Consider the following 134,798-nt stretch of genomic DNA (forward strand, 5'->3'; position numbering starts at 1 on the left):
GGATCCTCGCCATTGATCCTGACATCCGCCTGCTCAACAACACTGGCCTCTCCCTCTCCCAAGGAGGGGCTGCACGCATCACCACAGCCAACCTGTCGGTGGAGACGAACGCTGTGGAACAACGGGTCTCCATCCTCTACGTCCTCACGGAGCCTCTGCGGTATGGTGAGGTCCAGAAGCAAGGGAGCATGGGAGGGGAATGGAAAAAGGTCGAGTCCTTCCACCAACAGGACCTCGAGCAAGGGCGCATCCAGTATTTTAGCACAGACCCGGAGCACCATCTGGAAGACAGCGTGGAGGAGGTGAGATTCAAAGTCCAGGTGGGGCAGAAGCTCTTGCCGAACAATACCTTCCTCGTAAGGATTAAAAGAGCCACCATTAAGATGAGGACCATGGCTCCCCTCCAGATGAAGAATAAGAGGCACAGAAATATCACCGGCAAGGAGCTGGAGGCAATGTTGGAAGATCCAAACTCTCCCTCAGTTCCCTTCCACTACATGATTGTCCAGGCTCCCAAAAAGGGAAACCTGGAGCTTCTTGGCAACAGACTGACTGAAGGTTTTGGATTTACTGAAGAGGACCTGCAGGGAAACCACCTGAGCTACAGTGTGACCATCAGGAACTCCCAGCAAGCCGAGGACTTCTTCCAGTTCCGCGTCCACGCTGGTGAGCAGCACTCGCCCGTCTACACCTACAGGATAAGCATTGGGGGGGACCCTGATGCACCAACTTTGACCAATGTGCTCCTGAGCGTGCCAGAAGGTGGCCAGGCTGTCATCTCCAAGGATCACTTGTTTGTGCAGAGCGTGAACAGTATGGACTACGTCTATGAGGTGATTGAGGGGCCAGCACACGGGAGGCTGGCCTGGGCTGCCTCCCATGGTTGGGCCTCCAGAGAGGAGATCACAGAGTTCACCAACGACGACATCCTCCAGCGCCGGCTGCTATACCAGCACGATGACTCCGAGACGCTGGAGGACGACATCCCCTTTGTAGCCATCAGGCAGGGCGAGGGCAGTGCCGAGTCTGAGGCCGAGGAGGTGAGGGGCGTTTTCAGGGTGTCCATCCAACCTGTCAATGACCACAGTCCTGTGCGGGCAGTGAACAGAGTCTTCAGCGTGGTGCGCAAGGGGCAGCACCTGCTGACCACCGACGACATTGCCTTCACTGACAAGGACTCCGGCTTCTCCGACGCGCAGCTGGTGCTGACCAGGAAGGACATCTTATTTGGCAGCATCGTGTCCGTTGATGACAGAAGCCACCAGGTCTATCGATTCACACAGGATGACCTGAGGAAGAAGAAGATCCTCTTTGTCCATTCTGGGGCTGACCGGGGTTGGATCCAGCTGCAGGTCTCGGATGGCCTCCACCAAACCACGGCCCTCCTGGAAGTGCAGGCATCAGATCCGTACATCAGAATAGTCAACAACACCGGGCTGGTCATCCACCAGGGCACACGAGGGAGCATTGACTCCTCTGTCCTCAGCCTGGAGACCAACATGGACATCAGGTCAGATGAAGAGATAAGGTTTCTGATAACCACCCCCCCGAGGTGGGGGACTGTGCTGAGAGGGGAGCAGCCGGTCATGGCCTTCTCCCAGAGGGACCTGCTGGCAGGAGAGATTTCCTACCACCACAACGGGAGCAGGAATGCCCAGGATGAGCTCCAGTTCACTGTAGAAGCACATGAGGTCGCAGTGGAGGACACACTGGCCATCAGCGTGTTCTTGGATACCCATCCCAGCCCCCTGAGCATAGTCAACCACAGGGAGATCTATGTTTTCCAGGGGGAAGCGGCTGGGATCAAGGAGGAGGACTTACTGGTGAGTATCCCTTTTTCTAGTCATTCCCCTCGCCTGCATGACTTTCCTGGCCACCAAACTGGGATGGCCACCCATGGGATTCCATTTTACTCCTAGCTCGCAGCCAAGGCCTTGTGTTCATGTCTGGCTTTGCCCAGGGCGGCAGAGAGGGCTTCAGACACGGCCTCAGTAAGGTGGTTCTTGCAGTTCATCCTGCAGCAAAGCTTTGAGGGATTGATTGCCCAGCAGGTGGGCTGTGGGGCAGCCCAGCCCTCCCACTCATGCCTCATCTCCCCCACGCTCCCAGGTGACCCACGAAGAGATACCTTCCCAAGACATAGTCTACCTGGTCAGCAGCCCCCCAGCCTCTGGCTTCCTGGCAATGCTTCAGCACAGCCAGGACGTGAATGAGCAGCCCAGCCTGGACCCCATCCAGTCCTTCACCCAGGAGGACATCAACAGTGGCAGAGTCCTCTACCTCCACTCCAAGCCCAACGAGGAGCGTGATCGGTTTGTCCTGGACATCACAGCCCGCAGTGCAGACCCTCTGGAGGGGGTGGTGGTCAGCCTGGTTGTGCTTCCTATCACCATTCCCTTGGATGTCCACAACATCACGGTGCCAGGAGGTGGCTCTGCCACCATCTCCTCGAGCATCCTCCGCATTCCCAACGCCCACTACCCAGCTCTTGGCATGGAGTTCAGGGTGCTGGAGCCCCCCCGCTTCGGCAGCCTCCTGAGCAGCCAGCGGCCCGAGCAGGGCGGGCTGCAGAGCTTCACCTGGAGCGAGGTACAGCACCCACGGGCACCCACCAGGCTGCTTTCCCGAGGGTTTGGGGAGAGCCTGAGGGCGGTCTCCAGCCCTCAGGAGTTGGGAGGTTGGGGAGGGCCGCAGTAATCTTCTGCCCATCAAAAAGGGATGGAGGCATTTGAGGTGATGGGTTTGCTCTATAGCCCCTGGGGATACGGGGTGGGGATGCAGGCAGAGCACCCATGCTGGGCTCCAGGTCTGCTTCCCACAGAGATCCCACTCCTGTCCTGTGGATCCATCCCACAGTGTTGCCCCTGAGCTGCTGGTGGGTTGCCATCATCCTCCCAGGATGGCTCAGGGTCCCCTCCCCAGAGGGGCCGGTGGCCTGTGTCCTCCACGGAGGATCACCTGGCCTTTGCCCCGCAGGTGGAGAACCAGCAGATCCAGTACAGGCAGGACGGTCCCCGGTCCCTCACGGACAGTTTCACCATCCTGGCCAACGCCTCCGAGGTATCCCGACAGAGCCATCCCCGGACTCTCTTCATCACCATCCTGCCCCGCAGCACCAAGGGGCCGCGCCTGAAGGTCAACGCCGGTTTGCAGGTAAGGCTGGGGGGAGGCCACGGGGAGGGGCGACCAACCCATCCTGGGGACCACCTGCACTCGAGGTAACTCGCCTCGGGGAGCTGGGGCTCGGCTGCCGCCCAGAGGCGAGCCGTGGGGAATGGCGAAAGGAGGAGCGTTTTCCCGACGGGGCGAGGCTGTGGAGGAGGCGGAGAGGGAGCTGTCCTCGCCCCCCCAAGCCCGTCCCTCCCCGCCGCTGCTGCGGGGAGCGGCCGCGAGGTGGGAGCATCGCCCCGCGCTCCCGGCGCGGCGAGCGCTGCCACGGCGGCAGCGGCGCGTCCGCAGCAGCCCCTGCTCGCGGGGCGATCCCCGGCAGCTCCGCCTGCACCACGTTTCACCGACAAAAAAAATGGGATTATTCAGTCATCTGGGCAGCTTTCACACCTCGCTTTACGTCCATCCCGGAAAGCGGCAGAAGGAAAGAGATCTCTCTGGTGAACTCCCCACCTTCTGCTTCCGACACCTCCCGGTCCCGTTCAGTCACTAATGCAAAATTCCAGCACAGAAGTTAGTGGAAAACACGGAAGCACAATCATCTCCTCCCACGCTCCCCCCACCCCACACCTACTTTCAGTATCCCGGGATTTCCCAGGCTGGCAGCTGGAAAGCAATCTGCTCCATGAGGGTTGCCTTGGGAAGAGTTCTGGGAGCCTGGACTCTGGAGAAGATGCCCAAGGGGAAGGGGCTGCCCTGCCTAGCCCCAGAGACAGCCATTTTGAAGGATACCAGCAAAGTTTGGGAGGTACCCCCAGCCCCAGCTCTGTGCCTGCCCCACTTTTCCCCCTCCAGCCCAGGAAGCTTCCCATCAAATCCCTTTTGTTGACCTGCCTCACCTGGGCCAAAATTCAGGGAGAAGTTGGCTCCTCAGCTGCTGGGCCCGTGCCAGCCCCTTTTCCCCACTCCAGACATCCAGTGTAAGCATGGCCTTCCCTCCCCCCCACCCAGCCATCATGCTAAGAATAAGGGTGAAAAGACAGAAAAACCTCCTAAAAATAAACTCTGAGGCAGCAATTTGTCTGCCTTTCCGTGGGAATCCCTTTGCACCCTGGGAAGAGTAACCACAGCTGCCTAGAGGAGCTGTGGAGCCGGGAAAGGCTTCCTTCCCCCAACGGGAACGATGGGAGAGGCACAGCCCTGCCGTGTTTGTGCTCTGGTGAGGGATGACTTCAGTGTTTAAAGGTCAGGCCAGGCCCCAGAGAGGGATTGCACAAAGGTTTCCAGGGATGCCGAGTCCTCGCAGCGCTGGGAGACAACAGAGGCTGGGTCTAGACCCCAAAGTGGAGCCCCTTGGGGAGAGAGCAGCAGTTTTGGGGCTGGATCTGAGGGAAGGATGGCTGGATGCCACCAAGAGAGAAGCTTCCACCACTGCCCTGGAGTACACGGCCACGCTCCCGGCACTGCTTCCCGAGAGCAGAGGCGACACGGAGGCTGAGCAAACACAATAAGCCGAGGAGCTCCGCAGGAGCCAGGCGGAAGGCTTTAATAATTCAGGGAGGATGAGGAGCGTGGAGAAATGGGTCAGCTCCCGCGGTGTGGGCATTGGACGGGGAGCAGGGCTACTCCAGCCACTCTGGCTGTGCCTTCCCAGTGGACAGGGATGCCCTGGGGTTGCCAGTCCCCCCTGCTTTACCCACGGGGAGTTTTCTTTGGCTCCGAGCCCCCGGTGTGATTGCAATTCCTGGGGGGAGGAAGCAGCCCAAAAAATTCAGTGTGTGCACAGTAAAGCTCGTGTCCTGCAGCTCTGTGTGTCTAGCAGCACTTCCCCCACCCTGCCTCTCCAAAGCTGTGTTTTCCAGCCTGCCTCTGCCATCCCGTGGGGACTGCTGACGGATTTAATTTCTCTGTCGGCACCCACACCCTTTCAAGCAATGTTTTGGGTCAGGCCAGCTGAAAACAGCAGAAAAGAGCTCATCCAGCAGAGCACCTCCTCCAGCGCCTGCTTGGGTGTTGTCTTGCAGATTCCCAAGACGCAGATTTCCAAGATCCCAGCCTCATGATGCTGTGGGATGCTGCACATCCCACCCCTCCACCCCACGTGAGCCATGGCACGGCTCCATCCCTGCACTCCACGACTTCCAGGCATCCTGAGGGCAAAGGGCAGCTCTGGGCTGTGGGCAGGACCTGTTTGGCAGCACGAAATTCATCCCTGTGGTCTGCCAAGACAGAGATGTGGCACGGGGTCACGAGCAGGGAAGATTGTTGCCTCCAGATGGAGATGGAGGATGCCGGGGCTTTGGGGTGGCAGTGTTCCCACCCCAGGAGGGTCAGCACCACTGGATGGCAGGAAGTGGTCCGGGGAAGTTCCTCAGTGGCTCTGAACTCGGTCGCATATTTGTCATTCCTGGAGGGTTTGCTGGGACAGTGGGCCTTGCTGCACAGCCTTGTGAGGGGGCGGTGAGATGAGAACTGGGACGGGAGCAGGAGCAAGGGGAAACACCCAGCCCGGGAGAGACAGGGCTGCTTGTGGTCATTGTGTAGCCAGCAGCAGCAGCTTGTGCACCCTACCAGAACCCCTTCCCTGCAAAGCAAGGTCTCAAAGGCACAGGCCCTGCCCCGGGGCACTGTGCCTTCTTCCTCTTCCAGGAACTGGGGAAACTGAGGCACCCTTACCCTCCAGCACATGGCGTGCAGAGGCACAGACCCAGCTGTGTGGCACGTGCTGGCAAACACGGCAGCAGTGACGCAGGGCTGGGAAAAGGCCAGAGGGTGGAGGCATCATCCGGGGCGCACACAAGGCGTCCTTGTTGGGCTGGGATGTGCTCTGGCACCCAGCAGAGCAGTCTGAGCTGGGACAGGGAAAAAGGGGAGAGGTGCCAGGGGTATGGCAGGGGGATTACAGCCTCTCCCCGTCCTCCAGCTGTGGGAAGGTGCCACGGCTGTTCTCAGCCCCCACATCCTGAGCGCCGAGGATGAGGACTCCCCAGCAGAAGAGGTGACCTATTCCATCCAGCCGCCAGCCAACGGGAAGGTTGTGCTGAGGTCAGCACCCAGCGCTGAGATCCAGAGGTTCACTCAGGCCCAGATAGACAACGGCCTCATCCTCTTCGTGCACCAAGGTAGGGCAGGACTGAGATGCCTCAGGCCCCCTGCACCACCCCAGGGTGATGGGGACACTGTTCCACCACAGGCAGTGCCAAGCCCAAAACCCTGACAGGTTAATGGGGAGCTGCATCTCCTCTGTCCCCCACAAGTGCCCAGGTCTGTGCTTTCCACAGGACCCCTGGATGGCGGCTTTGCCTTCGATCTGTGGGATGGTGAGAACCTGTCTCCTGGGCACTTCTTCCTCATCAGGGCCCAGAGAGAGCCCGTCGTCAGCCTGGCCAGGAAGCAGAGCCTCACGGTCTGCCCGGGTGGGTACCAGCATGTTCCCCATTCTCCCAGTTCAAATTGGAGTTTGAAAAGTTCCTGCCCTTGCCCAAGCACTGCTGAGATGCACCTCAGGGTGAGAGGTTGCAGGTGGGCGGCAAAGTGACTGATGGAGATCCGTACTGGATGTGTTTTCCAGGTGCCTTGCAGCCCATCACCAGCCAGAACCTGCAAGCAGTGAGCAGCAGCCCCACCAGCTCCAGCACTCTGTACTACAGCATCGAGCAAGCCCCGCGCCTGGGCAGGCTGACCACCTCACAGGGGGAGGAAATCAGGAACTTCACCCAAGCCCAGGTGAGATCTCAATTCCTCCAGCCCTTCAGATCCCTGAATTCAGCCCTTCCTCACCCTCCACCACAGCATGGGGGTCCCAGTCTAAGCCCACTGCCACCACAGGCACCTGGTCCCAGGCAGGAGACAACACAAGGCTCCAGCCGTGCTGTGACTTTCCCAGCTCTGCCAACAGCTGCTAAGAAGGATTAAGAGCTGCTGCTCCAGCCTTGGATTTAGCACTGGGGAAGGCTAAGAGAGCTATAATCCCTTTTCCTGGGCCATCTCCCTTCTGTAGCACTAGCCAGCCTGGCTGCTGCTGAAGGGAAGAGCCAAGCATGATTTTTTCACCCCTGCTTTGAAAAAAGCCTTCTCCTGTGGGGCCAAATTTTGCAGAGCCCAGCAAGGGTGTTATTTTATTCCATCACTCAAAGACATATAGCTTTACCCTCCCTGAAAGCTCCTCTGTACCATGCTCACTCTCGGAGGATGCTGAGCAAGCTCAACCATTCCTCTGAGCCTCCCTAATTGCTGGGAGAAACATCATAGAGTCACAGAACAGTTTGGGTTGGAAGGGAGATTAAAGGTCACCTTGTTCCCTCCCGTGGACACCATCCACTAGACCAGGTTGCTCCAAGCCCTGTCCAGCCTGGCCTTGAATATTCTAGGGATGGGGGTAGCCACAACTTCACATCCTGGTAAAGAAACACCATGAGCTCTCCGTGGTCACTGCTGTACCATGGCTAGCGAAAATCCCCATTTCTTACCTAGTTAGAGCTTGGTTGCTCCATCCCAGAGTCAAGACAGGAGCAGATCAGGGATACTCTTTTTTTTTCAGGTGGACAGCAAGCTGATTTTCTACCAGCACAAGATGCCAGGCAAGCCCTTCTGGCTGGTCCAAGATGCCATCCGCTTCCGTGTGGTCACTCCCACAACCATCTCAGATTCTTTCATCCTCCTCGTCCTGATCTCCTTTGAGGAGAATTGTCCCCAGCGCTTGACTCAGCTTTGGAAAAATGCAGGTAAGGGTAGGATGGAGAAGCATGGGACAAACCAGGTCTTCAGGAGGGCTTGTTTGTCTGAAGAAGACACCATTGTGTTATTTTCCATGGCTGATATAGTACATCAGACATCTAAAACTGCATCCAATTCCTTCTTCCATCATTACAGCAAACTTTCATCAGTTGATTCTTATCCCTTTTCTCACCAGGTCTGCAACTTGCAAGGGCTCAGCAGGCTGAGATTGACACCTCGGTGTTGGATGCCTCCAACCTCCTGAGCCAAATCCTGGTCCCTGAGCGGGCTGGGTATGATGTTGTCTTCCTGGTGACGGAGCCACCAGCTCATGGACACCTCTTGGTGGCCGGTGTGCCTCTGGAGCAGTCACGGCCGTTTTTCCTGCAGTCAGACCTGGCAGCGAGGCGCTTGGTGTACGCCCACGGTGGGGACAGCATCTCCAAAGACCATTTCAGTTTCAAGGCTTGGCTCCAGCCCCGGGAACAGCAGTCTGCCCGTCCTCCACAGGATGGGGTGGTCATCTCTGAAGCCTTCAACATAACAGTGACCAGCAGCACCACGACACCGCGGGTGGTGAAGCGGCAGGAAGTGCTGCAGGTCCCACCAGGCTCCGTGGTCACCTTGTCACAGGAGTACCTGGATGTGGCAGACCCGCTGGTGTCCTCACAGGAGATGGTGTACAGCGTCCTCCAGAGACCCCTCGCTGGCCACGTGGCCAGTGCTCACGACCCACGGGAGCCCATCGACCGCTTCACCCAAGCGGACGTCAACGCTGGCCAGGTGGTGTTTGTTGCCACTGGGAGCCGTGCCCTGGGCTCCTTAGCCCTGAGGCTCTCCAGTGGCCGCCACCCACCCATCCAGACCTCGCTGGAAATTGAGGTGCTGCCTGCCCTGAGCACCACTGCCAGCCTGGCACTGCTGGAGGTGCCCCAAGACCTGAACAGGGCCCCCATGTCCCACCACCACCTGCTGGGTCCCACACCACGAGGGGCAGGTAACGTCCTGTACAGGATCACCAGGGACCCCAGGTTTGGACAGGTGCAAGTCAACCAAAAGCCATCACGGGGCTTCTCACAGAAGCAGCTGGATCGCAGGGAGGTGACGTTCACCTTCAGTGACCTCAGGTCACCTGAGGATGACTTCCAGTTCGTTGCCATTTCACGGGCAGGAAACAGGACCGGTGTGGTGAACGTGACAGTCCGAGCTGCAGTGAAGACCCGAGTGGGCAGCCTGTGGCCCCGAGGCACCATAGCCCTCCTGGACACCAGTGTCCTCGATGCCAGCGGGCTGGCCAACCACACCAAGAGCGTTCCGGTCTTCAAGGTCCGCAGGGCACCCCGTGCCAGCCGTCTTGTGAGGGTATCCAAGGATCCAGGACAACCCACTTCCCCGATCGAAACCTTCAGCCAGAGCGAGCTGGAGCAAGGGCTGGTGGGGCTGGAGGTGCTGGATACTGGGGACACCCAACAAGCCCTGCAGAGGGACAGCTTTGTCTTCGAGCTGGTGGCTGCCGGCGTGCCGCCGGCGCTGGCGTCCCTGGAGTACGGCATCGAGCCCTACAATGCCTCCAAATCCTACGGTGTCACCCTGCTCGCGGTCCCGCTGGCACCCTCACCCCCAGTGCCCCATGGCACGGCGCGGAGCAGCCCCAATGCCAGCGAGCTGGGTGTGCCCCCCACTCCCTGGCTGGTCCCCGGTGCCACCACTAGCCCCAGCCCCGGGGCGGGGGGCACCTTCCTCAGCTTCATTGAGGCCAACATGTTCAGCATCATCATCCCCATCTGCCTCATTTTCCTCCTGCTGGCCCTCATCTTGCCCCTGCTCTTCTACCTGCACAAGCGCAACAAGACGGGGAAGCACCACGTCCAGGGCACTCCGGCCTCCAAGGCCAAGAACGGGGCCGTGCCGGACCACGAGACCTTCCGGAGGACAGACCCCAGCCAAAGCATCCCCCTAACGACTGTCACCACCCTGGAGGGCAAGGGCACGGGTCCCCCGCCCCCAGGCACGGGCTCTGGGGCACCTCCAGACCCTGAGCTCGTTCAGTACTGCCGGACTTCCAACCCTCCGCTGAAAAACAACCAGTACTGGGTGTGAAGGTCTTGGGTGTGGTGACAGAGACCACCTGGGCATCCAGTCCCTCCTGCAGCACCACCAGCTGCCTCCTCCCGGCTCTCCTCCTCCTCCTCCCTGGGAGCTGGCATCCCACAGATGGCAGGAGGGCCCTGGGGATGCAGGGGCTGCTGCTCCAGCTCACCTTGTAGCCCCCCATACCTCCTTTGGGCAGGGGACGGGGACACTGAATAAGCAATTGGGGATGGGCAAAATTCCTAAGCATCGCTGGGAATCGCTGACTTTGGGTGCTCATTTGGGCCACCTGATGGAGGCCACAGCGCTGGGGGGCACCTGATGACACTGGTCCCCACAGAGCCACCCAGGCTGGTCCAGTGGTGGCTCCTCTGAAGGCAGCACAGTCGCCACAGGGGTGCTTTTCACAGCTCTCGGTAAGAAGGGAGGATGAGGAGCAGCTTGCGTTGAGTCAGGCTGGGGATGAAGCTGCCCAGATTCCCCAGGGCTAGGCGGGCTGAGACACTGGAGCAGAGGCTCGGAAAATACTCTGTGGCCAATGCCAGGGGAATTTAGGAGTCCCCACCCACTTGGAAAAATACCCGCCTCCTCTCTCTCTACTTGCCACGTGCTGCATGAAGCCAATTGCACCGAGCCCTGGGGGGGGGGGGGGGGTTGCACAATAGGTAGGATGCCCTTGGCAGGGAGGGAGGAGGAATGGCTGTAGCTCACCTGGGCAGTGTGAAACCGGAGAGGAGAGGAGAGCAGAGAAGCGGAGCCAGCATGGTTTCCCACTGTATACTCCAGTATGGCAGAAGTAAACAGAATAAAGTGCCTTTTCTGAGGTGCATCACTGTTTTTCTAAGCTGTCTCCCTTGCCAGGCCTGTTTTAAGCTGCTGAGCGACATTTGGAGGTAATGGACCATATTCTGGGCTCTTGCTCAAATTTTCCCCAGCCTGTAGTCCTGAAAACTTAAATAGAAACTGTCTGAGGGAGGGCAGAGGAAAAACTGAGCGCTGAGCTCAGGATGGGACCCAACAATAATACCCCGCGCTGCTCCAGCTGGGAATCTCATCACAGGGCACATCCTGCTCACACACGTCTGATGGGAAGCTGACTTGAGCCCCCAGGGACCAGAGGGAACCACTTGCACCCCTCTCACCCAAGATAAAATCCACCACATGATCCCTCCCTTAACAACGACCCTGTGTGGTCCCACTCCAAGGCTGAGGCAGAGCTGGGTTGTTTGCCTCGATCATGCCAGCAGTTTTCCTGGCTGGGTTTATGGTGCCAAACCTTTGGTGAGAAGTAATTCACATTTGCCCTGCTTCAGCTGGTGCTGGCACATCTCATGGGCACCCAAAGTCATCAGGGTGCAGACAGGCACCCCGTGTCCGCACACCTCGCAGGACCTGGCACCTCTGAGCCTGTTTGGCCCAAGGGGGAGGCTGATGGATGTCTGCTCCCCACCTCCAAAACCCTCCTTCTACTTCATCTAGAGGGAAAAATGAGGTTTCCTTCTGCTCGGAGGCAAATTATACCCTCTCCTCTCTGTGAAATGGGGTCAGGGTGACAGTGCTGCCCACGCCATAGCTGGGAGATTGCCACAGCTGTGCTGCTCCCCAAAGGTTGGGACAACTTCTACCACTGACTCCAGATCATAGCCCTGTGTCATTCAAACACACATTTTTATTATCTTCACTATTTACATGCCCCCAGCGAGGGATGGGGGCTGCATCCAACTCTATCCACTGAGAGCCTGCCTTGGAAGCATTGCTGTGTTTTCCTTCCCAGTGATTCTCATTTTGTGCCCAGGGATTAAATAGAAGGACCGTGGCCTATTTTGTAAGGAACACTGAAAGTGAACCAGGTTATTTTTAAGGCTTGTGGTTGTATTCCCGCTGCTGGGAAACATCCACTTCCTGAGGTCAGGGGAGGACAGGCAGTAACCTGGAAAACGGCAGGGTGGATGGTGGCTCTCTGGGGCCAAGCTCTGATGGCAGGGTTTAAATCCTCAAAACTGGAGGATTTGGGGTTATTCAGGGCTTGCAGGATCAGATGCAGCTTCAGTGCTGCCACTGCCACCCACCCAGCTGGGCAAGGGCTGGGGGCCCAGGTGGGCTCCTGCCAGGACATGAAACACAAACCACAGTCCAAACAATCTCAGATGCTTCCCAGCCCTTCCCTGGCACCCTTCCCTACTAGGCTGGCTATAAAGCTAGCAGAGGTGCAGGGACGATCATGAAATGGTTTGGGTTGGAAGGGGCCTTAAAGGTCATCTTGTTCCACCCTCCTGCCACAGGTAGGGACACCTTCCACTATCCCAGGTTGCTCCAAGCCTCATTCAATCTGGCCTGAACACTTCCACAGATGGGGCAGCCACAGCTTCCCTGGGCACCCTGTGCCAGGGCCTCACAGTTTCTTCTCAATATCCCATCTATCCCTGCCCTCTGCCAGTGGGAAGCCATTCAGCCCCTGTCCTGTCACTCCAGGCCCTTGTCCAAAGTCCTTCTCCAGGTCTCTTGGAGCCCATTTTGGCCTTTGAAAGGGCTCTAAGATCTCCCTGGAGCCTTCTCCTCTCTAGGTGAACACTGCCCAGCTCTCCCAGCCTGTCCCCAGAGTCCCAGCAGAGCATCTCGGGGAGAAAGAAGGAGACCATGACCCCACAGCCATCCCACCTGTGACAGGTGGGATCCAACACCTCTCCTGGGAGACAAACACCAGCAGCTGTTCTCAGGTCAGGTTTCATCCAGAGCTGGAGGCACTGGGGCTCCCAGGCAGGGATGGCCACGGAGCAGGAGGGGAGGCTGAACCAGTTTTCAGGCACCTATTCAAATGCAAACAAAGAATCCACCCACTGGCAGGTTGGATCATTCGGCTTTGAAACCCCCCTGGGAAGCTTTAGCCATGCAAATGCAGGGGTTCAACAAAGGCAGGACTTTATTCCCAGCCCTGCTTCAGGCCAGCACAGGAGACTGGGACACATCACGTCCCTCCAAAATCCCCCACTGCTCTGGACCACAGCAGCTGCAGGACCTTGGAACACCATTGTCCACACTTCTGGGAAGAACAGGAACCTCACAGGAACCTCCCCAGCTCAGGCAGATAACCCCACTCTATTCTGGGGAGGTATGGTCCCAGGGCCTCTCTGTCCCAATCCCAAAACCTCCCTGGCAGCTCTCACCAGCCCCAGGAGATGCTCTGGACTTCACCGGGAGCCAGGAGCAGCATCCCGGGCTCCCCTCGTGGGGCACAGGTCATGATGCCTGATGGCAGGTGGTGAGGAGCAGTCTCCTGGACTGCTCCAGGAGTCTGGACAGTCTCCAGGAGGACACCAAGGCAGGTGAAAGCGGGGCTCAGGTCCTCCTAGGAGCTGTCCGATGTGGAAAGCTCGGAGCCAGACCCGAGGCTGCCAGCTGCACTGTGTGGTGAGGCTCGGTACCTCCGCTCGGCTCCAAGCCAAGCCCAGCGCTCCGGGATGCCGGGAGCCCTCCCTCCCTGCTGCGTGCCTGTCTGATTCGGGCCAGTCATGCCCACAGCCCGCAGAACAGGCTCGGCTGGCAGCAAGCCCGGCAGGACGGGATGGAGCCCGGGGGAAGAGCTGAAATGTCACCCTGGGAGCACCTCACAAACCCACACAGGGACAGTGCTGGCCTGGGGATCCTGGCTCCTCTCCCACCACCTGCCCACGTGAGAAAAAGCACAGGGATTGACGCTGCAGGGCCAGAGGAGATTCCCAGGACCTAGGGAAAGTATGGAGTGGTGAAGACCTGGACACCAGAAAGAATCCCCCATGCCTGCCATGGCTCCGCAGCCCAGCTGCGATTTAAATTTCAGACAAATTGAGCCTGACCTCTGTTTCCACACCCAGCGACTCCAAGGCAGACAGACAATGACGGAGGGATAACCACATCCCAGAGCCTGCGCTCCCCACCCCTCCTGCACAAACAACACACCCAGAGACTCAGCTCCCTGGCAGTGCAGGACCTACCTCCCCGTGCTCAGCACCTTCCCAGGGACCAGAGAGAGGGAATCTGGGCTGGCACAGAGAGCTGGGATAGGGTCTGACATGAGCATCACCCTGGCTTTGCCTAGCAGGGGGAACCTGGAAGGCTGACACAGCCCCATTAAAGCTGATTCCAGCTTATTCCCTGCAACAGACACCACTGATCCCCCGTAATTTCCCTGGGCTGGGAGCAGGAGGGAGCTTTTACAGCCACAGCCAAGGGAACCAGCTGGTGCTCGTATCTTTGCCTGGAGGAGCCGACTCAGGGTCATGCTTTGGAAATATTTGAGAAGAACAGCAATTAAAAGATTGGAGCTGGCAGGCTGAGCTGCCTCCCTCTGCCCTGATCCATGCCTGTGTCCTCCCACCTGCATCCGCCCGGAATCACTCCTCTATAGGGACACACACTCACCCACCTCCCGACGTGGCGGGGGTGGCAGTGAAACTCTACTTGGCTCCATCCCCTGAGTTGCTGCTGACCCCAATGGGCAGGCAGGACTTCTCCCCTCTCCCCCACGAGTGCTCCCTGCTCCCCGTTGGCAGCTGTGCCTCTCCACCCCCTTTGCCTGCATGTGCCAGCAGCGTGGTGTGCACAGCAAGCCCCATCCTGCCCTGCCAGCAGCTGCACCCCGCGCTCCCCCTTGCATGGGAGGAGCTGGGTTGGGTCACTGTGCTCCTTTGGTGGCTGATCTTGAATTATTGAGCATTGGTGGATGTATCCGTGTGGCTGACAAGGCTCTGATCAGCAGCTCTGCTCATCCCAGCACTCACATCCTTCACCCTCCAGCTGTTTGGCTGGTCCCTGTGGGACCCCAGCTGGTTCTGCCCACCCTGGAGCATCTTGCTGGGCTCAGGATACATGCACAGGTTGTCCCTAAAGCCTGACAGCCTGACCCATACACAAGCCCTGGTCTCCCAGAGCTCAGAACAAGGATGCCAGGTTTTCTTCCCATGGTGGAGGGAGGCCCAAAGAGAAGCAGCAAGACAAGAGCTCTGGGAAGCCACACACAGGAACGGAGGCAGCCACGGGCTCTCTGATGCTGGCTGCAGTGCTCTCCAGGGAGGATGCTCCAGCCACCACCGCTGCTGCCACCTCCCAACCCTGCTGTTAATACTGACGGGACTCACACAGGGCCTCGGCCTTGGCTTTCCCACGCAGGAGCAGCCTTGGGAAGTGGGAGGAGGAAACGGATCTGCTCCGTGTTCTCGGTGCTTCCTCTCAGCCCTTGATGCCCTGACTTTTTTTTTCTCTTGTGGGAGCGGGGAACAGCCTGTATCACGGATAACAAAGTCAGTGACAGACAATGCTGGGGCATGGGGAGCACTGTGTACACCCCTAAAATCCTCCCCCCCATCATCCTGCACCCTGGGACAGCCACTGAAATGCCCAGAGCTGGTTCTATCCCCCAACCCTTGGCACATTTGCAGGATGCTGTTGGAGGGGTGCGGTCAGCAGCAGGATGCTCAACCCCCCCCCAGTCTAGCAGACTCTGAAATGCCGACCCATGGGCAGTGAAGGCCCAGCTGCCTGCTGCCAGGTGGCAGAGGGAAAAAGCAGGAGTGCTAATGGAATACAGGTTCTGGCCAATGGATTTTCTGTGTCCTGGAGCGTAGTCCAGACATGAGGGTATAGAGGGGGTGGATGGTGGAGCAGGGAGACCTTTGTGGATGCTGAAGGACCACAGAGAGGACAGGTCCACCTTTGGGGAAACTGAAGCACTGCCTTCCAAAGGGGTGAGTGCAGACCACAGGGACCTCAGCCCATCCCTGTCCTCATGCCAGGACACCAGAGAGGAGGATGAACTCCTGGGGTGCTGGGACATCTCCCTGCTCCAGCTGTACCGCCGCCTCCAGGACATCCCAGGGACCGAGCTGCCAGGGGGCACCCAGGCAGGGGATCCCCTTGCCCAGCCAGGTCCAGGGGAGCTGGGATGTTGGCTCAGCTCTGGAGGCTGCTTGAAGTGCCAGAGGCTGGCTGCCTGCCCGGGGACGGCGGTGGCAGGCTCAATCCCAGTGCCCATTGTACTCCTGAGGGAGCAGGGCTGGGGGATGGGACACGTTCTGGCCTCAACATGGGGCCAAGGCCACCGTGGTCATCCAGAGGACTGGAGACCTGTCACTCCTGCAGGATTAGCACAGGGTTAGACACCATTCCCACGGCTGCTGAGCTGGGATGGGGCCAGGGTGCGACGGGGCTGGGATGAAGAGGGAAGGGGGTGAGATGGTGCCAAGTAAGGATGAGGTCAGGTTAGGATGAGGATGGGGTGGGATGGGGCTGGGGCAGGATGGGACCAGGGTCAGACAGGGCCAAGGCAGAACATGGCCAGGGTAGGATGGAATTGAGTCGGATGGAATTGGGATAGGATGGAGCCAGAGTGGGATGTTGCTGGGATGGGAATGGAGTGGGATGGTGCCATGTAAGGATGCAGCCTGGGTAGGATGGGACTAGAGTGGAACAGGGCCAGGTTAGAATGGAGCTGTGGTAGAATGGGATGGGATGGGATGGGATGGGATGGGATGGGATGGGATGGGATGGGATGGGATGGGATGGGATGGGATGGGACCAAGGAGTGATGGGAACAGGGTAGGATGGAGCCAAAGCAGGATGTGGCGAGGGCAGGATAAGGCTGGGCTAGGACAGGAATGGTGTGGGATGGACCCAGGGTGTGATGGGGCCACGGAGAAGGGGCCTGCCCTGGCTGTGGGACACAGGAGGAAGCACGTCCTGCCTGGATGGCGGCTGTGTGCCGGGCTGTACCTCGGAGTGCTCATCCCAGCAGGCTGGGGGATGGCTCCATGAGGACAGAGCGCAGCCCACAGCATTCCCAGCAGCATTCCCAGCGTCGCTGTTAGTTTAACAATACCCCGCTGGCCTGCATGCTGGGGCTAATTTTATCCTTGGAGCCAGGCCAAGACGGCCCTAACTTTCCTCGCTGTGATTTATCCCAGCCATTTCCCTTCAAAAACAAGGCCCCCGTGCCAGCCCTGCTGTCTCCCAGCATCAGTACACTGTCCCGGCCAGGACAGAGTGGGGCAGGATTTGCCCCTTGGGGGGTTGTTTAGAGAGCAGGAGGGTGGTCGCTGTGGGAATCCCTCCTGGGGTCATTTCCCCCCACAGCACAGGGGTGTTCAAAGCTGGCTGGAAGCCAGGGGATGCTCGGGCAGAGCCTTCCCTGGAACCCTGGAGCAGGCTCTGTTTTTCACAGACATCTCTGGGAAGTAGGTGGGTGTTTTTTCTACCAACGATTTTATTGAAAAGACTGTGGGGCTACTTTTTTTTTTCCCTTTTTTTTCCCTTTTCCCGGTCAGCAGCCATACTTGAGAAAGAGATTTCTCTTTGCCTCTGTGCATCTAGTTAAAAAACCGATTGGTAAAAATGCTGCAGAAAAATGGAAAATATTGAAAATATTTCGTGACAAACAAACAAAAAAATCTCTTCCAAATAAACATCTCTTTTCTTCTCTTTTTTTTTTTTTCCATCAGAAAAGCTATTAGTGTGCAAAATGTCAACCGCTTGGATTTCTTCTCCCAGCGGGCTGGGATGCACCCACCCCTGCTCCAGGAGAGTGGGTTGTCAGAAAGCTAAAAATCACTGTGCAGAGACCCCAGCACCGTTACCTCCACGTCTGTCCCTCTTGTGACCCCCTCACACTCCTGCCAGACCCGTGGCAGGGTGGGAAGTCCCCAGGGAAAGAACGAGGTGGCACGGCCAGCCCGCGGGGTGGGCGAGCCCTTCCCTGCCAGTGTGGCAAGGGGGAAGGAAGCCCAAAGTCATTTGGTCACTAGCGTCATGAGTTCCCGTCCATTCTCAGCCCGTCCTGGCCAGAGGAGGCCTGGGGGGCTGCGGGCAGGGCGGGAGGAGAAGTTAGAGGTTGTCGTACATGCGCAGCGTCTTCTCCAGCTGCTGGCTGACGCGCTGGTAGAAGACGATCTGCTGCCTCAGGTAGGACTGCATCATCCTCTTGAAGTCGGCCACGCGCCGCTCGTGGAAGTGGTTCATCTCAGCCTGCAGGGCGAAGCCCACCACGCGGCAGCGCTTGCGGATCCCGTCCGCCTCCTCCTGGTCCATCCTGCCCTCGTCGCTCATCCGCTGGCTCTCCTTCACCTTGGCGAAGGCGCCTGGTGAGGCAGGGAGCGGCGTCAGGGGATCCTTCCCTGGGCAGCCCCGCTCGATCCCATTGCTTCCCCCACTCTGTGCCTGACCCCAAAGCACAGGCACAGACCTGCCCCTGCGGGAAGACTCTTTGCATCTCCCCCTGCCCATCAAACCCATCCTTCTCCTCCAGGCAGGCAAAGACCAGGAGCATTTTCCCTCCGGACTCTGGCATCCCCAGCTCTTTTTCCATCCCATCTCTGGGCAGTCAGCCTCACGTACAGCTGGGGTTTTTGGGGGGGTCTGGGCTCCTGGAGTGCTGTGACTCAAGGCTTGGGGTGCAAAGGTGATGTGGGGCAGTGTTAGCACAGTCAAGCATCCCAGCCAAACCCCTGCCCTCCAAATATTCCATGCCATTCCACGAATGGAGGTCAGAAGCAGCCCTGGGAGACCCCAGCCCGGGAAGCAGTGAACCAGGACGTGGCAAGGGCACGTGGTGCTGTCTGGAGCTCGGCTGGGAAAGCATCTCCCACTCCTAGAGGCAGCTGATGCTCTGACACCAGTTTTTTCCTCTCCTTCCATGTTTTTTTGCAGCTCAGTTTCGAAAGAATCCTGCCTGGCTCCAGCCCTGCATTCCTCCCCCTCATTAGCACAGAGGCTAAAAAAACTAAAAACAGGATCTGGCCCGCACTGGGCTTTCTTCCCTTCTCCCTGCCCTTTGCCGGGAGCACCAGACCCAGGGTTACAGTGCTCTAGCCATGCCAGCCCTGCTCCCAGAGGGGAGGAGGAGGTGAAGGAAGAAGCAAAGTTTGGAGGCCAAATCCTGCCTTCCGCACTGCCCACGCGGCCTCGCTTCCGGACGGGATCCAGCCCCTCTCCATGGGTAAACAACACTCAGAGGAAAGGCAAGGAAGCTGCCTGGGCAGGATTGAATCCTCCGTGCTCCCTTGGCCTTCCTAGCCTCCCCCAGAGATGTGGAGGGACAGACATCCCTTCGTGCTTGGACACAGACAGCCCTGGCTTCACCCTGGGGAAAACCTGTCCTCCAAACTCTGGGGACACCGGTGTGGGTGTCCCCGCCCAGCTGCCCACAGCAGGGAGTGTGTGGACTTCGGCCCCACACCCTCACCCGTGGCTGCCTGGGTGCAAAAGGACACCGAGGCCTCCCTGCCTGCCACCTGCCACAGGCAGAGAACAGCGGATATTTTTCCCCCACTCTGGTCCCACCAAATCCAGGGAGCCAGGACGAATGGGACACGGGGAGCTCTGATGCCCTGGGGGTGCTAATCCCCTCCTGCTGGGCTTGGAGGTGCAGGGACATACTCCTGGAAAGTGCAACCCTGGCTGCACCCAGAAGTTCAGTGTGTCCTCTATCCCACTGCCCTGCACAGCCCCAGTGCTGGAATTTAGCAAGCTCCGGTATTCCCTGCTGGCTTTGGCAGGAAGGGAGGATAAGGAGGGACAAGGGGCAGTGGGTGGGGATGCGCAAGAGGTGCTAGGTAGGTCACCCCAGAGCCAGTGGCAGCAGAGCTGGCTGCTGCTCATGGTCTGGGGGAAGTGACATCCGTGCTGACCCCCCCAGTCAGTGCTTTGGGCAGCACCAGCAGCAGTTACAGAGTCCACGGCACCACTGGGGCAGACTCTGGACCCAACAGCCCTGGCAGACTCTCCCAGGCTGGGGTGGCTGGAGGGCTGTGCCAGCAGGGACCACACTGCTCCCCTAAGAGGCATGCAGTGGTTCCCATCCCCGTTCCCATCTTCATTCCCCATTCCCTTCAAGGCCCAACAGTGGATTTCCTCATTGCATCACCATCCCACTTGCTACAGCATTCCCACTCACGTGGAGCGGTTCCTGGGGAGAAGAATGCCTCCTTACCTTTCTGAAGGTGGATGATGTCAGGGAAGTTGGAGAGGAGCCCTTGGTACAAGGAGAGAGTGTCCAGCATGAGGAACAGGTCGTTCTTGGGCTGCTCGGCGAACATCTCCCCCACAGCCTCGTACGTCTTGCCTGTGTGGGAGATGGCATTATTGAGGGCATCCAAGCTGTACGGAGGGTCCATGTGGAAAGAGTGGCTGATGGCTTGGAAGGCATTGCCCAGCTTCTGGAACTCCTTCCGGAAGCCCCCCACGTGCTTGCGCACCAGCTCCGACGCCACGTTGGTCAGCTGCAGGACGCTGTCATCCATTTTCTTGCTGAAGGCCTTGAAAGCATCCACACGGTCCTCCACGTCCTGCAGGTCCTGGTGCTCCGTGGGAATCTGGATGGTGAGGAGGAAGCTGGCGCCCACCATCTCGTCCTTCTCTGCCCGGCGTTTGCCCAGCTTCCACTGCTTCTCGTCGCGGCAGCAGAGGAAGTGCTGGAAGCCCTCGTACTGGGAGAGGACAGGGTGGCTGGTCATGTGCTCCATCCAGAGGATCAGCCGCCTCTTGCGCTTCTCGATGAAGTCCTCCTCGAAGCGGCCGGTGGCCTGCTTCTCGGGCAGGTGGGGCACCGAGATCACCGTGAACTTGTGCAGCAGGCGGTTGTAGAGCCAGTCGAAGTGCTTGTACCGCCGGTACACGGGCGAGTTGATGTTGCTGGGGGTCAGCTTGTAGGAGATGTAGCTCTTGATGCCCTTGAACTTGGTTTGCTTGGTGGGGTCCTCCACGGAGCAGATGAAGGGGTTGGGGTTGGCCTTCCACTGCGGGCCTCTGGAGCCCATCTCGATGCAGTAGGTCTCGGAGATCTTGGACATCAAGGGCACGTCACCCAGGATGAAGGCTTCCACCCCGGAGCGAACGAAGCAGGAGAAGCGGTTGAGGTTTCTCCCCACCACGCTGCCCCTCTTGGAGGAGCTCATGCTGTCCTGCCTCTCCAGCGCCGGCTTGGGCCGGTACCCAGCGTGCTGGTGGTGGCCATAGGCCGCCGGGTACTGCAGGCTGGGCGAGGGGTGCCCATTGGTGCCCGGCACGCTCCGGGGCTCCTCCACCACCGTGCACGCATCGTCCCAGTCGTCCCAATCATCGTCATCATCGTCCTCAAAACTGCCCTGGTAGGAGATGCCAGGATTGGGGGATGCTGAATACAAGGAGGAATCGTGCCCGGGGGAGCCGACCGGGCTGCTGGAATAGTCCGTGTAGTTGGAGCCTGACCGGGAGCGGAGGATCTCGACGTAGGAAGCAGGGAAGAGGCCGGTCTCCCCACGGCTATTTTGGCCCTGTAACCACCCGTCCAGAGAGTTCTCGCTGAAGATGATGAGCTCCTCGTTCTCCTGGATGCTGATCTCCTCTTTGTTTTCGCTCTGGAAGTTGTAAAGCGCTCTGGCTTTCAACGCCATGGCCGGTGCCGGGTCGGGAAGAACGGGGGGGAGCCAGAGGAACGCAATCCCCCCTCCCCCCCGGCCAAAACACACCCCCCCAGCCCCGGTAATACCGCGGGCTCCGGGATCGCCACCACGCGCAGTGGGAAATGGCTTGGCCGCTTTCCCGGGAAAATAATAATAATAACAAAAAAAACCCCAAAAAAAGTGGCGAAGAAATCCCTTACGAGGTAACGCCAATGCCCCTAAGTCCAAGTGACCCCCCCGGATCCCGGCACCCCGGTTAAAAAGAACATTCCCCTTTTAAAAACGACATTCCTGAGGATTAAAAAAAAAAAAAAAGAAAAAAAAAAAAAAGCCACAAGATTCCCAGTCAAGCCAGCGGCGTTCCCCTGGCTCCTCCGGGATGCGAATCCCGGCCAGCCCAAGAGCCGGGCTCTGCCATGTCCACGCAGGGTTTATCTCTCTCTCTGGGAGGCTGATCCCGAGGTTTCACTCTCCGCGGGGAAAACCCCCAGCTGCCAACGACGAAATAAATCCAAAGCGATTTTTCTCGGGGCTCCTGTGGAACAAAACACCCTAAATTTCCCGTCGGCGGGCGCTGGGAGAGCGCCGGGAACGACCCCAAATCCTTCCCAACCTCCCGGTGATCCCGGGATTTTGCAATCCCTTTTCGGGCCGACTTTCCCGACGGCTGGTGAGGTTTGGTTTTTCCCTGAAATCCGCCGATCTCTCACGCAGGACGGAGGCGGTGCCCGTGTCGGTGTCGGGGCCGGTCCCGGGGCCGGTCCCGTCGCCGCTGGATGTGACGGGGCAGTGCCGGGGCCGCTCCCGCTGCCGGAGGGGCGGCGGAACCGGCCGCCAGCCTCCCGTGACGCACAGGGCAGCGCCGCGCTCCCCGCTCCGCCGCCCGGTTCGCGGCGGGGAGCGGCCCGGCCCGGCCCGGCCCGGCCGGCCGCACGCTGCCCTCTGCAGGCAGGCAGCCGGCCCCGAGGGCACTAATCCCCGCCCGCGAGGGCAGCGCTGCGGCTGCTCCAGCGTCCCTGACGGGATGTCCCCCTCGCCTCTGCCCGCTCCCGGCCCGCAGCGCCCCGCGCCGGGGGAAACTGAGGCACGGGCCGAGCGGGGTGAACGGGGGAGGGTCCTCCGAGCCGCGAGGGGGCGCTGTGGGCGGCGCGGGCGGAAGCGCGGCGGGCGGGCCGCGGGGTTGCCATGGAGGAGCTGAGCGCGGCGCTGGCGGCGGGCGTGGGGCTGGTCGGGCCCTGCGGCACGGCCGCGCCGCACCCGCGGCTGGCCGCGTACAAACCCCGCGGTAGCCACGGGCAGGCCGACCGCCGGCAGCGGCTCCTCCGCATCCAGAGAGAGTGAGCGCGGCAGCGGGCGCCGGCGGGATGGGAGCGCGGGGCGCGTCGGGCCGGCCCGGTGCTGCTGTGGGGAGCGGCCCGGGCTGGGTGTGCCGTGCGTGACCTGCCGGGCTCTTCCCTCGACCCCAGGAGGCGGCTGGACTACGTGAACCATGCCAGGAGGCTGGCGGAGGACGACTGGGCCGGGGTGGAGAGCGAGGACGAAGAGAGGGAAGGGGAAGATGCGGAGGAAGAGGCGATGGATGTGGATGCTGGCAAAAAGCTGCCCAAGCGCTACGCCAACCAGGTGAGGAGCCATCCCCACGGGGCAGGGGTGTGGAGTGGTTCGAGGCCGCGGTGATGGCCATCTGGGAGCTTGGAGGAGTGCGTTCTGCCCGGCTGGGTACTCACGGAGAAAATGTGCTTGTTTCACCTCCCGAACATGTTGAGTTCAAATGGAAATCGCGTGGAGATGGGATGTGCTTTAGAATAACTTAGGTTGGAAAAGACCTCGATGGTCATTGGTTCCAGCCACTGATTCTGCATCACCCACTTTAGGAGATTTCAGCTCAGCCAGTAGCGTGAGTACCCTGTTAGGCAGTATTCAGGTAAAGATTTCTGTCTTTCCCTGTGTTTGGAAAGGAAAGAAGGGCACCCTCAGCTGGGTTTTATCAGCCTGGGTGCTGTATTGATCCTAAATGACACACAGCCACTTAGGCAACCTCTGAATAGGTCATCTTGTCCAGGCTCTTTACTCCTAATATCTTGCGATCTCCAAGCCCTGCTTTGTTTTTAAAAATGTAGTGCTGGAGTGGGGACCAATGTGTGGGATGTCCAGTAAAGGTCTATGAGCCCTGTGCTGTGGTCTGAAGCTCAGTCAGCAACTGGGAAGTGAGAGAAAGACTTGGGGAAGAATGTGTTAGGCAGGTTGGACTTCATTAGAAGGGAGGGAAGGAGCCCTTTTGGGGGTGACAAGCAGTGCCACTGCATCTAAAGCACCCAGTGTAGCTGCCAAAGCAAACTCAAAACCTCCTTGCTTTACCCTTGAGCTGTTTGTTGTCCATAACTTCAGGAGAATTGTTACTGACTGGTTCTTCTCCATAGCTGATGCTGTCAGAGTGGCTGGTGGATGTCCCCTCAGATCTGGAGCAGGAGTGGGTTGTGGTGGTGTGTCCCGTGGGGAAAAGAGCTCTTGTTGTGGCCTCCAGGGTAAGTGGGCTTCCACCAACTGCTGAAGGACCTGTACCCATTCACAGCCAACATAAAACTGGCTTGACTGGGTTTTTTTCCTCCTTCTTTCCCCTAACAGGGCACAACAGCAGCTTACACCAAGAGTGGCTTCTGTGTCAACAGGTTCCCATCCCTGCTGCCGGGTGGGAACCGGCACAACTCAACTGGTGACAAAGGTACAGGTGTGAGGAGGCCTTTGGGATAGAGAGGGGGGAACTGTCTGGGAGTTTGTGTGTGTTGACAGGCCCAGTGCTGTGCCTCCAGCTCCCCCAAGTCCCACAGCTGTGCCCCTTTTTTGTCAGCTTCAGGCCTGTTTCTGTATCTCTGGAGATAACTAGATAGGAGCAATATCAGATACCTTTATGCTAGATAAGCACATAGAGTCCCTGAATAGTTTGGCTTGGAAGAGACCTTAAAGCTCACCTTGTTCCACTGCCCTGCCAAGGACAGGGAGCCTTCCTCTAAACCAGGGTGCTCCAAGCCCTGTCCAACCTGGCCTTGGACACTTCCAGGGATGGGGCAGCCACAGCTGCTCTGGGAAACCTGTTCCAGGGACTCAGCACCTTCATAGGAAAGAATTTCTTCCTTACATCTAATCTAAAATCACCCTTTTCCAATTTAAAACCACTGTCCCGTGTCCTGCCACATCTTTTAATAAGCTTCCTGTTTGACTGACGCTCTTAAACCCCGACATCCTCTCTGTCCTCTAACGGAGACCTTTGTATGGTGTCATCTTCCTTAATACTTCTTGGAATTACTTTTTTTTTTTTTTGGCCCTGAAAAGAGAGGCTTGTTGTCCAGCAAATTCCATTTTCTGAAACATGCCCTTGCTTGTTGGGCTTCTGACTGGTCCCTTCGCAGCCTCAAAGCTCAAGGCTTTTTGTGGTAGCAGTTCTGTGGCAGCAGTGTTAGCTGAAGAGGATCCCTCTGCATGCCACAGTGTCACATCAGGGCAGGATTAATGTCCGAGAGCTGGGACCTGGTATCTGCCAGCTGGGTTGGGCAGTGTTTGGAGCAGGTCTGGACCTCCCTGTGTTTGTGTGTGCAGTGTACAGCATCCTGGACTGCATCTACAACGAGGCCAAGCAGACCTACTATATCCTGGACGTGATGTGCTGGAGAGGACACCCTGTTTATGACTGCCAGGTGCTGAGTCCCTGCCTTCCCTAGTGTTCCCTGAGCTGCTTTGATTCAGCACTGCGTGTAGCTCACTCTGCAAAAGGCAGATATTTCTCCTAAGCGCCAGCATCTTCACAGCTTTAGGGCTGCTGGATAACTGTGTGCATGTTTTGGGGGGAGCAGCAGGGTTTGGGGTGCTGTTTCTGCACATGAAGTCCAGTTTGTGAATCGCCCAGGTGAGCGCAGAGGAGCAAAGGCACTCGGTAGACCCTGTCAGGTGATGTGTGGTGAATGGTCACTAACTCTGCTTCCTTTCACAGACTGACTTCAGATTCTTCTGGCTCTCCTCAAAAATCCAAGAGGAGGAAGGGCTGGGAGAGAAAAGCAGGATTAATCCAGTGAGTCCTTTTGTACTGAGCAGGAGGCTGGGGGGGGGGGGGGGGTAAGCTCTCCTGTTCAGCAGGCTTCAGCAGTTTCTTTCACAAGTGGAAGCTTTTTCCCTTTTTTTTCCCTTCCCCTCACAGATCAGGCTTCAAAGTGTAGATCTGATGAAATGGGATGCTGTGGTCAGGATGTAAATAGATCCACCGCATATTGTAAATGAGTTCAGTGGGTATCCCCCCCCTGCATCCAAAGTGTTGAGGGAGATCACACTGCAGGGTGTCAGCTAACTTCCATGCTGTTTTTAGCTTTCCCTTGTAATGGAATGGAAAACCAGTGTGGTTTCTTCAGGAGCAGTGCTGGTCGGCAGCCTGACTACAATGGGATTTATTCCTGCAGTCTTGTGGGTTTGTAAAGCTTTAAGCCTTCCCTCTGTTTAAACCAATCATTGAAGTTGGGATGAATGCAGAGTCCACGCTGAGCCAGAATATAAAGTCTTCCTTTGAACGCTTACACATGAAGGTCAGACCTAGAGCCCAGAGCAGCTTGGAATGTGATTTTTGGGCACAGAACACGTGAGGTTTGTCTGTTCAGACATGGCCGTGCAGAGCAGCTCCTGTGAGCTGAGCATCTCAGTGATAAATGGGGCTGACTGCAGTGAGGGTGTCTGTGTTCAGAGAACATCCTGTGCTGACTCCCAACAGGAATACCCAGAAGGTAACTACCTAATCAAGGGGTGGTTGTTTCAGCTTTCATTTCCTGGGTGGAAAGCTTGGCTTGGCTGAGCCAGCAGCCTGGAGCAGACGTCTGTCTGCTTTGCATCCTGCCCAGAGGTCATCATTTTCTATTTTGGTTAAAGGAGCATCTCTGGGTCAGGTCTCCTGAAAAGCCCTTCCTGCAGTCTTAGGTGTTTGGGGGAAGAAAGGTATCAGGAGTACGTGGGAGCTGTTCCTCACCCTTTCCCTCTTATGCTGGATCCTGCACTGGAGGAATCCTTCCTTCTCAGCTGCCTGCACACCAGTGCTGGATTCAGCAACTTGTTCTGCTGTAGACAGAGAGTTGCCTCTTCTAATCCTCTCTTACTCTTTCAGTACAAATTTGTGGGCCTGCAGAACTTCCCCTGTTCCGCGGACAGCCTGTGTGAGCTACTGGCTACAGACTTTCCCTTTGAGGTGAGAACACACAGGTGGGGCCTGGACCTCAGCCTTGGCAACAGCTCTGCCACTGCTGGGAGAGAGGTGCATCCCCTCTCCTTGGGAATTTGCTCTCCTGAGGCTGCAGAAAGCTTGCCAAGTTGCTGTTTCCTGTGTGTGGGATGGATGCCTCTATGCCCATGTTTGATCTGTTGCCTTGTCGCCGACCTCATTCCACCACACAAATGAGCAGGAGTTAAAACCACAGCACTCCCTGAGTTTGTGCTACCCTTGCTGCAGTTGGCTGTGTGTGAAAGAGCCTTTTGGACACTCGGGCTGCCTCCAGAAGCAGCACAGCTCGGGTTCATATAGCAGTGTGATGGACAGCTGACGTTTTTAGGGCCAAAACTAATACTGACCACTGCCCTGGGTGGGCTTGTGTGCGTTTCCTGGTGTTGGTGCTTGCAACAAGGTACCTGGCTGTTTTGTGAGGAGGGAGGAAAAGGGTGGTGCCAAGATCCCAGTGGTTTCTGAGGGGTTTGGGTGTTCATGTTGGGTGCCTGAGGTGTACTGGAGCTGGGGGCAGTTGGCTGTGACAGAAATTACTGAGCAGGACACCTGCATTTGCTTCATCAGCTCTAAAAGTACAATCACACAATATCAAGTGGAAAGAGACCTGCTAGTAGCATCAAACTCCAGCTCTGGGCCTGCACTCTACAGCTTCAAGAATCCCACCCTGGGCCTGAGTGTTGTCCAAAGGCTCCCTGAGCTCTTGAAAGCTTGGGGCTAACGACTGCTGCTCTGCACAGCCTGTTCCAGTGCCTGATCACCCTCTGGGGGGAAGAGCCTTTTCCTAATAGCCACTCTAAATTTCCCCCTGGCACAGCTTTTGTGCTTTTCTGACTTTTGGGGAAGGGCAGGACAGGTACGTCCATGTGCCACCCAGCCCAGTCCTGTGTGCTTGTGAGCAGGGGGTGGCAGGCCCTTGTGGAATCAGCTCTGGCTGCTTTTTCCTGCCCATTGACTTGCCACTGCACGGGAAGGGGATGGAGGAGGCAATGGTGTTCCGACCCAGTGACAACATCTGCGAGCCAGAAGCTCCTCCAGTGGCTGCAGCTGTTCCTGGGAGTGCCCAGTCTCAGCCCTATGTCAGGAACAGCCTCCACACAGATTTCTTGTCCCACGAAGCCAAAAGCCACGTAGATGTGACAAGTGTCTCTTGTGCTCTCCCATCCCGAGTTAGCCATTGGATAGGTGTAGGTTTAAGTTAAGGGTACTGACTTGGCTGTGAGGGCTGACTTTGCTTTCTGCTTGTGAAAGCCAGGACAGTCATCAAAACAAATTGGAAAGTCCCAACCCCTCACTGGTCTTGCCAGACCCTGCTCTGAACATGGATTGAAGAGGTTTCCCAGCTTGCTTACAGCTGGCTTGCAAAATAATAAATGCCCCGAGTGCCTCCGTAGGAACAGTCATTCATGGCTTTCCTGAGGAAAGTCTTCATTCCTTCCTGAGGCATCTGGTCCCTTGAGGAAAGGCTGAGGGGCGTTTGCCCACTGCAGTCAGAGCAGCAAACTTCTGGGCTACAAAGGAGGCCATTACGAAATTCTGGAGTAGGAGATGGAGCTGAACAAGCTCCAGCTATGTAATCCAGCTGTGAGTTTCTCCCCCAGGCCCTCTGCTGTATCAGGGTGTGACCCCAAGAAGAAAAACCGTGGTGTGTGTTGGCTCAAAGAAGCCCCAGCATCACAGGAACTGTGGTGCTTCTTCCAGGGAGTTGTGGTGTGCCACAAGAGGGAGCCCAAAAATCCCCAAAAACGCTTTCCACCAGCGGCACAGAGCAGAATAAACTGCAGGAGGTGGAATACATCCCGATTATGGATGAAGGGTAACAGAGGTGCTCTTAGGTCTGAACCCAGCACCTTTTGATCCTGACAGGGATCCTGTCTGTGTGGTGGCCACAGAGGAGGTCAGTGCTTTCAGATCTGGGTCTTCAGAGTTGATCTGTAACCTCAGAGCTAGGGCCTAAGCCACTCGTTTCAGTGGACTCTTATTCCCCAGAATTCAGTAGGCTTTGGATCAGTTGACTGGCTCTGAATTTCAAGTGGTTTTTGGAGTGGATCTTAAGAGCTACTGTCCTTCCCACAGGTCTGGGTGAAACCATGCTTTCCATGAAAGCAGGGGAGCCAAAGCCTCTGAGAAGCCTTGAAGTTTAGGAATGGGAGGACTGTTAAGCACCTAAAATCTGGAAGGCATGGCTGCGGAATGTTAAATCCTGCCAGGCCAGTCTTTCCTCAGGTTCGGTCATTTAGGGACAGCATCAGTCCTTGTTCTGATGTGGCCACTGTCACTGTGGTGACTCAGGGTCAGGCCAGGGACCCAGCCAACAAATTAAATAAACGGGAAGGAATATAGGAGTCACTTAAATCAGGGAATAGAGAACATGACCTAACTCCACCAGGCTGAACTCCTTTGAATTCTCTAGCTTGGGGAAGGTATTTGGAGTGGCCTGGAAGGCCTTTCCGGGCTCTGATCTTTACCAAAGCATTCCTGTGGGTGCCAGAGAATCCCCATTGCTCATCAAGTGCCACGCACCCACAGGAATGGGCTGGATATGCTGGAGTGTTGCAGAATCTGATTCTTTCCAGGAGGTAGGGTGGGGGAAAAGCTTTTCGCTTTATATATCCACAGGGGTTGCACAAGCTCATCATGATGTTTACTGTTCTGGTTTTATGTTTTCCCAGCACAGAAATCCCCCTTTTTCTGGGATTATTTTGCAAGATGTTAAGAGTGACTGAAAGTTATGGCCAGAATAGTGCCAGAAGCTTTACCCTCTTTGCCAGAGGTTAGCATCTGTGGAGCAGAAGTAGATATATGCTGCTTTGTGCTCAGCCAGTGTTTCTGTTCTGGGGGCTGTAGGATCAAGGAGGGGCCTGGGAGCATTTCATCCTGAGGAGGGCTCTTGTTCTCCTCTCTTCTGCCCACCCAGCCACTCTTCCTTGTAGCCAAATGGCCTTTTAAGAGCTTGTGGAGCTGAGCTAAGAGGAGCACTACCTCCAGCATTAGTCAGCCTGACAGCAGGATCCAACCTTGCAGAGCACACCCCTGGGAAGCGTGGGAAGAGGGGGGGACAAGAATCCCTGAGCACGGTGGGGAAGTGGGGAAAACGTCAGCCAGCTGCAGCACTGCAGAGTGTGGAAATAGTAGCACAAGAGTTAGGGCCTAAACCTTTAAAGTCCTGAGTGCCCTTAACTGTCACTGATTGCTAGGAGAAGTTATCTCCTGGGAAACATTAAGAATTTTTTTGGCATAAGCCAGCTGAAATTGCTGTTAGGAACCGGGGCTCCTTGGCGTCACACACTCGGGCTAATTACTTTCCAAATGTATTATTTAAAATAACCCTAATCCAGTAAAGTGGGCTGCCTTATTCAGAAACTCTCTGGCTTTTCTGCAGAATGGAATGAAAGCATCTTGAGGGTGGACACCAGGCTGGACTCATTTGCCTTTTGACAATTTAAAGCCATGTGGAGTCACTGATCTTTCAGAGCAGGAGCTCTGCAGGTTTCTTCTTTCCCTTCCGCTATTTATTGCACTGCTTGAGGAAAAATGATCCAGCTGGTGGTTTTGGCCTGCAAGCAGAGAGCAGAGCCATTGTCCGGTGCCTGGTCATTCACCTGCAGGAGCCTCAGCTCTGCCCTCTCATTCATTGTCTCTGCTGCCCACAGGTCGACGGGCTGCTCTTCTACCACAAGCAAACCCACTACACCCCTGGCAGCACCCCGCTCGTGGGCTGGCTCCGGCCCTACATGGTCCCCGAGATCCTGGGGCTCGCCGTGCCCACCACAGCGCTCACGGCCAAGCCGGACTACGCCGGGCGGCAGCTCCAGCAGATCATCGAGAGCAAGAGGAGTAAAAGGCTGGTGGAGGAAAAGGGGCGCCCCGGAGGGCAGGAGGCCGCAAGGAACGGACACTACGAGCTGGAACACTTGTCCACCCCACAGCCAGAAAAGTCTCCGGAGGGCCGAGGTGGAGCAGTGAGCCAGATGGAGAGCTGAGCTGCTGGGATGGAGAGGCCAGCTGGGCAGGGAGCAGAGAAAAGGCTCCCTGCTTCTCACTGTGCCTCGTGCTCCTGCGAGGGGGCAGAGGAATGATGATAGGATGGCTTTGTTTAAAGGGCATGACAGTGGAGTATCTTGCCCCAGGTGCTGCTGGATTTTTTGTTTGTTTTGTTTTGTTTTGTTTTGTTGTTTATTTGTTATTATGACTTTTTTTTTTGTCAGGACTTCTGTGAGGCATTAACAGGATTGTCTGGTTCTGTCTGGTTAAAGCAGTCATGTGTTGGGAAATGATCTGTCCCCATAGTGCAGGGATGCAGTTCAGCTCCTGACCCTGCTTCTGGTAGAGTCTTGGCAAAACTCCAGCATAGAAACAGTGCTTGGACCTCTGAGGTGCAGCCGCTGCTTGTGACCCTTGCAGCAGCCCCACCTTCCCAAGCCCTGGATATCGGGGCTTGTCAACCTTTGATCCAGCTGTTTTCTGAGGCTTTTTCAATGAAAGTTGTTACAAGAAGTTTGCAGTGAGCTGCTGTAAATTCCAAGGCTGGATTTTACACGCCCACGTGTTCTTGGGAAAATCTAAATTTCCTTGCGTTGCAGCAGGACCTGCCTCGGAACAGGGCTTTGTGCAGCACAAGCACAGCAGAAACCTCTCTCTCCTCGAGGCTTTTCTCAGGGGGGGGAGGAAGGAATGGGTTCGCTCTGAAAAACGCTACCATTGATCGTGCCAAATAAAAGGTTTCTCAGAAAGACAAATCCTTGAGCGTCTTCCTGCTACCTAAGGGTGGATGCGTGCTGTGCCTCCCAAACAGGGATGGAAAAATTGGTTCCAGTGCCGACTGGAGCAGAGAAGATGCCTGTGTGGGTTTAATTCTCTGCACATCGAGGTACTTCAGTCTCTTGTCCTGTCTTTCTCATCCCAGCCCAATCCCACTTTTTAAGCACTGGCTGCTCCCCCTCCCTGGTTTTAGGGGCATGAAATTATATTCTCGCTGTCCCCAGGTTGGTTTCCAGAGGGGGATGAAAAGGAGGGATGGAACACCAAGTTCAAGGCAGCGTTGGGGACTCTTCTCCCAGCTCTCTATGGAAATGCCCCTGGAGGAGATAGAGTGGGGATGGCCACCTGCAGATAGTGGGTGCACTTGTATCCTGCCTTTGCACCCCCCGTTTTTCCCAGAAAAAGCCTGGTTTCTGTGCCAAGCGTGTGGGCTGTGTGCGACCATCTGGCCGTGCAGCCGCTATTGATGATACCAGCGGGCAGCAGGAACTGGCCTGGCTGTGGGAGGGGGCTCCCCTCTGCTCCCCTTCCCTGGCAGGGAAGTGGCACCCTGGCCCCGCAGCATTCAGAGCTGTTGTCTTTCAAACAGCTGCTTAATTTATTGTTTTCGGGGTTGTCTTTTTTGGGGTTTTTTTTTGGTTTGTTTTTTGGGTTGGTGGGGGTTTTTTTTGTTGTTGTTGTTTGTTTTTTGGTTTGTTTTCACATGTGAAGCAGCTGGCCCAGGGAAAGAGGATGAGCACCTGGACTGCTTTAACCTCCCCCTCCTTCAAGGGCTCCCACCTTCAGCCTCCCTGGTTGGCAGAGAGCTGCGGGGAGAGAGCTGAGGAGGAGACCGCATCCAGCCTCCTGACAGCACAGTTTTCTTTCCATCAGGCAATTAAACCCGGAGGTGGGCATCTGGATGGAAGATTTGTGCATCCCTTAGGGCAGAGAAAGCTGCAGCTCAGGTTACTGCCCTCCAGCAGACTTCCAAGGTCCTCCAGCGAGGGAAGGAGAGGAAATACAGCCGAAGAGGGGCTGTGTGCGCTGATGGAGGAGAGCGAGAGGGAAGCGACTGCAGCTTCCCGCCGGCTCCAGATGATGCCTCATAGTTTCCCTTTTAAAAGCATGAGCTGGGCTGCAGAAATAAATATTTGCATTACAATTCCTGTTGGGAACGAAAGGCTGTTTTTGAGGGAGGGTGTCAAACGGAAGTCGCAGGGGCCAGCTCAGTTCGGTGCCGTGACTGCTGTTTGCTGGGTGCGATCCCACTCCCAGCTGGAACAGGCAGCAGCTCCGCTGGAGGGGTCACCCCACCGGGGGCTGAAATTTGGCCTGGGGCAGGAGACCTGGAGATCTGGCCTCGGGCGCTGGGAGACAGAGCCAGCCTGGAGCCCTCATCTAGCCGGGGCTCAGACCCTTCCCTCTGCCCTACTTCCATTTTCTCCCAGTTAGGTGCACAGGCTCCGGCTGCAGGCACGCTGCCAGCACAGTGCTCCACGGCTGAACAAAATGTCCCCCTTGTCCCAGGGCCTGGCTTTTTTGGAGCGACCGCTGTTGTGCTTTCCCGGGATCCCCGCTCCTTCCCGGAGGAGCTTCGGGACTCTCCATCCAGGCGCTGACACCTGCGCTCAGCTGGGAAATGCAATTTAGGGACCGTGGAGGAGGGAGTGGAAAGAAACGCCTGGAAACCCCGGACTCCAGCTCCTGGGGGGAAGGCTGCGCGGCTGGAATCCCGGCAAGGGAGAATGCTGTGCCGGGAATTTTATCCAGTTAACAGCAAGAGAGGATGCGGCTGCCGGGAATTTTATCCAGTATCAGCGAAGGGAGGAGGATGCTGCCACCATTTTAGCGGCGGCGCTCCCGCCCGCCGCGGCCGGAACCGGGGCTGGGGGAGCCGGCTCGGAGCGCGGGGGGGTCCGGGCCCCTCCGGCCCCATCCCGGCCGCTGTCCCCCGCTCGCCTCCCCCCGCCGGGGAGGGCTTCCTGTCCCCTGCCCGCCGCACGGGGTCGGAGGAGCCGCAGGGAGGGGACGGGGAGGAGGGACCGGGGGCTGCGGGCGCTTCCTGCCGCCGCCCCCGCCGGGGCAGAGCGGAGCGGGGCGGGAGCTCGGCTCGGCCCGGCCCAGCTGAGCGGCGCTCCCGGGCCGAGCCAAACTTCCCGTGGGACTCGCACATACGCACACACATATATAGATTTTTTTTTTTTCATTTAATTTTATTTTAATTTCCTCCGCACTTTCGGCGGGGCCCCCGGGGCGGAGCCGCCCTCGCCGCCGGGAGGGGCCGGTGCCCGCAGCGCCGGGGATGGGCTCCGCCGGGGCGCCCTCCGTCTAGACCAGCTCGGTTCGGCTCGGCTCGGCCCGGCCCGAGGTGCAGCATGGCCGCGGAGCTCAGCGCCGAGGAGGAGCAGGTAGGTCCCGCCGAGCTCTTCCCCGCGTGGGGCTGGGCAAGACCCCGGCGGTTCCTTCCCCCACCGCTCCTTTCCGATCGTTATTTGGCTACCGCGGGTTGCTAGGCTGGTTTTGTTTTGGTTTTTTGTTTTTTTTTTTTTCCCAGCGGGGCGATTCTCCCGATAGGAAGCCCCCCACCATCCCACCCCCACGAAGTCCCCCATCCATGCAGCCGCCAAACCCACGCAGCACCCACCCCATCCACGCAACTCCCCCCCCAACCTTCCCGTTCCCCAGCAGCCCTGGCACGGCCCGTGGGGCGTGGGTTCCCCGTCCCCAGAGCAGGGACGTCAGGGACGAGCAGTGTCCCTGCTGGCAGGCCTCCCCTGCCGCGGGGATGGATGCGTGGGGATGGATGCGTGGGGATGGATGCGTGGGGATGGATGCGTGGGGATGGATGCGTATGCACGCGCTTCCCACGCCCCAGGCCTCCCGTGACGTCCCGGCTTCCTCCACCGGCCTTGCGTCACCGCGGGAGGATGTTGCTGGGCTCGGGGAACGGGGCCCTGGAGCCGGCCGGGGAGCCTCGGGTGGCCGGAGCAATCCCTGCCTGTCCCCCTCCTTTGTCCGCTTCCCCACCCGCGGCTGCTGGGCTTTCCTCGGGATGGGGATGTGGAGCCCTGGAGCAGGACTGCCGGGCTCCCTCTGACCCCTCGGGCTGTCACGCTGGCCACGTTGGTGGCACTGGGGACTGCAGAGCCAAGGCAAAAAGTCCCGTTTTCCTTCCAAAATGGTTGGTTGGCTGGTTGGTTTTCTCCTTTTAAAATCCTTCGTTTCTGCAGGGAGGTTTAGGAGGGCTGGGATGTCTCTGCCGAGTTCTCAAAACCTCCATGGAAGAGCCCCTCCTGCAGCCTGCGCTGGTGCTCAGCAAATGCAGAGCTACCAAGTTTTTTCCTCCTGAGAGCAGCACTGCTCTCTCCAGGGTGATAAAATCCTAAGGAATGGGGAGTGTCCTTTGCCCTCTCTCCCTCCAGGTGCCTGACATTTGCGTTTCTCCTGTGTCATGGAGGGGGCAAAGCTTCCAGAAAAAGGGTTTGTGGGGATCCTGTGGTGACAGGGAAGGCTGGTTTGCAGCAGCAGAAGGATCTGAGATGTTTGGTTGGCTTGGGAATACTGGGTGGAGAAAGTGAAAATCTGTTTACAGTAATGACTCCAGGTTTGGGTCATCAGCTTGGTGTGGGGAAGGCTGCCTTCCGTGCTGCCCTTGGTGGCTTGGAAGCCAAAATAACGGGAGTTTCCTTCTTTTCATGGGTAACCGGTAGTTTGGGCTGGAACGTGCCCTTCCTGCCACCCCTTCGTCCTTCCCGGGACCATCAAGATTTCCTCCACTCCCCCGTGTTACCGACAGCAAGCCAGGGGGGAATTCACCCTTCTCCTCTTAGGCCAGCCTTGGGACATCTCATCTACTGGCTCTCTGTAGTTCCCTCCCTAGCCTATCCCCGAGGAGCCAAACCAATTTGCCTTGAAGGTTTTCAGCCCGGCTGCAATTTTCACAGACTCATCCCCCACTTCCCCACGCTGAAGAAGGAGGGTAGGTTTGCTGCCTGGAGAAGGAGGGCTGGAAGAACCCCTGGATTCCAGCAGCGGTGGCTTTGTCACCACCCTGCTCCAGCAGAGCGGGGATGTGGATGATGCCAGCACTCCAAAGACCAGCATTGTTCCCAACGCCCGGCCACGGACAATTCCACTCCCAGTGCTGCCGAAACAGGACTTGGTGCTGCAGCTGTGGGTCACTGGCTTTGTTTTTGGCACGTGGAGCAATCCCTGCTCCACTGAGATTGATGTGTGTATAAATACACTTGGGACTGGGGCTAGGAATGATGATGAGACCCAGTGGAGCACACGAAGGGGGCAGAACTGTGGCTGGCATCGATGCTCAGCTCCGTAATGCCTGGCTCCCTGCTGTTGAATGGCAGCACTGGTAAGTTTGGAATTTGGTCTTGTTCCCAGGGAAAGCTGGAATTCATGGCTGAACCACCCTGCAAAGCCATGTTCTTGTGCATCTGCCCCTTGCAAAAAGCCCGTCATCCCTCGTGAGAGGTGCTGGAGGCGGGATTGTATGAAGTGTGACAGGTTAGATTTTGAGGAAGCAGACCTGAACCACAGGTTCAGGCATCCTCTCCTCATTGCCATCGTGTCCTTTGAGCCCCATTTCCCATCACTCTTCCCATTGTCTGGGGCATCATTGCCATCTCAGGCTGCAAGGTGTTGGTTCTGGTCGCTGTCCGAGGGAAGTGGGAGCGGTGCCTGGCACTCACCCCCACACCCTGAACGTCCTGCACGTGCTGGGGAAGGATCATCTTCACTGTTACTATGGGTTTGCATCTGCAGCCCTGGATTTTGGGCAGCTGGGCGCCTCAGGGGACACCCTGGCAAAGCGGAGGTGTGCCCAGGATATATTGGATAGGATGTGTTTATAGGATATATTCCTATATGTGTGGACCTGTGCTGTGTTAAGGCTGAAGATGGTTCCTGTATTGCCTCATTTATTTTCCTGTGGTGCTTGCCCGGCTTCTTTGTACGACTCTGGGACCAGGTTAGGGAGCTCCTGGTTGCCGTGTGCTGGGAGAGAGACCCCTGGGATGAGCCGGGCTCCTTTGGCTCATCCCATCAGAGGGGCTCGCTGTCCCTGCCGCGCCTCCAGCCGCCGATAAACCCCGGCCCTTGGCTTCCTCCTGTCGGAAGTCATTAACACCGACAAGCTTTTCTGGCTCAATAGCTCCCAGTAGCTCTGAATAGCTCCCAGTAACTCCGTGCCGCTGCCTGACATCCTATACCGCCGCCTGCCTGCACTCCCTGCTCCCGGAGCCAGCCCTCGGCACTCCTCGTCCCTCCTCCACCTCCTTGGACAGCATCGATGTCCTCCCCCTGAGGGAGGATGGAAACTGTTTCATTTTGGCGTGTGCCTGGGTGGGAGCAAGGTGTTTTGGTGCCTCCCTCCATCTTGCCTGCATCCTTTGAGCAGGATGCAGTGGAAGACTGTGCTGTGCTGCCCCGTCTCCCTTGGGGCTCCTGTGTGGGACAGGAGATCAGTGCACAGCAGAAGGCAAAGCTGCTTCTGCCCTGGGACCCTCCTGGTGTTCCATGGCAGTGTGAAACTGGTGTTACTGGGTGAGCTGATCCATGTCCTGTAGCAGGTCGAAGTGTCAGCCCTCCATGTTCATTACCTGTGTTCCCACAGCCAAGTGTGCTGCTCCATGGTGGAGGTTGAGCTGCAGCCCCAGGAGGTGACTGCCAGCTGACGGGGCTGTGCTATGTCTGAATGGGAATTTGTTGCCTCTAAAATCCTCCCTTTGCTCCCCTTCTCCTTTCCATAAATGTCCCCCAACCTCCAGACCATTTTTCCCACCCCTTGCTCCCTTTCCCATGTGACATTTCTGCCATCTCCATTGCCACCATCCTTACCCCTTTTGTTGTGGAGCTCCCTGCTTCACCCTGAGAAGCTGCTGGGTCTGTTGAGGACTGTAGCTCTGACAATGACCAGGGATGCTCCTTGGTCACCCTTCCTCATCCTCCTCCTCTTCCTCCCGCCCTGTCTCACCGCACACCCCCGATCTCTCCCACAGGCAACCAAGCAGTTCCTGGAGGAGATCAACAAGTGGACAGGCCAGTACAATGTGTCCCCTCTCTCCTGGAACGTGGCTGTCAAGTTCCTCATGGCCCGCAAGTTTGACGTCCTGCGGGCCATCGAACTCTTCCACTCCTACCGGGTAAGGGAGGGGGGCTGGAACCCCCATCTGAGGGCTCCCTGCTCTGCGGGAGATCCCTGCTCCCTAGGACCACCCTCCCCCTGCTCCTTTTTTCTTCTTCTCTCTCCCTTATGAGTTTTATCCAACTGGAAAAACCTTTTCCAGCCAAGTCGGGTTGCCATGAAGATCTTACCGATCCCAGTCCCTTCCCCTGCTCTGGGAGCAGCTCCTGGGGTACCCTCCTGGCTGGCGTGCGCTGCCCACAGAGCATTCCCCTATATATTAAGGACACAGATCCATGCACACCTTTTCCAACCCAGTGTTGCAAAGCTGCTCCTTCTGTTACTGGGGAGTGTGCTGGGAAATGCTCCCATGGGGCAGAGGTTCCCTTGGGTGGCTGGGTGCCCCGTGGGCAGCCCTGTGCCTGTGCCCCCTGTCACTGCCCTCCCTGCCCGCAGGAGACACGGCTGAAGGAGGGAATCGTGAAGCTGAAGCCCCACGAGGAGCCGCTGCGCTCCGAGCTGCTCAGCGGGAAGTTTACCATTCTGGTAGGTGGGGTGTCCCCCACGGAGTGATCCCAGCTGGGTGGCTGATCCCAGCTCTGCTCCCAGCGGGAGCCTGACCCCACTTCCTCGACAGAGCGTGCGGGACCCCTCAGGAGCCTCCATCGCCCTGTTCACAGCCAAGCTGCACCACCCCAGCAAGAGCGTGCAGCACGTGGTGCTCCAGGCACTCTTCTACCTGCTGGACCGAGCTGTGGAGAGGTGAGCCTGCCTCTGCAGGGCTACCCTGTGTCACACCGGAGAGTGCCCAGGGAGCACATTCCCTCCCAGGGAGATCACTGCTCCCCGTGGCTTGAAACTCCCTGGTTTGAACTCCAGCCACTCCACTCCTCCTTATGGAGTTGTTCAGCAGGGGAACAAAATCCCCCAGGTCCTGAACCAGGCTCTTTGCAGCCTTGCCCTGTTCACGCCCTAGGTTCAGTTTAGCAAAGCCCCAGATTCCTGCAGGCTCTGACCGGGGAGGAGGCAGGCAGCCCCACCATCAGCCAGACGTAATGTGAGCCCTGCCAAAAATATAGACTCAGGACATTCCCCTGCCCTTTATCCTGCTGGGCTCTTTCTGTTTTTGTCCTTACCCTTCACCGGGGATGCTGCTGAGGCAGGCTTAAGGCATGAGTGAGGCTTAAATGAGGGTTCTAGGAAAAGATGGTGGAGCAGCTGGAAAGTGCAGAAGCAAGGTTTGGGTCTGTGAGTCCGTCTGGAAACGTGGGAAGGGATTTTTGGGGTTCAGTGTGGGGCAGAGCTGCTGGTGCAGGAGCCAGGTGGTTGCATGTTGTGGAATTGACATTGTTCTTTTCTTCCTCTCAGCTTTGAGACGCAGAGGAATGGGCTGGTGTTCATCTACGACATGGCAGGGTCACAGTACACCAACTTCGAGCTGGACCTCAGCAAGAAGATCCTCAATCTGCTCAAGGTGCTGCCTGGGGGTGCCTAACTGGTGTCTGGGGACGGAGTGTGGGCCACTCACTCATCAAGAACCCAAAGTCCTGTGGTTTTGGCATTAATTTGCACGCCAGACCACGCTGACCACATCTCAGCCTTGGAGCAGCAGCTCCAGCCCTGCAGGACCTCGGGAGGGCACTGGGAGCTTGCCAGGCCGGACCCGGCTGTGGCTGCGGTGTCGCACGAGGGAGGGATCAGCTGTCCCCGGGCTGGATTCCTCTCACAGCTGCTGGCAGCGCTTTTGGGAAAGCAGATGCAAATTATTTTTTCATCGTGCTGGCATTTGGTGCCTCCTCCCTTCTCCGGAAAAAAGAAGCAATATGAGTAAATACTGGCTGGGGTGTGTTCTTTGCATGATCCTGGTTCCCAGTATTCACCTCTCCCCCCGCGGAGCCAAGCCCTCTGCCTACCTAATTCCAAGGAAGTAATTTGTTTCCTTATCAACTCATAAAGACAAGCACAGCTGTGAGCGTGCCAGGCACGCTTCAGCTGTAGCATTGCCATCGTGGGGTCCTTTTGCTGGTTGTCACCTCTGCTGGGATACGTCCCCTGCCACAGCAGAGTGGGTCTGATCCATTCCTCACGCCTACAGGGGGCCTTCCCAGCCCGGCTCAAGAAGGTTTTCATCGTGGGAGCTCCCATGTGGTTCCGTGTGCCCTATTCCATCATCAGCCTGCTGCTGAAGGAGAAGCTGCGGGAGCGGGTGAGTGGGGACCCTCCTGGCATGGGGACTCTCCTGGCACAGGACCCTCAGCGGGCTGTTTTCCCTTTGTGACAAGGTGGTGGAAGCAGCTTGCACCATTCAGCCCCATCTGCTGGAAGCTGCTGAGCACCAGACAGCCTTGGCATCCCTGTCCCCATCCCCACTGAATCCTCTCCAACCTTCTTGGAATCATCCCCGCCTTCCCTCTCCCTCTCACAGGTGCAGATGGTGAAGATGTCAGAGCTGAAGGAACACCTGCCCCGGGAATGCCTCCCTGAGTACCTCGGAGGGTCCCTCAAGCTGGATCCTCTGAGCTGGAATTGCCGGTTCCTGCCCCAGCAGAATGGGCACCCCGACCCCCTGGATGAGCTCATCCTGGTGCCGCTGGCGGCCCCCAAAGATAACGGCTCCGTCCACGTCCCCGGGCCCAGGTCCGTCACCCTCCAGGAGCTGCTGGATCACGTCAGCCACAAGCAGAAACGCGGCATCTACGAGGAGTACGAAGACATTCGGCACAGGAGCCCGGCCGGCACCTTCGTCTGCTCTTTGTGAGTCGGTGGGAGGGAGCCAGGTGCCCCTCTCAACCCAAAAAAGCTGGGTGGGGGTCCATTGGCCTCTTCATGGTGTGGCGCTTTGGTTTAGCGACAGACAACCCCGGCCTAGGGATGGTGTGAGCCCCTTCTGTGGGTCCTGCGGGTTCTGGGAACAGTGGGGAGCTACAGTGGGCAACAAGGACCAGGACCTGGCTGGGACTCTGCTTCCCGAGTCTTTGGCCAGGTGATGGCAGCAGAGCCCAGGCTACGGGCTCCAGAGGCTTGCAGGGAGGGAGGAAGGGAGGGATGCTGCTGCCTTTGCCTTGCCTGGAGTACATCCCTGCTTCCCACCTTCCAGGGCACCCTACAACCAGGACAAGAACCGGTACGGGGATGTGCCCTGCCTGGACCAAACCCGTGTCAAGCTGGCGAAGCCGTACAGCTGCCCAGAGGTGAGCCAGCCCAGCAGGGAAACTCAGAGGCCTGTGGGAAGGTGGCACAGCTGTCCCAGGGTTCTGGACGCCCTATCTCATCCATGCTTTTCTTCCTCCAGCTGACTGACTACATCAATGCAAGCTTCATGGATGGCTACAAGCAGAGGAATGCTTACATTGGCACTCAGGGTATGGCTGAGCCAGCGAGGGGTTGTTCTGCTCCTGATGCACCAATGGGTTCCACCTCTCTGCCCAGTGTAAGCCACTGGCCATGGGGGACATGCCAGGAGCAGGGCACTTCCCAGCAGGTCCCCCTTCTCTCAGGGTGTATTTACTCCTGCCTGGGTGTATTTATTCCCCTCTTAGTTTCCAGCCAGTGGACTGAAGTTCTTCCTGGGAGAGAGGAAGGGGATCCATCTTCATCCAGAATAGCAGCCCTATCCTAGCTCTGGATTTGCCCCATCTGTGGGATCAGCACTGAGCCATAGGGACTCGGTGATGGGGGTGGCAATCAGTGACAGCTCCAGGCTGTGTTCCTGGCTCCACGCCAAGGTCAGCCCCTACAGGAAAGGGGCTGTGGTTCCCTGTGGGGGTGATGGGGGAGCTGGTGGATGCAGCTGGGCAAGGGGTTGCCCAAATCCATGAGGTTTTGGGCTGATGTGTAGGTCATCCCTGCAGGGCCTCTGGAAAACACCTACGGTGACTTCTGGCGCATGGTGTGGGAGCAGAATGTCCTGGTGATCGTGATGACAACCCGGTGAGTCCTCATGGAGGGGCACAGCCCTCTTCTTCTGTGCATAATGAGCATTTTTGGTGTGGCATGAGCAGCGCTGGGCTTGGTGCAGTGATCCTGCCAGCCAGAGGCCCATAAAGGGGGGCATTGGGTCAAGGTCCTCGCTGATCCCCAAAGGATCAAGGTTGGATGGCGTGGGAGATGTCTCAGGCAGGGCAAGGAGGACATTGCCAGCTTGTCATTGTCCTGCTCCCAGGCTGGAGGAAGGAGGCAGGAGGAAGTGTGGCCAGTACTGGCCCCTGGAAAAGGATTTCCAGGTGTGCTTTGGGGCCCTGACCATCACCAACCTGGGCGTGGAGAACCTTAACCATTACAAGAAAACCATCCTGGAGATCCACAGCTCAGAGGTGCGTGGCCACAGCTGCCTGGCGGGGGAATGGCATGGGGGCACCAGGGGTCAGAGGAGGAAAGAGGGTCTGAACCCCCTGCTTTCCCCAGACCAGGGAGCGGCGGCTGGTGTCCCACTTCCAATACCTGAGCTGGCCGGATTATGGCGTCCCCTCTTCCGCCGCCACTCTCATTGACTTTTTGGGGGCCGTGAAGCAGCAGCAGAGAGTGGCTGTCAGCTCCCTGGGACCTCGCTTCAAGGGTCACCCCGGGGGACCCCCAGTCGTGGTGCACTGCAGCGCTGGCATTGGCAGGACAGGTAATGGGTGTGGGGGAGGTTTGGTAAGGTGACAAGTCCAGTTTTTCCCTGGGGCATTTCCATCCCGGGGACCCACGGTGCGTTTGCACGCCGTCCTCGGGACTTCCCTCAACCATCAGACCTGGGAGAAGTCCCCACAGGAGATCAGTGGGGGAGCTGAGCACCACCACTCCACTTCTCACAAGGGGCAGTGACAGTGCCATTCGGTATCTGATGCCACCCCCGTCCCCAGGTACCTTCTGCGCGCTGGACATCTGCCTGTCACAGCTGCAGGACGTGGGCACCCTGAACATCTACCAGACGGTGCTGCGCATGCGGACCCAGCGCGCCTTCAGCATCCAGACCCCCGAGCAGTATTACTTCTGCTACACCGCCATCCTCGAGCACGCCCAGCGCGAGGGCCTGCTGCTCGCCAGCCACAGCCGACCAGCCCAGGAGAAGAGCTCGCCGGGGCACTGAGACCCTGCCCGTCCTCGGGGGCTGCCTGGCTGCCCGCCGGGACTCGGCAGAGCCGTGGGGGCGGCGGTGCCGGAGCACCTCAGCTGTCAGCACTGCTATGGAACTGTGCCTTATTCAACCCAAACGGTGGCTGCCGCTCGCCGGCACGGGAATGGGGCTCTCGCTCCTCGCCGTCGTGTTTTGGTTGGGTGCGGTTGGTTGGGGGAGGTGGTTTTTCTTCTCTTCGAGTTGTTGGGGTTTTGTTTTGGTTTTTTGTTCTTTTTGTTGTTGGGACCACCTAAGATGTACCTAGAGGGAGGGGCTTTGCAAAGTCCTAGGAAATGTATTCCTAGTCTCGGGCTGAGGAAGAGGCACGTGCTTCGGTCTCACCTGACGCTCCATCTGTGTGTCTGTATGTATGTGTGTATATAATATACCCTGCTGTGACCCCCTGGCTATTATATAGATACATATATACAGCCTCCCCTTTAGCAGCTCCCAGGGGTCCTCGCCGTCCTGCCACCTCACCGCTGTGATCTCCGGAGCGGTGAGTTTGGTCCTGGCTCTGTCTTGTCTTCCCCCTTCCCTTTATTTCCCCTCATGGGCAGCGCTGGGAACGCTGGGACCCGGTACCCGCTCCTGTGCCCATCCCGCTGGAGGCACAGGGATACTCGATGGTGTCCCCCCATGTTTGTTTGTCTCATCTTCCCCACGGAGAGAGATAGCAGCTGTGCTCCTGGGAGGGTCTGAAGGATTGGGCTGTGCTGAGCTCGCAGGCATCCCCTGTCCCTTGGGCGCTGCTGTGGGAGTCACTAGGTACGAGGTGACGGGGCCGTGGGGGCCGACCGGCTCTCCAGGTTGCCCGGCTTTCCCAAGCTGCCACTGGGAACCTGCGGGCCCAGCCCTGCGTTGAGTCATGGGCTGGGAAAGCGCTGAGCAAGAATAAACCCCAAACCCTGGAGAGGCAACGAGCCTCTGCCCCAGCCCCCACCACTGCCTGGGCCTCCTCAACTTTATACTGTAATAAGCTGTTTGAATGTGTATATTCTTATTTTTTTATAATCTTGTGGGAGGGGGGCATAGGGTTTGGGAGGTTTTGTTTTGTTTTCTTTTGGGTTTTTTTGTTCTTTTTATTTTTTATTTAACATTAACTTGATCCAAGCCAGAGCCAGAAATATTTGTAAATGTTCCTATTTTGCTCTCAGAGAAGCCTTTTTATTGTCGTTACTTTTTTGGGAGTTGTTTTGTTTTTATTTGTATTGATATATAAATATACCACCAGTGACCAGTCCTCTTTGCTGTTGTGGGAGCATTGGGCAGGACAGAGGGAGGGAATTCAGGGCTTTGCACAGGCTGTGATCTCTAAAGGCCAGCTGGCCCCATCCCTGGCTACACCTGGACTTTGAGGTGCACGGGGCTGTGTTTAGGGCTTCTTCTGGCCTGGGTGAGGCTGAAACAGAGATAACCAGGCTTCAGGAAGCTTCCCTGGGCAGGCAGGAGGGAAGGCAGCACAATGGACCGGCGTAGCCAGGGGGAACACAAGCCACCCTGCTCCAAGTTTCTGCCTCTTTTCCCAGGGCCTTGACAAGCCCCAGTCTCCTTTCTGGCCATGGTATCTGCCTGCTGCTGCTTTATGCTGCACGATTTGGAGGTGCAAGCATCACCTCTGAGCTTCTGGATCCTCTCTGAGCGCGCATGTAGGGCACAAAAATCAGGGGGAACTCCTGGGCTGTCAGGCAGCCCCAGCACCTTCAGGTGCAGGTGATGCCAGTCCCAGAGCAGCAGCCACAGCCTGAGGCTTAGGGATGAGGGAGGAAAAAAGGCAGCTTGTGCAAATGAAGCCCTAGAGCCAGCGAGGGAGCTCGTGCCCCAGAGCAGGGCAGCTGGCGGGTGTGAAGAGAGGCACCTGTGTTTGCTCAGCTGGAGCCTAAAAAACTGAGGGAGGGATGCCAGTGTCTTTCTAGGACTAGCACAGGGAGAAGCTTTCCCCTGCACTCTGGGCATGGAGTGGCTTGGCTGTGCCAAACCGAGGTCAGACACAAGCACTGGAAGGCTGGAAAAGGACCAGAGGCAGCAGGGAATCCGTCTGGAAGGGCTGCACATCCCGATGCATAGGAGTAACCTGTGAGAGACGGCTGTTGGGAGCGTCCCTGGAGCTGTGCACATCCTGCCTGCAGAGTGGTCCTGGTTCAGCTGCAGTGTCCCATCCTTCCAGGTATCCTCTTCCACCCAGCTGTCTCCTGGAGCAGCATCAGCCCAGGCAGTATGATCTTTTCCTCTGGCTCAGGCTGCCCTACAGTTTCCTTCTGGGCACCCATTCCAGGGTGGCTCCTCGAGGAAGCGCTCATCCTCTGAAGGAAGGCTCCCGGGGCCCTCCCTCCTCACTGCCAAACTTTTTCACCCAGCTGGGCTTTCTTCACACACAGGAAGGGGGGTGTTTGCAGTTCACTGTTAATCCTGTGCTGTCAGCAGCAGCTCTCTGTGGCTCAGCGGGGCTTTTGGCCAAATGTCAGGTCCAGATCCAAAAGCTGCAGGTGATGCCAAGTGTCCCACGTGGCCCCATGAATGTGCCCAGCCCACGTGTCTCTTCCATGGGCTTTGAAACCCCAACCGAGCCCACTCTGTGCACAGGGGAAAGGGGGTTGTGCCTTCTAGGTCAATTCCAGGTGGTGTGGGCACAGAGAACCAAAACTTTTCGAAGACTTGTGTCCTGGGTGTCTGGTAGGAATAACCAGAGGAGAGGGATGGAGATCACCTGCTCTGGCTATGAATGGGAACATCTTGGATATGCTGCTCCCTTTGAGGAGGGATGAAAATCCCATCTGCACTGAAGGCGGAGAAAAAGGTTGTAAACCTTTCCCATGGAAAAACAACCCGAACACTCACCCTCCCTTACTATTTCCAGGGCTGCATTTCTTCTCAAAGCCAGTGTTTTCTCTCCTCTTGCACAACATGATGCTTTATTCCATCCATTTCTTCTGTGCCAGCAGGCTCTGCAGAGCAGCAGAAACAAGGATTTCTCTGGAAATGGTCACTTCACAGACAGCCAAAAGTTACTGGAAAGAAAAACTTTGTATTGTTTGGAGAGTGGTGGGAAAAACGGGCTGTTGAGTGCAGGCAGCCTGATGCCTGCACGGTCTCTCCTTCCCTGGAGTAGCCCAGAGATGGGCATCAGCCACCACAGACAAAAGTAACAGCACAGGCAATTCCAAGAACGAAATCCAAAGTACTGCTGAAGTTTGGAAAGAGGGATTTAAAGGCATTGCAGGGCAATCCTAAAGCGGCGCTGCCGTCGCTGTGCCCACCTGTCTCATTTGGCTTTCTTGGCTGCATACACACCGCCTGGCTAACGACGATTACTTTAGTGCTCGTAATTTTGCACCCTGGGAGTTTGGAAAGAGCCTAGCTCCAGAGCGCTTCGTTTCCCAGCCTTTCTGCTTCGGTTCCCAAGGCGCAGGCTGGATCTCCAGTGGCACCGCAGCCCCTGCAGGCTCAGTCCTCCCTGCCGAGAGCCCTTCCAGGGGTTAAACCGAGCTCCCAGCTCCAGCGAGCCAGCTCTGCTGTGCCTGCTTGTCCCCGCACCACCTCACTGCCTGCTCCTGCTCCCAGTCTGAGAAAGAACAGCTAGGAAAAACAAAACCATACAAAACAAAACAAAACCCTAGCAGCTTTAGAGCTGGTTTGAGTGAAGGTGCTCGAAATACACGTTTTAATAGAAGCGTAGAACACGTGTGTTTGTATTCCACCCTTTCCTGAGCATGCTCTAGATGCCCAGATCAGCCCGAGCCAGGCCAGGCCTTGCTCCTCCAGCCTCCGTCTGGGGAACGCCGCAACCCACTCCACAACTTCCCAAAGGGAGAGAGAAACACGACGATTGAAGGATTTGAAACCCGGTCTCCATCTCTTGTTTTAGCGGAGGGGAACGCCGAGCTCCCTCCCCCCCTCACGCCGAGAGGCCTTTCCCTCACACCCCCCTTCCCCGCGTCCCCCTCCCGCCGTGGGCGGTGCGGCCGTGACGATCGGCACCGCGGGGCCAATCCGCCCCGGGGGGAGTTCCCCCTCCATTCAGGGCTGCTCGCCTGCGCCTTGAGGGTATGTAACAGCTGCTTCCCCCACACACACTTTCCCAGTTTTTCTCCCATTTTACGGGAATCGCTTCCCCAGGGGCGGGCGGGAACCTGAGGGAAACGAGGGGGGGGGGGGGGGGGGGGAAAGGACGCAGGAGGGGAGAGAAGCGCGCGCGCGCTCCGGATCCCGCCGGCGGGAAGCGCGCGACGGGCGGCGGGAGCGGGCGGGGGGGAGGGGGGGGGGGGGGGGGGGAAGCGAGTGACTGAGTGTGTGTGCGCGTGGGGGGAGGAGGGGGCGTGGCCACCATGGTCACGCCCCCTTCCTGACACGCCATTGGCCACAGCTGCTGAGGGCACCGCCCCCCGCGGCGCGCGCCGCCCACGGGGCCCCCCTTCTCCTCGGTGCGTGCGTGCGTGAGTGTGTGCGAGTGTGCGGAGCGTGTGCGTGAGCAAGTGTGTGCGTGTGCCCCCCGCCCGCACGTGGAAACGACCCTCCCCACGTGGGGCGCCGCCATCCCGGAAGTGAAGGGGTCGGGGACAAAAGGCAGCGCCGCGCCGGGCCCTGTCCCCGCCGCCAAGTTCCCACCCCCCCTCCTCCCGCCGCCGAACCGGTTGGCGCCGGGGCCGGGGGGGGTGCCACGGGGGGAGCCGCTGGCGCGGGCCGCGGCCGCGATGTAAACATTCCACAAAAGGGCTCCCCAGAGAGGGGGGCGTGGCCTTGCCGGTGGTGGGCGGGGCCAATTCGCCGCGTGGGTGGGCTTCTCGTCGTGACGCCGTCGCGGCCCCGCTCGGCAATTGGCCGGCGCGTTGTTTCGGCAGCCAATAGGACGGCGGGGGAGGTGGAACGGGGGCGGGGCGCGCTGCTTATACGGACATTTTTCTTCGGCGGTCGCTTCCCCCCCTCCTCTCCTCCCTCCCTTCCTCTCCACATCCCCTTCCTGGGGGCCGCGGCCAATAGGGGAGGGCCTGATGGGCGGGGCCAGCGTTCCCATTGGCCGAAAAGGTGACGGGCGCGCGTCCCAGCCAACGGGCGCTCGGGGCTCCCCCCCTGCGCGAGGAGGGGCGGGATTTCCCGGGGAACAGAGAAGCGGGCAGCGCTCCGCCGCGGCGGCCGACAGACGGTTACTCCATCTTACCCCCCCCGCCGAGCCCCCCGCCCCCGCCGGGGCACCGGCGCCGCCCCCGCCCGCCCCCCCTCTCCGGGAGGAGGGGCGCGGGGACCCCCATTCTCACTGCGCCGGGAACAGCCCGCCCCCGCCGCCCGCCCGGGAGGTGCCCGCCACCCCCGGACTCTGAGGGAGACCCGGCCGCTGCCAGGGCCCGCTTCGAGGTAAGGAAGAGCGGGGCGGCGGGGACGGGAGGCCGCCGGGCCCGGGGCCGGCCCCCTCCGGCGACCCGTAGGGGGCGGGGCCCGGCTCCGGTGCGGCGGAGGCGCGGGGTTGGGGACGGTGCGGGGGGGGGGGGGGGGCGGTCGGTGCCCGCGGCGCGGCTCGGCTCCCCGGGGAACACCGGCCCGCGCGGGCGGGCGACCGCGCGTCCTCCCGCCCCGCCCCGCCCCGCCGGGGTGTCCCGGCCCCGGCATGGCGGGAGCGGCGGGCGGAGCGTGCGGCGGCCGCTGGGCGCGCTGCGATCCGGGCGCCGCCGCCTCTTTCCCCCGCCCCTCCGCCCGCCCTCCGCCCGGTGCCGCTCCCGGGCTGCGGCGGGACCGCCCACGGCAGCGCTCCCCCGCATCGCACGGCCCCGGTACCGGCCGCACCGCGCGCCGGAGCCGCCGCCGGGGCTCCCGCCCGCCCGGGGGGGGGCGTTCCGAGAGCCAGGGAGTTGGGCGGGGAGGGGGGGGCGGGAAGTGCGGTGCTGCTCCGGTGTCGGTGTTGAGCTAACTTCCCGGCGGATCTGCCATGAAATCGCTTTGCCGGGCCGTCCCCGTCCCCCATCCCCCGCAACGCCGAGGTCCCGCTGGGGGATCGCCGAGGGTTCCCCCGTCGCTTTTCGCAGTTTTCCAGCTCCGCAGCACAGCTCTCCGGAAGGACCTGTTGGAGCGACGCGTAGATAGATGGAAACCCGAGAGCTGCTCGTGCACCCATTAATTTTCCGGCGATTTTGATCTGCTCGTCTTCCTTGCATTGGTATTTCATCCCCTTTTTTTTCAATTCTTCAGGCTGTTGTACATCCCTAAAAACTACTTTAGGGTTGTTTGTTCGATTTTTTATTTTATAGCAGGAGGCTGGTGGAGTTCAGGTGGCTGTAAAAGTATCACCGTGCTTTGTGCCTGCTTAACTAAATCCTGCTTTTTCTGCCTTTTACTGGCCTGGGTTCCGAATGAATTTTAACTGTCGATATTTGTGTGAATAACACGTATGTTCAGATAGAAGTTATGTCCCTGAAGAAATCTATTTGTTAGGACCACTGAAATGGAACAAAACAAGTTGTATGAGCTCTATTTTAAACTAATTATCAAAAGCATCTCCAGCTGTGCATGGATTTTCAGTCTCCCACGCTGTCCAGAAGAATCTAAACCTGTTCTGTGTGTAAAAGTGTAGCTTAAGGCTGACATAACACTTCATGTTTCTCTTTTAACTTGCTGCTTTTAGTTTTGCTGAAAGGTGTGGGATCGGTAAACAAATGGGAAATGCCCAACTTAATTCAGTACAGCTGTATCTGCACTGGCCATTTTCCACTCCTAACTTTAATTACTTAAATTATGCAATCATTTAAAATAATACCGTTTCAGAAAAGTAAACGTTACTATACAGGAGTAACCATATAGTACAGTATTTTAAATTAAAATGGCATTGTGTTTTAATATATTAATTTTAAAGCATCTGTAAAACTTTGTTCATCACATAAAGTGCCTCGGCAGCCTGTTGTCAGTCTGTGCTGGATCTCCAAGGACAGAAAACTGCTTTTTAAGGTTTTGAAACCACTTTTTATTTTTTTTTTCCTGCTGAGGTAGAGGTATCAGTTTTTTACATGGGTGCGCTCTTTGCGAAAGGAAATCATGCTTTCTCCCCCCAAAGTATCTTATCCTCATCCCTCCCACCTTCTGCTTCTGGTGAGGACACGTGGTCTCAGCATGAATTTGTTTGAGATGCTGCAACGTAATCGTTCATCCAAAAAATCAGCTTTTATTCGCTCAAGTCTGGGGGAAACTCTGGCTGATTCAGGCTGGTTTTGTGAGCAGTGTGGGGAAGGGGGGATGCCTTCCCCCTGGCCCCAGCCTGGATTGCCAGGGGAGCCCTCTGCACAGGCTCCTGGCACGTGTGACTCTTGGGGCTGGGAGCATCGTGTTGGAATTGGCAGGCGGATCATTTATGTTTCCAGGATTTACAAATCATTTTCTGTCCAGATTGCTGTTCTGTACTTCTCCAGCATTGGAAAGCTTTTATGGCTGTTGGAGCTGGAGCAGAAAAGAGCCTGGTAATAGCTGTCACTTTAGCCTGGGGTGCGCTTTTGGGACCGTGCTACTGTTTTCCAACCCTGCTGGGTCTTTCCTTTATTCATCTAGATAAATAAAATATTTCTGATCATTGTCCTTGTGTGTGGCGTAGGTGCAGTCAGGGAATGGGGCGAAACAATGCTCTGAGCTCTGTAGAGGATGTTTTTGGATCATGTCTGTGTGGTGGGATTTCTGGCAAAGCAGGGATCTGTGCCTCAGTGACTTGTCACCCATTTGGATGAGTGGGGTGTTTTTGTGTCTCATCTGCCTCTTGGTGAGCACTGACATGGTGTCACCCTGCAGAAAACTCTCCCAACTGCTCCCAAAGCTTCAGGTCGTGCTTTTCCAGCACCTTTTTACCAAGGTGAAAAGTTTGGAATGATGCTCTGGTCCTGGATGTGCCTTTCTGTAGTGTGGCCAAGGGGTTATCCCCGTGCTGCAGGTGGGGGATCCGGGCTGTGTGGCACCATAAAAACAAAAGTGTAGCAGTGACTGCTGAACAAGCTGGGTCATGTTCTGGAAGTCGTGTGGCTGGGTTAGCAGCGCTGCCAGAACCTGAGGCGGCTCCTTTCCAGCAGGCATTGCCATGTGCTCCTCCATAATCCTATGTGGGATGTGTCCCGCAGGACATCCATCACTGTTCCGGGAGCAGAGTTGAGACTTATGTTTGCTGCTCTTAGCTTTTGAGTCCTCTCTCCCTCAAAAGAAAACCTTTTAAAAAGCCCTCACGTGTGTTAAACAAATCCTCTACGACTCTGCAATTTCCCTGAATTTTTTCAGCGGGACCAAAATCCTCACTGGTGAAGGTGGTGTTTATCCACAAGTGTGTTGGGTTTCCAACAGGTGTTGAGACAACGCACCTTCCCAATTTGCTTTCTTCCTAGTCTCTATTTGGCTTTTTCTTTTAACTTTACCAGCTGATCTCTGATGCCAGAAGACCCTTCTTATCTGGTGGGAAAACCTGCAAGAGAAATAATGGATATTTTTGGGATATTATATGATAGAATGCTGGGGAGCGGAGCTGCCACACCTGGGCTCCTGTGCCTCTGTTGCTGTTATGAGATGGAGCATAGCTTTTCTTAATTTTTCCTTTGCTTTACCAGATGAGGATCCTGTGTGTGTGTGTCTGCCTGATGCATCCTGCCGGGTGAGCTGGAAGGTGGCACAGGTGGGAAGATCCAAAGGTGTGTTCCCATGCAGCATCCTTTTCCTACACTAAAAACTTCAGCGAAAAAAATCCCAATAGTTTTCATCCTCCCCTGGACGGAATGAAGTGTGTTCCTTTTAAGGAGTTAAAAAGTAGTTTGGGTAGAAATGCTGCTGGGGAAAGGGAATTCAATTCTTGACTTGGTCTGCTCAGGTGGAGCTAAGATCTCCTACATGCATCCTGTTACTGCTTTTAACAAAGGAAAGTACCTGAATTTTGTGACTTACTTTCAGTGCCTGCTGTATTTTGAGGGCTTTTCAGCCCCCAAATTAAGGTTGTTGCATTTTGAATTGGGGCTCTGTAAATCTACACTTCAAAGTCCATGAGGGGATGCCAGAGATGTGTGCTGCATTTCTGAGGTGACGACATAAGCGTAGTATTGTTTGTACCGTGGAGGGAAAAACGCTTTTGCAAACCTTTGATGTTGTATGCTTATTCTCAAAATACCTTTCCCTTAGCTGGGCTTTACCATCATTAAGGAAAAATCAGTTGTTACTGAGGCTGGAAGTGGGTGGAATTGCCCCTTTGAGCAGCACACTTTGGCTGAATCAGTTCAAAATGACGTGGCTTGTCTTGGGTTTCATCTCGCTGCTCCTTCCTCAGCTTTTTGGTGGGCTGTAGGAGGGGTAGAACTTGCTGCACAACAGATCTCTCCATCTTTTGAACAGAGGAGATGGGTGGGAGATGCCAGGTCAAGATTAGCAGGACTTCAGTGAGGGAATGAATGCACTTTTGGACCATTCAGCATCCTTTTGCAGGATGCAGACCAGTCACTGTTGTGGTGCTGGTTTGCTTTCCCCTCTCTCTAGAGTTGGGGTCGTGGTGGTGGGTGCAGAGTTACCATCACTGTCTCTGTCTAGGTACAGCAGAGCTTTGAGATTATCTCTCTGCTAGGATTAATAAATCTTGTCACTTAGCAGCCTTCATTAAGGGCTGGTTTGCTGTGAGGCACTTTTACTCACTGGATTGCAGACCCTTGGTAGGGGTTCGTATGGTGTTATCTGGAAAAATTGACTTGTGCTATTGACTATTACCTATATATTGACTATATATGTGTACACACCCATATATAATACAGAATTTCACAGTTGAAGCAGGTCCAGTGCTTGGATAAAAGCAGAGTCCAAGCTCAGCTGGTGAAAGTGATGGGAATTCAGAGGGAAGGTGAACGTACATGAGCTTTAATTTTTGCTTCGCAGAAGTTTTAATACCTAGATTTTTGGAAGATTGTACACTTGTCCTGCAAGAATCGAGGACTTCAAAAAATGACGTTCATGCTGCTGGTGTGTGTGTGGTGATGGATCCTTGGTGCTGTCATGATTCCCGTAGCCTCACAGGCCAAGAATTTTTGTTCCTTCATGGGGAAAAGTCTTCTCAGACAGCCTAAGGTGGCATTTTAATCCTCATAAGAGCACGTGAGGCTTCCAGCAGCCATCTTCTTACCTGAAACAGCCTCTGCTTTAGAGGGTGCTAAGTACATCTGAAGCGGTGAGCGTGGAGTGTTGCTTTGGGGAATGAAACCCAAGGGTGGGACTCTGGACAGCCACCACACCATGTGGATGACAAGGGTGAGGGGAGAGCCTGGGAGATCAAAAGCAAGTGGCAGGACTGACTGAGGGACCAATGTTTAGAGCAGAAGGGTATCCAAGTTGGGGGGTAGGTTGTAAATAGCTGCCACCAAAGCTTTGCCCACACTTTACTCATGCACTCAGCCATTGTCATGCAAAATCCAGGCCAGCTCTGCTCTGGGTGGATGGTGTGGGGTCAGATTTACTGTTTAGTCCCAGCCTTATTAGCATAAAGCAATGTTTTTGCAAAGCTTAAGGTCTGTGCCTGGGAGAAGTAGCTTCATGTTAACCTTCCTTGCTCTTCATTTATCAGCAGAGACCAGTTGGAAAAACAACCAGTGCAGGCACCATTAGAAGAGTGAGCTCCTGGAGTGTGTTCCTCTGCTTGCTGAGTGTGTGCTGGGGGTCAGGTTACTTAGGGTTTGTAACTTGCAATTAAGATGCAGTTGACGAGCTTTCCCTTTACTTGGAGCAAGGAGTTCTCCTCTGCTTCCTGTCTGTGACCTGCCAGGTGATTTGGGGTTCAACTTGAAGAGTAACTTCAAAAATAAATTAACTCATCTTCCTTGTTGTCCTATGCTCTCCAAGTGAAAGGAGGAACTAATAGAGAGAATTTATATTGGATACTGGGAAGAAACTTTTTTCCTGTTGAGGGTGGGGAGGTCCTGGTACAGCTTGCCCAGAGAAGCTGTGGCTGCCCTATCCCTGGAAGTGCCCAAGGCCAGGCTAAACGGGGCTTGGAGCACCCTGGGACAGGTCCCTGCCCATGGCAGGGGTGAATGAAATGAAATGAAATCTTTCCAAGTATCTTCTATGTTTTAAGTCATAGAGGGGGAAATCTGCACTTCTGTCCTGCTGATTCCTGTTTCCATATTTGACGTGAGATGTTAGTTAATGATCTTTGGGTTATTTGATCAATGACAGATTTAGACTGTGAAGAGCTGTCCTGACTTGGTAGATGGGGATTGGCTCAGTTGGCCCTTGTACCATTATTCTGGGGGAACATCATTCCCTCTCATTTATCTATGTGCTTGCCTTACCAGTAATTGTGTCTTGACCGCACTGAACTGAAAAGGCCTTGCTTTGGAGAGATCCTGAAGCAGAAGAGCGTGGTTTCACTGTTTTCTGTCCTTCAAGCATCTTAACAGGCTGCCTGTGCTTTTGATAAACAGCAGATTACATCTCGAGGATGGCAATAACTATCAATGGACAGAACACAGTGCTGGAATTTGCTTGCAGTAAAGAGTACTGGGGGGACTAGCTGAATCCAACAGAGCCAGGAATTCATGGCTCGTTTTGGAGTGGGACAGTCGCAGAATGGCCTGTTGGATTCAAAGTGAAATCAGGTTGCAGAAAAGCAGCGTGAGGTTGGGCAGGAACATGAAGAAAAATACAGGGGAGTAAGTGAAGGAGCTGCTGATCTGTGCTTCCTGTCAGGCAAGAAGGAATGCAGCTTCTGAGTAGGGACAGGGTGCTTGCAGGACCACCGGTGTGGCATGTGGTATCCAGAATACTCCTGGTGTAGCAGACCAATGGCTTTCTCTAAAGTTACACATGAAATGTGTTCAGTACACATGTATTAAATGCAGAATGCTTTGGGGCTTTGTAAGTGACTTCAGACTCTGATTCTGCATCCTGCTTTTTTGCCCATGTTTTAAAGCACCTCTCGCAGCTGTCATCCTACCTGGACTGTCCAAGAGGTTTGTTTTTTTTTTCTGCTGTCAGTATAAATGGTGTGTAGGTAACACATCCTCCACCAGTCTGTTGTGTTCAAACACCACGTTGACGAGCTTGGCATCGCTCAGGTTCTGTATGTGCTTCAGTTAGCAACATCCTTTAGGTGAGACTGAAGAAATCATTAATTTCCAAGTTACTACAACAATAAAGCTGTACTTTTTGTGGCGAGATACTGTTGCGTGTTTTATGCTGAAAGCTAAGTCGTTAATTCCACTTTCCCATCTCAAGAGATCAGCCAGAAACTCACCCAAGCTGCTGGCGGAGCTCTCCGCATCACCCGTGCTGCGGGACGGGAGCACCGGCTCAATTCCCATTGATAATAACCTATTATCAACAACCGTTCCCCTTCCCCCTAGGTTTTGTGGTGCTTCCCGAGCATGAGTTCAGCATGAAGCGACGATTGGATGAGCAGGAGTCACCCGTGTACGCGTCGCAGCAGAGACGTCTCACCAGCAGCGCCGAGGCTTTCCCTCACCAGCACCGCGTGCTCGCCCCGGCCCCGCCGGTCTATGAGGCGGTGTCCGAGACCATGCAGTCGGCCACGGGGATCCAGTACTCTGTAACTCCCAGCTACCAGGTGTGTACACGTGCTCAGCCTTCAGCTCTCTGGCCGGCCAGCTCTGCGCTGTGGCGCCGTAGAGTTCTGTGTTTGACGCAAAGTTTTGTTTTGGTAGCTGAGATTTCCTTTAAAAAAACGGATGTGTGTCTCGTCGTCAGTGCTTGTTTTCTTGGGTTCGTTCATGAGCCAGCGTTGGCTTTCTTGAAAACAAGTCTTCTAATGATTCTCTCAGACCGTGGTCTCTGAAGCACAGAGTCAAGTTTGTGGAGGGTTTTTCCTCCATTTTTCAGTTTTTCTGCAGGAAAAGTTTTGCTGTTGTAAAAGTTACATGGTATCTTGGGTGATCTTAAGCTTAACAGACTAGATCAGCATTTAGATTGAAGACTTTCAGGAAAATTGAAATGTTTCGGAGAACATTACCCCAGAGTCATTAGGTGGCACTCTTCCCTCTCTTGCCTCCTTTACAAGGAGATGGCAGTTGGGAACAGGGAATAAAAAAATACCGTTTTAAGAGTACACTGGAGATAGCCTTTCCCTGCTCCTTCACTGACAGCTGTTCGTGGGATATTTGTCTTTGCCACATTTCTGGCATGTTTAGTCTTCCACGCCTGTGTTGCTGGTGAGCTGCTCTCCCTGTCTAGTGCCTGATTTTACACACAACTTCATCCTTGCTTCTGCAGAAAGGATATTCACGCTGATAGTGGCAGCCACAGAGCTGAAGAGCTGCAGGCAGACCTTTGCAGGGGCTGGAAGAGACTGTTGGTACTGGCAGTCCTTCCTAAAAAGAACTAAAAAAGATGGAGCAGCAGGCAAACCTTACTCTGTTCATGAGGACTAAATTAAGTGTGTCCCATCTAAAAGAGGCTTGAATGGAAAACTGGGTTTGTGAAAATGATTTTCCAAATTGAAACTTTCCTGGTTTACAATATGAAGAAGTCCCAAAAGTGCATGCTTTCCGTTCTTTCCCTGGTTTTCTAGGGGAAATACCAAGGTGGGTTTTCCCCTGAGCCTGCTGATGCCAGAGCCACAATTTCACTTCCAGCACCCAAACTGAATTATGAAGAATGCAGCAGCCCATAAAGATTAATTCACTGCGATTATTACTTGTGACATGTAAGGAGAAAACCTTGAAAAGGGAATGGAGAGAACCTTGACTCTCGCCAGATTAAAAATTCCGTTTTGCCCTCCTTTTTCAGATCTTTATGTCAGGGGACACACCGGACAGCCAAAGAGCTTGCAACCTGTGTTTGGCATGTGTTTGCAGGGAGGGCTTCGCTGCATTCGTAGGACGGGATGAGGGTTGTTGAGTAAAGCCGTTAGCAGCCGCGGCCAAAGCTCAAACCAGCTGTGTTCTACTCCCTTGGCTGTATCTCTGGCCGGGAAGCCTGGGAGGCTCTGCGCTCCCTGCCACGAGGCCGTGCCTGACGTGCTGTTTGCCTTGGCAGGTGTCGGCCGTGCCGCAGAGCTCGGGCAGCCACGGGCCGGCCATCGCCGCCGTGCACGGTGGCCACCACCACCCCGCGCCCGTGCAGCCCCACGGCAGCCAGGTGGTGCCCAGCCACACGCACCCCACGCCCCCGGCCGTACCCGTGCAGGGCCAGCAGCAGTTCCAGAGGCTCAAGGTAAATGCCAGCAGCTGCCTGATGGCAGCCATCCTCTCCCAAAATTCCTTCTGCGGCCATGTCCCTCTTTCTATCCATTTTTATCCCTCCTTTCCTCTCCTCCCTCCTTTCCTCTCCTCCCTCCTTTCCTCTCCTCTCTCCTGTCCTCCACATGTTTGGGAATCTGTTGAATGCAGAAATGGACTTCTCTTCCTGCTGAAGCTCTGTTGTTTCACATACCATAATAAAAAGAAATTGGACTCGTCAGGAAAAGATTTGTGGCAGGGAGGGAAATGAAAAATGTATTGCTTAGAGTATTTGGATGAATGGGTTAAATTGCCAAAACATTTGGTGCTTTTCTGAACACATGGCATATGTGGGTGGATGTGTGGGAGTAATTTGGGAGTAAGGAAGGCTCTATTCTCAGATTATGTGCTGCAAAACCCTTAAACAAAGAGAAAAGTCCACCAAAAATAACCCCTCGAAGTTGCTACATTTGGAGAAGGCACATACATATAAACTGATGCCTGTTTCAGCTTCTTCCAAATACGGTGTGAGTCTTTTCCAGTTTTGGTGGAAACCAAACCTTTCCTTTTGCTGAATGTGGGAAACTTCATTTCTGCAAACTTCTGAAAGCCAAAAAAAAAAAAAAAACAAGAGTATTTCTTCCTCATGGTGAAATCCATGGAAAATCCTTTACTGGTGCAAGGTTGGGGCTGTACATGAGTCTTCCTTCTGTTGCTGTAGCTTAATTTCAGACTAAAGAGAGGTCCCATGAGTGGCTCTTGCAGCTGCTGAGTGTGTGGCCAGGCTGCTGGAGGCACAGGGACCCAGAGCTCTTGCTTTAGGACATGGCTGTTCTTCCAGTACCTCTGAAAATTGGCTGTTGCTACACGAATCATGAACCTCTTGCTGCTTGAGGTGTAAAACAATCTGCCGCCCACAGTTGCCATTTTCAAAGCCCTTCTATGTCGAACTGAAAATGTCTGGCTTTTTGAGAGAAGTGCAAGCGTGTACCTGGCAGACATCTACTACACTGAATATGTCATTTCCACTTTCTGCTTATTCTTAGACTTCCATAATAATTTCCACAGATGAATGCAGGAAAAATACTTAGTCTAGTTGTGTTTATCCTAGCAGTCACTTCAGTGATGGTAAATTCGGAGTGTGTTGGGTTTTGGTGTTGTGTTGTTTTTGGTTTTTTTTCTTATTCTGAGTAATTCTGCTGATCTGTGTTGATTTTTTTTTTTTTCCCCTTTTGATCTCTTTTTGGTACCGTTTTATCTTGTGGGCCAGGAGTGGGGAGTGAGCACCTCTTACTCAAACAGTGCTGGTAGTACACTAACTAGGCTCATGAGCTTTTTTGCACCTTAATTCCCTGCCCAGGCTCAGGGCTAAAAGCTGTGTTTTCAAATAATGAGTGTTTTACAGAACAATGGGAGGTGAAATCAAATCTTCTCTGCCAATATAACCTGTCTGGTCTGTCTCCAGGTGGAGGATGCATTGTCCTATCTTGATCAGGTGAAGCTACAATTTGGTAGTCAACCACAGGTCTACAATGACTTCTTGGATATTATGAAGGAATTTAAATCTCAAAGGTAACAAGCTGCATTTTGCTTCTTCCTTCCAGGTTAGAAAAAGTGTGTGTAGACATGGGAGCATGGGGCAGGAGTTGAATTCTGTCCTTTGTGTGCAGAATAACACGCCTGGACAATGATGTAAAGGCAGTTGTGTGCTGTATTTTCTGACTATGCAATGCATCCCTTCATTTATACTAAATCTCTGCTTAGAGTGGGAGTTCACAAGTTCAGCCTTGACAACTGATTCATCTGGCTGTCTGGTTGTCTGCCCATTAATAATGGTCAGACTTGGGACTGGATCTCGTGGATATAAAACGCTGTCTGGGCTATAAAATAATGCTAATGTCCCTCTTGAGTCCAGCAGTGTGTTTATAGGACTCAGTTTTGCATTGTTTCATAGGTTAGAGGTGATAAGGGAAGAAAATCTAGGGGAAGATTGCTGTGTGGAGAGCCTTGTCCCACTGAAATGTCCCAGAGGATGGTGACATTGTGATCTTATTCCTTCCTCAGCATCGACACTCCAGGGGTGATCAGCCGTGTGTCGCAGCTCTTCAAGGGCCATCCAGACTTGATCATGGGTTTCAACACCTTCCTGCCACCTGGCTACAAGATTGAGGTGCAGACCAACGACATGGTGAACGTGACAACCCCGGGGCAGGTTCACCAGATCCCCACCCACGGGTTGCAGCCCCAGCCGCAGCCGCAGCCGCCGCATCCGTCACAGCCTTCGGCGCAGTCAACCCCGACACCAGCACAGCCTGCACCACAGCCCACACCTGCCAAAATCAGCAAGGTGAGAGAGAGCCTTTGGGTGACCTGCACTGCGAGCACAGGGATGCTGCCTGCAGCTGAAGCTGGTGTGGAGCTAGAGAGTGAAAAATTAACTTCCATGCTGCTTTTCCGTAGTATTTGTGAACCTTCATGTGTTCCCCTTCTGCTGCTGGATTAGTTTCTCATTTTCAAACTTGAAGATGCAGTCGTAGTTAATTTGACAGCAATTCAAACAAGCTTTCCAAAACATTAAGGGTTTGGAAAAGCCTCCTTGCTGGCAGTGGGGAACTGAAAGACAGAGCATCTGGTAAATGGCACACACATTATTCAAGAAGTAATCCAGCAACCCTAGGGAAAAGGTTCCCAGTTAAAGCACTGAGCACGCATTATCTGCCTGCTTTTTTGTATATTGTCTTAGACCTAAAGGCCCAAGAATTGCCCATAAAACAGAAGTTGTGATAAAGATACTCTTTTTGGTGTGAAAGTGTTTGTGTCAATGCTTGAGGCAATTAAGCTTTTAGGAAACCTTCCATTTGTTATTTGGTGGATTCTGCATTGCTTGAAGTCTTGTTTTGAGATTGAATGGTTTTTGTAGAGGGGTCTGGTTCAGCTGTCAGCTGGAAGGGTTCAGGAGTTATTGGCAATTTCTGAAGTGCAAGTGTTTAGCAAGATGACCCCTGATGTTGCCTGTAGGTATTGGTGTGTGTGCCCAAAACAGAGACCTTGCAAAGCAAATCTGACTGTGGTTTAGATATAACCCAGATGCTACTGTCCAAAAGATGTATTTTATGTGAAACAGAATGAGATAATAGATATTCAGGGAGATTACTCCAGATAAAATATTGTGTATTTTAGCCTCAAAACGCAAAAATATTTCGGAGGCTTAAGGAGAGAATCTCCAAAGTTTCAAGGGTTAATCCCTAAACTGTTAGATAGCAATTGCCTGGAAAAGCTAAAGGAAAAGGTAACATGCAGTTAAAAAGCAGCAGGATTTAAAATGAGGCAGTTAACTGATCTCTGGACAAACATTGTTGGGACATGCAGCTTCCTGCTCAGAAATGGCAAACAAAAACATGTGAAAGATTTTACGAAAGATTTGCCAAACTGGACACTGCAGATCATTCCAGAATGAACTTGCCTGTGCCAGATTTCAAGGATTTTTTTCTGAAGAAGTACATGCTCCAGTAAATTTGTAGCAGTCTCCTTTTTAACACCATGAGATAAGTTGTTTTCTCCCCGTCAGCCTGCAAAACGTTGAACAATCTTTGCTGAAACTTTAAAATGGGACAGGCTAGACAGTGAGGTAAGATGTCCCTACCAGGCAGATAAAGCAGTAGCTGAGCAAGGCAGGACCTTGTAACAGGATATTTATGGCCATCCTAAGACAGTTATTTACATTCTCAGTCCTGAAAACTCTATGTAATACAAGTTTTGAAATGTAAAAACATGAGGGGAATAAATACTTCCATTTCCATTTAAAATTGCCACCTCAAAATCGAATTTTCACCTGGCTATTCGATGTCCATTGAGGGTATTCAAAATAATTACTCCCTGCCTGCTTTTTGTCTCAAGAAACGCCGGTTTTCCCTTGCCACTGCCTTTATACATCCCACTGTTCTTTATTAGTGCCAAAGTGACTTGCAGTGTTGGAGGCAGCCATACCTATGCATTTTGGCTCTGTTAAGTTTTTGAGGCAGTTGGTGTCTCTTGTCAGGTTTCAGTCCAAAGCAATTAGCAAGGGAAAACCATCTTAACAACAACTGCTTGAATTGCCCAGGCATTTTGTCTCCCTGATGCCATTGAGTCTCTGCTGGCCCACTAAATATCTATCTGTCCTTAAGTGGCTTAAAAATGCCTTTATCCCGAGCAGGAGGGGTCTGCTGCTTGCTAACACGGCTTGTGTTCTCCCCAGCCATCGCAGTTGCAGGCTCATACTCCTGCCAGCCAGCAAACGCCGCCGATCCCGCCGTATGCGTCGCCACGCTCGCCGCCGGTCCAACCTCACACGCCTGTGACAATCTCTCTGGGCACCACACCATCCCTGCAGAACAATCAGCCCGTGGAGTTCAATCACGCCATCAACTATGTCAACAAGATCAAGAATCGGTTCCAGGGACAGCCAGATATCTACAAAGCCTTCCTGGAGATTCTCCACACGTATCAGGTGAGCATCGGGAACGTGAATTTGTGTCTGCGTGTGGTTATTTCTCTTGCTCAGTTTTGGAGGGGTGTCCAAAACTTGCATTCGGGTCTTCTGCTGTACTAGCAGTGGCTAGCAGATAATTATAGACTGGTTTGGATTGGAAGGGCCTTAAAGATCATCTAGTCCAACCCTTTGCCATAGGCTGGGGTTCCTTTCACTACGTCAGCTTGCTCCAAGCCCCATCCAGCCTGGTCCTGAATTCTGCTTGAACTAAGCAGAAGTCTGGCAGTTTAAAAAGATTACGTAGCAGTATGAAGTAATAGATGTCAATCCATCATCTTTGTTTGGAAGTGTCTGAAATGCTTGTTTAAAAACTGGATTTGGCATTTTTCTGTGAGTATGTGTCAGGATGAGGCAATGTGGTTGTAGGCTCTATGTTAAAAGCAAAGAAATCACTTCTTTGGTCAGTGTCCTGCTGTTCCAGGGCCTGTTGGACATTTAGGATGTATTCATGCTATATAGAAGTATAGATATTTAGAATATATGGGAGTCATACTATTAATATAGTATGATGCTTTACGTAAGGAGCTGAGACTTTCCTGTTTCATTATTTCTATCACAGAAAGTCAGTTTATTTTTTCTTTGTCACCTGAATAGTTTGTGCACCCTTTCTTCTGACACTTCTCTTTCCTCTGGCAGAAAGAGCAGCGTAATGCCAAGGAAGCAGGAGGGAACTACACGCCAGCTCTGACAGAGCAGGAGGTCTATGCCCAGGTGGCTCGTCTCTTCAAGAACCAGGAGGATCTGCTCTCAGAATTTGGGCAATTCCTGCCTGATGCCAACAGCTCTGTGGTGAGTACCCTTGGAGAAAGGATGAAATACCTTGGGCAGTGTTCAGAAAAATGTGCTTTTGCTTTTGTTGCTTTCTTGGGGTGTAGGAAGGGGGTCAAGGGGATTAGGCTGGGTTCTCTGGCTATAACTTGTCTCTTAAATAACTTTTATATTTCAAATGCAATTCCTTTGCTTAAGGGGGTTGTTTGAAGTCAGTGTTGTAACTGCAGTAAAATCCACTGGTCATCTAGAGGTAGGAGGAGCAGCAGACCCCCTAGGACTGCTGCATTCAGCTTTGGGGTCCCCAGCACAGGAAGGACTGGCAGAGCAAGTCCAGAGGTCGTCACCAAGATGATCAGAGGGATGAAGCACATCTCCTGTGAGGAAAGCCTGAGAGAATTAGGGTTGTTCTGCCTGGAAAAGAGAAGGCTCAGGGGTCACCTAATTATGGCCTTCCAGTACCTGGAGAGAGAGAGAGACTCTTTACAAGGCCATAGAATGACAGGACAAAGAGGAATGGTTTCAAGGCCATGGAATGACAGGACAAGGGAGAGTGGTTTAAAACTGAGAGAGAGTAGGTTTAGATTAGATATTAGAAAAAAATTCTTCCCTGTGAGGGTGGTGAGACTACCACAGGCTACCCTGAGAAGCTGTGGCTGCCCCATCTCTGGAGGTTTTCAAGGGCAGGTCAGATGGAGCTCTGAGCAACTTGTAATAGTGAAAGTCATCCCTGACAATGGCATGGCATTGGAACTGAAGGATCTTAAAGGTGCCTTCCAACCCAGACCATTGTGTGACATTCTGTGTGGAACCTAGCCCTAATGGTTTTCTGGGTTTTTCTCTGAACAAGCTGTTAAGTAAGACAACTGCAGAGAAAGTGGAATCAGTCAGGAATGACCACGGAGGCACAGTGAAGAAGCCACAGCTCAACAACAAGCAGCAGAGACCCAACCAGAATGGCTGCCAGATCCGAAGGCACTCGGGCACTGGAGCAACCCCTCCAGTGAAGGTAAGAACCTGCGCTGCTCCTCGTTTGTCCCAGGAGGCTGGGGCAGAGCAGGATGTGTTTTCCAAGTCCTTGTGATATCTGTGGCACGGGCTGAAGCTTGAGAGCATGGAAAATAATGTTTGTCTTTAAACCTTCCAGAAGTCCTTGTTTCCAAGCACAAGTCTTTGCTTCTGATTTTTTGCAAATCAGTGCTGGTATCTGTTCCCGAGGGTGGGACATAGTTCCTTTAGTGGCTTGGGGAAACACAGTTTTCATCACTTTATCAGAAAGATGTTGTTTTCTTAGCAGTGTTTAATGAGGGGGAGTTGTGGGGTGTGGAGACAAAAGTCTCAGTAATGGCCATAGAATAAATTTGTCCAGTATTTGTAGCAAATGTTCGTAAGGCATATAGGAAAAGAAGCTGAGGTGTGCCTGAAAGCTTTGTTGTAGTGGAACTTGGAGCAGATGCAGTAGAATCATGTTTGCTCATCTTTCCTGTGATAAAGCTTTTAATACAATGATAAATGATTATTCTCTCAGCAGAGTTTGCCCTTTTTGACACATGATTTGTGAGAGCACTGAGGCTTTGTAGTGCAACAGAAATTGTTGCCAGGTGGCTTGGTGTTTGTGCATGAAGGATAAATTTGCCTGCTGTTTTTGAAGCCGGTATATCTTCCTTTGTCATGAAAAGCATTAGCAGGCATAACTGTACCATTTAAGTCCCCTTCTGCCCTTTCTCCTCCTCTTTAAATGGAGGGCACCAAAATAAAGCACATTTTGGCGGCAACTTTCAGCTTTTCTGAGGGAGGGGAAAAGAAAGCACCTTACAGTAGAATGTAAGAGTGAGAAAAAATGTCATTCTGGGGAGGTGTAAGACTTGCAGAACTGGATGAGTGGTAGGAAAATCATTTCTTCTGGCAGTTTTCCAAACTAGTTATCAGAGTAAGATATGCCTTGGTGTGATGGAGACAATCAGCTAGTTGCAGGAAAGGGTGCAACAGTGTATTACAAATATTTGGAATGGCATGCTACTTATTAACATTCAGTAAATTAACTTGTAGCACATGTTTTAATAGACATTTCCTTGGAAAAAGCCACCTTTCCTTCAATGGGAAGCACATGGTAGGGTCAGGGAGCTGGCGCTCATGCCTGATAGATAATCAAATTGTCTCAACTTGCTGAACACCCCTTTTATTTTTAATTACCTTTCTTTTCTTGATAACAGAAGAAACCAAAGCTGCTTGGCTTGAAAGACCAGTCTTTGGCTGAAGCCAGCAAACATGGTGTGGGGACAGAATCTCTCTTCTTTGAGAAGGTGAGAGGCAGGATGCAGATATTGCATGTCCTTGATGTATGTCCTTCCTGTGTACACATCTGGATTTCTATCACAGTGAAGTCTGCGAGGTTTATACCACCCTGATAACATTTCCTTGCTTGACCTCAGATGTACCCTGGGACCGCTAAATCAGATCCATTGAATTTTAAAAATATTGGTGATACTTCTTAGACACGTCTTTTCCCCAAAGCACCTTCTCCAGCTTTCCACCTGCTGCTGCTGCAATTTATCTGAGGGAATGGGAATTTTTTCCTGTAACCCACACTCCAAATTGTTTTCCCCTTTATAAAATCCCCGTGCAGCTGATGATGTGCGTGGCGTGTCTTGCTGTGTCAGCACAGCTTGTAGCCATCTACGGCCAGCTGGCTGCAGTGGGGGAGCTCAGTTTACAAAGAACCTGGTTCATATTTACATTGGCCTGGGTTTTTTTTAAATTTCACCTCAGAGATTAATGTAATTAATTGCACAGTTGTTACCTGTTGCTGGTTTAGCACACAGATCAAGTGAAAGAGATATGGAATGTTTCCAAGTGGTACCTTGGTGTCTTCTCTGAGATGTCCATTCAGTGCCTTATAGCTCAGAGAGGAGTATGGAACGAACTTAAAACCATCCTTTTAAGCAATATTCACACACTGATGACAGTCTTGGTTGCTCCCTGCTGATATGGTGAATTCTGCAGCGTGATGGGAACCAGCTAATGGTAACTGGGAACCAATTTATTGCTTGGAGGATGTGTAGGTGTTAACATGAGTAAACCTAGAAATCCCCGCTGTGGACTTATAACCATAATGATGAATAACTTAACAATGATAGAGCTCAGTCTGATGTGTAGATCCAGCTGTTCTTGTGGGAAGGGTAATGGTATCGGGATGAATAGTTTGCCTTCCTTATTCTCTGAAGGTCTGGGTTACAGAAGGAGGGTTGTCTGTGAGAATCCAAGCTGGAAGCAGGCAGAGGCTGGAGAGGAGTTACCCAGGGCATGGGTCTCATACCTCCCACTCCCTCCTTGAAATACCCTCTGGAGTTGAAAAGCAGCTTGGGTGGCTTTATGGTGCTGATGTTGTCCATGATTCCAGTGTTTTGTAATCCAGCTGTTACAGGAGCTTTGAAGGAATTCGTTCTTCACTTGCAACTCCTTTCTTAAAATAATGGCTCAGCGCTGACATTGCAGGGGATCCCAGCATGGGGTGGCTCCCATCAGTACCAGTTTGTCTGGCCCTGTGTACAGAGCAAGTTCCCTCTGTTCAACTCACTTACAGATTTGTGTGCCTCAGTGGGAAACACAGTGTCAAGTCCAGGTCTCCTGGACCTCCCCCTGCTTAGCATCACCCTGACAGCTCCTCTTTTCCCCTCACCTCCTCTCCCTCAGGTGCGTAAAGCTCTGCGTAGCACGGAAGCATACGAGAACTTCCTGCGCTGCCTGGTTATTTTCAACCAGGAGGTGATCTCCCGGGCCGAGCTCGTGCAGCTGGTTTCTCCATTCCTGGGGTAAGTGCAGGCCCTTTCCTGCTCTGTTTTTGTTGTGAAGTCAGGAAAGAAACACTCACCTTCATGGTTTTCTGCACTGCCCTTTCCTAGTCCTTATCCCAGAGAGAATCCCAGCTGTGTCCTGACAGGCAGTGTGCAGGAGCAGTACAGATGTTGCTTGCTGTGTGTCTTCCCTTTCCAGTAGGGCAAACAAAATTATTAGCAGCCTGTTATTGCAGTTTCTTGCTCTGGAATCATTTGAGAAAAGATTGACTGCCTAATTACATAGGAAAAATATCTCCCCAAAAAAGCAGAGTGCTAATATAAACTCACTCAGGTTTCCAAAAAGCAGCTGAATTATGTCCCAAAGACAAAAATGCTAAGAAACTCCGTATTTAAATAGCAATTTACAACTTCTCTGATTGTCAGTAGTGTACAGAACAGTTCTATGAGTTGCTTAAAACCAGCAGATATCCTCTCATCGACCTTGGCCTGCAGGATTAGTGTTCCTTTTGCCTGGGCACTGAACTGCTGGTTCCAAGGGAGAAGGCAGTAGCAACATAAATTGGGTTCAGGACCCCATTATGGTAGCTACTGTGCAGAAAAACTGCCCTAAGGAGCTTCCACTCCCTTTGTAGGTCCACTGGAATTAGTCAGGCATCAGCAGGATGCCTGACTTTAGGTAGAAAAGTGCAATATTTGACAAGAAAATTCTGTACTTTTCCCCTCTACTGGCTGTGCTCCTAACTATAGGGAAAGCTATAATACAGGGGTTTTTTATTCTGGAGTTGGACATTATCTTTTGCCATATAATGAAAAAGCAATGAACGACTAGTGATTCAATTAGTAACAGGTTCAGTTCATCCTATTGCTGGAGCTTTGCATGGGATAAGAGGACTTGAACAAATGCTGTATTTTAGACAAATTTTTCAGGAAACTTTGCAAACAGGTGAACTTGGGCCTTGCAGGCAAAGGTTTCTCTGTGATTTATGCTGCTCTGTGAAGTCTGGTTGAAGCAATTGCTTGGCACTGAAACCTTTTGCTGTGTAATTACAGAACTGCCTTTTGGTTTCACCTTGCTGCCTCTGGAAATGAAAGGTCTGGTTTAAGTTTCAAACAATGAGCAGTCTGGCCTGAGTTCACTACCAGGGTGGTTTGGGCAGACCCAGGTGTGACTACGTCATGAATGCTGTTTCTGTAGCCAAGGCTTTGATAGCTGCTCCTTGCTCATCACTAATCCCCAAGCACCTTAGTTGCACCAAGAGAGCAGTCCCCCACCTGATGAACAACAGGTGCTTGCTTCCCATTTGGTCAGGCTGTGTGGAAGTGGGGTTGAGCAGAGAGGGTCTTCTCACCAGAGTCACAGTTTGGAGGGTTGTCCGTAGCAATCGGTTCTGGCCTCGGGCATCGCAGCTCAGCGCACTTTGCGTTCCGCTTAGCTCGTTTATTCACCTCATTCCTTTTATTTTAGGAAATTCCCAGAACTGTTCACTTGGTTTAAAAACTTCCTGGGATATAAGGAGTCTGTTCACATGGAGACGTATCCCAAGGAACGGGCTACTGAGGGGATTGCCATGGAGATTGACTATGCCTCCTGCAAGAGGCTGGGCTCCAGCTACCGAGCCTTGCCCAAGAGCTACCAGCAGCCCAAGTGCACGGGGCGGACTCCGCTGTGCAAAGAGGTAAGGCAGCAGCTCTGTCACAGAGGAAGGCTCTTCCCAGCCTTTTAAAGCATTGGAGCAGGATGGACAGTTCAGTTTGTATGCCTGTCTTGGAAAAGTTCCTGGGGATGTCAGGGCACGTCTGGTGGTGGTGAGCATGGAGCAGCTGCCTGCTCAGCACTGATCCACAGTGATCTGTGCTGCTCCTGCACTCAGACATGCGTGGGCACACCGTCCTGGCTCGGGATCGCTGCGGTGCATGTGGCAGCCTGAGGGGAGCACGCCTAAGGAATTCCTGGTGGCGCTCCCGTAAACACCTGCATCATATCCAGAAGCTCTTGCACAGGGTGAGGCATCAGTCTAGGAACTGGGTGATGCTGGAAGCTGGCTGGGAGTTGTGGTACCCACGTGGCTTTGATGGTTGGCATCAGCCCTTCTCCAGCAGCCTTTATGAAAGGTTTGTGTAGAACATTGGGGGCAGCTGGAGAAAAACCTGCTGGATAGCCCTGATGGTTAATTACTGGCATACCTAATGCTCCTACATTTTATTTATGATGTGTTACATACTACAACTTGTAAAAGGAACATTAAGATTGCAAACTGAAATAGGAGATGACAGAACTGGTTTTCTGTGTGGTCTTAATGTGATCTCAGAGGTCCTTTTCAAGGTAGTATGTAATTCAGGATTATTGCTACCTTTTTACCTAAATTCCCATTTAGGCTGCATTCAGAGTTGTCTCTAGGTCAACTTTAAAAGAAAATCATGTTTTCTGTCGATAGATTCTCGCATGTATTCCCTCAGATGCCTCTTTCTTCCACCCTGAAATGCTGAATTTTTAATCCATGTCTTGACACATCTCTCAAAAGCTTCTTGTGTTCAGCAGTTACAAACTTTTCTCTCTGTGAGAATCTAATGACTCAGTTGTTCAGGCTTTGGGTTTGTGGAAACTGGACCTGGCTTTCAAGACTGCCTGCCAAAATCATTGTTTTCCTTGCCTTCTGCCTCTTTGAGGTTGTTGTTTGCTTGTTGTTTTTATAATGTTCTGCTCCAGTATTGAAGGCTGCAGGTGCTGAGCTGTTTTGTCACTAGGAGAGGTGGTGCTTGGGGTATGGTTTTATACTTCCAGTTAGCCTTATTTGGAGGCAGCAACTGTGTCCTGTCTAACAGTCAGGTGTGCTATGGTGACCACATAGTGTTGGTGATGAATTGCACAAGGAGAACCTGGTTGCAGCTGACTAATCCTAAGTAGCAGAAAAGCTCCATTCACCTTTATTTTCCTCTTCTCTCACAAGTTTTTTCCTCACAGCTCCAGGCTGTGAGTTTTTCACACTGCCTGGTTGTTTGGGTTCTGGCTGTTTGGGGTTGCCCTGTGAATGCTGGGCTTTGGAAGGGGCACACACTTTTTCCAATTGGGAATTAATTATGTTGTCCCATCAGAAGACAGGTCTTGAAGCTGGCCAGGTGTGATCTCCTTGAACACTGACCATGACTCTTGTTCTCCCTCTGCCTCCCTTAAAGGTTTTGAATGATACCTGGGTCTCCTTCCCATCCTGGTCTGAAGATTCCACATTTGTGAGCTCCAAGAAGACACAATATGAGGAGCACATCTACAGGTGTGAGGACGAGCGTTTTGAGGTAAACTGCTTTTCCTTGGTTCCTCTGTTCTGTGAACAGTTAGTGAGCTTGATGGAACGGTATCTTCAATTCTGCATCTTTTGTTGTGTCTGCCACCTGGTTTTTGGCATAAAAGCTTGTTTTCTCTTCAGGCAAGAAGCAGTGGCTATATAACCACCAAGCTGCCACCCTTGCCCCTCACCTTTTGTGAGAAGCCCTTCATTCACCCTGCTGCACATGAAATTGTTGAATGGCCAGAATGGAATTGTTGCATCTTTTCTGTTCTTCCTGCCTATGTAGTGCATGAGAACATGCATTCCCCTGTAATCACCTGCGAAGTAATATGTTCAGGATTTTAAATGACTGACATTTTGACTGGAAATGGAAGTTAGCTGGGCAATTACCTGAATCTGCACAGATTTGGCACGTCCTTTTGTGGAGTAACTGTCAGTTGTGTTCTATTCCCAGCTGTAAGATGTAATTTCTGAACAATATCATTCTGGTAGCCTTTAAATTTTTACACGGTATTATTTAGGTAGCAGATGCAATATAATTGGATTATTTTAGAGCAACTGAACACCAAAGTGCTCGAGTACACCTTGTTAAACAGGCGCAGCTTCTTGTTTCGTGTCACTTGAATGTTTGCCTCTGTGAAGGATCATGTTTTGTCTATTCAAACGCCACTGCTAATGCACTGTTCTCTCCAGCTGGATGTTGTCTTGGAGACCAACCTGGCAACCATCCGCGTTCTCGAGGCAATCCAGAAGAAGCTGTCACGCTTGTCTGCAGAGGAGCAGGCCAAATTCCGGCTGGACAACACCCTGGGGGGCACCTCGGAGGTGATCCACCGCAAGGCTCTCCAGAGGATATATGCTGACAAAGCAGCTGACATCATTGATGGGCTTCGCAAGAACCCATCTGTGGCTGTTCCCATTGTGCTGAAAAGGTACTGATTGCCCCAGCACCCTGCCCCAGGCTCCCTTCCAAAGGGTAATGCTCTGTGTGCCATCCAAATTTATAGACAAGTGTACCCTCCACAAGGCTGGAAATCTGCCCCAAAGGGTGGCTGCACCACCCCTGGAAGTGTTCGAGGCCAGGTTGGGCAGGGCTTGGAGCAACATGGTCCAGTGGAAATGCCCCTGCTCATGGTAGGGGGTGGAACAAGATGATCTGTAAGGTCCCTTCTGAACCAAACCGTTCCATGATTCTATTGTTCTGTGCAACTAAGAAGTTCATTTATATTCTGGACAGTTGGTGTATTCCATAATAATCACCTAGAGGCGATTGCCCTCCTGAAACAAAATCCTTACAGCTCAGCTGGAAGGATACAGAGCTTTTGTTGTCTCCTTTTAAACTTTTTTCTTTCCTGGTGTCAGCACTGTGTGTAAGATAAGGGAAATGTTGTCCCAGGGCTAAATGTGATCCCTTTCCAAATCCTGTGTGCTCAGATCATGGTGTCTCTGCTGTCCTCAGGTTCCCAGTCCTGTTTCTGTAGTCAGCCTCCCCTTCTTCAGTTAAAAGGGAGTGGATGCTGCAACTCCTTGGGGAAGGTCGAGGAGATGTGTAAGCAGCATGTGCTGTTTTATCTCTGTGGGACTCCTGGTCCTGTGTTTTGGAGTTCTGGAGCTGGGTGTAGCAGCCTTCCCAGGATATCTGCAAGGTCCCAGTTTCCCTACCATTCTTGGACTGAATCAGGGGTGCTTTGCTTGGAATGCTGACTCAGGGTTCAGGAGCACAATCCCAGGATACTCAGGTGTCCATGCTTTGTTCATTGTCCAAACTAAGCTGACCCTGTTCCACAGGTCGACATTTCTGAGAAACCAGGGCCAGCTTTTTTGCCTTCTCTGTCCCTTTATTCCCTCTCCTGCATGGACTGCTTTGTTCCTGTGTGGTTTTACCTAAATATGAAAGGAGCCCAGGGTGGTTTCTCCAGAAGAGTGTGTCCAGGGGGCACCTTCTGGAAATCTCCTTTCTGTGGGATATCTTTGATCCATGCCCATTTCATTGGGAGTTCAGCTTCTGCCAACACTCATCAAGAACCATGGGCAGAGGTTTTTTCATGTGTGCTCACCTCTTAGCTCAAAGAAAACCTTTGTTTTTCTTGATCCAAGGTTAAAAATGAAAGAGGAAGAGTGGCGAGAAGCCCAGAGAGGATTTAATAAAGTCTGGCGAGAGCAGAATGAGAAGTATTACCTGAAATCCTTGGACCACCAGGGCATCAACTTCAAGCAGAATGACACCAAGGTCCTAAGGTCAAAGAGCCTCCTCAATGAGATTGAAAGCATCTATGATGAGGTGAGATGTTCACCAACAGTTTCCTTCCCTCAAGCTTATGTACTTTGCTAGTGCAGTTTCAGCTCCTGTTCCTCACAGCTTGATGAGGGAGAAAATCTGTTCCACAGGCAGAGCTTTCTCACAGGCTCTCTCTCAGGTGGTGGATAGGAATTGTTTAGGCTGATTTTTATGCTGTTTCTCCTTTGTAGAGGCAAGAACAGGCTTCAGAAGACAATGCTGGAGTCCCCACAGGCCCTCACCTCTCACTAGCCTATGAAGACAAGCAGATCCTGGAAGACGCTGCCTCTCTCATTATCCACCACGTGAAGCGGCAGACGGGAATCCAGAAAGAGGACAAGTACAAAATCAAGCAGATCATGTATCACTTCATTCCAGACCTGCTGTTTGCTCAGCGAGGTGAGCTCTCAGATGTGGAAGAGGAAGAAGAGGAGGAAATGGACGTGGACGAAGCTACCGGAGCTGCAAAAAAGCACAACGGTGTTGGGGGTAGTCCTCCCAAAACCAAGCTGATGTTCAACAACACGACAGCCCAGAAGCTGCGGGGCATGGATGAGGTCTACAACCTCTTCTACGTGAACAGCAACTGGTACATCTTCATGAGGCTGCACCAGATCCTGTGCCTGCGGCTGCTGCGGATCTGCACCCAGGCCGAGCGGCAGATCGAGGAGGAGACGCGGGAACGGGAGTGGGAGAGGGAAGTGCTGGGCATAAAGCGAGACAAGAGTGACAGCCCTGCCATCCAGCTGCGACTGAAGGAGCCCAGTGAGTGACTTCTGCTGGGAGGCTGGGGGGGAAAAAGGTGCTTCAGTTTGTAGGGTGGTGATGGGGTGTTTGGTGACAGCAGTGACCGTTTAAGATGGGCTCTCTTTTATTATCCCTGGGGAGATGGGAAGATGTGGAGAATATGGGACTTGGAATAGCAGAAGGATAATTCACAGCAGTTATTTCATAAGAGCTTTCGTTGTACACTTGCGCATCCTCCAGTTCCCTAAGTAGAAGTTTTCAGAAGTAAAAAGCTCGTGGTGGAGGCTAGAGCTAGAAAGCAAGAGATTACAAAATCACTGGCCTTAAAAGGACTTATTTATGTCCATAAAAGACAAGTTTAAGCAACTCTTCAGCTTAAGCTGGTCACCTGAGGACCAAAGCTCACAGGCCCCCTTCCTGGGGGTGGTGTGGCAATCTCTCCCCTTCTCTCCTGTTGCAGTGGACATTGATGTTGAGGATTACTACCCGGCCTTCCTGGACATGGTGCGCAACCTCCTGGATGGGAACATGGACTCGTCGCAGTACGAGGACTCCCTGCGTGAGATGTTCACCATCCACGCCTACATCGCCTTCACCATGGACAAGCTGATCCAGAGCATCGTCCGACAGGTGCCTGCCAGCAAGGCCTGGGCTCTGGGTGGGGCAGGGCACAGGAAGCAGGCAGGGGGTTTGCTGCAGGGAGAGCCCAGGCTGGCACTGGAGGCCACGTTGTGTGCCTGCATGGGGAATTTCAGGGGTAAGCAGGTAAATTCAGGGCTTTTCTTCATCCAGCTCTCTAGCCCTCATAGTAGAGAAATGATAGAAAGTGATTTCTGATCTGCTTGAATTATTGAGAATATCCTCTACGGAGCCGTCTTTGTTTTCCAGATGCTTTAGGATATAAGTATTCAAAGCATGTCCAGAGATAATCTTGCTTTAACTTTTTAATAACAAAAAAAAAAAAAAAAAAAAAAAACAAAAAAACAAAAAAAAAAAAAAAAAAAAAAAAAAAAAAAACAGTTCCTTTCCATCAGTGCTGTAGGAGTACACGCTTTTTAGAAAAAGCTTTTGTCCTTTTTATCTGGCTGCTGGAGTAGCTCATTTTGGCTGTTGAACTCCAGTCCTTCTATTGGGTTGGTAGGAAGAACGTGTGAGCAAAGGAAAAATTCTTGTGCCTTTTTGTAGCATAAAGAACAAAAACAGACACAAGGGGCTGGAAGTGAAATAACTTGAAAGGGCTTTCCTCTTTCAGAAGGGTAGAGCTGCTCTTCAGAAGCCCTTCAGTCCAGAGATTAACTGAATTCAGAAGACAGTTGGGAGACTTTTGATTTTTAAACTCGCACAAAATACAGATTTGATCTTAAACCTCCCACCCCTCTCCTCAGTCACAGCAGCAGCCCCTTGGTGAGGAGAGCACACGCTGTGTCACGGAGCTCTGGCCCTTCCTCCCCTGCTGCTGCTCAGAATGTTCTCTGTGTGGAGTTTTTCTCTGAGTAGCCAGTGCTTTGCCACCTGCTAATTTTTCTGAAGATACTGTGGGTTTTTCACATAGCAGCAGAGATCATCTGCAAGTGGAAGAAGCTGAGGGCTTTTTTGCTTGTGGTCACTCCCACTGTTACAGCTTTATTTTATTCTATTCTAATGGGGGTGTAGCAGCCTCCCTGACTGCCCCGTTGCTCCTGTTTGCAGCTCCAGCACATCGTGAGCGATGAGATCTGTGTGCAGGTGACAGACCTGTACCTGTCAGAGAACAGCAACGGAGCCACCGGAGGCCTGCTCGCCTCCCAGTCCTCCCGCACGCTCCTGGAGGCCGCGTACCAGCGCAAAGCCGAGCAGCTCATGTCCGAGGAGAACTGCTTCAAGGTAAAGCCAGGCTCTGACCTGTAGCGTACAACCAGCAAGAGCTGAGGGGGATGCCTTTTAAGAAGGGAGACGCACCAGTCCTTTAAAAAAGAGCCTTGTTTAGGCACCCAAAAATGAAGAAAATTAACTCTATCCCAGCCAAAAGCAGTGCGTGTGCTGCCAGCCTTTGGAACCATAGGTTAATGCTTCTGTAAGGACCCCTCAGAAATGAGGTTTCAGTGAGGAGTATGTTTCCTGGAACAGCAATGAATATCCCCTGTGCTTTACAGCAGCTTTGGGCTGTATCATACGGACTGCTTGGCTGCCACTACTTTTTAATTTGTTAGCTGAAACTCTCTCGTTTCTCTGGTGTCTCAATTTTGTTGATTGTTGGGAGATCTGCCACTACTGACTGGGCATTAAATCACTGCTGCCTGCATACATTTCTAATAAACCTGTGCTAATCAAATCCATACTTCCTTTTTTGAAGAGGCAGGAAGTGGTCAGGCTCTTTCTGAGCCAGAGAAGTACTTTGAATAGAAGCCTGAGTGTATAATATCTCTTCCCATGCCCTCAAACTTACTTTGGGGGCTCAAGAAGGTTTCCTTTAAGTCTGCCAACTTGCTTCATTGTCCCTTTGCCCCAGTGAGAAGTGAAGGTGTTTATTTCAAACCTCCTCTTACTGAAGTTCTTTCTGCTTTTTCTGTATAGCTGATGTTCATTCAGAGCAGAGGTCAAGTTCAGTTAACCATTGAGCTGCTGGACACCGAAGAGGAAAACTCAGATGACCCTGTGGAAGCAGAGGTAATGGCAGCTTGTCCAGAGAGCTGACTGTGATGTTCAAGGTTGCTCTGGACCAGAGTGTCCAGTTGGCTGGTGGTGTGGTCTGTTAGCACAAGACAAGGAAGCATCAAGGATGTGCCATAAAGCTTCCAGTGATGTGAGAAGGCAAATCCTTCTTGGTTTATTTTGTATTAGAAAATACTCACAAACCACATAAAGAAACATTGCACCTGCCTTTTTGGGCATAAAGATGCACAGAGCCTACAGAAGGGATGCTATGTTCTTCTGCGTGACTTCCTGCTCAGCCTTCTCCTCAACACTGTCACATTATTTGGTGGGAGGGAGTGGCTGATGGGTGCTCTGTGCTTGCTTTCAGCGTTGGTCCGACTACGTGGAGCGGTACGTCAACTCTGACTCTACCTCCCCTGAGCTCCGTGAGCACCTGGCCCAGAAACCAGTCTTCTTGCCCAGGTGAGTGGCCAGGCTGTGCTGGGAAAGGCCCTTAAAGCTCATCTCATCCCACCCCCTGCACCCCTTGTGCAGAAACACCTCCCTCTAGACCAGGTTGTTCCAAGCCCTGTCCATCCTGGTCTCGAGATCCACCACCTACACCCAGCTTTGCAGTGCCAGGGGTTCCAAGAGGGCTTCTCTGGCTTGCAGGAATCTGAGGCGGATCCGCAAATGTCAGCGTGGTCGGGAGCAGCAGGAGAAGGAAGGGAAGGAGGGAAACAGTAAGAAGTCCATGGAGAACGTGGAGAGCCTGGACAAGCTGGAGTGTAAATTCAAGCTGAACTCCTATAAGATGGTGTACGTGATCAAGTCGGAGGATTACATGTACAGGAGGACTGCGCTGCTGCGAGCTCAGCAGGTAGGAGCCAGCCAGGGAACGGGGTGGGCTGCTGCTCTTTCCTGGGATTTAGGGGAAGGAAGGAGGTGTTGCTTCTCCAGCTGTTAGGGAAGGTTTATCCAAGAGGAGAAGAGTTTGTGACTCCAAATGGATGAAATTTAGGAGGATTGCACTGGAGGAAACTGAGCTGGTCATCTGGATGCTTTGACACTCCCCTTTTCTCATCTTACGGGAATATTTCCATTCGCTTTCATCACGTATTCAGATTTATAAAACCTCTACTTACTATGTTTCTTGCTGATGAGATAAAGTGGCTTTACTTCATTAGTTGTAAAGTAATTCTCTTAAACTTTGTATCCACATCAGATGAGAGCATTTTACTGCAGCATAGTGACTCTGAAATGCTGATACTGAGGATTTTGATTGAATTCTCTCTATCTCATTCAACTGGCACAAACCTCAAGGAAATGTAAGCTGATAAGCAGGATACTGTGTGCCAGTGCTCTTCACAGGGAATCTGAACATAAATTCTTGAAGTGTTAAATATGTAGTGTGTAGCTTAGCCCTTAGTTACTGGAATACACTGAGGGAGCTGTAGAAGCTACATTGGGTTTTGGAAACAAATCTATTGGATTTAGCAGTTAACACCCCAGAGCAGTCAGTCTCTGGGAGAAAAACAAACAAATACTAAAATCTGTAAGGTTTAATCTGGAGGTTTAATTATATTGGCTGTTTTCAATTATGACTGTAGCCATGGCTTTATACCATCTGTCCTGGATTTTACATTCCTTAGGCAGATGCTCTCCCCCAGAAAAGTGCACAGTTCTTCCTCTGCTGATGTTTCTGTTAAGTCAGAGCTTCTTGAGCCTGTTAGACCCTGACCTGGGTGTTAATTTTCTGTGGCAGTTGTGCCCTCAGCATGTTGAACTTGCTCTTTCCTGGGCCTGTGCCCCTCTCTGGGGGCTGGAGGCAGACCCTGAGGGCTGGAAGAGCAGGACTTGCCTGGTCCTGGGTGCTAGCAGAGGAGGCAGCAGCATCTTTTGGGCAGAAGGGACTCGCTCTGAGCTGGGCATGCAACTTTCAGGCTCCCACTGGATATGTTCCGTGTCCCCAGCCCATGAACAGCTGTATTAAACAAAGAACATGAGCTTTTTTGTCTTTCTGAGCTCATTTGGCTACGAATTTTCTTGGAGGAGAGACCTGGGGGACCTTCTCAGAGCTTTCCCTCTGTCCCGTGTCTGCATTACAAATTTCCTCTGTGTTTGATCCCCTTGCCTGTACCAACCAGTAGCCGAGCTTTGTGTTATGCTGCAGTTTGGGGCCCAAAGCTGCCTTTCTTTCCTAACACCTCCCCCTGTTTCTGCAGTCCCACGAGAGGGTGAGCAAGCGGCTGCACCAGCGGTTCCAGGCCTGGGTGGACAAATGGACCAAGGAGCACGTGCCCCGTGAAATGGCAGCCGAGACAAACAAGTGGCTCATGGGTGAAGGCTTGGAGGGCTTGGTGCCCTGCACCACCACCTGTGACACAGAGACCCTGCACTTTGTCAGCATCAACAAGTACCGCGTCAAATACGGCACGATATTCAAGACACCCTAAAAGAGTCCCCCGGGGCGAGGGCAGAGCCCGGGAGATGTGTGTGTGTGCGCGCATCCAGGGAAGGAGGGAGATCCTTTCTCCCCTCACCGTGTATCTCCGTGACATGGCCACTTGACTAGTGCGTGGCTGGTACAACCCGTCCCGGTGGGATTCCCCGTGGGGACACGGATCTCCGCCCGGGGCTGTGGGCTGCCAGCCCTTTTCGGGCAGCAAGGACCCTTCTCTGAACTGAGCCATCCCAGAGAAACACCACGAGCTCGTACACACCAGCAGCGTTGAGGCTTTGACTCCCCTGAGCGGCAAGGGAGGGGATGGGACGCTCTCCACCACCACCACCTGACCGCTTGGATGTGTCCCCAAAATCCCCAGGTGCCTGTGGCCACCGGATTCTCCTCTCCTTGTGGGCTCCGGCGTTGGGGCCATGGGGCAGCAGACCCTGGGTTCCTCTCGCTCCCTCCCCTCCCTCCCAGGCTGGACTCACCCTGTGCAGATCGGTCTGTCCTTTCTAGTGCCAGTGGAACTGTTTTATTTTTATTTGGGTTTTTTTGTTTTGTTTTTTTTTTTGTTTTGTTTTGTTTTTGTACCTGCTTGTTTACTAGTCTCTCCTAGTGCCATGCACCAGCTTTTCACACACATGTACGTACACACACACAGCAGAGAACAACACGATTTTAACATGTTCCCTTCCTTTTTTGTAAATAAATGTACAAATTGTCAATTTTTGGGTTTTTTTTTTTCCTTTTTGGTTTGGTTTTGGTTTGTTTTTTTTTTTAATTAAAGGAATTATGCTTGATGTGCTAGCATAACTGTACTAGCTTCTTGTGTACCATAGTACCAGGTGGCTTGAGAATTAGTACCGACAGACAGACCGATGGAGACATTTATTACACTTTTTACCAAAGGGAGTTATCATTGTAGTGCTTTTGTGTGGAAACTTTTTTCTCCTTTTTTTGTAAATAAAAAAAATAATGTCTTTGTTCTTAACTGGAGGAAGACACTCGCTCACCCACAGCCGCGTTCCTGGTCTGAAAGGCACTGTTGCAGCATGCAGGTTTTGGGGTGGGAAAGGGGAGGGAAGAGGGAGGTGTAATCCAACCCCTTTTCTAAGGCTGGCAAGAGGAAACAGCAGAGGCAGCGTGTGCGGTTGGGGCTTAAACAACTGAGGTATAAGCACCCAGAAAGAGATATAGAGTATATAATTCTATATTTTTTAAATTTTTGTCTTTTTTCCTGGTGGGTCATTTTTATCCACCTTGTCTTCCAGCTCCAAGGATCTTCGCTTTTTGGAATTGTTGCTGAGCAACTCAGCTGGGGCTGATTCTGCTGATGTATTTTTCCCTTTCTGTGTTGGAAAAAACATCATGGGAAATACCAAGCCACTATTTGACAGAGTTTGCTCTGCATGTGTGTGTGCAAGAGAAGGAGGGACTGGGGGCTCTCGCTTCATTTCACTCTGGAAAGGCACAGATGGGATATATATTTTTTTAAGCAGAGAAATTTAACACTGGCAGATAGTTAAAACACGGAGGAAGATTCTAATTTTAAAAATAAAGAAGTCAGCACAGACTTTGTAAGCCACAACAGCCACCACTGCACTGTTTCTCCTCAAAAGGAGGTGGCTTTCCTTGCAAAAATCCATGCTGCCAGTCCCACCCACCTGGAATGGCTTCCCTGGATGGGGGAGCCACGAGCAGCAGGGCTTTGCCATGGCTTCATGTATTTTGAGAGAGCAGGTTCACAGAACCGTGGAATGGACCTTAAATACCATCTAGTTCCAGGTTCTCTTCCTGCCACCACAGCTCCTTTCCTTCTGGGGAGAGAGGCTGTGGAGCAGGGCTGGAGTGGGGGGACCTGGAGCCGGATGGAAGTCACAGCCCCAAGGGGCCACGAGTCATTGGCAGCCAATGCACAGCAAGCAGGTCTGGAATGGGAGCCTCCTATGGAGAGAGGGAGAGAAGGAAGAGCCCAGCAGGGCCTTTTCACACTTTGCTAGCAATAAATCACCCGACTCCTTTCTCCTCCTTTGCTGTAACCAGGCAGGAAGGGGCTCTCATGTGTCCTCTTCCATTCCAAAGGCGTCATGCACACTCCTCTCTGTTAGTTTTTTTTTTTTTTCATTATGTATGCTCGAGGTGATCTGGAAGGGAGAATTTTGTGTGATTTAGATTTTTAACCAGCTTGGAAGTATCAGCTGCTGCTGTTTTGGTGGGGGTCCTGTCCCAGGAGCCTGTGCCTGCTTGTCATTGAGCCAAGGGGGGGCTGGTGCAGGTCCCTGGGACACACTGTGGGGACACCTCTGCCTCTGGTGCTCCAGCTGACATCCCAGCTCTGCTCCAAGCCTGTACAATAGCAGAGTTTTGCCTTTTTTTTTTTCTTTAATCTTGCTTTTTGTATTCTGTAACGTGATCCTCGGCCCCACAACCCATGTGATTTCTACGCCAATGTTGTAAACTTGACTGTAGCGCAGTATTTCCATTAAAACATCAGGGCTGAGCATCGTGTACAGATTCTTCCTTCCCTCCTGATCATAATGACATTTTGGGGCGATTTAGAGGCAAATCAGGACATGGAGAGGAGGGTGCAGGATTGCTTAGGCTGAGGGACAGCGATGAGGGGGTTTCTGCCTTCTCGCTCAGGGTGGCACAAGAACCTTCTCCCAAACTTGACATACCTCCAGAAGCATCAGAGACACAACCAGGGTCACAGGGAGCTCTCAGAAGAAAAGAGCAAGAAACTGGTCTGTCCCCTCATGGAATCTCCCTCAGGACCTCTGGGCAGGCACCTCCAAGCACTCAGCAGGGAAGAAGATCATCTCAGGTCTTCACCAGGGAGAGCTTGTGACGACTCACCCACACAAATAACTCTGAGACACGAGCTCCGACCCCACCACGGGCGCAGCAGCACCAAAACCTGGTACTCACGTGGGCCCGAAGGACTCTCCCACTCGAGCCGGCCCGAATTCCTGCACGACGGGGTCTGGAAATGAGGAGGGCGATCCCCGGGGCCGCCCTGATCCGCTGAGGGCCGGGCTGGCTCCTGCGGGCGGGCTCCGAACATCTCCGAACAGCTCCGAACGGGCTCCGAGAGAGCTCTGGGCGATCTCCGAATGGGATCCGAGCGAGCTCCGAATGGGATCCGAATGGGATCCGAGCGGGCTCCGAACCGGATACGAGCGGGCTCCGAACGAGCTCGGCCGCGCCTGCGCGGGGCGGGGGCAGTGCTGCCGTCATGGCCGCGATCAAGCACCGGCGGACGGCCCTGGAGCGAGTGGAGAAGTTCCTCTCTGACACCTACTTCACGGACTGCAACCTGCGGGGCAGGTGGGCGGCGGGGGAGACTCTCCGGGACACTCCCGGGGTGCTGGCGGCGGTCGGGACGAGCTCCGGTGTGTCCCCTCGGGCTGGGGATGCTGCCCCGGGGCGCTCCCGGGTGCGGGGGTTCGGGGAGCTCAGTGGAGACACTCTGAGGGGACAAATCGCACACACACTCCTTAGTGGGCACGGAGGGCTGTCTCGGGGCTCCACAACGCAGCCCCTCAGCCACCCCCCAGCCCTCCCTTGGCCACCAGGGGCCAACAGGACGCGTTGTTACTCGGTGATCTGTTCATATTATTGAGGGTGTTGGCGGCAGGGCGATCCAGCCGTGCTGTGGAAGCTCTCTGTACCACCCCGTGATCTGATCTTATTCATGTGTCCCGGCCATCTCCGACCTCAGGCTCTTTGGGGATCGCTGTCCACCGGCATCGCTCTCCTGCTTCCAGACCCCGCGGCGCATCCCGTACGATGAGGCTGTCGTGCAGGAATTCGGGCCGGCTCGAGTGGGAGAGTCCTTCGGGCCCACGTGAGTACCAGGTTTTGGTGCTGCTGCGCCCGTGGTGGGGTCGGAGCTCGTGTCTCAGAGTTATTTGTGTGGGTGAGTCGTCACAAGCTCTCCCTGGTGAAGACCTGAGATGATCTTCTTCCCTGCTGAGTGCTTGGAGGTGCCTGCCCAGAGGTCCTGAGGGAGATTCCATGAGGGGACAGACCAGTTTCTTGCTCTTTTCTTCTGAGAGCTCCCTGTGACCCTGGTTGTGTCTCTGATGCTTCTGGAGGTATGTGTTTACTTGTCAAGTTTGGGAGAAGATTCTTGTCTCAGCAGTGGTCAGAGAAGATGCCACTGATGGTTTCTCTGGGGTTGCAGAAGGTTAAATCAGGTGTGTCTATGGACAGGCAGCATCCTGGTGTGTGAATCCATCAAAGCCATGGGCTGTCCCCACTCTGTTTTTTCCTTGGAGGGCTCTGAGGAGTGCTTTCCCTCAGGAGAAGGTCACACAGTGGACTGAGGTTGCTGCTTGCTCTTTTCCAGATGGGAGACGTGCTGGTTTAAGGTGGAGCTGAACATCCCCCCGGCATGGGCAGGGAGGGAAGTGCACTTCGTCTGGGAGAGCGATGGGGAGGGCATGGTGTGGCGAGATGCGCAGCCTGTGCAGGTATGGAGACAGGGCTCAGGGCTGTGCAAGGTGCCCTGCTGTGTACAGAGTACTTTTGGCAACCCTGCCACGTTTTGTGGTGGTGCATGAAGGGGTCTGTTCCTGTTTTTGTCCCAACAATTATCCCGCGGTATGTGGGACCCGCCCCTCTGTCCAGCTGAACTTTTGGGGTATCTTACCCTGCCCATCCAGCCTGCTGACACGGACCTCTGCTGGCACGTGCTGAATGTGCCATCTTCCTGTGCAGGGATTGACTAAGGAAGGTGAGAAGACCAGCTACATCCTGACCAGAAGCCTGAAAGGGTCAGAGCCCCACAGGTGGGTGCTCAGCTGAGCCAGAACCCCCACTGCTTGGTGTTGTTGGAAGCTGAGAGGCTGAGGACACACACATCCTTTTGTGTGTCCTGGTGCTTGTGGCCTGCTCCCTGATGGTTTCCTCTTGTCCACACAGCCTGACACTGTATGTGGAGCTGGCCTGCAATGGGCTCTTTGGAGCTGGCAAGGGCAGCATGATCGCCCCTCCAGACCCAGACAGGAGGGTTACCCTGAGCAATGCTGAGCTGGTTGTCTTCAACCGAGATGTCTATGAACTGCTGGTGGATCTGGAAATACTGCTAGACATGGCTCAGGTCTGGGAGCTCCTCTTCCCTTCTTTCAGCTTTTCCTCAACTTCACTTTACCTCCTCCTCCTGCCATTCCGTGACCTGAGACCTTGGAGGAGAAAATGTTTGCTGCTTCTGCTTTAGCACAATTGACACTGTTCTGGACTTGATGATCTTTGTGGGTCCCTTCCAACTCAGGATATTCTAGAGTAGGAGAAGACTGAATTGAGAGAAGCCACAGGTGTTTTTTCATCCACTTTCTGCTCCAAAGCAGGATTTGTTAAGCACAGTCCCCTGGAATTTGGCATATGTGGAACCTGTATTTGGAAGGCATGTGAGAAAAGGCATAAGGCTGTGTTTGTGCAGCAGAGACGTGGTGTTTACCTGTTAGGACTGCCTGAGATAGGTGTTGAAAGGAGGTGGCAAGTTCTCCTGGAGGCAGGTGACATCTGTGCTGATTCATCCCTCTCAACCCCAGCTCCTCGGGGAGGAAAACCAGAGGAGTTTCCAAGCACTGTACACTGCCAACCAGATGGTCAATGTGTGTGATGTTACGGACCCCTCCACCTTCCCCGCTGCACGTGACCTGGCTGCAGCCATCTTCAGCCAGAGGAACGGCGAGAGCCAGCACACCATCCATGCCATGGGACACTGCCACATTGACTCTGGTGAGAGCAGCGCAGCATTCCCTCTCCTCTCACCTGGAGGCCAGGGTGTGCTGCCCAAGGGGAGAACAGGCACAGGATACCATGCCTTGAGGGAAGGGAATGGCAACTCTGTGCTGCCGCATGGCTGGGACAATGTTGGAATGTGGGTCTGGCTAGCTGTGCCCTTTGGAACACTGATGGGACCGGGTACGAGGAATGAATTACAGTCCGCTGTCTTCCACCTGTTGGGTTCCACCCCTTGATTTCCCATCCCAGGAGGGGTTTCAGAGAGGTTCCAGCTCCGTGAGGGGCTTGTGTTAGGTGATAACTGTGATGGGAGCATGCCTGTCCCTGCAGCCTGGCTGTGGCCGTATGAGGAGACCATCCGTAAGTGCGCCCGGAGCTGGGTCACTGTGGTGCACCTGATGGAGCACAACCCAGAGCTCACCTTTGCCTGCTCCCAGGTGAGTGATTCCCTCTGGACTCCTCTCCTCTGCTCGTGGCATGTTGCTTCTCCAGCAAAAGGAGGGGTGGGGTGTGGGGGGAGCTGGGGCTGATCCCTGGGCTCCGGCAGGCGCAGCAGTTCGAGTGGGTGCGGCACCACTATCCTGGTCTGTATGCACGCATTCGGGACTTCGTGGCCAAGGGACGGTTCATTCCTGTTGGAGGCACCTGGGTGGAAATGGTGAGTAGCACGGTGAGCTTGGCTTGCCACACCTTCCTTGTGCCATCCCTCTGGGACCAGGCCTGATGCTGCAGGGGAGAGCAGAGCCTTTGCTGAGCCTGTCTGGGTGGCAGTGGTCTCTAGGCCTAGGAACAGCAGCTGTCTGAAGTGTCCAGCCTAGCAAAAATACAATCCTTCCAAATCATTCCCTGAGAAAGGAGCTTGGGACTCCCTAGTGTGTTCCTCCTTTAACCCTCTGCTCTGAGGTTCTCCCCATGATCTACCAGGTCAGGTGGGTAGGAATGGGGGTCTTACAAGATCTCTCCTTCCCTGGTGCCTGGCTTTCCTCATGTACTCCCCGTGCCTTTCCCCAGGATGGGAACCTGCCCAGTGGGGAGTCCATGGTGCGGCAGTTCCTCCAGGGACAGAGGTTCTTCCATGAGCAGTTTGGCCGGTTCTGCTCAGAGGTACTTGTTCTTTCTCACCACACCTTCCTTGCCCACCATCTCCTTCCACCCCTTGCTCTTTGTGAGGTTGGGCTGACCTGTGTGTGTCCCTCCTGTCACCTGTGCTCCCAGTTCTGGCTGCCAGACACATTTGGATACTCAGCCCAGCTGCCCCAGCTGATGCGTGGCTGTGGGATCCAGCGCTTCCTCACACAGAAGCTCAGCTGGAACCTGGTGAACTCCTTCCCGGTGAGCTGTGCTTGTCTTCTCCCCAGGGGATGGATGGGTGGGTGCTGGAGTCTTCTGCAAGGGCTGCACTGTTGGTTCCACAGTTCTTCAGTTCAGCTAATGCAGGCTCTGCTTCCAGAAGCCACTAGCTTTTGGTAGCAGTAATGTCCTGTCAGGCTTTAGGGGAAAGGAAGGACATGATTAGAGATCCCATCCAGGCCCCTGGCCTAGATATTCCTTCTGCTTCCAGATGGGAAGCTGTGACTTGTGTGTGGGTCCAAGAGGCAGCAAATCCAGCCCCTGCCCTCATTGCATTCCCTGTCCTTGTCCTCTCCTTGAACTGATCCATCAGGACATTTTCCTTTTTCTCCCCTCCAGCATCACACCTTTTTCTGGGAAGGCATTGATGGGTCCCAAGTCCTGACTCATTTCCCCCCTGGTGATTCCTATGGGATGCATGGCCGAGTGGAAGAGGTGAGTGAGGTTGCCACACCTGCATGAGAAGGGCAGTGCCAGCCCCTTGGGGCCAGATGTGAGGCTCCTGGGAGAGGGCACTGCCTGGGAACCATTGTTGGACAAAGGCTGTTGGGGTCCATCAGCCAATGCCTGACTCCAGGATGTGCCCGTGCCTAATTTAGGGACTTTGGGCTGGGAAAGAGGGGCAAGACTGAGACATTTCGCTCTAAAGACTGACCTGGCTTTCTTGTATGGAGCTGGGGCTGGGTGCCAGGGCATTTGCAGCTGCCCAAAAATCCCTCCAGATGCTGAAAACAGTGAAGAACAACAAGGACAAAGGCCGTGTGAACCACAGCGCATTCCTCTTCGGCTTTGGAGATGGAGGAGGGGGACCCACGCAGAAGATGCTAGACAGGATGAAAAGAATGAGTGACACAGATGGGCTGCCCAGGTGAAAGGAGAGCTCTCTCCAACAGGGGCATTTGCTTTGAGACAGGTCTGGTCTTCAGCAGTGCCAAAAGAATGGGAGAAGAGCAAGTAGAAGGCTGGGAAGAATTTTCAGGGGGATGGAATCTGAGCATCACCAAAAGCTGTAAGAACAGCTCCACAGGGCAGCCATGGACTGCTTGTGACACCCCAGGAGAGCCATGGGGCCAGCTGAATGGCCAGCTGTGCCTGGGGAAGGTCCACAGGAGAAGGGTAGGAGAAGGGTGAGGGGAATACTTTGTGTGGTTGTGTTGCAGTTTCTCAGGCCTGTCACCTTTCCAGCCTGGATGCACCATTAGCCATTTCACAGGCTTCTTCCTAGCTCATCACTGTCTGTGTGTCTGTCCCACAGGGTGCAGATCTCCACTCCTGACCAACTCTTTTCTGTCTTGGAGAAGGAGTCATCCCAGCTGTGCACCTGGGTGGGAGAGCTCTTCCTGGAGCTGCACAATGGCACCTACACCACGCAGGCCCAGGTGAAGGTCCCACTCCCAGGCAAGGGGGCCATGCAAACTCATGACACCTGCAAGCAACCAACCCCCCTGCACTGGAGCTGGGATTCTGCAGCTGGTGTGAGAGATCCACTCCCAGCTACCCATTTCCTGAGCACCTTCCTTCTGTCCTTAATCGGCACCAGATCAAGAAGGGGAATCGGGAATGTGAGCGGATTCTCCACGACGTGGAAGTGCTCAGCACCCTGGCTGTGGCTCGGGACAGAGAGTTCCAGTATCCTGCCAACCAGCTCCAGCAGCTCTGGAGGTGAGGGAGCGTAGGAGCCCTGGTGGTACTGGGGGAGGGTTCAGTGCTGCAGCACTGTGTGTACACAACCCCTGTCATCAACTGATCAGGAGCCTACCAGGAAAGAATTAGCTGCTTTGCTTGATTCTCCTTCTGAAAGATAACTCCAACCCTCGCTGTTCTGCCGTCTGGAAGCTTCATTTCCTACCTAAGCTTCCTCCCCAGTTTTGGCTTGTTTGAGCTTGTGTAACAATCTGTCTCATAGCCCTGAGGGGTGAAAACAAGTAGCTCTTGCTGCCAGTGGTTGAGGTTCACCGAGATGACAGTTGACAAGCCCTAACATAAAGGGATTTAAAGGATGCTGGGGAAAAAATCCTTCTCTTTCAAGTGTTGGGTAATGGGGGAATAATGAACAGTTATTTAGTTTGTCTGTCTTGCAAGCAGGGCTCTCTTGTTTGAGAAAAGAGCTTGTTCTCTCCGCTGCTTTCTCCTCTGGTTTCTGCTCTCTGTTTTAGGTTCTTGCTGCTTAACCAATTCCACGATGTCCTGCCAGGCAGCTGTATCCAGCTGGTGGTTGAGGATGCCCTGCAATACTACACAGGTGAGCAGGGAGTTTGGCTAGCAGGGCCCTCACCTGTGGGAGCAGGTCCTGCCTGGTGGGGCTACAGAGGTTCTAACCCTGGGCTGCCAGGGCCAGCCAAAGCAGGCATGGCTGAAATAGTGTTAAACTAGCAGGGGAGCCAAGGGATTGAGAACCATCCCAATTTATTGACTTTCCTGTTTGCTGCTGGCATGCCAGGATAGACTCCCACCAGGGTTTGTTTCTGCCTGCCCAGGGATGCTTGCAGGAGCTTCGTTAACCAGAATTTTCCAGCTGAGCTGGCACAGCTTGTTGTAATCTTGAAATAAGAAAGTTCAGAATAATTATACAATTGAATTAGTTACTAATAGATAATTAATGATAATTAGCAATTGTTAGCTTGGAAGGAGATAAAGTGTATACACATTGCACAGTGTGTGCCAGAAGCTCTCTCAGGTCTAACTCAGGCCCTTTTATTGCCCAGAGATCCGCAGGGCTGGTGCTCAGCTGCAGGAGGAAGCTGTGGAATCCCTGTGCCGGGATCTGCTGCAGCCTGAGGAATGGAGCACCCAGAGCACCCTCGTGTTGAACACTTTGTCCTGGGAACGCACCGAGGTGATCTCCAGGCCTGGGCCAAACGGAACAGAGACTTTGGGTATGTCTGACCTGGAAGTAGCTCTTGTGTCAGAGTTCTCTACAAGGGGCAGAGATACCTAACAAGGAAATGCTCTGCCTCTCCCTGCCCTGGGGAAGGCTTTATTGACTTTTCAGTTGTTCTTTGGACAACCTGAAGGGTGATAAAGTCCCCTGAAGCATGCATGGAGAAGACGATGGTATGGGAGGAGGTGGTAGATCTGATGTGAGATCAGCAGGGCAGCAGTTGTGTGACTTAGGGCTCAGTCTGGGGCAAGTGTTGGAACAGAACCTCTTTGTTTTCCAGCTCTGGTGACAGTCCCCAGCATGGGCTATGCTCTAGTGCAGGAGCCATTTGTGCCTCCTGAGCCTGTGGTAGTGTGGGAACAGGTAAGCACAAGGGAGATTTCCTCAGGTCTGTGTTACCCGTGTCAGAGGTTATTTGAGGAGAAATCTAACAAGTCCACATATTAAATTTGCAATGGAGGCACTCAGCTCCCGCAGGTGTGGGTCTGTGAGACCTGTTTCTGCCCTTTTCCCAAGGAGGATGGCTTCATTACCATGGAGAATGGGGTCATTGCTGTCTGTGTGGACACCATGGGGCACCTGATCTCGCTTCGGCTGATGGACTCCGGGAGGTCTGTGTCACCCAGTTTCTGGTGTTGAGCTCCTCCAAGTCCTCTCCCAGGACTTCTCACTGTGCCAGTCTCTCCACTGCCAGTCCTTCTGATGCTGCTGTTTGCCTGTCCCACTTTCTTTCAGAGAGTCAATTGCAGATGGCTATGCCAATCAGTTTGCACTCTTCGATGATGTTCCCCTCTACTGGGATGCCTGGGATGTGATGGATTATCACTTGGAAACTAGGTAGAGGAGGACTTGGATTTTGGCTTTGCCCTGAGATTTTTGCCTCCCTGTCAGTCCTAGCTGTAAGAGACCATTCACTCTGGAGAAGTGAGTGCCTACTTTGTGGCTGCATTGGGATTTGAGAACCTGGATCTACCAGGCTGAGACTGTCTCTGCCTTCATTCCTTTCTCTAGGAAGCCAGTGACAACGGTGCTGAAGCCTCTGAAAGTCACCCTGGGTGGGGGCCTTCGGGGAAGTGTGAGGTTCTCCCTGAAGGTTGGGAAAAACAGCACCTTAACCCAGGAGATCATCCTGGATGCCATGTGCCCATACCTGCGCTTCCAGACCCAGGTTTGGCCTGTGGCTGCTGTGTGGAACTAACACCCTGTGCAGCTGGGAGCCAGGGAGCTGAACCTTGTGCCTGAATTATATCCCCCTCCCTGTTTTCTTCCCTGGAGTCCCCTGCTGCCTGTCCTCCTCTGCAGAACGCAGCCCAAGGCTGGGGGGCCCAAGGGACAAGGGTGGAAGAGGGTTCTTCCGTGTTGAGACTCTCGTGTGTTTTGGTTGTGGCTGCTGCACACCGGGACATGAGAAGTGCAGTCCCTGCCTGTCAGTCCCCCATGGTGATGTACTTCTGCTGCCACATTTAGGTGGAGTGGAAGGAGGCTCACAAGTTCCTGAAGGTGGAGTTCCCTGTGGCTGTCCGGAGCACAAACGCTACCTACGAGATCCAGTTTGGACACCTGCAGCGACCAACACACTGGAACACGTCCTGGGACTGGGCTCGCTTCGAGGTGAGGAGGGAGCTGCTCTGCTCCTGGAGCTGAGCTTGATCCTGTTCCAGGCAGTAGCTCCATGTGGTGAACACATCCCTTGGTACCTGCTGCAGGTGTGGTCTCACAAGTGGCTGGATCTCTCTGAGCATGGCTTTGGGGTAGCTCTGCTAAACGACTGCAAATATGGGGCATCGGTCCACAGGAACATCCTCAGCCTCTCCCTGTGAGTAAGGGATGGCTGAGGGGGGAGTTGCTGTGGGTACTCTGCCTTCTGAGGTCTCTTGGAAGTCAAGGCAACACCTGCTCCTAAATGACCTTAGTTATAAAAAGGAAATAGTGGGTGGCTGGCTGTTTTCTGAGAATTTGGCTGGCTTACATTACCTTAGTCAGAACTAATTCCTGTGAACTGTGCTCAAAGATAATTCAGGAGAGATCAGATTCATGTTTGTAGCAGGTAGCTTTTCTGTTGCTAACCAGAACATGCCCTCGGAAGGGAGGCTTAAGGAGAGGAAAGAAACAGGACTGTTAATGTTATGGATGCATATAAAGCTAAAAGAAACTGCCTGTTTGAGTTTGACTCTGTCAGCCACAGTTTTTGCAGGATCACACCTCAGGTGTCATCCTATCCCATCCAAGCCATCCCAGCTTCTGGGACTGTCCAGGATCTGTTTGCTGTTGTGTGTTTGCTTCCACTTCAGGGCCCAGCCTCGAATAGCAAGGAAAGCTGTTGTCTTGTCACAGTGCTCTGGCTCTGCTCTGGGTGACAGTGGGTGCTGCCAAGGCACCGGTCTCACTAACCTTATGTTGCCTTAGGCTCAGAGCACCCAAGTCCCCTGATTCCACAGCAGACATTGGGCTCCACCAGTTCACCTATGCTGTGATGCCTCACCAGGGTGAGTGACAGGCAGTGCTAGGCCCCATGGGGACATGCAGGGTGGGAGATGCTCCAGTGAGCCTTGGGCTGTGCACATAGAGAGGCTGACTAGAGAGAGGTTCTTGTGCTGCAGGTTCCTTCCAGGAGGCTGGTGTGATTCAGCAAGCCTACAACGTGAATTTCCCCCTCCATGTGGTCCCAGCCAATTGTGCCCCATGCCCAGCCTGGAGTGCCTTTTCTGTCAGCTCACCTGCCATTGTGCTGGAGACTGTCAAGCAGGCAGGTGCTGGGGTAGAGGAGGGGTGGGCAGAGGGGCTACAGTGCTATTGTTGAGCAGGGCTTGCTGTTTTGGCCACACTTGAGTGGTGGTCAGGCTCAGCTGAGCACAGCAACTTGTGCTGGGGAGGCTGTGCCTATCTCATCTGTCTGAACTCCCCCAAAGGCCGAGGACAGACCTGAGGCTGTGGTGGTTCGGCTCTATGAGGCTCATGGCAGCACAGTCACCGCCTGGCTCCAGACCTCCCTCCCCATTAAGGAGGCCATGCTGTGAGTCCATCCCAGAGGGCTGGGGGTGTGTGGGCATGGTGATCAGTCCCTTCAGGTTTGTGCTTTGCTCCCCAGCTGTGACCTCCTGGAACGGCCGGTTGGATGGGGCTGCCTGCCACTGGAGAAACAGGGCCTGAGGCTTTCCTTCACCCCCTTCCGTGTGCTCTCCGTCCTCCTGGTCCGGAGCTGCTGACACCAGACATCATCTTGCTGCTGCTGCAGCCACCTGGACCAACACTGGGCTCAAATCACACTGAGCTGCTTCCAATGCCAAGAGTTGTGCAAGGCAGTAGTTCCAGGGAAGGGCAGTGTCCCCATGTCCTGCACCCAAGTGTCAGATAGCAGCACTTAAAAAACCCTGCTCCTCAGGGAAGGAGGACAGCTGCTCTCACTGCCCAAGCAGGGTAGGTGGTCTTGAGTGAGTTCTGAGCTCATTTAAGTGTGGACAAAGGTGCAGACAGGCTGGTCGCCCTGCACAGGCTCTGCTCCAGCTGTAGAGGTTGGGGGAGCAGCAGCTTCTGCAGTGACTCCTGGTGCAGCAGCCTTCATCTTGTCTAGCAGTGAGTGTAAAAACTCACTCCACCCCTTCTCCCCCTGTCTGCCCCTTGGCACTGCCCTTGCAGAAGAGGAAGCACAAAAAAAAAAAAATCAAGATAATTAGATAAAAACAAGCTCCAGCCTGTTTTCTTAACTTAGTGTAGTTGCACTCATACTGTCTGCATGAGCAGGATCTCAGTCCTGGCACTGGGGAGGCTGAACTCACCTTTATTTTGGGGGGCTGATGTGGAGGAAGAGACTGGGCAGAAGGTTTTATCCTTTGCATGAAAAGGCAGACATGGTGATTTCTACACAAAATACTTTATTAGTCAGCTAAAAACAGTGACTGGATCAGCAGCCAGAAAGGGAAGAGGCAGAGGGAATGGTCAGAGTCCAGCACAAGACGTGCTCTTGGCCCTTTTTCACCCCATATGCCTGTGGACAGCAAGAAAAAGCCTCAACACCACACTCAGCTTCTCCCTCCCACACTGGTGGGATGCAACAGCAGCAAAGAAGAGTGAGTACAGGTACAGAGCAGCTCCATTTTCACTGTGTGTGGCCAGCTGCTGGCTGAGCTCCTCTTGGCTCCTTCCTTGTCCCTCAGGATGTGGTAGCAGGTGACACTCACACAGCAGGGGCTGCAGCTGGAGAAGGAAAAGGAAATGAGTCAGAGGAGGGCAAGGGGAGGTCTGGCTCTTGCCCCACAGGCTCCTCTCCTGCCTTTTGGCACCCCTCAGCCCCTTGCCACAAGGGAAATCTCCCACAGCCCCCATGTGGGCACCAAAGCCACAGGGACTGCCAGTCTCACCTTGGCCCCTGCGAGCAGATAGCCGGCGGCTTGTTCTGACACTCAGAGGCACCTCAGGCAAGGCTGGAGCAGGAGTCACTTTCCTCCTTCCATGAGCACGTCCTGTCCTTGGCCTGTCAGCCTCCTCTTCCTTCTCTTTTTCCTTTACCTCTGACTTCAGGGGGGTCACTGCAGCCCTGCGGCGCTGTTTCAAGGCACGTGGGGTGACCTGCGTAGGCAAGAGGGGAAATTCCATGTAGGATCATCACCATGCACTCAGGAGCAGCCCGAGCAAGCCATGGGCAGCCAGACGCAGCCAGAGAGCTGCTCACCTTGGGGCAGGGTGCCTCGGGGTCTGCCTTCACCTGAGAGCTCTTGCGGGGAGTCTTGCGGGGTCTCTGCCCTGTGTGAGATGATGTACCCGGATGAGGTGGGATGAGGGAGAGCCTGCATCCCAAGGGACCAGCTTATGGCACAGTAAGCTCACATGGGTGCTCTTCTGAGGAAGTACAGGATGAAAAAACATCCAACAGCTGCACACAGGCAGGTTTGGATCCTGGTAGGAAGCCTTGGGGACAAATGGCTTCTGTCCCTTGGCGCCAACAACTGTCACAGGCCTGTCAGCACCCCAGAGAGCATGGCTTTGCTCCTGCCTGTGCCCTTGTGCTGCACAGCAAGAACAGGGTTTCCCAGGCTCCAGCCACCCCAGAGCAAGAGTGGGTCCCAGAAGAAGGGGAGAGGAAACTCACCTTTGGGAGCCATGGGGCCAGGCTCTCCCTGTAAGGAAGGGACAGAGCATTGACTGTGTACAGTCATCCCGCAGGCAGCGGCAGAATCCCCACCCCTTCTCCATCCTATAGCCATTGCAGTGATAGGGAAACAGCCACATTTCCCTGGGAAGGCAGGGGAGTTGGGCTTGCTCTGCTTGCCCTGTGCCTTAGGGACTCTGCCAATCATCCCTGTACCTGCAAGATCCCTAACACAGCACCCAGGAGGGAAAATCGGGGCTGCCAGACCACCCAAACCCCCCATTCCCTCCATCTGCTCCCGACTGCTCACCATCCATTAGCTGGCTGCCCACCCCACAGGAGGTCCTTGTCACCCCCATGCCCAGCAGCTTGATGGAGAGGGAGACCCCCAGCCACACAGTGTAATGGGAGTCTCAGCAAGCAGAAAACAGGCTGGTGTCCCCTCGGAGGAGTGGTTTGGGGGTTTCCCCAGCTCCTACCTGGAACCATATGGTCCTGCCACTGCGGTCACGCAGGGAGCTCATGCCAGGCACCAAGTAACACTGCAGCCAGTCCTTGAAGGCAGCGTAATTATCTGAGTGCTCAGGGTCCAAGAGCTCTGGGAGGGGAGACAGGGAAAGGACAGAATCAGAGCAGAAGCTGTGATCACCATGTCAGGGTGTCCCCCAAAACCTCCTGGTGCTGAGAGTGCAAATCCCCAGACTCCCTGCTGCTTGCCTTGTCCCCTCACCTGCCGTGATGACCTCCTTGGGCACAGTGTGGCACAGCTCCAGGAGATCTGGGTTCTCTTGCCTCAGCTTCACCTTCTTGCTCAGTGTCAGGGAAGGATCCTGCCGACATGGAGAAGGACAGAGAAGTCACCTGCCAGCTCCTCTGTTTCCTCAGCTTCTCTCCTCCCATCTTCTTCCACATCTCCTGCCCTCCAGAGTATGAGCTGCCACTCTCAATACACATTACAGCCCTGAGCTCACCACACAGCAGGCTTCCAACTTAGCTACAAAGACGTGAAAGAGGTCCAGCACACAGAAACGCCACCAGCAGGTCGTGTAGTTTGTTTTCAGGCTTAAAATAACCACTTCCTCTCCCCCGAGGCCACAAGATCAGCCTCGGGCCTTACTGCAGCCTTCCCTTGGAGATTTTAAGCTTCCAAGGTGTTTGTTTCCCTCACCTCTTCCTCTTCACCCACCCCAAAATCTCTTCTAGACTTCCTTAGGGCAGAAGAGTGAAGGGCCACGGGCAACCAAACTCCTACTTTTGGCATCTGTCTGGAAACCTGCTGCTTTCCGAGCCTGTGAAAGCACCTGGTATTCCCCACCTTCTTGCTCTTCTCCTGCTCCTGCAGAGCCTCCAGCACCGTCCGAGCTTTTTCAAAGGGAGGGATCTTCAACCTGAGAGGGTTACACACAAGCCTGAAGTCTTGCTTCTGGCACTTCCAGTGTCTACCAGGTGAGGAGGCACCGCTGGCTTAGTCAAGCTCCAGCAATCTCTTAAGAGACTAAACCTCCGTGGCAAGTCAGAGGGTGCTCAACCCACCTTACCTGTACAGGATCTCAGCACGCAGGTAATTCCCAATTCCATTGAAATACTTCTGGTTTAAGAGGACCTCACAGATGGGCTTGTCAAAAACCCTGTCATCCAGGTTCTTCAGCACATTCTCCCTGCAAAAGAGCACGGGCCGTCAAGAAGAGTCACCTGGACATGTCCGTGCAGGAAAAGCAGCCAAACCCAAGCAGGAGGCATTCCTCAGGACGCTCACCTGAACGCCTGGTACTCGGAGATAACGCAGGGCCCGCGTTCCGGCTGCCAGGCGTCCCCCAGGCGCCACGACCCGAAGCGCCGGGGGTCCACGAAGCAGAGGGCGCGCGGGGGGCTCTCCCGGGTGAGGAAGCGCAGGTGGGCATGGCGGGGCAGCTCGGCGGCGGGGCACAGCCGGAACGACCCCGACATGCCGAAGCGGAACACGAGGTCCTGCGGGGCAGGGCCGGCGGCGGGGTCCAGCGCGCTCAGCGTCAGCCGCAGCTCCTTGCCCCGGGCAATGGCCGAGATGCTGTAGGCCTCGCTGCGGAAGGGCACCTCCGGGCCGCGGCCCACCGGCGAGCGCTCCACGCCGCCCGCGAACACCAGCTCTCCGCACGTCCCGTTGATGAAGCGCCCGGCCAGGTGCAGCTCCGGGCACTCGGGCATGGCCGCGACCGCACAGCGTAGCCCGAGCTCGCCGCCACCGCCGCTAGGCACGGCCCGCCCCCATTGGTTGAGCGGCAGGCGGTACGCGCTCCCATTGGCTGCGCCGCGGGCGGAGCGCGATCCCATTGGCTACGTGGTGATACCGGAAGGTGGGGTCCTGCCGAGGCCGTCCCGCCGCTGGGAGATGTTGCACAACGCCGGGACACAGCTGTTTTGTCACTGGGACTTTATTGGAGCTGTCCCGGGGACCCCCGGAAACCCGGAGGGAAGGGAAACGTCCTCCTCCCCAGCCAGGAGCACCGATCTGGACCCCCCCAACCCAGTGTCGCATCCTCCCGCCGTGGCCCTTTTCTGGCTCCTCAGAGAAGGGTGTTCATCAAGGTCTGGGCCTGCTTCAGCTCTGCAGAGAGAGGACGGAGATGCGGGGGAGCTGCTGGTATGCAGCATCCCTTCCAGCATCTCCCCCTGCAGAATCCCTCACAGAGATCCCTGCTGCCACCCCTCTCCTGGCACCTCACCTGCCAGCAGCACCCAGAACTTGTTGGCCGAGAGCGTCACAGGGACAGCCGTCATCTTGTCACACTCTCTGTCCCGCACGTTGAAGGTCAGGTGCACCACGGGCTCGTTGACTTCCTGCAGCTCGCTGGAGCTGAGAGTGTAATCCACCCGCCAGCGCACTGAGCCCAGCTGGCTCACTAGGGTGGGCAGTGGGATGAGGTCAGCACCCCGGCTCACTCCAGCACAGTGACTGACCCCCATGCCCCTATTAATACCCAACACCCCACTCACATCGCAGGCTGCAGGCCCTAAGCCTGTCCTGGAGAGGGCTCTGCTTCTCCTCATAGGAACGGCACAACCCACTGGCATGCTCTGTTTGTGAGGGGAGATCACAGAACTGCTCTGCTCACACCAGACCTGCAGCTGCCAAACCCCACCAAAACACCTGAGGAGCCCCCAGAGATTGGTGGCACAGAAGGGAGGAGATGGAGGACAGCACGACAGCCAGTCTGGCCACCAGCTGGGTGTGAACTGTCAGCAACATCCCACCACGTCTGGCTCACGGTGCCACCACGAGGGTTTCCCTTACCTTTAGGCAGTCCCAGCTGCTGCAGCTCACTTGACAGAGATTCACTGTCTACATTGTGTTTGGCTGCACTGGAAAGGATGAAGCCAAGGACAGCGATGGTCGCCTTCACATCCCCTGACTCTGCAGACAGGAGGGAGGATGAGCTCTGTCACTTTGGCAAGGTATTCCCAGATGCATTGCTGCCCATCCCTGGAGCACGGGTCCATTGGGGGATGGTGGTAAGGACAGCAGTGCTCACCTAACTTTGCATCTGAGGTCAGCTTCAGGATCTTGTCATACTGTGGGGGAGCCGAGCATCATGGTAAACACCAGCTAACGCACTTACTACCACTGTTAACACTAACAATTTTTACCTAAACATTAATACTAATAGCACTTACTATGCATATTATTACTACTAGTAGAGGCCGGTAGCGTTCTTAACGCTGAGGCTTGCATGAAGAACACGAGATTAATTTTGTTGATTATGTCACTGTAGTGCTGAAACACTTGGCCCCCATTGCGGTAGCCCCACACTTACGTCGATGGCTTCCCCCAGCAGGTCCCGCAGCACCTGGGCACAGATCAGCTTCAGCTTCACCGAGGACTGCGGAGGAGAAGGAGTGTGAGCAGCGGGCTCGCAGCAGGCGGGGGAAGAGCAGGGGGACGCGAGGAGCGCGGACACTCAACTATTTTGGCCAGTGTGCTGATCTCGGCCAGCACCCAGTCGGGGCAGTCCAAGTCCCCGCAGAAGCGGAACCGCTGCGGGGGAAGAGGCGGTCAGAGCCAGCGGCGGGCTCTGCACGCCCTCTCCGCTCCCCGCCGCCGAGCCCCCTCCCCACCATGTCACCGCCGTTCCCTGGTCCGTGCTTCTACCGCAGAGTCCGCCTTTGCGACCCGGAATCCGGAGAAGGGGACGGGGCCCTCGGGAGCGGGACGGCGGACCCTCCCAGCAGCCCTGGCTCCGCCCGACTGAGCCCTCACGGCCCCACTCCCGCCAATCCCAGCCCGCCTTTCTCCGTCCTGTCCAATCACAGCCGTCCTTTCAAGGCAGGCGCGGTCCCGCCAACCTCAGCCCGCGCGCACGCGCGGCCCGGCCCCTCGGCCCTGCCCCGAGGGGAGCGGAGTTCCGCCTCTCCTGCCGGCCCCTCGGCCCTGCCGTGAGGGGAGCGGAGTTCCGCCTCTCCTGCCGGCCCCTCGGCCCTGCCCCGAGGGGAGCGGAGTTCCGCCTCTCCTGCCGGCCCCTCGGCCCTGCCCCGAGGGGAGCGGAGTTCCGCCTCTCCTGCCGGCCCCTCGGCCCTGCCCCGAGGGGAGCGGAGTTCCGCCTCTCCTGCCGGCCCCTCGGCCCTGCCCCGAGGGGAGCGGAGTTCCGCCTCTCCTGCCGGCCCCTCGGCGGAGCGGAGTTCCACCTCAGCCCGAGCCCTCAGCGGCGCCACACCCCCCCACTCGCAGCCCAGGACTGTGGAGGTCAGAGCTGACCTGAAATAAAGATCCTGTTCTGGTGCACGAGCAGCTGCACCTGGCCGCAGGGGGAAGGAAGAAGAGGCAGAGCTGGCGGTGAAAAAGTTTTGTGAGAGGAGAGCTGGGATCTCATTGAGGCGTTTATAAAGATCATGGGGACATGGTGCTGATTGTGGAGCTGAACTAAAATGCCTCAGCCTGCCTGAAATAGAGGCAGTCGGCCTGGAGATGAAAAAAAAAAATTGCATAATAAAGACCTTAACACTGAGGCCAGAATAGAGACTGCAGAATGAGAGTAGCACAGAGCTTGATCTGAAATAAAGACTGTAGAGCACTTAGCATGCAGAGCAGGATCTGAAATAAAATCCAGGGTGCTATAAGGGGAAAGCGCTGCAGGGATGGAAAAGTGACTGCAGGACTGGCATCCACATGATTGCTTTTTTAACTGCCCCCCACACTAAGGCTGTTATCCCAGGGCTGGAGAGGACCAAGCCCGGCTCACTGTCACCAGTTAAGAGCAGCAGCACATGGCGCTGCTGGGACTGGGAGCCCAGGGCAAGGTTGCCCACAGAGGGAGGAGGGTTCAATACTACCCCCAGAGCAGACACACGTCCTTCAGAACTGGGTTTCACGGTCTACAAACTGTTTATTTAAAGATACAAAATTACTCCTTTACACACCTGAGTCCGCACTCCGCTCAGCACGTGCCTGGCAGCTGCTGCTGTATGAACAGGGAGAGCTTCTTAGCATCTCCTTCCCAACTACAACCCCTCTCCCAGCTCCACCCCCCCCCCCCCCCCCCCGTTGCTGCTTCTTCTCTCCTCAGGCAGAAGTACTTTGCCACTCAAAGTGGCCATCCTCAGAGTCCTGCAGGGGAGAGGGGAAAAGTCACTTTAAACAGCTCGAGCAAAGGCAGGAACGAAGGTCCCTTCCTTCCAACCCCAGAGATCATCACCAGGTAACAGAAGAACCTATGACCTGCAGAAACACCAGCTCCCAGGCACAGAAAATAATCCAAGGGATGCAAAGGCCACTCACCTCTGTCCAGAACCCCTGGTTATCCATTTCCAAAGTCTGGACCCTCACTTCAGGGTCTCTTCCATCCCAAAGGGCTCTTCCATGCTGCCACCCCAGCCTCTTGGTGCCCAGGCACTGGGGAGGAAAAGACAGCGACTGCAGTAGCCCCACAGAGTCCCTCAGCCCACCCCACACAAGGGCCAAGGCTGCTCGTGCAGCCCAGCAGACAGAACTCGCCCTTACCACGAGCACAATGGGTGCGGTGATGATGCAGAGGCCGCCTATGACCATGAAGACCACTCCGTAGGCTGGGAAGCCTGGCTGGCGTGAGGGAGGGTCCAGGGTGTCCTCTGGAACGGAGCAGAGCACAGCATTTAGAGCCTGGAGCAGCTATTTCTGCCCCACAGGGTGCCAGCCACCCAACTCTGCTCCAAGATAAATATATGAAATATAATAAAGACCTGTTCCACACCCTTTATGCCTTTTCCTTCCATCCTACACCAGAAGGTCTCCAACCCCAATTCCCCAGGCTATGCAGAGGGAGAGGGCAAAACTGTTACTAACATTTTACGTTCTGGTCGCCTCACCAGCCAATACCTTTCACCTTGTCTTCACACAAGGGATCAGGGTCTGGTCAGCTGTGGATCTACTCTGCTCACAGTGGAGCTCATGTACCCACATCCCAGAGGGGGAGCTTACCTCCCACAGAGAGAGAATATGGATCCACATGAATGTCAGAGTCACCCAAAGCCTGGTTTGGCCCAACTGAGAGCACAAGCTTCTGCAAAACTTCCATGCTGGTTGGAGCAGGCTGACGGAATATCATGTTCCCATGGCAGATCACGGAGCCAGGCCTGCAGACAGGGTTGGGAAGAGCTCCAGCAGCTGCCAGTCCCACCATGACCCCACAGTGGGATGGGCACACACAGCCTGCTCCCAGAGGATTTTGCTCAGTAGGAAGAGATCTCTGCATTCAGGGAGCCATGGGATGGAAGGGACAACCCTAGAGGTCCAACAAGTCACCACTGATACCATGGTTTAATGCTTGACCTCAGCTTCCTCTGCAAATCCTTCTGTAGCCAAAAATATGCACCTATCAGCCATGACCTGTTGGCTAATGTCTGAAAAGAGAGCTCCCTGCCCCTGTACATCCCTGCCCCAGCAGAACCCCTGCTCCCAACTCACAGGAATTCTCTTATGATCACTTTCAGGAAGGATGGGTAATCACTCAGGACTCTCGCCACCTGGAAGAAAGGTTGTGATCAGCTCTCCGACAGCTTTTGGGGGTGTTTGGACACCCCAAAGCAGCCCCTCCTCCCCTCCCTATGGCTCCTCTTCTCACCCTGCTGGGAGGACCTTAATCCCCTCTTCCCACCAGCCCCATTCCTACCACATCATCAAGGTCCCTGGAGAGATTGTGGTGCTCTTCAGAGAGTGGATCCTGAAGCTTCTGGCTGAAGTGTCTGTTGGTCACCAGGAAGGAGAGAGGGTACACATGCAGACCAAGCTTGGACCCTGAAGGAACAGGAAAGAAGTGCTGGGTGTGCAGATTTGGCAGTGACCCTGCCCACACCACACATGGGGACTGTCCTCACCCTCCACTGAGAGGGATGTCAGGTCCATGGAGAGGTCTGAGAGTGTAGTCAGGGCTTCCAGAATCTCTGTAACATCAGCATGGACAGCTGTGTCTAGGTAGAGGTCTCCAGTGACCTCCATGCTCCCACTGAGATTTCTGAGGGGAGAGAAGAGCTCTGAGCAAGACAGGATGGCTGGGCCCTGTCTCCAGCACCTTTACTGGTTTTCCCCTGAGAGCACACAGAAGGTGCTCAATTACAGTGTGCTCCAATTACACATCCCCTCTTAGCTTTTCCCATCCTCTCCATCCTTGCAGGACAGATAAATAGCTGCATAGGGCACAGGAGATGGTGAAGGTAATGAAATGAGGATGTTGGCAGAGGAAATGTTGCATCCCATACCTGATCTGGGAGATGGTGAAGTTCCTCACATGGTAGAGGGCACTGACTGATGACATGACCTGGGCAGAGAAAAGAAAACAGTTCACACCTTCCCCCATTTAGCATAGGTTCTTCCACCACCGAGGCAGCCTGTGCCCATTCTCCCAGTATCACTCTTCAGAAGAGCTCCCAAGGCTTGGCATACCTCGTTGACCAGCCTCTCCAGAGGATCCATCCTGCTCATCCCAAGCTGGGAGCCAGTGAGGGAGATTGACAGCTTCTCTGGGTCCAGGTTCTCCAGGCTGAAGCCTAAGGGAGTTCAGAAGAGTTATGCTCATACCTGTTCCTCCAGCTTCCTTGGGAGGTAATTGTTCAGCCTTGAGCTTATCCAGGGCCACACACCAAAAGCAGAAAACAGCAGGGCAGCTGAGTGAGGAGGAATTCCTTTGAATTTGGGAAAGGGGCAGGCATTTCTCAGCACAGGAGAGCTGGGGCAAAGAGAGGAGGCCAGGTTGTCGTGCAGAAGCACAGGCTCACACAGGTCCAGTTGTTTCAGTTGTCCTCTCCACTATCATTAAGATCCTTACAATGGTTTTACACAGGCCAGGAGAAAGGATGTTAAGTGAAGGAAAAGCCTGGAATCCAAACTGCACAGGTTTTGGCTTTGATAGAGGCACAAGGAGGGCACTTGGCTGTGGGAAGACCTTCAGGACTTACCACCAGAGAGAACAGACTGGGGCTCCAACTGCCAGCTGAAGATGCTCCTTCCCTTGCTTGCCTCTGTGACAACTGTCCTGATGAGGTGGGAGTTGGTGGGAGCAGGAACATCCCCCCGGAACAGAACCTCCCCTAGCACCACCACTGAGCCATTCCTGGGAGGGAGAGGAGACAGTGGGCAGCACATCTGATTTCAATTTTGCTTTTTTTTCCAAGGTGTGTTTATCCAGAAAGTCAGGCAGAGTTCCCTCAGGATGATGGCACCAGGGAGGAAGTATAGCCCTTCACTATGACCTTTATGAAGCATTTTCCTGGGCAAACCCTCCCCACCAAGCCAAACCTGCAGCAGCTTGGAATAAAAAAGCATAGACCACTGCTTCTTCCAGCTGGATCCATATTTATTACACACACACACACTCTAGTAGTTATATGCTTCTACTATGGGAAAGGTTGAAGAAAGTCTTGGAAACGCATAAGAGGAAAGACAAAACAGCCTACACCACCAAACATTTGTTAGAGCAGACATTTCTGCCCTTATCAGTTTTCACTCAAATATCCACCCACCAGCATTCTGGGGGGGGGGGGGGGGGGCAAAGGAAAAACATTCCCACGTGGTGTTTACGGCTGTAGTCATTCCTCTAGTATACACCTTTCCCAAGAGAATGGAGAGCCTTTATCCAAGTCAAGTGCAAGAAGCTGCTCTTCTATGAAGGACTCTCTTCAAGGCCAGATTGGCTACTGCAGGCCACTGTTTCTGCAAAACCCACCCCTCCACAGCAGCTGCACACTCACATGAATGCAAGGACATTTGCCCGCAGGAAGCTCTCGTAGCTGGACAGCATCTGGTTGAGCTGGAAGGAAGAAGCACCTGGTAATTAACTGAGAAGCTCCTCCACGTGAAGGGGAAGTGTACGAGCAGGTGGGCAATAAACAGAGAGAAGTCAGTTCAGCCCGCTCAGGGGAGGGCACGCTGGCACCCCAGGGAATGCCTGGGGATGAGCTGGGATACCCAGAGCAGCCACCCACATTCCTGGGAGGGACTACCCCAGCAATAATGTGTGCCATGGCCCTGCTGGCTGCCAGAGGTGAGGGGAGCCCAGTCCCACCTCTAACTGCTCCAGTGGAGCAGTGCCAAGGGTTTACCCACCTCTGCCGCGTTCAACCAACCAATGCAGTACACAGGCCTCTCACCCCAGCAAGTACCTGGAACCTCCCTGCTCCCCAAAGTGCCAAATCTGTCCCAGCCACCTCCAGCACTCACCATCAGTCTCACATCTCCCTCCAGTTGCCGGTAGCTCTCCGAATTCCTGCTGCCCAGAGCCGGGGTGTAAGCGATGCCCAGAAGCCGGAATTGCAAGGGCAGCACATGCACAGGCTGTGTGGGAAAGGGAAGGCTGGAGGGGTGGGATGCAGAGGGTTTCATCCCTGTGGAGCCAGGTTTGCCCTTCGTCATCCACTCAACTGGGCTGAAGGCCTCTCTGGTGGCTGCAGGGAGATGCTCCATGTCTGTGGAGGAGTGCTGGGAAGTGCTGGAGCCACTACACATGGTGTGGGTATCAAGGGTCACTCCTGTGGTCACAGCCAGGGTCTGGGAGCTGAGCAGGGAGCTGGCTGCATGCCCAGCTCCAAGAGAGTTTGGCAGGCAGGACAGAGATGTCACACCGCTGGTGGTGGCAGCATGGCATCCAGGCTCAGAGCCCTGCTCCAGAGCTGGGTTTGTGGAGCAGAGAGGAGGCACAGAGCCTGGGCTGGCAGGGGTGGGCCCTGGAGGTCCTGCTGGAGTGAGAACAGGTCCCACTGACGCTATCTCGGGCTTGCTGTGCCTGGATTCTTCTGTCACAGACATCTGTCCAAGCTTTAGGATGACACCAGCAGCTGTGGAGCTCATCCCAGTCACAGTGGGACCTGCAGGGCTGGGAGTCCTGGTCTGAGCTGGGGAGGCTCCAGGGAACACTGGCTGTACAGGGGGAGAAGGCCACTCACTCTGTGTCCCCAGGGTGACAGCAGGAGCCCCAGACTCCACTGTGGGAAGGGAGGAAGGCAGCACACGCTGACTGTGAGCATCAGGAGCTGTTGCAATGGTAGGAAGCGATGCCAGGATGGCATCCAGGAGTCCAGATCCATTTCCTGGAACCTGGGCCAACACAGGAGCAGCTTTCCCAGACAGGGCAGTGCCAGCAGTACCCCAGAGCCCCTCAGGTGTCAGGGCATCCCCACCGTGGGCAGGTGTCCCTTGTGTTGGCAGAGCAGAGGCCACCAGCTCCTCTGCCATGCTAGGGCTCCAGGAGCCAGCATCCATCAGTGTCCATGGGGAGACATCAGGTGGGACCTGAGATCCCACAGCTACCTGGAGTGGCACCAGTTGGTTGGGTGCCACCTGCATCACTGCAGCCCCTGCAGAGGGGCCAGAGGCAGCTGTGGGGAGGGAAGAAACGTGCAGCCATACCTGGGAGGTGGCAGGGAGCCCATCAGCCGGCTCACTCCAAGCTCTGGAGGTGGCCTCAGACCCCTTCTGTGGGCTCTGGTGCTCTGCTGTGCCTGCTGGCTGCCCCAGGCCACCAGCTGAAGTCACTGCTGGCATCTGTGCGGTACCATCTGAGCCTGGCCCTGCTTGATGGAGGCCTCCCTGAGCAAGGTGATGCCAGGAGCCAGGACTGGGGACACTGTCAGTCTGGAAGACCTGAACTGAGGTAGCAGGCACCCTTTCGCCAGGCCACTGTGCAGGGGACAAAGTCACAGCCATTGCTGTGCCCAGCCTTAGCCTTTCCCTGTCCCCAGATGCAGGCTGCCTCTCCAAGGAGGTCTGAGATGTCCGTGCAGCTGCAGTCTGCTTCCCCAGGCTCCATCCCACAGTGCCTGGCCCAGGGGTCACAACTTCTTGGAGCCCTAGGAAGCAGCCTGAGGTGAGAAGGTCTCCACATGCTGTCACCAGACTGTCACCCACCCCTTGCTGGGAGGCTGAGGAGCCCGGGGTATCCCGATCCCAGGTGACAGCAGCCAGAGTGCCCAGGCTGTAGGGGACAGCAGCGGCACACGCACACACGGCCAGCAGCAGGAAGGCTCTGCACCACAGCCTGCCGGCAGGGGCAGCAGGACACGGGGCTGTGCCCGCAGCCCCTTTCTTCTCAGCACGGAGCATCGTTCCGGGCTGCAGGGCAGCGGCAGAGTCTGGGAGGCTTGGTGGTCCAACCCCTTGGCTCGTCTTGGTAGAGCTCAGCTGTGGAGAGGTACAGCAGATTTAGGGTGCGTCTCTGCAGCTCCCACATCACCGTATCAGGCCCATTCCCAAGCTTCCCATCCCCAGAACTCCTTACTGAGACACCCTCCTTCTCCCCAGCAGCCTCCCAGCTCAGGAAAGCCTGTGCCAAGCCTTAGCACCTCCTGGGAATCTCCCAGTGCAGCACGGGGTTGTAACCACCCCTAGGTTCAGACACTACCTCATTCCCTGCCCCAAACATCCACCTTGTCCCCAGAAACCTCCCCAACGAGGGCCAGGCCCACCAGCACCCCTCACCTGTCTGCACCCCAGAAGAGAACACTAAAACCCAGCCAAGCCCTGGCTTTTATCTGGTTTCCCAGGTGGGAGGGGATGTGGCTTCATTCCAGCTGCTCCCAATTAACACACAAACTCATCCGCACTCCCCCAGGTGAAGCTAGACGGGTCTCAACTTCCTTTTGCTCCTCCCTGAGCCCTTGGCAGCAGGAGGGGGTGGGCCTGCCTCTCCAGGCAGGATGGTCCCCCAACCCTGCTGATGCTCCCCAAAACACCCTGTTTGTGAAGTTGTGGCAGTGTTCACCTGCTGGACTCCACTAACTGGAGATGAAAATCATGGATTGCAGCACTTGGCCTTTGGGATCAGGCAGATTTTGTGCCTGATGGAGGCTCACAAGGGGCGGGTGTCAGGGGTCCCCATTGGATCCTCCCAAGCTGCATCCCTGAGCGCCCCATGCTCTCCTGCCCAGTTTCTGATGCTCAGACATCCACCAGCACGCTCTTCCCAGGCTGTCACACGGGGCATTTGTGGAGGCTGGGATGTGCTCCTGTGATGGCACCCTGGACACTGGATCCAACCTCCAGCGATGGGACAGGGGGGCTGGGCACAGCACTTGTGGCTTGTTGCAGGGAGCAGCAGGCAAGTACATGGGGTGGGAGATTTGGGGACCCTCCAACCCCAGCCAGGTCCCATTGTGCCCACCATGCTGGGAAGCAGAGACAGAAGCAAGGCATGTCTGGAAACAAGCCAAACTCTTTTAAACCAAGTGAGGCAACTCTTCAAATTTTTTTTAAAAAAATTAAATAAAGGGAAGGAACTTTCTTCACCAGAACCTTATACATGTATAAAAACAACATTATTTACAAACATTGCTTTCTGAATCACTGTGCACAGGCATGGAGTGGTGAGGGGGAGTGAGGAGAACAGCAGCATCCCCCTTACCCAGCCCATCCACATCCACCCCAACCCCACAGAAAACCAGGAAGGCACCCACAGAAGTTCCCCAGTAGCAAGCACACCTTTTGGCTAAATAAGAACAGTTTGGGTAGGGTCACTCCCCCTTTCCACCTCTGTTTTCCTAGTTTAAAATAAATATTCCCTGTAGTGAAATAAAGAAATCTGAATAACCCTTGTTGTGTTCCTCCGTGCCATTGGAGCAGCTTGAAAAATACCTGAGCAATGAGGTTTTGAAGTTTTTAAGGCCTCTGCTGTGTACCCTGCTGCAGCCCTCCAGGGTGAGGGGATATTCGTAAGTGCTGGGATTCCCACGTCCCTCCTGGGATGCCTGTAACCCTTTAGGATGAAAGTATCCCTCCTTCTAAGGTCTGGCAGTATCATTCCCCTCTCTGCCCCTTTAGTCTCCACCAAGGTAGAGACTAAATGTGCATCTCCCACTTTCTCCTTTGGGACAGGATCTGGGAGGTAATGTGATTTGGTTTTCTTTTCTTTAAGAGTCTTTAAATCTTTCTTGCAGCCTTTTAGCTTAGATAAAATGACACATATAAGTTACTGTATTTAAAAAAAAAAAAAAAACCAAAACACATGACCTGAAGGCAGCAGTTCCTTATAAAGGTAAATCCAGAACATTTGTAAAATGTCTTCATTTATAACAACAAAAGCTTAGTCCTGGGACTATGGAAGTCACAATTCCCTTGCCCTTGCTGTCGTGCCAGAACTCTGTGGCAATTTAAAGGTGAAAATCCAAGAGGAAGGGGATGTTTATTGGGAATGGCATGCATAAAGCAGGAAGGGGGATTCAGAGGACAGAGGAGGAGGTGGGATGTCATCTCTGCAGTCCCTTTTTCCAAGGCTGGAGACGGTGCTGTGGCCATTTCCATGCTCCTCTTGCTCCAGCTCCACTGCAGCTCCAGCCATCCCCTCTCAGCTCACCAGGGCAGTCATGGAGAGAGGCAGGAGATGTGCTAAAAGGTGATCCATTCCAAGAAAAGCAGCTCCAGCTGCCGTGAGGGGCTCATAACCAACCAGCATCCCTGAGTGTGTCCCTGGAGCACCAATGAGCTGTTCTCCACCCTGAGCAGCATCCCCAGAGGGTCCCCCTGGCAAGGTATCAACATCCTGGAGGATCCTGATGCTGGTGGGAGCTGAGCACCTGCCTGCAGGGTGGTCTTGGCATCCACAGCTCTGGGAACTCGGGACCTTCCCATTCCCCTCATCATTTGGCTGTTGCCCTTGGGACATTCCTCAGTGCCTCCTTTTCCTTGATCTCTCCGTGGTTGTCACGTTATCATCAGCTTTCAGTACCTCCATGCCAGGGCTATCTGGGAGAGGAAGGAGTGGTTAGTTAGGGAGGGCACACCTCCACATCTGGAGCATTCCCGGCTTCAGCCTGACCCAGGGAGTGGAGCCTCCTCAGCCAGCTCATCACTACATGAAATCCACACAATTACACCTCCTCAAAATAATAAACAAATCCCATAAACTCCTATAAACCCACGTGGAAGAGAAGTTAACTACTTGGGAGGCTGCTGGCCAGTCTCTGGCCAGTCTCTTGAACCTGGAAGAAAGAAAGTTGCTGGTAATGGCCCTGAGCAGCAACAAAAGGTTATGTGAACAGAGCAGTGAAGTCACCAGCTGGATGGGACAGCCATGGGTGGCAGGTCTGACACAGCACCCTTGCATGGGCAGAGGTGGCCTGGAACTGATTGACACCTCCTTGATACCCCCAGGGTGAGTTTTCCCCCTTCCAGCCCCAACTTTGGCCCTCCACAACCCAGAGAGGAAAAGCTGGGCAGAACCCTCAGTAGGACAGGGATGTTGAGGAACCTCTGGATGCTCCCCAAGTATTACAGTGGGGTCACTGGTTGGAGACAGAGACGACATTACTCTCAGATCTTTGGGACAACAAGCCTTGTTTATTGTTTAGTGCCTCCTTTTATAGGGGCTTCAAATCTCCTGTGTTTATACATGCAATTAGTTGAGGTCTTAACACAGCCCAGCTCCATCTGCATTTAGGGCTGAGATTGGCTGGGGGTCCCCGTGCAGGTTTGAATCCAACCTATTCTTATTTACCCAGGGACCTGTTTACTGAACCAGGCTAGCTGAACTGGGTTTCTCATTTATGGCTAAATTATTTGCCCAGCTACAGACGAGCTGTGCTGTGGCAATTCCCCCTTTTTGTTTTATTAAAAAATGTAGTTTGTTTTCCTTTGCAGGCGCCTTGCAGAAAAAGACAGTATGATGATATAGATAATAAATTTAGTTTGAATAAGACTTTGCACTTAACTTGACAAGCCTAGTTTTTCTCAGCCAGGGATGCATCTTTTGTAACACTGGAACTGTAATATTCATATTCAGGAGCAAGTTTTTAAGATGGCATGCTGCAGGCTCATTACTTAGAAGTTACAATTTTAAAACTTAACCCTACAAACAATAAACAATTCAACTTAAAACTGTTTCAACTCAAACCACACGTATTTCTACCACTGATGTCTTCCAAATATTTGAGTCTTGGAGTTTGAGTAGGGTGATGGGCAGATTGTCTTACCACTGACAATCTTCTGCTTCCAACAAGCTGTCAGCTTGCTAGGTTATGCTGTGAATTGACTGAAAAACATGGGATTTTGAACTAAATTAACAAGGTGAAACCTAAACCGCTTCTTTACATCACCTAGGGTGTGCTAAGGAGCTTTCTTTTCACAGTGAGGGCTTGGAAGGCTTCTTCTGGATGAGGCTCTGCATGTTTACCCCAAAGGAATATAATTCAGCTACTGCAAAGCCAAATGAGCTAGAACAGCGACTAGTGACTCACAAGCATTCACCAATGGTGCAGAAGCAGCTGATACAGAGGTCGTGGCTGTTGCACACAACGCGATCTGCGGGTGGCGGCGGGCGACTCCGCTCTGCTCCGTACATGATGCCATGTACCAAAGCATGCCAATGATAATTTGGATTTAAATTCAAGCGGGGGCCTCAGCCAATCCCTTTGAACCCTGGATGCACTCCTATCGTTGGGCAGAGTTAAAAGATCTTTAGCCAATCACGTAAACGAGCAGGGGATTTGAAACCCATACAGAAAGACCAGTCAGACAATAAAATCACGGCTGCTGCTGCTGCGCGACCGCGGTGTCTGCTTGTCTCATTCTTGTCTCCAACACCCAAGTGACAACTGGTGCCCCGTGTGAGGACAAAAATTGCTGTGGATTTGCAGGGAGAGAGGAGGCAGCGGAGGGAGTTGCAGGCAGTAGCGAAAGCTGTGGGCAGCAGAGAGACTTTGTCTTGGGTTGTAATGCAAGATGGAACCAGGGGTATGTATTCTATCACCATCTGTTAATACAAGGTGGGGCAATGTTCTTTATCTCTTCCAGGACCCATCCTTTGTCCAGGGAGATAACTTCTATTAATGGGCCAGCTGTTAAAACCAGGTGGGGCAGTGTTCTTTATCTCTTCCGTGATCCATCCTCCCTCCAGGAAGCTATCTTCTGTAAATGGGCCATTGAGTCCCACTGCGTGACTGATAAAATTACATCATCCCAAATTATGTCATCCTGTTGTCATTATATCCTACCTGGATATAATCTGAGGTTTGGAACACCACAGTCAGCCTTTTCCACTGGATTCCCAGAGGAAGATCAGACCCTACTACACCACAACTGGACCTTCAGAGGAGAACTACATCGTTCTACAGGATCACTGCTTCAGCAGAACCACATCTGTCACCCAGGAGGACTGCAGCCACCACTTAATGGGACTGCTCCAACACCCTTACTGACAAGGTGTCAGGCTTTATTCTGACTCTGTCAGTGTTTCGTATTATTGCATTTTCCTTTTTTAAATTTTCCTATTAAAGAACTGTTATTCCTATTATTGTATCTTTGCCTGAGAGCCCCCTAATTTGAAATCTATAATAACTCCAAGGGAGGGGGTTTACATTTTCCATTTTAAGGGAGGCCCCTGCTCTCCGTAAGCAGACATCTGTCTTTTCAAACTAAGACAGAGCTGCAGGTGGCAGAGAAAGCTGTGGGCAGCGGAGAAAGCCATGGGCAGCAGAGACAGCCAGGCTGCCTGACAGTGGTTAGTTAGGAAGGGCATGCCTCCACATCCAGAATATTCCTTGCTCCAGCCCAGCCCAGGGAGTGAAGCCTCCTCAGCTAGATCCAGCTGCTCACCATCACGTGAAATCCACACAATTACACCTCCACAAAATAATAAACAAATCCCATAAATTCTTATAAACCCACATGGAAGAGGACTTACCTACTTGGAAGGATGTTGGTCAGTCTCTGAGCTTGAACCTGGAAGAAAGAAAGTTGCTGGTAATGGCCCTGAGCAGCAACAAAAGGTTATGTGAACAGAGCAGTGAAGTCACCAGCTGGATGGGACAGCCATGGGTGGCAGGTCTGACACAGCACCCTTGCATGGGCAGAGGTGGCCTGGAACTGATTGACACCTCCTTGATACCCCCAGGGTGAGTTTTCCCCCTTCCAGCCCCAACTTTGGCCCTCCACAACCCAGAGAGGAAAAGCTGGGCAGAACCCTCAGTAGGACAGGGATGTTGAGGAACCTCTGGATGCTCCCCAAGAACAGCAGCACCTGGAGCCTCCTTGGGAGAGCCCCAGGGACCCATCCCCAGGAGATGCTGGACTACCCACCAAGCTGCTGCTGGATGGAGTTGTGCCAGTGGAGGTTGAGCAGGTCAGGGTAGATTTCGCGAAGCTGCTTGAGCGCCAGGAGCTTCAGCATACGGGAGGTGCAGCTCTTCAGCTCCAGGTCCCTCAGGTGCTTCTCCTCTGAAAGGGTGGTGGGACGAAGCTCCACCTTGTGCTTCTGCAGCACTTGGTCCACAAAGCTCCCAGGCAGCTTTGGGAAGAGCTTCTCCTTCACCACATGGATGGGGATGAAAATGGCTCCTGCCCTGACAACGTAGGGGAAAGGGCAAGAGGACTTGAAGGCCTCCAGCTGGGAGAGCAGTTTGGTGAGGAGCACGGCCACGTCCTGGAAAGCCAGCCAGATCTCCTTGCCATTGCTGGGCTTCTGAGCACTGGGAGCCTTGGAGCCATTTTTGTGCTTGGGCAGGGATTTGGGCATCTCTCCCAGCTCTTCTGCCGGCTCAGCCTTCTCCAGCCACTGTCGCAGGAGCTCCGGGGAGGAGCGGGACACCGAGCCCGAAATCGTGTCACAGAGCGAGGTGTGCAGGGTGGTGAAGTACTGCGAGGGGGTCTGTACGGGGACACCACCAACCTGCTTGACCACCGAGATCCTCTCCGCCACTGGGGTGGAGGGGGCTTTGAGAAGCAGGGTCTGGGGAAGGTTTGGGCCGAGGATGATGCTGAGCTGGGGTCCAGGCGGTGGGAATGGGGGGTTGCTGGATGGAGAGGAGGCTGGGTGAGCCAGCGTGGGGGTGCTGCTGGGGGGGCCAGGCTGGGGGGCGTGGGGGCTGCCATCCTGCCTGGGGGGCTCAGGGTTGGGTGGGAGGGATGGCAGGCGCTTGTATTTTTGGAACATGAAGCTGACCGAGCTCTGGAAGTTGCTCCTGCCCCCAGAGTCTGCCTCGGGCACCGGGGGCTGTGCACCCTCTCCTAACCCCACCTTCCCCCCTGCAGCTTCTTTCTCCTCCTTATCCTCTCTGTCCAGTGTCCCCTCCGCACACCCTGTGGGTCTTTGGGTGTCCCCAGCTCCTACCAGTCTCTTCTTGAAGCTAAGGTCCAGCGCCATGTCCTCAGGGGGTAGCTCCTCAGTGCCCACCTCGTCAGGGCTGCCCTCCTGAGACTCCAGGTCTTGGGGCACAGGATTTGACATTTTAGGGATGTTTGTGTAACGGCTCTCCCCTTGGCTCTGCATTGCAAGACTGCCCAACCTCAAGCTGGACACCACCGAGACATCTCTGAGGGCAGCAGGCTCCTGGCTGCCATCCGTGTTTTGGGGTGAGGAGTGCTGCCACAGATGCTTCCTGCAGAACAGGACAGGGTCTGAGTCCTTGGCCCTCTGCAGGTACTCCTGGTATGGCGCCAGGCTGAAGACGCTGTGAATCACAGGCATGGGTGGGGAGGATGACAAAGCCTTGGTGTCCCTCAGGTCTTCCAGCCCCTTGGTGGGGGTCATAGATGGAGGACAGATGAGCTCCTTGGCTGGATCCTTGACCTCGCAGCCACTTCCTTCCCCTGGTCCACCATGGAGGATGTCCTGAGGGGCTGGGCTGCTGTTCCTCCCCCCTGGGCACAGAGGCTCCTCCTCTCCTTGCCTGGGTTTGTCCCAGCTGCCTCCTCTCTCACAAAATGTCTCAGCAAGCCCACCAGAGCCCCCAGAAAGCTTCTCTGAGCTGCAGACAGGTTGGAAAGCGCTGCCGTGCCTCGGTGCTGCGCGCCACTGCGGACCGTCCGCCCCGTGCTGCTCACACCCCAGCTCCGTGCCGGGAAAGGAGGCATGGAACATGGACACATTGCCCAGGCTGACTGCAAACCCCGGGTACCCCGTGTTCCTGGGCAGCTCGGCATCCCTGGGTGGCTCAGCATCCCTCAGCATCACCCCCAGCCTGGCACCCGCTGTCCTCGGCACGTAGGGCTCCAAGGGGCTGGGAAAGTAACTCCTGGGAGCTTGGGGCTTGAGGTAGGTGCCGGGGAAGGGCTCCCGGCTTCCCACGTAGCCAAAGGCGGGCAGGGCACTGGGCTCCCCCACAGTGGGAGCTGGGGGGTGGTAGAGGGGACCAGGTCTGTGAGGTGACAGTGGGTAGGGGGAGGGTGGGTAGCACATTGCTGACCTCTCCCGGGTCACTGGGCTGGTGTCAGGTGGCTGGAACTTGGGCCAGGGGTCCAGGCTGAGGCTGGGGACCTCCAGCACCTTCTTCTGGCTCTGGGGAGTGGGACAACTTGCTTCCAGGAATGGGCTGCTGGGGGGTGGCCTGTACTTATCAAAGGTGACACAGCAGCGGGGTAAGGCAATGGGGGAGCCCAGCTGCTCCTTGGAAGGCAGGGCCAGGCTGGATGGCAGCGGCGGGAGGCTGTGGTCGGAGCAGGAACCAGTCTTGTGGGGCTCGCTGGGGTGCAGAGGGTGGGTGGCAGGGGGCAGGGCCCAGTTTGCCTCCCCTGGTCGCTGCTGCAGGCTCTGTGCTTGTGTTCCCAGCAGCAGAGCCATCCTGGGAGCCAGGAAGGAGGCGGGGGCTCTGTACACTGGCGTGGGGACTGCTAGAGGGGCTGCCTTCTTCACCAGCACCGGCTTCTTCAACGGCAAGGGGCACCTGGGTCTGTCCAGCTTCTTCCTGGGCATCAGCTGCTTCTGGCTCGGACTGTCCTTGCTATTCTGAGTGTCTGGGGGCTGAGGCCTGGCACCCAGGCTCTCAGGTGGGTGCAGCAGGAAGCCCAGCAGCGGCTCCTCGGCCGGCACAGGCTGGCCCAGGGCGCCGGGGCCGTGGTGCAGGTAGGTGGGCACGGGGCTCCAGCCAGCCAGGGGCTCCTCGGGACCCTCGGGGCTCTGCAGTGGGCAGGCAAAGTAGGAGCCCTTGTAGTTGAAATGGTTTTCAGAGGTGGAGTGGGGCACGGGGCTGGACGTGCCTGGGATTTTGCTGGGCAGGAAGCCGGCGGCGGGCTCCAGATGAGGTAGCTTGTTGAAAATCATGGGGTCCACAGACTCCGAGTACCGTTTTGAGGTCATTTATACATCGGTGCGGGGCCAGGAGAGGTGAGCTGGCCTGCCTGGATGAGACACAGAATAAGCCATGAGCAAAGCAAGTCCCTACAACCAGCAGCCTGCAGTGGCACGGGGTGACAGAGGGTTAGAAACCACCCTGGGGTGGTGGTTAACAGTTATGGATCACCCTCATTAGAACTGGACCAGTTTGGCCCGTTAGGGATGCAGGCAGCTATTGGCCAGTAAGAGGGGTGGCAACCAAATCCAGCCAATCAGGGCCAGCAGTGCAGGCTTTCAAAAACCTATATAAAAGGGAATTGCGCTCAGTAAAATCAGCCACATGAACCTCATGGGCCCATCTCGACTGCGACAGTGGAACAGGGTGACAGAGGGTTAGAACCCACCCCACAGGGTGAGCATAACCCAGGTTCTTGTTAAAGGACCCCTTAAGGCTGACTAGAGTGAAGCAATGCTGAATTTTTATGTGTTCATTAATCTATCTATCTATCTATCTATATATATATATAAATGGGGGTTATACATATATATGTATATTAATATTTATATGGGGTTTATTTTAGAACAATTTGGTTGCAGTAGAGCCAGTCTGGTTATTATCTATTGTAATACAGCAATATAAAAGCATGAAAATAACACTTCAGAAAATGCCTAAGGGAATGGTAAGAGTAGAAAGATCCCACCACGCATGGATCTTCCAGTAAGACTGGGAGGTTGCAATTCCACTGTGATGACCTAGCTGGGGTGAGGGAAGCAAAGCAAACACAAAGTTCCATGGGTTAGTATAATGCTCAGGCTCGGCGGGAAAGCCCAGGTACCAGCCTTGGGGCAGGGAGTTTTACTCTGGATGATGTTTTACCCAGTTCCGTTCATCTCTGAAAAATGTAGCCTCATCACTATCAATTTCAAGCCTTCCAAGGCAGAACATGAAAGGTCAGTACATATCTTTTTTGTTCCAAATATGCATAAGCCCTTGCGGTAACTCCCAGGCTAAGTCTGGTTGATACAAAAATTACACTTCCATAACATAAAAAGCTTTTCCCACGTTATTTCTTTTCCCACGTTATTTCTTTTCCCAAGTAAAAAGACAAAATAAACTTAGCAAAACTTAAAGTAATGTATAGAAGTTGTTTGACTAATACTTGGTCTCCAAATGAGTTACTTTCGATCAAAACACAAATACAACTATAAATAAACCGATAATCTTAGCACAAGCTTTTGGTGCCATCAGGCAGGCCTCGGATGAAGACAGGGAATCTCTGCAGAGCTGAGTGCACTTCCACAGGGAAATGTCACTGCAGGTCCAGTAATTGTGTGTGCATTTATTGGAGACACAGTCTTTTGTACACCTTCTACAGCGTGGCCAGTCGTCAAGGCTTGAATTGTGCAGGGATCTCCCCTTTCCACAGGATCCGACCCTTGCTGCCAGTGGGGGAAGTCCTGGGAGGCTGGCGGGCTATTTCTCCATCTGTCTCCTTGGAAAAGCCCTGTGAAGCTCTGGCTGCTTTGGTTCCAAAGCTCAAAGAGCGACTGTTGCAGGCAGCAGGGAGCAAAGCTGGGTCAGCTCAGGTGAGGAGCCAGCATACACAGACACAGAGTGCCCAAAATTCCCATCCCCCGCTTCACCTTGTCAAAGTCATTTGAGATTTTTACCCCCAGGCAGCAACTCAGCCTCTCCCTTAGGGGATTTGGGGCTGCTGTGGGGTGGGTGCCAGCAGGTGGAGCTGGCAGCCTGTCCCAGAACAGTCCTGCATCCCTGAGAACCCCAAGTGTTCTCTGAGCATCACCTGACATCACCCAGCACAGAGGATCTCCTGGAGCATCACCTGAGCCCCAAGAGCACCACTGGACCATCAACCAGGATCCCCCCGTATCCCCTGAGCATCCTGTACATCACCCAAGCAGCCCCAGGACAATCCTGAGCGTCACTCAGCACCCTCCCAGCACGGCCAAATGTCACCCCTATCACCCAGCACACACAGCCCAACAACCCCAAGCCTAGGGATGGACTCCCTACAATAGGATCTCCTAATTTCTTTTATTTTCCCCCTTTTGTGGCAGCATTAGCAGAGAAGCCTAGGAGGAAATGGAGGAAGAGCACGTGGAGATAAGATAAAAGCCACATCAACAGCAGGGGAAACAGAGCAGATATGGGGGAAGACTTGTGGGGGAGATAAGGGAGTGAGACACTGGTGGTGTTGCAGCTTTGCTGGGAGGGGACCAGGGCTCCCCAGCTCACCCCAAAACAGCACAACTGAGGCTGCACCCCTCACTGAGCCTTCCCGGTGGGTTTCTCATGCAAGCTTCAACAATTCATAGCTTTCCAGGCTCTGGAATCCTCTGAAAACCCCCACGGGAGCCTCACTGCTTCCCTCCCTGCTCGCACCCTTGGAAGCAGCTCCTCCTCATCGTTTCCAACAGTTCTATCCTCAGGATAAGTCCTTGGGGTAATTTCCAAGACATGCAGCACCAATGAAATCTGCCAGCACCTAGATCCAGGGAAAACAGCAACAGCTCCCTTGGAATTGAAGAAAGCTTGAAGAAAACCCCAGAGCGGGTTATTTTCCTTCCAAAGGGGATCTCTGGCGAGGGTGGTGTTTAAATCCATCTCCTTGGGAGATGCTGCGTGGGAGGGCGATGCAGGCACTGCATCCCTTCCCAGTTGTTACAATGTTAGGCGTGGGCAAACTGGGACAGAAATCCAGGATCTTGTGAATCCTGACGTTTCCCAGCGCTTTTTCCCCCTTCCCCGAAGCCCCACAAGTCCCCGCCCTGGGGATATTGTGACACTGGCCCCGCTGTCGCCACGGGATCGGGTGACGCTACCGGCAACGATGCAATCGCCCTGTTTCACCCAGCTCCGAGGTAAATTCTGACCGGAGGGCTGTAGAGCAGGACGAGTGAGCCGGGCACAGGGATGGTCTGATAGAGCTCTTTAACCAAATTAGGGAGAGGGGCGCCCTCTGCCCAGGAAACCCACAGGGACTTTGCCCAACCGGTGCCATCCCCTCACCTGCACCACGCCAGGAAAACCGCTCTGCTTTTGCTGTCACCATCAGCCTTTTTTTTTTTTTTTCTCTCTGGGATTATCCCTCTTTCAGCCACCGGGGGAGGAGAGGGGCCTGTGGGAATCAGCGCTGAAGGGGGGATGCCTGGGAGAACCCCAACACATGCATCCAGTAATTCCGAAACCCTACGGCTGGGAAAAGCAGCGCACGGAAAAAACGCAACCCGTTATTCCTCTTTTTTAATATTCTTTTCGTTTTTTTTTTCTCCCTTTCCTCCTTCGCAGGTTTTTTTTTTTTGTTTGTTTGGTTTTTTCCCACAAGGTTTGTCGTTTGGCCGCCAGAGAGTAAAAGTAAAACCAAACGCAAGAGGGAACACGTGCCGCACCAGCGAAACCTCCCCGGTAAGCTCCCGAGGGAGCCGCATCTGCCGCGTTTTGGGGGTCCAAAGGACACGGGAGGGCTCCCGCTGCTCCTCGGCCTGCCAAGGCCGTTGGCATCACCTCAGCCATCTCTTTTTGCTCCGACAGCTCCGAACAAGGCGCCCGTGTGTGTTTAGCACCGGGACACGCAGGCTCCCCGGAATTTCCTCCCCGGGATGCGGCTCCCGGAGCCGGAGCCTCTCACCGCGGTCTCCCGCCTCCTCCATCGCCACGTGATGCCAAAACCAGCCGCCAATTCCCGACCAACCCGCAGGAATCGAGAAATGAAGTCTCCTAAACCCCCGGCCCCCAGCAGCCCCAGCTTCCCCCCCCCCGAGGTGCTGCGGCTCGGGGGAGGCTCCCGGGGTCTCCCCGAAACCAATGGACTGCACCGGTAAGGAGGCGGATTCCCCCGGGCGGCTGCAATCCTGGTTTCACAATCTCGGGGATTTTGGGATCCTGCCGAGGAGCTCACCGTTCCCATGGCCGGCGGGTTCGGATGAGCTCACCGGCGTGGCTCCCCAAACTTCGGTCATTTGGGGGAACAAACGAGGGGCCTCAGCGCTCCCAGCTCCCTCGTTCCACATCCTGTCCCTTTCCCAAAAAAGTTTGCAGCTCCCCAGCTTTTCCCAGGCTGGAGACTTCCCGTGGACCAAGCCAGCTGCTTTTTAAGGCACTATCCCTACGGAATGCATGCACCAAGCCACGGCTCGTCTGCGATTAAAGCTGAACACCAGCCCCCCCCCCCCCCCCCCCCCAGGAATATTCACTTTTATTTAAAAAAACCCAAATAATTTCACTGATAATCCATCGGAAGGGCTCAGTGACTGCGGCAAGATTAAAACCCTTCCAAAGCACAGCGATCCCATTCCGATGTCACATCCAAGGTTGACCACGGTCACGGCCGGGACCCCCTCGGTGCCCGCAGGCCCTCGCTAGGACACACATGGATGTGGCAGGGGTGGGTGGCCGTGTCCGTCCTTCTGTCCCTTCCGCACACCCACGGCCACCGCCTTCGTGTGGGCAACACTCCCGCGACCCTCAAAAGAAACCTCTCGCAGGAGCTTGAGCGCATTCACGCTGCGGAGCAGCCGCATGATCTAAAGTGTCCATAAATGGGTAAAATCCCGGGATCCGGAGCCTGCAACCCGCTTTTCCTTTCCCAAGGAGAAGCAGACGATCCCGAGGAAGGAGTGCAGGGATCCCCCCTCGCCGCTCGAGATTTTCACCCTCCGAGGAAGCCCCGGGGGGAGCCCTGCGGTGGCGGGGGGTGCCCCCGGCCCCGCTGCCCCCGCATCCCTGAGCTGCACCGCGGCTCCTGCGGGACGCGCATCCCTCCGGCCCCGCACTCACCTGCGGCTGCGGCTCGGTGCCTCCCCCGGCGCATCGCTACGGGCTCGGGCGGGGGGCTCGGCACGGACGGGGGGAACGGGGGAGCCGCTGCCCCTCCTCGGCCGGCAGCCCGCGTTGTGCAGAGGAAGTGGGAGGAGGAGGAGGAGGAGGAGGAGGAGAAGGAGCAGGAGAGGGCTGGGTGTGCGTGTGGGCCGGGCGGAGAAGGGGAGGGGAGGGGAGGGGAGGGGAGGGGAGGGGAGGGGAGGGGAGGGGAGGGGACGGGACGGGACGGGACGGGACGGGACGGGACGGGACGGGACGGGACGGGAGAGGAAAGGACGGCGCAGCCACACGTGCTGGTCCGGGCTCTGCCCCTGCGGTCGGAGCCGCTGTACGGAAGGGTCCCCGTTACAGCGAGCCCCCCGTTATAGGGGAGGGGCCCAGGGCTGTTAAGGACAGCCCTCCCTGCACGGTGCCTCATTGAGGAGACCCCACTGTGTGCAGCCCCCAGTGAAGAGGCCACCATTTCAGGCAGCCCCCATTAGGAACTGAGGGGCGAGCCCGTTAGGGACGAGCGACATCAAGGGGACTCTCCTAACAAGCATTCCCCCATAGGGAAGGGTCCCCATGGAGGACCCCCCACTTACAGGCAGTGTAAGCACTTAGGGGAGGTCACCCCAATTACAGATCTCCCCGTAGGAGAGGACTCCCGGCAGGGACCCTCCGGCGCAGGTGTTGGTGACAAAGTCACGGTTCAAGGAACGCGATGTGGCTCTGAGCGTCCACCAGGGCTCGGTAACAATTCCGTGCCGCCCAATCCCGTTTAGGCGCTCCACGGCCTCCTGAGTAACAAATTGTTCAAAAAAAAAAAAAAAAACAAAAACAACAACAACAACAACAACAAAAAAAAAAAAAAACCAGGCGCGCAGCTCACCCTGACACTGCGGACCTTCACATGTAACATTTTCTGATGAACTGTGCTCGTCTTGAGCCATGAGCGCACCTTGGGAGAAGTCACCCGTCCTGTATCCCGGCGGATAATGACACCTGCTTAACGACTGCACCGGCGCTAAGGAGTTCTAGTTCCCAATTTCGGTGGCACAAGCAGTGCCCGTGAAGCTGTGCGGATTCCCTGTGGAACAGCAGCTCCCCCCTTAGAGAGCACAGAGACGCCTTCCCCCAGGCTGAGCCCACCGCGATGCGGCCGGAGGTCACACAAGTCCCTGCGTCCATAAAAAAATCGCTTTTCCATCTCCAGGGATCCGCCGGCAGCTTGGCACAGCTCCTGAACCCCTCCAGAGTCACTCCCGGCACCAAAGCACGCTCCCTCCTCCTGGATTTAACCTGCGCCAGCCCCAAGTATCAACACGGAGCGTTTATCGAAAAGGAGTCGCGTCTGGAAAAGCCCATGCAAACATTCCCGGACTAATCATTAACACTCATAAAAGGCACGTAAATATGATTAACCCAGTGACACAGATCCGGGGAGATTAAGTGCGTTGCCCAAGGCCGTGAAGCAGTAGCAGAGGCTCAGTTCCCTCAGGGAGTGAGAAATAAAGATAACTCAGTGAAAAAGAAATAATCCCAGTTTTTATTATTTAATTGAAAAAAAGACCGAGAAAGCAGGGTTTTGAATTCTTCTCTCCTTGGCCTCACAAGCATTATTTTCTACTTACAGCTTTAATTTATAGCAGTTTTGTGGCAGCAGCAAAGAAAACAAGGATCTGGGAGGAGCTGGAGCTGAATTCCCAGTCCCTTGGCTCCGAAGTTTACACACCACTGCTTTGTCTGGAGCTCATCGATCAGGTGTTGCCATTAATATTTTCTTTGGTCAAATGTAATGCAATTAGAGGATAGTTATGACGTTCAATTATGAGATGTTATATATTAGTGTGCCACATAGAATAGTTATTATGTATTAAAACAAGCAAATGGGTGGATAATACAGCTTATTTGGAGTTATGGGCATTAAAACTGTCAGTGTTCATTTTTACCTCAGTGAACAGAATCACAATTCCCTCGAAATGGCAGATAATCCCTTTAAGCTTGAGTTGGCTCATACATTTACATAAATTTGCTCAAGAAACACCTTTCCTCATCCCTGCTTGGCCACATCTCTGCTACCAGGCATCCAGCTGGACTCTGAAAGCTAAATTTCAACAACACTTTCTCACTCTTACATTTCTCTGGCAGAAAGAGGGGAGTTTCTACCTGTTGTCTCAGCAAATACCTGCTGTTTTGTTCTTTTTCCTGTGAATTTCCTCCTCTCAACTTCCCAGAGTGTGGTTCATCTCTGCCTTAGTGACTCAGATGACCTGAGCAGCTCCTTGCTGAGGTATCAAACCTGCTGGCACAGGAGACACCAACTCCAAAAACCATTATTTAATTTTTGTTTTATTGTTTTAATTTTTATATTAATTTTTAAAGACTTGGGAGTATGTCTTTGGGGGAAAGATGGGTGGCGATTCCCACTCAGGGCCTGGCCTTTTTACCCCTCCAGCCATCAGCATCCTCTCTGTTTGGTACCCAGTGATGGGAGGAGCCCCAAAATCCCCACAGGCCTGCTGTGGGCTCAGGGAGATGAGGATTTGACTGTTTCAGTCAAATTTTGGCCGTGTGGTTTTCAATTTTCTTTTTGAGGCTTCTCAGCCTCAGCATCTCTGTTCAATCTGTTGTTTGCTGGGTTGTGGTTCCCTCTAAGTGCTCAGGATACCTGCTGGCTTCACAGGGTCCCCAGGTTCCCTGTCTGAGGTGGGACACCCATCCTGGGGTTCACCCTGGCAGACACAGGGATGTGGGGGCTCCAGGTGGGAGTATGGGCATCCAGGCAGCACTTGGAGTTCATTGCTGCTCCCCAGCCACACCGCTTCCCCTATACCCCAAAAAGGGTGGGTTCTTGTCCCAGCCTTTGCTCCAAAATTTGTCCTGGTGCTAATTAAGCCCCCCAGAAGGATTTAAGCCCCTCTAGGAGGGCAGAACCCAGAGTGATGCTGGCCAGGGGTTCAGGTGATGGAGAAAGGGGGGTGGTCCCCAGCTCGCAGGTCTGTCCATCACCTCTCCCTGTGGCAGATCTGTCCAGGACCAGATTAATTCATTCATACCTTGATTCCTTTTCCCTCTTTTTTCCCCCTCTTCTCTTTGATTTGCTTCCCTGTAAACTCGTGCTTTAGGTTCAGGAGAGATCAGCTACTCAACTCATCCCCTGGCGACAGGGAGGGGTGGGATTTAAAAGCCACCCTCTGCCACAAACCCCACAGCTCCCCTGGTTTTAAACACAGCAGCCCTCCAAAAAGACCTTGGGTTTGCTCCTAGGGACCAGACAACCCCTCTCCACACCTCAAATCATCTGGCAATGCCCCAAATTATCCAACAGAGCCAAAACAGAGATGGTTTCTTTGGCTCAGGAGCCATTTGGAGGGGAGTGGGAGATGGATGGGGCCCTCCTCTACAGCTGAAACACGTCCCATGTACGGAATGAAGGCAAATCCCCTCGGTCCCCAAAAGTATCTCCAAATTCCATCCCACTGCAAAGGATTTGGGACACCAGCACACAAAAGAGGACAAGCAGGGGCTTTATCCCACCCCACTATCCCCAGGGCTCCTGCCGGGGACTTCCCTGCCTTGTTAGCAGTTCTCACCCTGCAGACATCCTTGGAGTCAGCAGCACCCCTGATGAGGCTCTCATTAGCGAGCTAATTGGAATAAGAGAGCTGTACAGACAGTCCCAATTTCCCACGCACAGCCTGGCTGGAGGACAGGGGCAGAAGAGAACAGGGATGAAGGGATGGAGTAGTGGGGGGGCAAGGATTAGGGAGGGCTGTAGGGAGGGCTCCCAGCAGCTGCCATTGTGATTCAATTTAAAATACACTTACTGTGAAGAGAGGGATCCAGGCTTCCTCATCCCACTCATTTCTTCTGGAGCCAAGAAGGAGTTGAAGCCTTGGAAGCTGCCAGCTCCTTCCAAGCCTCCAAGTGAGTGCTGGCAGTTAGAGAAGACCCAAACATCCTCTGAAATACCCACATCTCTCCCTGTCCTGGAAGTCACATCCCACACTCTGAGAGTCTTTTGGGGTGTGGATTTACAGCTTCTCCCACCCCTCTCTGCTCTGGATCTCCTTCTATTCAGGGTAAGATCCCGTTTAGGAGAAAATTGGGTCTGGATTTTTAAAGTCCTTTAGAATCCAAACCATTCTATGATTCTAAGAAAATATAGCATGGGCAAGTCTGGCTGCTCATCAGATATTTTTCCAGCTTTATTGTTGCATATAGGTAACACCTTACAAAAGTAAGGCCTTGTTACTTTGGCTATGCATAGATAACAACTAGCCTGGTAAATTCCCACAAGGAAGGAATGGGAACAGTGAGATCCATCTGGTACCTGTTAAAATAAGAAGTCTAACCCATGAGAATCCATGAAGAAAAAAATGTAAATATCTGTGAAGAGGAGAACCTTAGCACATATGCACACGAGCACCTACTGACCAATGAATGGAGTGGCAAGAAAGTTATTAGCCAGTTAGGATTAAACATGATGCTTTTGAAAACTGTGTAAAAATAGGCTGTGAACATTAAAATTCAGCTTTTGCCACTTGACTTTTGAAGTGTCCATCTTTGTCCGACCTCATAGCGACACTTTATCTCCTTCAAATCCTGCCAGGGCCTACAATTATTGATAAATAAATAAAAATCCCAAGCTACCCTGCTTGCTGCCCCAGGAAAGCAATAAATCCAAGGCCCAGCAACCCAGAGATGCAGGTACCTCATTATCTCTAGATAATTATCTCTGGTAATGAGATATCTAAGCCCCAGCAAGAGCAGAGTGGGAATAAATCCCCAAGTGACATGAAACCTCATCACCTTCCCACCCAGAATCATGGAATCGAGCAGACCCCACCAGCCAAGAGAGTTTTTCTCTGCTAAGTCATTGCCTCAGCAAGCTGCTCTCCAAGGAACACTGAAAACAAAACTAATCCTGTTCTCCCAGGAGGAGGAATCCAAAAATAACCCCGTGGATGAATGAGCAGCACAAAGCCAAGTGCTGAGGCTTGGGTCGAGTCTGGGAGCTGAAAGTTTTCCAGCTCTATGTTCCTGCTTGAATTACTGCCTGGGCATTCACACGCCGTTCCCGCACTTCATACTAAATAAAACGTGGTGTTTCCTTTTGCTTTTGTTTCCCAGTATGGGAGGTGAAATCCTGCAAAACCCTGGGGGAGGATGCAGGGAGGGAGAAGCCCCTTGGAGCAGCCTGCAGGCTGATAGAACCCATCCAAAGCTGAGGAAAACCACTTCTGCACCAGGACATGGAGTCCATGGCTGAATTCCACGGCCAGACTTGCTAAGTTTGGCACATTTGGATGCTGCCTCTGTGGGAAGTCCTGGGATAGTGGCAGTGCTGGGGATGCTCCTGACACGCTCCCTGCTCTCTCAGCAGGCATGATGCAGGTGCTGGGGAACCTCACCTGCTCCCTGCCTGCAGGAAGGAAACACCCTCAAACCCAAGGATGGATACCCATGGAACATCCATGCCACTCCCATGGCACGGTTTCTCACCAGCATCAGGAGCATTATGGGGCATGAGAGAAGGCCTTTAGCAGGAATCTCATATCCAAGAGTAGGGATTCCTGGGCTGGAATCCCCTGTGAGCCCCACCTCTGCATGCTGCCCCCTCCCTACCCAGGTTGGTTCCCTGGGTACCTCCGGGGACACCCCAGCATTCCTGGTTCAGAGGAAGAGAGCAGCCAGGGCAGGGAAACCACCTTGCTCAGAGCTGTGTGGTGAGGAATAGACTTGTGATCTTGGAAAAGCCTTGGGTGTGGTGACCACTGAGCCAGGGAAGCTGGCGAGCTGCCCTCTGCTCTGGCCAGCAGCAGCTGTGCAGTCCCAGCCACAGAACACAGGGATGAGCACAGACAGGAGCCAGCCCCGTGCCCAAACACCCCTCACCTCCCTGGGCTAAGTCGAACCCCTCTTTGGGGACAGCAGCAGTGTCCGTGTTTGGGAAGCTGCCCTCAGTGGCACAGCTGGGATTGGGGTGCCATCCCTACTGCCCTGGCTGCTGGCCAAGGGGCCCCATTTCCCCAGGGATCCTTCCAGAGGCTCTGGAGCCGTGGCTCTCAGGGATCTGCACCCTAATAAGCACCATGATGTAACTCTGAGTAAGCCTTGCAAGAGATCAGCCTGAGGAAGCTGCCATTTCATTTCTTACCTCTTTGTTTTATTCCCCTCCCTTTATTTCTGCTCTGGTTGAGGTCACCCAGTTTGAACCTCAGCTACACATGGACCTTCTTCTCCTTCTCCTCCCATCCGTGGCATCACTCCCAAAGAGAGTCCCTGTGTCTGTGCCAGCACAGATGCTGCTGCCTGTACCTAAAGCTCTGGAATGGTTGATGAACTTATTTCTACATGATTCCCAGTGTGGGAATGGCTACAAGGCTCTGTAACATCTCTGGACTCTGTCTCCACCAGTTATCTCTGATGTCCATGTGTTCTGTGTTCCTTCAGGCTAGGGAAGTTACATCAGCTGCCTCCCACCCATCCAGTGCCCACGAGCCTCCCACAGATGCATCAAGATGCTCCAAAAGTCTTTACAAGTTTTTGTTCTCTCCTAGCTGGGGTAGGTTCACCTCTCCAGGGTGTTTGTATGGCACTGCTGAGCTATCTCCCACATTCCTTTACTCTGTGTGGGAGGACAGGCATGGAACTGTGAGGAATTTGACCATTTTATTCCCTCTCCTGCCTGCAGAAACCACTGTCAATCCTGAAAACACTTCAGTCTTCTGCAAGGCTCCCTGGCTCTGGGCTGGCTCCAGTCCTACTCTGGAGATTGCTCTCTTCCCTCTAGGATAGTCCAGAGTGGTCTCTCCTCTTCCTCTGGGCTCTGCTGGGGAACAGGACACAAAGATGGATGAAGGGTTTCAACAGAGAAGAGCCAAGCCTCTGTGGGAACCCCAAGGACCAAGGTGGAAGGCATCAGGATCCAATAGGTCTCACAGCTGCAGTGGTGGCCACCAAATCCCTGGAGCTCAGAGGCTTTTGCTGTGCCAGTAGGGAGGTCCCTTTCCTGTGTGAACATCTCTTCTTCCTCCCAGCTGATGCTGAGTCTCTCAACTGGGCTCTTCCCAGTTGGCTCCACTTGCCCCACGTCAGAATGAGCCATGAGTGTCACTGCTGCTCAGCAACAAAAAATGGTGATACAGTTTATAAAAACACCAGAAGTGATGGGAAAGGGGTGCTTTCCTCCTGGTGAGACATCTCCAAGGAGCTCCATATAGGAGCGGATGGCCCAGGAGGCCAACTCAAGCTTCACCACCCTCCTCTCCTGGGTGGCTTGGCCCAAGGACTCCCTAGAGAGAGCAGAGCATCCCTGTGATCTGCTCCAGTCTGCAGCCTAATTGCTGAGCTGGGACCGGGAAGAGGAGCCTTCTCTGTTTACTCACATAGTTTCAAGGTGAGTAATACATGCTGGGCCCAGCTCTGGCTCCCAGGTGCTGTCAGACATCGAGACCTTCCCCTCCCAGCTCCCCCAGCCCCTGGCCTGCCAGGATGGGCTGAAGAAGCTCTCAAAGAGAAGGGCATGGGGCTCCGAACCCCTTCCTGCACCTTCCCAGAGGGGCTGGGGGCCACATAACTCTCTTTGCCTGGCACAGAGGATCATTGTCCTCTTTTCCTCCCCTTCCCCCTTCCTTCTGGCACACAAGGAACTGCTTTGATGCCCTCATGAGACACATTTTCCAGCGATAACAGATCCTTGTGATAACAGATCCTTGTGGTCACCCCTGTGACTCAGTCATTCATCCCATGGGGTTAAATCCTGGTGACTCCAGCTCCCTTTAGCCACCTTGGGAATGGGGATCTCTTGTTCCCTTTGTGTCCACCTCCACCAAATAATCCCCTCCTGCTCTGGCCTGCCAGTCCTGACTCTGGAGCTTGGCCAACCCTTGGCCAGCCTGTTCCCAGGAACTGACTGCTACCCTGTGGCTTGGATGTAGGAGGAACACCTTGCTGATGGGTTTTCTTCCTCCACAACAATCAGCTGAAGCAGAGGATCCCAGGAAAACATTAGACCTCAGTGAACTTCTGCACCCAGCAGAGTGAGCTGGCGATGGTCTTGGTGTCCCGGGTGGCTTCCTCTTCCAGGAATTGTTTTTTGAAGCTGCCCTCATCCTCCTGCATCAAGAGAAATCCTTTGGAGAAACATCTCCTTCAGACACGCTGGATGCATTGTATGGTCCTGGGTTTTGCACAAGAGGCAGCGAGTCATCACCCTCTCCTCACTTATCTTTGGATTCATCAGGACACCACAGACCTTGGGCACGTCTGCCCTTGGTGCCCCCTTCCCAGCCTGTTTCACCACTGTTTTCACAGCAACCCGAGTTCTTGAGGAAGTGGGCCGGGGACAGTGACTCTTCCATGGAAAGCTGCTGGAGGAAGGATGCTGGTGGGATTTGGGAAGCCGCCCTTGTTTTGCCGGGGCTGTGCAGGGTGTGAGGAGCCTTGTCTGGGAACATCTTGTGCTCTGCAGCCGGCGGCAGTGGGAGGTGCTGGTGCCTCCGGGGGTTGTTGCTGTACCACTGAGGTAAGAGGGATTAGCACCGCGAGGTTGGGAAACGGAGCTCGAGTCCCATTGCAGCAGGAGCACCCGCGGCTCCTCGGAGAGCCCGAGGCCGCGGGCTGGCAATCACCGTCCCGCCAGGCTGAGACACTTACTGCCCTCGTAAAAACCTCCTTTCGCTCTTCGGGTTAACGTGGGTTTTGGCTGGAGTAATTCGAGCCTCATCAAGGGACTGCTTGCCTCCCACCCCCACATCCCCGCTGTCCCCAACCTCCCCCTCCGTACCAAGTATTTCCTTCTCTTTGCGCTGAGAAGAAGGAAAAAATCCCAACCAAACCCCACAAAAAGGCCACTTTCCCTCCTTTTTGTCTCGCAGCAAACCCGTGGGTGCAGGGAACTGTTGGAGCAGGAGCACCCGGGGTTTTGGCAGGGATGCTGCTGGCCTGTCCCGTTTGTAGGAGCTGAGGCAGCCGAGCCTGCCAAGCCCTGGAGAGCTGGGGATGAACCTGAAGCTGTTCCTTGAGCTGGGAGCCAGCCAAGCTCTACTGGCCAAGTGTCTTCTTTATTCCCTTCTAGGCTTTTTCCATGCCTGGGTGTATTTCCACAGCATGGAGATGGGTGGAAAATTACTGGTGATGCTCCAGTGCCAGGTCCTTGCCCTGGCAGAGGTGAGCTAAGGCTGCGTGTTTATCCAGGGAACTTCTCACCATGGGATGCTGCTGGGGCTAGAATGCCTTGAAGAACCAGCTAAGTAGTTTAATAAAACAAAAAGATAGCTACTAAAAATAAATAATTCCTTTTATTTTTTCTTTAAACTTAAAAATGTTTCTCTGAAGAGGTCCGCTGAACTTTTTGCAGGCCAACAGCCGCCTGGGTTCTGCTCCTCAGAAGTACCAGGAGAAAGTACAAATACATCCCAAACACAGAGGATAAACCAGGATAAATGATGTGCATCAACATCCACGGCCTCAAATCCCTGTGATCCCGCCCTCAGGGAGGAAAGCAGCAGTGGCAGAGAGCTTGGGATGACAGGGAGCACCTGGGTTTGGTGCAGTGACTCAGGATGGGATGGATGGAGGGATGGGTGGATGATGGATGGAGGGAAGGAGGGATGGATGGATGGATGGATGGATGGATGGATGGATGGATGGATGGATGGATGGACGGATGGATGTTTAGAGCCCTGAAGATCTCCTTTCTGCTACCCAAGGTATGATTCACAGCCCACATGCTGCTCCTCCAAGGAAGCAGAGGGAACACCACAATCTTCCTGTTATGGGAAAAGCCCGATTTCAACAAGCAAACCAGGGAGCTGAAGTTGGGGTGCTGCATCCCTGGGACCTGGGAGCCTCCACCCCAGCCTGGTTCCCCAACTCCAGGCTCAGGGATGCTCATCTAACCCAGTTGCCCCGAGCCAGGGCTGGTGGGAGGGATGGAGTGTACCCTGCTCACATCCAGGTCATTGGAAAATCCCCTTGGCTGGGGCAGAAGCAGCACATGGACATCACATATCTCAGACTGCTGAGCCTGGCCTCTCCCTTCCTCTGCAATGGCACCTCCAGCCTTCCTCTTTCACTCCTGAAACTATTGATTTAGCCTGTATTTGTGAGCCTTTTTAGGGAATTTCACTCCTCCAGCCAGGAAGGGCAAGCTCAGGTGTTTTGGTGCCCATCAAAGGAAAACATCTGTTTTGCAAAGCCATTCATCACCTTCACACACCTCTATTCCCATGCAGCAATTTTCAGTGCCTAGAAAGGAAAAGAAAATAACAATAAATAAATAAATGAGGCTTTTGGCTGTACCTGCTGTAGGATCCCTCCATGGGGCAGCAGGACCTTCTCCAGCCTGATGTGGGACAGGACATCCCCCAGCTGCCTGTTTGGATGTACAAGTTGTCCTTTTCCATCCCTCTGTTACTGGGACACTGATGTTGGGGCTGACCCCAATTCCTTCAGCAGGGCTTTTATTGTGGAAACTGTCAGGAAAGAGGGCTGGGAATGAGGTGGAGCTGGGATAAACCATGCTGCCAGTTCAGGGATGGGATGGGATGGGATGGGAGAGGAGAGGAGAGGAGAGGAGAGGAGAGGAGAGGAGAGGAGAGGAGAGGAGAGGAGAGGAGAGGAGAGGAGAGGAGAGGAGAGGAGAGGAGAGGAGAGGAGAGGAGAGGAGAGGAGAGGAGAGGAGAGGAGAGGAGAGGAGCTGCTCAGGACTTAGGGCTGAAATTATCCCCTGCCTTGTTCTTCCCCATCCCAACCCCACATCCTCATCATCTTGCAGCTCATGGAAACCTGTCAGAAGGAGGTTTACTCCTGGCTGACCCTCCCTCGGGGATATCTGATGCCATCTGATCTACAGCAGCTGGATCAGCTCTTCCCACAGGGAACCACAGCTTGGCCCCAGTTCAGCATCTGCCCCTGGGCTGGGGACTACCCAGCCCCAGTTGGCAGCTGGCCTTGATGCCACCAAAGTTCCTGGGGACTTCCCAGGGCTTCCCAGCCTTTGGAAAGGCTCACATTGCATCAGCCATGCCTGGAGGAGATGCTCAGTGACACCCAGGGATCTCCTCCTCCCTCTCTTGGCTTTCAAAGCTTTTCCTGCTTTGCATGATTTCCAGAATGACGCCAGATCTCCCTGGGGCACTCTTGGTGCCACTTGGATGGGGACCTCCTTGGATCAGACACTAAGAAAACACAAATCCCCAAGTTTTTTATCCTCAGGCAGGTAATTAGTGGTCTGGGCTTTGGCATTGCCAAGCCAGTGGCTCTGCAAGACATGGCATGTCCAGGGTTTTCCAGACTTTTCATCAGCTGACCTGTGGCATACATAAATCCCAGCCCAGGAAAATCCTGGATGAGCCTTCTCTGTTCTCCACAGTCCCAAAATCCAGCACTTTCCCATCAAAGCTCAGTACCAGCAGAACTATGCTCAGTGCAGGGTCCCATCTGCTCTCCAAAAGGTGATTCCCAGCTCACAAGTCCAGCTTAGGCCTTCTAGCCCCAGCAGGGCTTCTCAGCCCCAAGCAATGATGAATTTTTGGAGGTGGGTCCATTACCCAGCATGGTTGGATGATCCCATCACCACATCCTGACACATTTTTTCCTCAACACCCTGCAGCAAGAGGGAGAAATTCCCCACAGCTTTTGGTCCTCCCATCCCACCACAGGCCACAGCACCAGCTTGGAGCCCTCCTTGCTGCTCCAAACATCTTAAGGGGCTCAGTGGATGGCCTGGGGCTGGGTTGCTGTGCCCTGCTGGATTTGACTCTGAGGGACTGAGGAAAGACTGAGGGAGGCAGCCTCAAAGCTTGGAGACACCATCATGGCCTGGGATGGTTGTAAGTTGGTGCCTTCCCTAAAATCCCCATCATATCCCCAAAAAATGTGTGGGCAGTATGTGGGGAAGTCCTTGCCCATGACAACAGTTCAAAAGTCCAGGAGGAAAAAGAAATTTCAGAGGATAAATCAAGAAACTTGTCCCAAACGTGATTTTAATTATCTGTGTTGATGCAGATTTTAATGGTAGGAAGAAGAGAAGAAAAGGTGAGTGAGGAAGAAGAGCAGAGGCTCTGATTTATCTCTTATTAGCAATGTGTATTCCTCTGCATCCAGAAAAGATTGAGAAAGGGATTGATTTTGAAAAAAAAAAAAAAACACAAAAAACCCCCCAATGTTAACACATTTGCAACAACAACAAAAAAAAAAAAAAAAAAAAAGAAAAGAAAAAAATATCTTCACATTCCATGAGCTCCTCCCAAACACACTTGGCCACTGCTGACTGACTTCAGTGCCAGGAGATCCTCAGGGGTTAGGAGATGATTTGGGGCCAAGCCACCTGTTTTGGAAACACCTTCCTCATTTCAAGGGCGGAGCCAGCTCATCTTGGGCAGGATGCTCCCCTTTATCTTTGGTTTCCCCATCGCCCCCGAGGCTGTTCCTCCCAAGGTCATCCCACTGATCCATCGGGGTGGCTGTTCCTTATCGGGCCTAGCCAGGAGAGCAGTTTCCCCTCTGCCCTCCAGGGATGGACGCCAGGCTGAGATAAGGATCCATTTGCTGCAGGGAGGGGGATGGGAAGAGGTTTTCCCCATCCCAGCACGAGGTTGAGGGGACCATCTGCCATCGGGACACCCGCTGGGCCAAAGAGCTCCAGGGCACCCTGCACCCATTGTCCAGGCACGCCTGTGAAAGGGGAAGATTAACATAAACCGAGATAAAAACAAGAGAAAATTAGCATAAAATATGTATACAGCTATACAGCCAAGAGAGGAGGGTGAGAGAGAAGCTGTTGCACTTCTCCAGGTGTTTCTAAAACTTCTCTCTGGAGCCATGGTAGGAGAGAGCTGATTTTCCTCCAAAATTTTGTGCAGGCTGGGGCCAGCAGAGAACCAAGACCAGGGAGAAAACAAAACCCCAACCCAAACCCGTGGTGTTTTGCATCTCAACCTCTGCTGGGCCTGGCAGGATGCTCGGGAGAAGGAAAGCCTCAAATCCTGGCCCAGAGGGGTCCATCCTCACCATCTTGTGGTTTCCACAGGGGAAGAGGCGATGCTGGCACGGTGGAACCTCAGCTGGAGCATCCCACCGGCACACCTGGGTGCCATGGGAGGGCTCCTGGCTCCGGGGGGATGGGAAGGGGTCATGGGGAGGAGCTGGAGCCCAAGGACAACCTCATGCCCACACTGGCCAGGTCGGGACGCGGCAGGCCGGGATTTTCAGCAGCTGAGTGAGCCAGCAAAGCAAACACCAGTAAAGAGCTCCCGAGTCATGTAAACAAACAAGCAATTAAGACATGAAATAAATCTCCCAGGTACATAACCTTTCTATTTAAACACTCCAGGCCTGGAAATGTTCCAGCACATCTAACCCAGCTTCGCCTGTGATCTCCCCTGCCGGAACTCCCGGGATGAAAGGGGCTGGGTTTCAGGGAGTGACTTTTTTCTGCCTTTTCCTCCCCAGCTAATTATATTATCCTTTCTTTCTTTCTTGTGTTAGTTTAATTCAGAGGGAAAGCCCTCGGATGTTTTCTTCTGCATCCCCTCCTCCACAGGGAGCAGGACCTGCCTCCCTCCCCATCCCTGGAACAGGACTAACTGCAGTGACCTGTCAATTACGGGATTTAAGGCCAGTATAGAGAGAACGCAGCATTACCAGCAGCATTAAAGAAGCAGAGGGAAGAGAAAAAACAGGCTTTAAAAAGAAGGAGGGCATCCCAGGGAGAATTCTGGGAGAGAACAAGGATGCTTCTTCCACAGCAGAACAAAGCAAAGAGGCTTAAGTGGGTTAAACCCAATGGGTGTGTGGGGGAGTGGTGTGAATTTTACAGAGGTTTCTGTCCCCTACAGCTCAGGGGACCCTCATCCAGCTCCCTTCTTTGAGCATCCAACACTCCAATACTGCTGTCTGCTCCAGGGTTTCCCTGTGCAGTCACTGCTGATTCAGGACAGTGAGGGACTCACCCTGCTGGCTTCAGCACAGCCTCTAATCCCAGGTTTAACTTTAAGCCCAGGTTTGGGGTCCCACAGAGGACAGCAGTCACACAGCCCAGCCGAGGTCACCGAGTTACGCTGACTCTTTCCAGGGATGGGGCAGGGGGTGCACTGTTTTAATTAGTGCTGTTAAATTGCTTAAATCCACACACCTGTAGAATTTTGTTACTCAAAACTAAGCGTGGAGGCTGCAGGGATTAGGACCATTTAGAGGAAGCATCATTAATTATTTTTAGAGAAAGAAAACCCTTGCTTGACATGAGACTAGGAGCTCTTTCAACCCTTGGTGACAAGTGTTTCATGTTAAAAAGGCTTTTACTAAAGTGCTTGATGTACCCAAACACCCCACTCTGCCCCACCACCAGGTTCCCAGTCCTGCAGAGAATATTTGGGGAAAGGGACCGTATATTTGCGAGTCTGCTTAAAAGACTAAAATACCTCCTTACTTGGAGGCCAAACATGCAGATCCAGCCCATGTGCCATGGGACGGAGAGGGCTAATGCAGCTTGAATATATCTGCATCCCTGGCAGGGAACAGTTCCCAAAACTCAGCAGACCAGGAATGCTGGGTGAGCCCCACAAGCCCCACCATGCAGGGATGCTCAGCAGTCCCCAAACTCCAAACTCTGATGGTACATGTGGCACCTACCTCCAGTGACACCAACCCCACCCACCCCAGGGTGGAATTTATGAGCAAAGATAGGAACGGGGTTAAAAATAGCCCAAAGCCAAGAAAACCTGCACAGACAGGGAAGTGAGAGCCCCAAAGATAGCGCTCCCACTCTTTCACATCTGAGCTTTCAGTAATCACAGCTGCTTTCACTTCCCCTTCGCCCTCCGCCTGTTTCTCCGCTGCTGGGTTTTGGTTCCTCTCTGCTCCCCCATCACCTTCCCCCTTCGGAGGCCAAGCCTTCAAAGCACTTGAGTTTTTAGTTCCCTGGGGTGCTGCCAGTTCCCATGTCCCGGCTCTGGCACAACAATGGAGCTGGGGATGTGACGGGATGTGAGGTGATGTCCCTCCGCTGCAGCGATCCAGCTCGGATGGGTGCTCTGGGAGAGGATGGGTGCTGGGTCGGGGAGGGAGAGGAGGGTGAGGAGTACGAAGCAGAGCAGCCGGAGCTCTCTTTCTCTATGGCTTTTCCCAGGTATTTGACTTCCAACAAAGCCCCAGCAGGCTCAGTAATTGAATGATGATTGTTTTTATAGTGCTGGCACAGAGAGGCGGTGCTGGAGGGACGCGCTGGGCTTTGTTCTGCTTTGGCAGCGGGAGTGCCGGTGCGTGCAAGCGCCGACGGAGGATCAATATTGACTTTCTGCTGAGGCAACTGGTAGGGTTCACGGGCTGCAGGTATTTGGGCGCTCCAGCTGCACCCAGCCCGCACCTCAGCAGCTTTTTTTTTTCTTTTTTTTTTTTTTCCCCCCGGCACCAAGGGCGATTTCCTATCGCTGAAAAATGCTGCTGTAAATAACATCCACCCAGAGCATCTCAGAGCAGACTCACCCCGAGGGTATGCAGGATGCAGACTCCCTGGGGATGCTGCAAGAGCGGGAGCTCCCCGCCCTCAGGAAGGATATTCTGGATGGGAACAAGGGGCAGAGGTCTGCCTGTGCCTTGGCACATCCCAGAGCTGCAATTCTTTCTGATAATGGCCGTGTTCTCTCATTACAGCCAAATTTTGCTGCCTTTATAAAGGGGCCGTGTTTGCCAGGATGGCAAACGTGATGTGTTTGCACAGGGGGCAGCGGGAACCGGGGCAGGGCTTTCCCTGCCACCCTCATTCCCAGCTGTGAAGGAAACCTCAGCACGGCGTTGGCTGCCCAAGCCATGTGTCCAGCAGGCAGGGGGACAAAGGGACAATGCTTCCCTCGCCTGCCACTCACACAGGAGCTTGCTTTGGGATGGCTGGCAGGGCTCTGGCGTGGCTCCCAGACCCCACGGGGGTTCCTGATCCTCGGGGAAGCAGAGCAGTGGTCTGGAGGGAGGCTGGAGCCTCAGGAGCACAGTCAGCCCTGTGCAAACACAACAGCTCAGGCCATCAATTACCCCAGTTAGGAAGTTTGGCTGACTGCGGAGTTTATCTGGAGCCATCCCATGCCATGGCCTCAGAGCTGCAGTGTATTTGGGGGACAAGAGACCCTGAAGCAAGGATGGAAGGTTTTCAGCTATTTTTTCAGGCACACGTTCTCATCTTGTCCCTTTTTTACGCCCGATCCCTTCTCCCAGGGCTTTTGCCAGCCTCAGGCTGGGCTCTCTACCAGCCACATTCCTTCAGGTTGACGTGGCTTTTTTTTTTTTTTTCTTTCCTCCCTCATCCTTATCACGCTGGAGTTCATCAATCACATTTATCCAAAATTATGAGCCACCCAAGCACCCCGTAGAAATCAAGAGCGACACAGCAGAGCCAGGCCTGGGGGCTCAGGCTGTTCTTGGGGGTACAGCTCTCCTGGGGAAAGGCTCTTCCAGCCATGCAAGGAGCCACAGAGGAATAAATCCCTTTTATAAAGCTGTTATTGCTGTGCTGGCCCTCCCCCAGCTTGTTTTGGCACTGCCTGTCCTGGCATGCTCCCCCAGTGCTGGAAGAAGGATGTGGGGGGATTTTCTGGGTACTCCTGTGGGACCAGGGGGACAAAGGACTGCTGGGGTGCTCTCTCCCCACAGCTGGCAGGGGGCAACGATGACTTGCCAGGGGTGGAATGCCATGGGACAGGGGATTGGGAGCACAGCAGGCACTCCCCAATTTCAAACTGAGGGGTCTTTGTGATCACACTTGGTGGGGACTGATTTTAAGCCTGATTTTAGGAGTCTCTGTGCCCCATCTCCCTTTAGGATCCTAGGAGCCTGTGGTCAAGAGTAAATACATCTTTATTGTGATGACTAAAGTGACCTTTATTCCTCATCTCCCTGGACAGCACAAAAGCTTTTTGGTTATTCCAGCTCCTTTATCCCATTTTCCCTGGAGAATCAGAAAAGTGAGGTACAACACCAAAGCCAGCATTCCCAGAGGAAAAAACCCATTTCCATCTAAAGGATGAGATCCCATGAATAAAACCCCAGACAGGGTGATCTAGCAGGGAACTGTCCCATTGGATTATTTCAGTCCCATGTGCATGTTTGAGCATTACGGCTCCAGGGAATTCAAGTTCTAATTACAATCAGTTACTCCTAGAAACAATTTTTCAAGCACTCACCCAGGCAGGTGGTCAGGGGAAGAACCCTGCACCTCCAAGTTTTAATTGGGAGGCTGCCACACCAAAGCCAAGCTATGGGTTTTGCT

General features: G+C 54.0%; 10 protein-coding genes across 11 annotated transcripts in view; 5 read left to right on the top strand and 5 right to left on the bottom strand.

Moving 5' to 3' along the window:
* The window catches only part of CSPG4 (chondroitin sulfate proteoglycan 4), a gene marked incomplete at its 5' end in the record, with an annotated part of 12,836 nt that extends 2,912 nt beyond the window's left edge, over positions 1 to 9,924 (top strand). Inside the window, 8 exons of the mRNA XM_062501686.1 lie at positions 1 to 1,823; positions 2,110 to 2,589; positions 2,977 to 3,153; positions 6,032 to 6,230; positions 6,390 to 6,524; positions 6,680 to 6,834; positions 7,649 to 7,832; positions 8,021 to 9,924. The exon at positions 1 to 1,823 is cut by the window's left edge and continues 1,756 nt beyond it. Of these exons, the coding sequence (XP_062357670.1) occupies positions 1 to 1,823; positions 2,110 to 2,589; positions 2,977 to 3,153; positions 6,032 to 6,230; positions 6,390 to 6,524; positions 6,680 to 6,834; positions 7,649 to 7,832; positions 8,021 to 9,924 (5,057 nt within the window). The remainder of the gene's footprint in view (positions 1,824 to 2,109; positions 2,590 to 2,976; positions 3,154 to 6,031; positions 6,231 to 6,389; positions 6,525 to 6,679; positions 6,835 to 7,648; positions 7,833 to 8,020) is intronic.
* Positions 9,925 to 17,765: 7,841 nt separating this feature from the next.
* Positions 17,766 to 21,311, bottom strand: SNX33 (sorting nexin 33). Of its 2 annotated transcripts, XM_062501437.1 has the most exons (3): positions 20,137 to 21,311; positions 19,871 to 19,914; positions 17,766 to 18,020 (listed from the first exon to the last, which is right to left on the bottom strand). In XM_062501437.1, the coding sequence occupies exons 1-3, from the start codon at positions 21,309 to 21,311 to the stop codon at positions 17,767 to 17,769; spliced, it is 1,473 nt and encodes a 490-aa protein (XP_062357421.1). In that variant the 3' UTR covers position 17,766. The 2 variants fall into 2 exon arrangements, with proteins under 2 accessions (XP_062357421.1, XP_062357420.1); XM_062501436.1 differs by having other exon boundaries at positions 19,871 to 21,311.
* Positions 21,312 to 22,505: 1,194 nt separating this feature from the next.
* Positions 22,506 to 32,454, top strand: SNUPN (snurportin 1). Its single transcript, XM_062501304.1, has 8 exons — positions 22,506 to 22,657; positions 22,787 to 22,943; positions 23,741 to 23,845; positions 23,946 to 24,042; positions 24,915 to 25,012; positions 25,306 to 25,383; positions 26,458 to 26,538; positions 30,222 to 32,454. The coding sequence occupies exons 1-8, from the start codon at positions 22,506 to 22,508 to the stop codon at positions 30,549 to 30,551; spliced, it is 1,098 nt and encodes a 365-aa protein (XP_062357288.1). The 3' UTR covers positions 30,552 to 32,454.
* Positions 32,455 to 33,172: 718 nt separating this feature from the next.
* PTPN9 (protein tyrosine phosphatase non-receptor type 9) lies at positions 33,173 to 43,790 on the top strand. Its single transcript, XM_062501186.1, has 13 exons — positions 33,173 to 33,719; positions 37,326 to 37,469; positions 37,907 to 37,996; positions 38,088 to 38,212; positions 38,819 to 38,924; positions 39,546 to 39,656; positions 39,876 to 40,204; positions 40,548 to 40,641; positions 40,743 to 40,812; positions 41,302 to 41,380; positions 41,613 to 41,763; positions 41,855 to 42,062; positions 42,295 to 43,790. The coding sequence occupies exons 1-13, from the start codon at positions 33,687 to 33,689 to the stop codon at positions 42,519 to 42,521; spliced, it is 1,767 nt and encodes a 588-aa protein (XP_062357170.1). The 5' UTR covers positions 33,173 to 33,686; the 3' UTR covers positions 42,522 to 43,790.
* A 742-nt stretch (positions 43,791 to 44,532) lies between these two features.
* Positions 44,533 to 47,559, bottom strand: LOC134049325 (basic salivary proline-rich protein 3). Its single transcript, XM_062501687.1, has 3 exons — positions 47,068 to 47,559; positions 46,448 to 46,678; positions 44,533 to 44,622 (listed from the first exon to the last, which is right to left on the bottom strand). The coding sequence occupies exons 1-3, from the start codon at positions 47,557 to 47,559 to the stop codon at positions 44,533 to 44,535; spliced, it is 813 nt and encodes a 270-aa protein (XP_062357671.1).
* Positions 47,560 to 48,495: 936 nt separating this feature from the next.
* SIN3A (SIN3 transcription regulator family member A) lies at positions 48,496 to 78,154 on the top strand. The gene is made up of 21 exons (XM_062501130.1): positions 48,496 to 48,693; positions 54,872 to 55,092; positions 56,520 to 56,696; positions 58,167 to 58,273; positions 58,766 to 59,048; positions 60,939 to 61,190; positions 61,869 to 62,021; positions 62,851 to 63,009; positions 64,214 to 64,303; positions 65,694 to 65,812; positions 67,263 to 67,473; positions 68,972 to 69,088; positions 69,775 to 70,013; positions 71,179 to 71,362; positions 71,551 to 72,124; positions 72,567 to 72,736; positions 73,796 to 73,969; positions 74,660 to 74,752; positions 75,108 to 75,202; positions 75,392 to 75,599; positions 76,945 to 78,154. The coding sequence occupies exons 2-21, from the start codon at positions 54,904 to 54,906 to the stop codon at positions 77,173 to 77,175; spliced, it is 3,825 nt and encodes a 1,274-aa protein (XP_062357114.1). The 5' UTR covers positions 48,496 to 48,693; positions 54,872 to 54,903; the 3' UTR covers positions 77,176 to 78,154.
* A 2,249-nt stretch (positions 78,155 to 80,403) lies between these two features.
* Positions 80,404 to 90,886, top strand: MAN2C1 (mannosidase alpha class 2C member 1). The gene is made up of 26 exons (XM_062501833.1): positions 80,404 to 80,495; positions 80,890 to 81,015; positions 81,520 to 81,643; positions 81,891 to 81,961; positions 82,095 to 82,272; positions 82,724 to 82,913; positions 83,250 to 83,356; positions 83,467 to 83,577; positions 83,931 to 84,023; positions 84,135 to 84,251; positions 84,609 to 84,704; positions 84,992 to 85,137; positions 85,525 to 85,648; positions 85,810 to 85,931; positions 86,426 to 86,511; positions 86,975 to 87,145; positions 87,431 to 87,513; positions 87,667 to 87,761; positions 87,886 to 87,987; positions 88,162 to 88,318; positions 88,618 to 88,761; positions 88,857 to 88,966; positions 89,557 to 89,636; positions 89,751 to 89,896; positions 90,060 to 90,163; positions 90,239 to 90,886. Exons 1-26 carry the CDS (start codon positions 80,404 to 80,406, stop codon positions 90,354 to 90,356), a joined length of 3,093 nt encoding a protein of 1,030 aa, XP_062357817.1. The 3' UTR covers positions 90,357 to 90,886.
* Positions 90,887 to 90,981: 95 nt separating this feature from the next.
* Positions 90,982 to 94,435, bottom strand: NEIL1 (nei like DNA glycosylase 1). Its single transcript, XM_062501224.1, has 9 exons — positions 93,993 to 94,435; positions 93,775 to 93,894; positions 93,552 to 93,624; positions 92,967 to 93,066; positions 92,716 to 92,834; positions 92,237 to 92,264; positions 91,820 to 91,890; positions 91,509 to 91,716; positions 90,982 to 91,344 (listed from the first exon to the last, which is right to left on the bottom strand). Exons 1-9 carry the CDS (start codon positions 94,418 to 94,420, stop codon positions 91,325 to 91,327), a joined length of 1,167 nt encoding a protein of 388 aa, XP_062357208.1. The 5' UTR covers positions 94,421 to 94,435; the 3' UTR covers positions 90,982 to 91,324.
* A 146-nt stretch (positions 94,436 to 94,581) lies between these two features.
* Positions 94,582 to 96,583, bottom strand: COMMD4 (COMM domain containing 4). The gene is made up of 8 exons (XM_062501225.1): positions 96,329 to 96,583; positions 96,177 to 96,248; positions 96,028 to 96,093; positions 95,746 to 95,785; positions 95,508 to 95,627; positions 95,210 to 95,290; positions 94,939 to 95,115; positions 94,582 to 94,820 (listed from the first exon to the last, which is right to left on the bottom strand). The coding sequence occupies exons 1-8, from the start codon at positions 96,329 to 96,331 to the stop codon at positions 94,780 to 94,782; spliced, it is 600 nt and encodes a 199-aa protein (XP_062357209.1). The 5' UTR covers positions 96,332 to 96,583; the 3' UTR covers positions 94,582 to 94,779.
* A 9,102-nt stretch (positions 96,584 to 105,685) lies between these two features.
* C13H15orf39 (chromosome 13 C15orf39 homolog) lies at positions 105,686 to 117,622 on the bottom strand. Its single transcript, XM_062501689.1, has 4 exons — positions 117,509 to 117,622; positions 109,740 to 112,775; positions 109,345 to 109,382; positions 105,686 to 106,409 (listed from the first exon to the last, which is right to left on the bottom strand). Exons 2-3 carry the CDS (start codon positions 112,732 to 112,734, stop codon positions 109,345 to 109,347), a joined length of 3,033 nt encoding a protein of 1,010 aa, XP_062357673.1. The 5' UTR covers positions 112,735 to 112,775; positions 117,509 to 117,622; the 3' UTR covers positions 105,686 to 106,409.
* Between the last annotated feature and the right edge of the window lie 17,176 nt (positions 117,623 to 134,798).

Source organism: Cinclus cinclus, chromosome 13 (assembly GCF_963662255.1).
Source record: "Cinclus cinclus chromosome 13, bCinCin1.1, whole genome shotgun sequence".
In the NCBI taxonomy this organism is placed as follows: domain Eukaryota; kingdom Metazoa; phylum Chordata; class Aves; order Passeriformes; family Cinclidae; genus Cinclus; species Cinclus cinclus.

What these genes read in the sequence shown, in the direction of transcription:
- SNX33 (XM_062501436.1), bottom strand. Translation starts at nt 21,311, where the DNA reads ATGGCGTTGAAAGCCAGAGCGCTTTACAACTTCCAGAGCGAAAACAAA. An exon ending in CATCATCCACCTTCAGAAAG is followed by an intron (nt 18,021 to 19,870) that starts GTAAGGAGGCAT and finishes CTGCCTCACCAG; the next exon opens with GCGCCTTCGCCAAGGTGAAG.
- SNUPN (XM_062501304.1), top strand. Translation starts at nt 22,506, where the DNA reads ATGGAGGAGCTGAGCGCGGCGCTGGCGGCGGGCGTGGGGCTGGTCGGG. An exon ending in ACCCTGTTTATGACTGCCAG is followed by an intron (nt 25,013 to 25,305) that starts GTGCTGAGTCCC and finishes TTCCTTTCACAG; the next exon opens with ACTGACTTCAGATTCTTCTG. An exon ending in CTACAGACTTTCCCTTTGAG is followed by an intron (nt 26,539 to 30,221) that starts GTGAGAACACAC and finishes TGCTGCCCACAG; the next exon opens with GTCGACGGGCTGCTCTTCTA.
- PTPN9 (XM_062501186.1), top strand. Translation starts at nt 33,687, where the DNA reads ATGGCCGCGGAGCTCAGCGCCGAGGAGGAGCAG. An exon ending in GGCACCTTCGTCTGCTCTTT is followed by an intron (nt 40,205 to 40,547) that starts GTGAGTCGGTGG and finishes CCCACCTTCCAG; the next exon opens with GGCACCCTACAACCAGGACA. An exon ending in CGCTGGCATTGGCAGGACAG is followed by an intron (nt 42,063 to 42,294) that starts GTAATGGGTGTG and finishes CCCCGTCCCCAG; the next exon opens with GTACCTTCTGCGCGCTGGAC.
- LOC134049325 (XM_062501687.1), bottom strand. Translation starts at nt 47,559, where the DNA reads ATGGGAACGCTGGCCCCGCCCATCAGGCCCTCCCCTATTGGCCGCGGC. An exon ending in CCGGGATGGCGGCGCCCCAC is followed by an intron (nt 46,679 to 47,067) that starts GTGGGGAGGGTC and finishes CGTTTCCCTCAG; the next exon opens with GTTCCCGCCCGCCCCTGGGG. An exon ending in TGAGGGAAAGGCCTCTCGGC is followed by an intron (nt 44,623 to 46,447) that starts GTGAGGGGGGGA and finishes CGTCTCTCACAG; the next exon opens with GTTACTCCTATGCATCGGGA.
- SIN3A (XM_062501130.1), top strand. Translation starts at nt 54,904, where the DNA reads ATGAAGCGACGATTGGATGAGCAGGAGTCACCCGTGTACGCGTCGCAG. An exon ending in GTGAGGACGAGCGTTTTGAG is followed by an intron (nt 69,089 to 69,774) that starts GTAAACTGCTTT and finishes TGTTCTCTCCAG; the next exon opens with CTGGATGTTGTCTTGGAGAC. An exon ending in GTTCCCATTGTGCTGAAAAG is followed by an intron (nt 70,014 to 71,178) that starts GTACTGATTGCC and finishes TCTTGATCCAAG; the next exon opens with GTTAAAAATGAAAGAGGAAG.
- MAN2C1 (XM_062501833.1), top strand. Translation starts at nt 80,404, where the DNA reads ATGGCCGCGATCAAGCACCGGCGGACGGCCCTGGAGCGAGTGGAGAAG. An exon ending in TTGGCCGGTTCTGCTCAGAG is followed by an intron (nt 84,024 to 84,134) that starts GTACTTGTTCTT and finishes CTGTGCTCCCAG; the next exon opens with TTCTGGCTGCCAGACACATT. An exon ending in ACCTGCGCTTCCAGACCCAG is followed by an intron (nt 88,319 to 88,617) that starts GTTTGGCCTGTG and finishes TGCCACATTTAG; the next exon opens with GTGGAGTGGAAGGAGGCTCA.
- NEIL1 (XM_062501224.1), bottom strand. Translation starts at nt 94,420, where the DNA reads ATGCCCGAGTGCCCGGAGCTGCACCTGGCCGGGCGCTTCATCAACGGG. An exon ending in TCCGAGTACCAGGCGTTCAG is followed by an intron (nt 93,895 to 93,992) that starts GTGAGCGTCCTG and finishes GCTCTTTTGCAG; the next exon opens with GGAGAATGTGCTGAAGAACC. An exon ending in CAAGGAGGTCATCACGGCAG is followed by an intron (nt 92,835 to 92,966) that starts GTGAGGGGACAA and finishes CTCCCCTCCCAG; the next exon opens with AGCTCTTGGACCCTGAGCAC.
- COMMD4 (XM_062501225.1), bottom strand. An exon ending in GACCTCAGATGCAAAGTTAG is followed by an intron (nt 95,628 to 95,745) that starts GTGAGCACTGCT and finishes TCCTGTCTGCAG; the next exon opens with AGTCAGGGGATGTGAAGGCG. An exon ending in TAGGGCCTGCAGCCTGCGAT is followed by an intron (nt 95,116 to 95,209) that starts GTGAGTGGGGTG and finishes TGCCCACCCTAG; the next exon opens with TGAGCCAGCTGGGCTCAGTG.
- C13H15orf39 (XM_062501689.1), bottom strand. Translation starts at nt 112,734, where the DNA reads ATGACCTCAAAACGGTACTCGGAGTCTGTGGACCCCATGATTTTCAAC. An exon ending in CTCCATCCAGCAGCAGCTTG is followed by an intron (nt 109,383 to 109,739) that starts GTGGGTAGTCCA and finishes TCTTTCTTCCAG; the next exon opens with GTTCAAGCTCAGAGACTGAC.